At 40.8% G+C, this 144,179-nt stretch overlaps 6 protein-coding genes across 6 annotated transcripts in view; 5 read left to right on the top strand and 1 right to left on the bottom strand.

Annotated features, from left to right (window-relative positions):
• ldb2a (LIM domain binding 2a) overlaps positions 1-59 on the top strand; it is a gene marked incomplete at its 5' end in the record, with an annotated part of 89,463 nt that extends 89,404 nt beyond the window's left edge. Inside the window, one exon of the mRNA XM_079229198.1 lies at positions 1-59. This exon is cut by the window's left edge and continues 304 nt beyond it.
• Positions 60-3,892: 3,833 nt separating this feature from the next.
• Positions 3,893-26,335, top strand: tapt1a (transmembrane anterior posterior transformation 1a; the record flags this gene model as incomplete). Its single annotated transcript, XM_079228292.1, has 15 exons — positions 3,893-4,082; positions 6,166-6,296; positions 7,650-7,768; positions 9,492-9,524; positions 12,979-13,141; positions 13,725-13,860; positions 14,740-14,837; positions 15,181-15,250; positions 16,321-16,401; positions 17,815-17,924; positions 18,078-18,137; positions 18,230-18,298; positions 18,428-18,504; positions 19,845-20,014; positions 25,528-26,335. 15 exons carry the CDS (start codon positions 3,893-3,895, stop codon positions 25,854-25,856), a joined length of 1,836 nt encoding a protein of 611 aa, XP_079084418.1. The 3' UTR covers positions 25,857-26,335.
• A 4,555-nt stretch (positions 26,336-30,890) lies between these two features.
• On the top strand, positions 30,891-95,846 carry prom1a (prominin 1a; the record flags this gene model as incomplete). Its single annotated transcript, XM_079229136.1, has 28 exons — positions 30,891-31,119; positions 58,656-58,714; positions 59,325-59,351; positions 64,133-64,338; positions 77,601-77,721; positions 78,290-78,353; positions 78,647-78,736; positions 79,097-79,120; positions 81,075-81,304; positions 81,531-81,605; positions 81,811-81,874; positions 82,185-82,344; positions 82,476-82,628; positions 83,164-83,287; positions 83,519-83,622; positions 84,337-84,421; positions 86,901-87,047; positions 88,849-88,920; positions 89,324-89,416; positions 90,499-90,516; positions 90,985-91,038; positions 91,123-91,203; positions 91,350-91,418; positions 92,098-92,187; positions 92,699-92,814; positions 93,544-93,567; positions 93,984-94,052; positions 95,777-95,846. The coding sequence occupies 28 exons, from the start codon at positions 30,891-30,893 to the stop codon at positions 95,844-95,846; spliced, it is 2,718 nt and encodes a 905-aa protein (XP_079085262.1).
• A 7,214-nt stretch (positions 95,847-103,060) lies between these two features.
• fgfbp2a (fibroblast growth factor binding protein 2a) lies at positions 103,061-104,423 on the top strand (the record flags this gene model as incomplete). The annotated part of the gene is made up of 2 exons (XM_079228251.1): positions 103,061-103,725; positions 103,933-104,423. The coding sequence occupies one exon, from the start codon at positions 103,061-103,063 to the stop codon at positions 103,715-103,717; it is 657 nt and encodes a 218-aa protein (XP_079084377.1). The 3' UTR covers positions 103,718-103,725; positions 103,933-104,423.
• Positions 104,424-106,198: 1,775 nt separating this feature from the next.
• fgfbp1a (fibroblast growth factor binding protein 1a) lies at positions 106,199-106,831 on the top strand (the record flags this gene model as incomplete). Its single annotated transcript, XM_079229070.1, has 1 exon — positions 106,199-106,831. One exon carries the CDS (start codon positions 106,199-106,201, stop codon positions 106,829-106,831), a length of 633 nt encoding a protein of 210 aa, XP_079085196.1.
• Positions 106,832-112,646: 5,815 nt separating this feature from the next.
• anxa5a (annexin A5a) lies at positions 112,647-126,047 on the bottom strand (the record flags this gene model as incomplete). Its single annotated transcript, XM_079228982.1, has 11 exons — positions 125,969-126,047; positions 124,446-124,540; positions 122,202-122,315; positions 120,122-120,212; positions 119,249-119,328; positions 118,860-118,910; positions 117,604-117,697; positions 115,956-116,051; positions 115,559-115,617; positions 114,645-114,767; positions 112,647-112,706 (listed from the first exon to the last, which is right to left on the bottom strand). The coding sequence occupies exons 1-11, from the start codon at positions 125,979-125,981 to the stop codon at positions 112,647-112,649; spliced, it is 876 nt and encodes a 291-aa protein (XP_079085108.1). The 5' UTR covers positions 125,982-126,047.
• Between the last annotated feature and the right edge of the window lie 18,132 nt (positions 126,048-144,179).

Genomic DNA, 144,179 nt, shown 5'->3' with positions numbered 1-144,179 from the left:
CTCTCTCTCTTTCCGCCCCCTGAGGGCGGCGCTTCTACGCCTCACAACGTTGGACTGAAATCAGAATCTGCAAACTCACCCCTGGCGTGTCTAGCCGAAGATATTCTGGGTATTTTCTTCTTCTCTGAATCGCTGTAACATCTCGGAGAACACTGGCAGCATTGCACAGCAATATCCACACGTCAAAGACAACAACTGCATATACGTTGTATGCAACTGTAATTTAAAAATACCACGGCGGAGGCTTTTTTTTTGGGGGGGGTTCTTTCTTTTTTTCAAGAACGCAGTGGAAAATTGCGGATCAAATTCTCCCTCAGATACAAACCTCTCGTCTAGTGGAATACTACAGCTGACAGTAGACAGAGGGGAGAAAAGAAGAAGAATGAAAACAACAGAATAAAATGGCGAGCTCAACGGTGAGGAGGTGTTTTTTTTGTTTTTTTTAACAGAGCCAATGGAAGAATCGAGCCACATTGGAGACAAATGAAACATTGTTTGAGACAATTGCATTTTTATTGGAAGATTCAGTCGGCTGTTGGTTTGTTTCTGCTGTTGCTGTTCATTTCCATTTCCAATTAAGAGGAAAATAAAAGTTCTGTACCGATATGGACTCCTATTCAAACGAGGGGAAATCGCGTCCCAGGATAGTTTTTTCCACTTTACTGCGGTCGTCACAGATTGTGATTTCATGCAAAACCAGTTTGATTGTGTTCGTAGTCTATTGGTATTTTTGCTTCTCTCAGAATCTTTTGCAGTCACGTTGTAATTTTTGCGCCGATCAGTATGTGAACTTTGCCGACACGCATTGATGCATTAATGTTGATTTTTATTTCTTATTTTTTCCCTCCTCAGAAATTGGACTTCTCTCCCTTTAACGACCTACTCCCAAACTGATACTAAAGCCTTTTCCTGCATGATTTTATAGGATTTTTATTTTTGTTTGATATGTGTACTTTTTAAGAAAAAATGAATAAAAATCAGTCTGATTTTCCTTTTGGGTTCATCAGTTTGGGAACACTGTTACAAGGTTTGTAGCTCTGTAAATAGAGGTGGAATCTATTTTGTCCACTGTAAATCAGCCACTGAAACCAGTTTGAATATGGCAGCTGTTTTGTTTTGTGCAGGAGGTTCACATTTCTGTTGGGTGGTTTGGATGGACGCTGGTTCGCTTCGGTCGAGAACCAAAGTGTTTCCTGACCTCTTTAGCTAGTGCAGAACCAAAGCCACCAAGTCAACTCTCACAAAATCATATTTCTTGAACATTGTGTGACGCAAGAAGAAGAAAAACGTTACATTTTCAAAACAACACGCGGATTAAATCCCATCCACCCCACAGAAATAGTTGGGCATCCCTGTATTTGTGCTATTCTTTAATCTTTAATTGAATTGATAATATATCCCTGATCTCTTTTGTTGGACTTTTGTTTGAAAATGGGCAAGAAGAGAGGAACATATGTCTTTCTACAATTGGATCTTATGGGTATTTATTTGTGCATTTGTAAGGAAGCTAACACATTTCTAAATATGTTTGAGCCTAGTATTATTAGACACCATTTGTACATTATATAGCAGAGGTGTTCAGTGTCATATCTGATGTCTGGTATGTATGCTTTACCATTATGTGTGCCAATAAACCGTGCTTACAAAGGAGTTGCATTTGATTTGGTTACATGCATCCTGTGTGCAGGTAGCATCTGTTTTATTTATTTACTCTCTGATAAACTATTGGAAAGTTCACTCTTGACCGTGAAAAACAGCAACTGACCCCAAAGTCCTTTCAGTCACATGACCTTCCTTGTCTGTCTCATCTATTGAGGAAGAAAGTGTAGAGCAATCGAAAGCTTCTGCACACCTGCTGAGTGGATGTTGCGATCGATGAGTCAGACATTTTGATATGCTGTTTGGTGAAAAATGGTGGATTCGACTGATCTCTTTGGGACAGGGGACTATTTCATTCCCATGTACATCTGAAAAGACAAACGTCACTTTAGGAAACTACGTTTCTATCCGGAAATTGTTGTTTTGTGCTAAATTTGGCTTGTTCCTGGTCATAAAAGGATTCAGTGATCCAACCTAAACATCACGTTGTTGGCGTTAGTCTCTCACAGATAAAGGAGCAAAAGCTTCTTTCCACAGCTGCCATTTTCTGCTGATATTTATTCATCACATTGAGGGTGAAATCAATTGCAAAAGAAACAAAAAAAGAAGAGACGAAGACGAAATATTTACAGCCAAAGATTGCTCAGAAGAATAGAATGCAGTCCATCATGCTCCAGTTCTCAAACTTCACTAACTGCTTTCATTTCATTTCCACATGCTCAAAAATTCGCTTTTGATTAAAAAGCTTCCCGACAGGTTCATGCACCTTCTCCCTTGCTCGTTGGAGGTTATTAAAAAGCATTCTGGGAATTGTAGGCAATCACTAAATATTAAAATAAGTCCTGGAATGTGATGAAGATGTCAAAATAATATCTAGTGGTGAATTTGGGCATACATTCTTTTATTTTCTTTGATGCGAGCAGCCCTCAGTATATAATATATAAATATGTTGCAGTTATTGCCCATACGTTTCCACACTGGAACTGTTTAAATAACAGCATTGGATAACAAAATGGTATTAGCCCAAAATCAATAGGTTGTTTATTTTTGTCTACAAGGATATTACACAATAAAACATTTAAGATGATGGTATATTCTGTAAAATATCATCTGGATTTGTTCTACCATAGCTGTATTCATCCATCATCTGCTATCCTGAGTTAGCTGAATAATTCAGCGAAGAAAACCCTGAAACACGAACAAATGTATGAACTACTCTGCAAAGTTCTGCAGATAACTCAGTATCTGTATAGGAACAAGCCCCTGGACTGTTGTTGGGTAGACTTTAAATCCAGAACAATTTGATGGAGCTTTGGCGACACCCAGTGGATTATAGGAAGTACTGCAACAACATTGAATCATTCTATATTTTCTCTGTGACATCATGCTGCAAAAAAAAAAAACATTAAAAAAAACCTATTACTTTTGTGTATAATTCAGTTTCATTGCAAAGACCGTTTCATTATTTATTTATTTTAAATACTGGCATGTGTTGCATGACTTGGAGTTCGGCCATTTATTTATACATGTGGACCATTTCAATAATGTTCCTATTATTATTATTATTATTATTATTATTATTATTATTATTATTATTACTATCATGAGCAATGGTATTTGTGTCAATATTTAAACAAAAAAACAATCTGTGTAATACCAATGTGTCCAATTTTAAACTAATTAATCTTTTTTTCTGTTCTTTTTTAAATAAACTAATAAATAAAGAACGTGTCTTGTCCTGCCCCCTAGGTTGTACAGAAGATATTCCTAATACGTTTAGGTTGAAGGAGAATTGCCTGTCATAAAATTATTTACTTAATTTAAATTGAGTACCTACAAAATATATGTCTTTGTCATTTTCACAGCCTTTGTATTGATAGTGAAATCAATCTCATCAATGTAGGTTTCCTTTTATGAATACCATGACTGTTTGCCTGTAAATGTTGCTTTATGAAAATGTGTTTTAACCCCCAAAAAGTGAAGTCATCTTTTTGTTATCTGCTCGGGATGTAGTTAATGGTTTATACATGTTATCTTATTCTGGAAATGTGTGCTACTTGGAATTCCAAGTAGCACATATTTTCAAAATAAGATACCATGTTCAGCAATACGTATTATCAGGGCGTTGCAGTTCATGTTGATATATTTGATAATTTATAAAATAATAATAATGATAACTGATTAAAATCTACACATTATAATAATAAACTGTTGAATCTATCTCGTGACGCCGTTTGTTTTTTACCCACAATGCCGTGACGTTGCACAGCGCGACGCCGCCGCCAAAGTAAAGATGGCGGACTTATCGGGGACCGAGCTGTCAGAGGAGAAAGAGGCTGAAATTGAGCTAAAGAAAAGACAGAAACGACCGTGGGACGATTTGCACAAGTCTGGTAAAATCGGTCTGACCCCGGAACTGCCGGAAACGTTGGGCTTTTACGATATTAGCGCTGTCAGGAGGGAGCAACGGGCGCAGCCAGCAGGTAACCCTCGTTTCTGACGCTGCTGACGTTACAGCTCGTGTACCTTAGTTGTTTTATCTTGCCGACTGCTTTACTACTATAGTGGCTGCATGAATGTCTTATTATACCGACGATAGTCTTCTTTTAACACGTTATGAAACCGTGAGGATGAACGTTGTGTTGTTAAAACTGTCGAGAGCTGTCAACGAGTTTTAGTTTTTGTCTCCTGCTTTTTTGCTGTCTCCTGCTCACAACAACAACCGTGCAACAGACACGATAACGTCATTCTTTAAAACTACTTCTGGAGCTCTAACACTGTTTAGCTACTGTGGTAATAACTAAAGTCAGTTTGCATGTATGCGTTAAGTTCAGTGGGCAGTGACTAGTATGTTAGTTTGGTAAAACACTCGTATTTAACCCACAGCTTTCACTATAAGGTTTCCACGAATTATCCTTCTCGGGTGTTGCGCAACATTCTGTCACCACTCAGATTATGTGACCTGAGGAAAGTCGCTGCAAACATGTTGCTCCAGAAATGCACTGAGGGTTGACATATTTTATAGTTGCATTTAGTGCTGAAACAGTTATCTGATTATTGGATCAGTTTATAGACATAACTTAAACGACACTTTATTTATTTTTTATAATAAATGTATAATTGTTGCAGTTATTTTTTTTAAAGCAAACGCTGGTTTCTCCAATGTGACTATTATAAGTGCTGCATGATGGTGAACTAAATATCTTCTGCTTTAGATTGCATGTCTGATTAAACGAGACATTTAAGCCACCTATATTATAACAAGAATGTTTCACTATGTTCTATCATTTCATGGACATGTTGGTTAATCAATTAATCCAGAAAGTGATTGGCAGATAGTGAAAATAATCATTCATGGCAGACCTACTGCAGTGACACCGTAGCTGTCAATTAATCCTCCAGCATCACAGATTCAAGTTTACCAAAATCTATCCCATGATATGTGCTTCTTGCTGACTATTCTTATAATGTAAATAAAACATGTTCATAGAGAAATAAATAATAATAAAGTTTGATAATAGAGTTTGCAGTGGTGATCTTTAAGTCCTCAATGACAGCTTTTGGTTTAGCACACAGATCCTCATTTGACCCGGCACATTGTGAATTTATCTAATCAAGTAAAGGGCTCATCTGAGGTTCGGTAAACACGACTGAATAAATATTGGACGGTATAAAGTACACATACTAGACACTGTAGCTGAGATAAGATGCAAATTTGTAGGATCATTTCTAATTTAATCGAAATACACTGTAATGTTTTTGGGCCCTAGTTTATGTAACCGTTGAACTGTATTTGCTAAATTTATCTTTTTAAAATATGGGATATTTTTAGCTTGACCTCCATTAAAGTCTGACATGTTTCAGCTGCGCGTGCCACTTGGACTTTAACAGCTGAACTATTGTTTGTTGAGACAACAAAACAGTGCGAGGTCATGCAGAGTTCAGGGGACAATTAATTCATCTTTGTCTTCAGTGTAGGAAGCTTGACATGTTTGACAGAATTTCACAGGTTCAAGTCAAGTGGAAATAAAACACAGTGAATCCAGACTGAATACAACAGCCTGTTTGCTATGAATACAAGTTCATTTTTTACTCTATTTTATTTTTTTGCATTTATAAACTTAGTTTATAACCAGATTTATCACATTTTAAGAGTTTCAAGTGCATTAATTGAGTCACTTTTTCAGTTTGAATTGCTCTGAATATATAAAATGCCACTCTTTCTGTAAATATGCAATCTTTTACAAGGTACGTTAGTTTTAAAGTCACCGTCACTGCACTCAGGTTCTCTCACTCATGCAGAACCTACTGTCTATCACAAAGAAGTCTACTTTGCATGTTCAGCCATTGTAAAGCTGTATTCATGGTGCATTGAATCAAAACAAGTGAGCTGAGAATATTGTTCAACCTCCAGTTTTTCCCACCGTCCAGAGAAGTTTCCTTCTCTTTCATTTTGTGAAAGTGTGACACTGTAAACATTGCCGCTCTGGTTGTGCTGATGGCTCTGGTTGTGATTGTTGCAGACAATGACCTTGTGGTAACACTGGCGCTCTGATGTTGTTCCAGAGCCGTCGTTGACTCGCTTCATTAGCGCAGAGCTCACCAGAGGCTACTTCCTGGAACACAATGAGGCAAAGTACACCGAGCGCAGAGAGAGAGTTTACACATGCATGCGCATTCCCAAGGAGCTGGAGAAGGTACTTCTTAATACGAGTATATTTACAATGCTGCCCTCTGTCTCTTCGTTTATCTCCATCTGTCTGCCCCATTTCATTCAGTTTACAGCTCACAGCTGTGTCACAAACCTAAACCTTACGACTCTCCTACACTTTCTGCTCTAATGCTGAACTCAATCAAGTGTATTTGTCAGTTATCGAATATAAAACACAAAACATTTGGTGGTTAAAACTTCACAAATTAAGATAGAATCATCTTGCTTTCTGTTAATCATCAATCTTTAAAATGTCCTGTTTTTATGAGCAGTGGGTTAGATTAAGTTTGCAATTTTAGATCGTCAGTTTAGACTCTGCTAAACGATATGATGGTCATTATTATTGACATAAAGACAAAAGTGAATTATTATTATTATTTGGGACAAATGTTATCAGTGGTGAACATGTACATTAGTTTCAATCTCAAGAACACTTTTTTCTTTTTACAATTTTGTCCAAATGACTGATTTATGTCAAACATGATATAAAAAACATTTCATTTTGCCAAGTGGCTCACTGACACTAATTTTTTATGTGTTGCTCTTCTTATGAGCCACCAGGTAGCAGTATTGAAACATAAAATGTGTGACATACATTATGATGATGCAGGCTTATGACCAATTAAAATAAATAAATAAAACACAGGTTAACATGTAATCAAGACTGACCCAGGTTATTAACTACAATTATCCTTTAAAACCACAGAAGTGACAGTCTATGTCTTTGTTTATTGTTTTCTGGAGGCGAGTAGAACCTCTCTGCAGAAATGCATCCGAACAAGTGAGCCCAGACCAGCCGAGCTCTTAGCGGCTCGGTTTCCCCTTCGGGGGCGAGTGAGGAATGTGTGTAAACATTATGGACTTCTGTGACGCTGCTGTGTCGAGCGCACGAACCTGACAAGTCACAGAAGCCACCAATGAGAGTCAAACTCTCGCACACGCTTTTGCCAAAACTTACCCGAGTGCCTTCATGTTTCTCTCCAGTTAGAGGAAGGAGTGAGACGACTTCAGCGGCTTTAAAGTCACTTCTTCTTTTTAAAATGACACGGCAATGACTGTTAGTATGTGGGGAGCTGTGAAGGTACAGTATGTGTCTGCTGCACCTTTGCTTTAGGCCGAATATTTTCAATTTCAGTGTCACATGTGGTGCTTATACGTTTTTTCCTTTTGATGGAAAGTGACATCCTCAAAAAAATAAGAGAAGTGATAACCACGTAATGCGCTTGCATGTTTTTCCCACTTAAAGGTGATGAGTAAAAGTGTCTGCAGGCTGTACGGTGTCTTTCCCGCTGACTGCCGTTGTTTTGACTTGGAAGTTGTTTCTGTGTGACTTCTCCAGCTGATGACCTTCGGCTTCTTCCTGTGCGTGGACGCCTTCCTGTACGTCTTCACCCTGCTGCCCCTCAGGGTGCTGCTGGCAGTGCTCCGCCTCATCACCCTGCCATGCTGTGGCTTCAGGTCAGAGCCTGAACACACAACACACACTCTTCTCCCTGTAATCATGACCAAAGAAAGACAAGCAATTATACATGCATAGCAAAAGACACAACGTTATAAATGTGGTTTCAATTTGGTTGCTTTTAACTTTCCGAAAAAACCTGAAACAGAATTTTTAAACAAATACAACTTTAATTAACTGAGTCCCAGTTGCAGCTGCATCTCTGTTTGGGAAGTAGGGAAAGGCTTTTATTATTATTTTCACCTAATTTAGAAGTTGTTCAACCAGCTCTGTGTCTTCACGGTTTTGGGCATCCGTCCACGTTGCCAGTGCCTGGAGCTCCGCTCTGTCACTAAGTTGAAATTCAACAAAGTTTTCCTTTTTTTAACTGATGAATCTCACCTTGTTTGCCTCGAACAGAGTTCAGAGTGGCTCAACGTTGAGTGTAATTGGCGAGAATTACGAAATGCCGTTTCAGTTTGAGAGAGGAAGTCAAAGTATTTATTGTTGCCATTTAATTAAAGTGTTTAATAAAATGTCATTCATGATGATTAATTGTGAGGTACTTCTATACATATAACCGGAGCTGAATTATAGACCCATATATACGTTTAAAGGTAGATGGACATATTTAAGGAGGGACACATACATTGGTATATTTGCATGATTTGGATTAAAGTAACAGAACATTTTCAGTCTTCCTTTTTGATTTCTTTATTTTAAATGGACATATTAGCCAAATCGTGCAACAAAAAAAAAAAAGGCTTTGTGAGAAATGTTTGCATTGTTCCTCTCTTCCCACACGGTCATGTTTAACCATCGGTTGCTACTTTTAACCGCAAACGCATAATACTGCTGATCCGCCGCAGTAATATGCCACCAGTTCATGACTTTTCTTTGTGTATTTCCCTCTAAACAGGAACAACATATACTATAGCTTTGACCAAAGCAGCTGTTTACTCTTCAACATGAAGCAAAAATAGCCTTATAGACATTCTGGCAAAGGTTTTTCTGTCACTCATGTATTTCACATCAGCGCTCTAGATTAGTCTAATTACTGGTCTGGTCTGCCTCTCACCGGGATCATGTGACTGATTGGGGTTTGTACAAAAGATCTGGGAAATGAGTCGTCCTCCGCTGAATAGATATGTTAATGTCACGTATATTGAACTAAGTACATTTACCAAAATACTGTATTTAAGTACAATTTTGAGGTTTCGTCGTTCTTATTCACTACATTTTGGAAGCAAATGTTGTCCTTTTTCCTCGATCACATTAGTTTGACAGCTTTTTCGTTACTTTGGAGATCTAGATTATTCATAAAAAATATACATCAACTTTTAAATGACGATGTGTCATTAGAGGTAAAGACACCCAGCAGTATGTGACGTCATTACAATTAGCTCCACCTTGACCAGCTGCATCTTTGAAGTGATGCTCACGTTAATGCATCACTTCTTATAATCCAGTCATGTGATGTATATGGTTCTGAAGTAAGCCTTTCAAGGACTACCTTTTCTTTTGGTACTTTAAGTCTATTTTTTTTAGGTTTATTTTGATGCTGAAACCGTTGCACCTTCACTAGAATGCAGGATATTTTGAAGCTGTAGTATACGATCTGAATACTTCTTCTATCACTGAAAAGCAGTGCAGTAAACGTCCTCAGACGCCCCCCACTGATGGACACTCCCTGTCCTCCCGCTCGCCTCACCCTCTGTCTGATTCTCCCCCTCCCCCCTGCAGGGCACGCACATGCCCGTACTGCAGAAGAAGCAGGTACGCTCCCTCAAGCCGGGCCGGGCTTCATAAATGTTATCGCTGTCCTGAACTGGCCTCCGCATCCATTCACCCGTCTCTCTCTTCATCTCCATCGTGTCTGTCGATACACAGCTTGGCACCTCGCATCACGTTTCCATTCCCTCCGAGCCAGAGCAGCCATGTTGGTTCCACATACGGTTGTTGTTGTTGTTGTTGTTGTTGTTGTTGTGGTTGTTTTCGAGCTCATCCAGGAACGGTTTGCTGAGAGTGCATGTTCCATTCTCATCACCACGTTGCTTGTCAGTAATACAGCAGCTGCACATGCTTAAAACTGGAGGGCTGCTTACGGTACAGCTCCACTGGAGCAGTTCGGGGCTCATTTGTCTTCTAGTCAGTTGTTGTTAAGGAAGAGGAAAACATGTCCACCTTCCCCGCATAGACCCCCCCCCCCCCCCCCAGCTGCTCTGCAGGTCGCAGGCTTGCTTCTCTAACAAGGTTTTGTTTCAAAAATCTTTCTAGGGCAGAGTCTTCATGCCTATTAGTCTAATGCACTATGAACGGCACACACAGCTGACTGCACTGAAACACACACATACTATTCATGTGTTGTATGGAGATGCTGCTTGTGGAATAGAGATGGTGAAGGCTGCTTTGCAGGCTGCACTACCAGCCTCTTTTCCCCCCGGGGAGCCGCGTGTGTCGCGCATGTTTCGGATAAGATGCATCAGCACCTTTTTGACCAGCTGAATACAAAGCTGCTGTTTACCGGCACACGTGTTCTTGAGAGAGGTGTCATGTTGGTAATTTGTTATTCCATTAGAAGATCGACAGGAAATTAACCAGCAACACTCCCGATGATTGATTCGCCGTTTAAATGGTTAACTGGTTCCAACGTTTAAATGTGAGGGTTTGCTGCTTTTCTGTTTTACGGGATTTGTAAATTAAATACCTTTTTTGTTTTTAAACTGAAGGCTTAGACTCATGAATTTGGGCATGATTTAGTCATTTATTTTATATATTTTTATAGATTAAACAATTATTTACTAAATATAGAAACAATAGATTAACTTATATAAATACTTGTATGTTGCAGCCCTACTAATTGTTCCAAATAGCTTTTATATCTGATTAATTTTTTTATTTTGCTTCGCAGCGATCCTGTTTTATCATATATTTTATCTATGTCGCAACACTTCTCACTCTTCTGCTACAGCACACTCAGTATACTTAGTACTAAACGTATATTAATTAATTGTAAACTATTTTGCATTGAGCACTGGACAAAAACAACTTGATACCATGTGGAGAAAAACTAAATAAAAAAAAATTGATGATTTATGTCTTCTTTTTTTACATGAACAACGACAGATGTGGCCACTGGGTGGAGCTGTAGCTTCAAGAAAACAAACCATGAGAAATCTTAAAATATCACAGAGACGCCTTACTGTTATCAGTTTGTGCAATTTAATGTGAATCTTATCCTTTTGTCATATGTGAAGACACGAGAGAAAACAATACGTACTTTTATGTTAGTTCACCTCATCAGTGTAGCTGGGAATGAATTCAATGTATTCAAACTAAACCCTGACTGTTCATTGGTTACGAAGGCAATAATTGTCTTTTATTTTATGCTTTTGTGCAAAAAGGCCCAGATGTTCACCTCATCCCGTTCTCTCCACAGCTGCACACGATTCAGAAGACACTCGGTTTTAGCTCATCTCCACATCTTTCCCAAACTCGGGTCATTCTCTCGGCTCGGAGTCGGCTCCTAAAATAGCTCCACGCCCTCTAGGCCCCTTCTGCTTCTATCCGAAACATGATTTTCTTTTCCTCTCATCTTTTAAAAAAGAAGTGTAACAAGGTGAGGAGGAGTAGCCCCGTTGTTGTGATGCAAGACCAATCAACAGCCGCTAAAGTTAATTAAGGTAATGATGGCTGTTAGAGTAGCTCATCGTTGTCCTGCCATGTCTTGTGCTTCAGTGATTTAGTCTGTATTAGTTTAAGTAATAAGTATTAGTCTGTGTGGTTTATAGTGATTTAATGGAGAATTGGTTCAACTTGTGCGATATCAAGAGCGATGGTTGTCATTGAGAGAAACGTTAACGTGGTAAAACACACAACCAACAGCAAAAACACTGTATTTCTGCTGTATTGTGTTTTAACCCTCACATCAGCAAACCACAATGTGTGTAAATATTGAAGTTTTGCTTTATGAAGCCTGCGTGGATGAAACGGCTTCTTCTTGCTGTAGTCAGTGGTGGTCGTGTGTCCAAGTCCCACAGCTGACATGTTAAGTATGCAGGATGTCTTAGAGTTAAGCTCTCTCTCTCTCTCTCTCTCTCTCTCTCTCTCTCTCTCTCTCTCTCTCTCTCTCTCTCTCTCTCTCTCTCTCCCCCTGTCATAGTAAATACTAAATAGCCGGTCCTATGGATTTGTCAGCCCTCCTCTTAACATGCTCTCAAGCTGCCGCTGCCAACCACTGCTACTAATTATGAAAGCTGCACATTTTCTGAACACGTTATTTCCCATTATAAGACATGTTTTGCTGTTCTTGCAGTGTGACAGCTTAGCCTGTGTGTGTTTTCTTCCATTTATTTTGTCCACCCGACACCTCTTTAAACATTTCTGTCCAAGATGCTGCACCCCAGGGTGACCTCTAGCTCGCCCAGTACAGAGCGTGCACCTTGTAGCCGAGTCCTTGGCAGCAGCTCCGGTTTGATTCAGACCGGCGGCCCTTTGCTGCTCGTCATCCCCTCTATCTGCCCCTTTACTGACATTCTCCAGCTGATCTTATAAAGGCAATAAAAGCCATGAAAAGAAAAAAATAGCAACATCAATTTTGGTAAAATATGTAAGATAGAGATAAACACAAATCATGTTTTGTCTGTTTGGGAGATAAGAACAACAAAGAATGAATCTTTATAAGACCAGAAGCACAGAACAAAAACATATGGAGGAGATAAATGTTATTAATGAGATAAGGTTTCATATAAAGCAGATACTAACTTTAATATTTTATATTGTGGGTTTTTTCAGTTATCAGTAGTTGTAGCCTTTCCCTTTTTATGTGGGATATCTCATTTTGAACAGAAATGAATTATTTACCCCTCTATGTTGTTTATTTTTTATTTATCACCTGTGTTCCCGCATGTTATGAATAGCAGAGATCGTTCAGAGCCTCCATAGATAGTAGTCAGTAGTGTTGCAGTCATGGAAAAAATGTGTGTTTGTGTTTGTCCACACAAATACGTTACATCTGCATACAAACACATTATATTGTAATATAATGACCCGATAGTTATTGTGTGCACATGTTGTGCAAATGCACTACTTGCGTATATTAATAAACTGCACTATGAGCATGCAAGTGTGTTGAAGTACGTGAGGATGCTCTGAAACGTTGGTGAAATGTGTTTCCATATTCAATACAGATGCCATAAGTTGATCCCTGTGTTTGTGTGTGTGTGGTCAGCGGGTCTCGGCTGCTGCAGCCAGCGCAGGTGTGCGACGTGCTGAAGGGTCTGATCATGGTGCTGTGCTTCTCCATGATGCATTATGTCGATTACTCCATGATGTACCACCTGATCAGAGGACAGTCCGTCATCAAACTCTACATCATCTACAACATGTTGGAGGTACCTCACTTTTTCTTTACCTTTACCACCAAATGTCTGAAAAAAGAAAACTGAATTCAAACCAAGGTTTTATTTTTCCCATATTTTTTCGTGCGTGCAGTGTGCATAGTTCTGGCCACTGGGACACACACATTACTTGCATAGAGTGAGCCAGATGGTTTTAGTGCATTGCTCCAGAAAGCTGCATTGGTTAAAATGTTGTCCTTAAGTTACAGCATGATCACTCGTAGTACAGTTACAATGTTGGGAAATATATTTTAAAACCTGGGAATCGCACAGAATGAGTAGAATGTTCTCGATGCAATACATGTCAGGCTGCACATTAAATGTCATTGGAACTCTCTTTTATTAGACATAATGTAATATGTGTTGTGATGAAGCTGAGGTTGATATGACAGTCAACAGATTATCGCATTCAATGTAAAGGAGAGAGTTGGATATCATCTCAAAGAGAACAAAACAAATACCCAAAAGGAATAATAACAAGATGCACTCATGTGGATGAGAGGAAATGAACCAATCTTCTGTTGACATACATGCGGTTCTTATTAAGTTTTGATCGTATCCGTCGTTCCTCTTTCAGGTGGCTGACCGCCTCTTCTCCTCCTTCGGTCAAGACATCCTGGACGCTCTCTACTGGACGGCCACGGAGCCCAAAGAACGGAAAAGAGACAGCATAGGAGTCATCCCTCACTTCTTCATGGCCGTCTTCTACGTCTGTATCCTTCTTGTTCAGATCTACATGAATTGTGTGATTTGATATTGGCCGTCTCTTTCCTCTGCTACAGACGACTGTCATGAAACACCCGTAACTAATTATTTATTTGTATTTGAAAAAGATAAATGACGCGTTAAGTGCTGCCTCACTTGGCCGACAGACACCAGAATTTTTTTTCAATGAGACAGACAAGAACTAAAAGACAGACATTAATTCATATTTTGGGTCAAAGGGACCTGAACCAGCTTGGTTCAGTGCATTATAGTGTATTTGTATATTTATTTTTCTTGAGCATTTGATGTTTGATTAATCTTTCGATATTGATTAATATGGATAAATGACTTGTTCTGTACATTCTGAGTATTTAACTAATACTAGTAGGGATGGGACCATATGGGATTTTATTGCGGCTCGAGATTTAAAAACAAATGCTCACAATAGGTGAAATTCCCATTATTCGGATGATTGTGAATATCATGCAATTGACCTGGAAAAGTTGTCTGGCACGTTATTATTATGAGGGAGGAGTAAAAAATAAAGCCTGAATAAAAATATATAGGAATTATAATGGAAGAAAGAACAAACTCACACAATTTTGCTTTTTTTATTTAATTATGTATCCTTTATTTATGCAGCGGGGGTCTTATGATTTATTCATTTTATTATTTAGATCATATGTCCTGTCTGTGACGCAATAGAAATATTTTTTTCCTCCCAAAATGTAGCAAAAGGTAAAGAGATCGCGTTATGTTTTAGCTCCATTGGAAGGTGTTCTGTCTGACTATTACGATGCGTAACCTTTTATACATTTTTAAAGAAGTGGTATTCGCTGCTGAGATGCTTTTTAAATCAGTTGTTTTCCTGAGTGGCTTTTCCTCAGTCCTCCATGCCATCCTCATCATGGTCCAAGCCTCCACCCTCAACGTCGCCTTCAACTCACACAATAAGTCTCTGCTCACCATCATGATGTCCAACAACGTAAGTGCTTACACACACACACACACATATATATATATATATATATATATATATATATATATATATATATATAATCATACACTAGCAGATAAGATAATATAGCCCACGACAATCTGCCTGATGAGATTGTTTAAGCAGCTGCACTCTTGCACAAACAATATATAAGCACACATTTAACTTAAATAATTTGCATGCAGATGTTTTTCCCAGAAAGAATCAACTTGGCTTGTGGTGACAAAACATTAATGTTACAGCTGCAACATGATGGCTCGTTTGGTTTTTCTGGATCACGAATGCTGCTGACTGCGTTTCTTCCTTTTTGTTCTTCTGTTGTCTCCATCAGTTTGTGGAGATTAAAGGAAGTGTGTTCAAGAAATTTGAGAAGAACAATTTATTTCAAATGTCGAACAGCGGTAAGATATTCAATGTCAGAAATTACACATTTTAACTGTTGAACCCAAAACAAATATTCTGCTTTATTGAAAAACATCTGTATTTTTTTTTTCAGTCCACGTAGAATTTACTCTTGCAAAACTAAATATGCATAGAGACTAAAAGAAAGTATTCTGTATAATCTATGATCTCCCTGTTCAAAATATCTCATTGTAATTCATCAGAAGTGAAAGAACATTCTGAAAAGGTTAACAGTTAATGATCAGTAATAGTGTATCCAGCATAGGGCCTGCTACTCTTATGAGGTCAATACGACCCCCAGTGGACAGATAGAAAAAGCAGTTAATTTTATTGAAAAATATAAAAAATAATGACTTATCTTCAAATTTCACACAGCGGGCCTTTTGGTTCTGGCTCTCGGGACGCGTGTTTGACCCCCAGATGCAGATGAAGCATTTGCTTCTCAGTTTCTTTTGGCTGATGAAAGACTGACATGTATTCAACATGAACGATGCATTTTAGTAAGCATCAAAGTGGAACAGAAAAACATTTAAAATAAGGAACAACTTCAAGTAAAACAGTTAATTTCTCCTTTTTTAACATGCAAGCTTTTTATGAATCCATCCATCTTGGTTTAATGGTCAGAGATCTTAAATGGGTTCTGCATTTCCCTGTTTATTCCCAGAGGCAGTGGGTCTTTTTTTTTATCTCAGTCACTTTTGTATTGTAATGACAGCAGAAGACAATAGGCGTTAATCAGCTGCCATTTCCCTCTCGCTGTTTACCCGCATCACACACTCATTTCCTGTTCATGCAGTTGAGCGTGGTCCCAACTAGCAGAGATGATGGCGTGCAAAACGTTTACATCTCCGTCTCTAAATTATAGTAGATGGATGTTTAAAGCACGCAATGCTGTGATGAGACTAAAGGCCTTGTGACTGTGATGTGCTGCTGTAACCTATCTAACAGTGACTTAATTATTAGCAGTCAGGTCTCATTTATAAAAATACAAAAAAGTCACACCTCTTCTCACGAGGATGCCAAAAGTTCGGCAATTTGTAATCACAAATGTGTTAATTTCATCCTGCAGATATCAAGGAACGGTTCACCAGCTACGTTCTCCTGCTCATCGTTTGTCTCAGGAACATGGAGCAGTTCGCATGGAACCCAGGTAATCATCCTTGTTTTCCTCAAACTGCACTTTAATAGATTTATTTTTATATTGTAGTGCATTTTAATGTTAAATGCACTTGTCACTTTCACATTACACTTACATTTAATTTGTTTAAAGAACTGTTATATGTTTATCTGTGCACCAACCGCCATGACAAATTCCTTGTTTGTGAAAACATACGTGGTAATAAATGGTTCTGATTCTGATTTAAAAGTGGCAGGTTTGTTCCCCATAGTTTGTCTATTTCAACCTGTGAAATCTTTAAAAGTTATGGTTACTGTGGTCAGTGCATGTCACGGTAAAAATTCAGAAAAATAAGCCGAGCAGCTGTTTTTAGTTTCGTCTGACCCGCTGCAGCACCGTGGGGATTTTTTTTTTTCTCTCTCGCTCTCCCAACGAGCCGTGGTTAAGAGACACAGAGAGAGGGGGAGTGACGGATGAGAGCCGGGTGTTTCTGCGTGACAGCCGTCTGAAAACACTCGGCTCCTTCTGTCAGTCTCAAAGCCAGAACACACAGAAGATGACAGACGTGGCCTGTCGGCTGGCATCATAACACGGACGTGCTAATCCTGGCAGAGCTACAGCCCTCTGTTGCTAAAGAGGCATACGAATCACAAGTCGCCAGTAATTTACTTATCTTCCGCGGCGCATTAGTGACGCCAGCACTTCTTTGTTCTCATTATGCAGAAGCAGAGCACCTGCTAATTACTTGTAAACACTTTTGAGAAAAATAAGAGCCAAATCCGTTTTGCTCATTATGTATTTAAGAAATAGTTTGGCAATTTAAAGTTAAATATTAGTTCTAATCTAAATGGTTTGTGCTGCCATCAGCCGTACATTGTGCAGACTGCATAGGGATTGTGAGTTAAAGAAATGTATGTTTGTAGCATTTGCAAACTCATGCATTGAATTGTGTGAGTAATTATATCACTTACCTGCAATAGTGACGTAACAGAATTAGTTTTTGAAATAAAAAATCTTTGAGATTGTTGCTTTAAAGCTGCACAAATCAATGTATTCGACTCTAAATTAATGCTAGTGTTGCTTTGTGTGCTGGATGCCTTAACTGTTTGCTAACATGTTGCAACTTTATAAACTAATCATTTGTCAGTGTTGTTGTTTTCTTCTGCTTGTTCCACTGTCTCTAGGTGTTATATTATATTAATACAGATTTAAAATGTTTCTAAATACTGGCAAAACCTGAATATTGCAATTTAAGTGTCTCAATATTGAATCTTAGATTAGAATATGTCAACTAACATAAGTGGACAACAAAGTAAACTGGTTTACTTCTGTAGTGAGAATGTAGACAACATCCAGTGACGGTTTGCTGTTTCCTCTTTCTTAAATTAGATCAAATAATGATTTCCATATAACCGACAGTTTCATGTGACACTCTTCCTTCCTCAGACCACCTGTGGGTGCTGTTCCCTGACGTCTTCATGGTCGTCACCTCCGAAGTTGCCGTTGACGTCATCAAACACGCGTTCATCACCAAGTTCAACGACATCACCGCGGATGTAAGGACCACACCTGAAGTTCATTAGTTCTAAAATAGACACATTCACCAGCAAAACAGCTTGTTACACTTGATACTTCTACAATACAGTACTGTGTGTGGTCTGTTCCCTCAATTAAGACGTACACGCTCCATTTTTTGGCCTTGTCTCCAGGTGTACAGTGAATACAGAGCCAGTTTGGCGTTTGAGCTCGTCAGCAGTCGACAGAAGAACGTAAGCAAACTGTCTCTTTTATACTTGCATGAACAGCACTGAGCCGACGCAGCTAATCAATGCCGTGACGTGTGCTCGTCCGTCACGTGTAGGCTTGTACCGACTACAGTGACTCAGTGGCCCGGAGGATGGGCTTCATCCCGCTGCCGTTGGCTGTCCTGGTAAGAGAGGCTGCTCTCGGTTGCTATTCGGACACTGAATACCAGAAGAGAGCTCGTCATCGGCACAGAAACTTGGACCAGCTGCCATTTTTATTTTGTTGAACGTCCATTTATTTATTGTCTTGACAGCTTATCCGAGTGGTAATGAGTTCGGTGAAGGTGCAGGGAGCCCTATCCTACACGTGTGTGTTCCTCTGTTATCTTGGGTAAGTCTATATGAGTTATTCCTTCAAATTCAACTTTAGTTATGACACCTTTTTTTTGCGGTTCGTCCCACCTAATATCCAAAATTGAAGGGAGCTTTTAAGCCTTGTATTCCCATTGTTGTTACACTGAACTTTGCATTTTTTATTTGCCGTCTGACTGTAAAAATGTAGCTCAAGAGGAGATTTAAAGGCTGAAAATTATTTTAGTTTATTCATGCACATTGCTCTGGTGATAGGATATTCTGTTATCCCCGTCTTCTTCTTTTTTTAAGTTCAGGCTTAAACCATTGAGATTGAGGTCAAACTTCCATTTTTTTTTTTTATCCCAACACTTGAATCCTTTAGTCATATATCATAAATATTTAGATGTTTTGTTTGACTAACGTGTGTTAAATGTGCACACAGACTGCCAAGTGCTGTATACAGACATGCTTGCAGAGTCACACTAACACATGCAGGCACTGCAATACACACACACTGAGAGTCAGAGACACACACACACACAGACACACACACACACACACACACACAGTTACATAAGTATCAACACTGTGGCCTCACGTTCCCTGTGCCGAGCTGCCGATTGCCCCGCTCACTCTCATTTGCCGGATCCCATCGGGCTCGCACCATCGAAGAGTTTCCCTCGGGGTGAAGAATACAACGTTGTCATCTCGAGTGCCATCTCTGGCCTTCCCCACCCCCTGGTTTAAAAATAACTCTGGCTCTAACAGACCGCCGTGCCTTGGCAAAGACTCAGCCGCGCTGACACGCTCTCAGTCCGAAACGCCCTGTCACAGCGAGCGGTGGTCCACAGACCCAAATGTGTCCGTCTCTCTTATGTCACGGTGTCAAGAGGTCGGGCCTCATGGCGAAGCACAGAAACCAAGAAGGATCGGTCCACATCAACATCCTGGCGTCAGTGAGAGAAGAGATTCATTATAGCTGTCATAGCTCAGCTATATCTCGGCTTTAATAACAGCAAGGAAGATGGAATGGGCTGTTAAGTTATGACGAAAGGGATTATCCTCATTATTTGTATATTTATTTGCATGAAATATACCAACATTTACATCTTGGTGTTGAATCCATCAACCAAACTGGCAAAAAAAAAGCTCAAATTGCTTCAATATTAGTTTAATATATTAGATGTCAGAAGCAATAGAAGATGATGAAAACGGGAAATCTTATCTGTGATTATTGTTATTTCCCAAATAGAAATGAAGGTGCAGAGCTGGAAATGCTTTTTCATGTTTAAGGAGTTTTTTTTTTTTAAGAAAATAAAAGAGTTTTTTAAGTCATTGAATGTGTGTTTGATCTACTAAATACTTCTCCATCTGTAGGCTGGTGACACTTAAAGTGTTGAACAGCATCGTGCTGCTGGGGAAGTCGTGCGTTTACGTGAAGAGAGCCAACATGGAGGACAAACTGTTTGAGACGCCCACCGCCGCTCCGTCCTCGTCTGGGAAAACCCCCAGCAGAGCTGACCAGGCCAGGTGCTCCACGCCTTCAGGTAAACCACAGGCCACTTTAATGATGATCTTGAAGACGTCAAATTAAATAACACTTAAAGGGGAACGTCGCCTAAATACAGAAGTCATGTATCTTATTTCCATGGCCGAGGAAAGTTAAATCAATATTTGTGAACATGAGGTATTTTCTCTCTAAACGCAAGAAACCCGAGCAGTAAATCTCAAACTCGTGACGTCATCAACTATAAAGTGTGGAGCTGCTCCGGACCCACAGAATGTTTGTTTTTGTCTTTCTTTTTACCCAAAAGACTTTCGTTCTAAGAAGTAACTGTATACTCAGAACTTTCCCCTAAGAGCACCAAGTGTCATCAATAATATATTTTACCCAATTCTTTTTCTATGGAGCTGATCCAGACTTGATGACATCACAAATTTGAAGAAAAAAGAGCTCACTTTACACTGTCGCCGCACAGCTGACAGACACAGTTAGCGACCAGCAGGAGAAGATAGCGCAGCATTAAGCAGCTAAAGTGACATATTATCCCGGTGGAGACCAAAAACAGAGCTAAAAGAGAGCGAATATTAGACTTACATTCTGAGGTGGACACAAACATGAGTATAAATAAATGATAATGGTGCAACTTTATTGGTCATATGTCAATGTTGTGTTCGCAACTTGTTTGCTTTGCTGCAAATGGCCCAAAACATTGTCAACATGCTCATAATTGGAGGTTTATTGGAAAAGAGGAACACAGGTTGACCCAGTTAAAGGGGGTTTACATACTTATTCAAACATCTCGGCTTGAGTCCCTCTCACTAATTATTTCCTGCAACCGAAGAAAACCAGAATAACTCCTAAATGATGTACGTTTATGTACATAAATATATAATACTTCTTTGTTCTAATCAGTAGTCTAATGAAAAGCCTTTTTACAAGACGATAAACTAAATAATTACCTAATTAAATAAATTCCTTTCCTTGTCTAGCTGTGAACACAAGACCTCAAGCTGTCTATTTTGAATACACAAATGTTTTATCCAATATCCCCAAAATAAATGCTGGCACATTGAGATTTTATTGTGCACTCATATTTTCAGCATGAAGAATTCAGAAAGCCTTTAGGAGCCCTCAGTGGAGGTCATTATGCAGCGTGAACACGACGCTTTGATTTTGGATCCAAGTGCAGAAAATGCAGCGTATACATGCTAAAAAAGTATTTCAGTTTTTGCAGCCGCTGTACAGGCAATGACAGGACATATATCAAGTGGAATTATTTTGAATTACACAAAAGCTTTTTGATCAAAGAACATCGACTTGAAATGTTGTACAGATTTGGGAAGTTACATCCTATTTTGGAGATGTGAAAATACCTGAGAGCATCCTGGTGCTTCTCAGGAATAGATATCTTGTAAATGAGGCGTCCAGGGATTTAATTTCTCATGAATAACGTGGATGCTGCTCTCTTTCCTGTCTCTCTACACTTTGACGTGCAACGTCTGGTAAAACATTGTCTTCCAATGATCTTTAAAAACAAATAAAATTGAATTATGTTCATATGGACATGTTTAGGCATTTAGCTGACAGACGGATGTGTCAGCAGGTAGGAAGGAGCTCAGTGTCCAGCTTCCGGCAGCCAATGTCGCGAAAATGAAATTAAACTTGTGACCTTTTAGTCGTGGATAAGTCCACCCGACTATCAGGATATAACTTGTTAGATGTGGACTTTGATTCAAAAGACTAATTCAAGTTATTCTCTTTATGAGTCTTACTAATGGTTAACCGTCCGTATACTTTTGTTCTTTTTGTTTGAAGTACAGTGTAATGTCATGGAGTTGTGTGTGTGTGTGTGTGTGTGTGTGTGTGTGTGTGTGTGTGTGTGTGTGTGTATGGCTGCAACTAAAGAACATGTGCAATATTGATCTGCCACATATTGTGTCTATAATGTCAGAAAATAGCTGATATGCATGATATTCTTATTAACTTATTAATTGTCAAAAAACAGAAGATATTCAATTCATAAACATATTAGACTTCTTTTGACTGATCGATTAGTCTAGTTTCTGATCTTCTTGTTTGTTGTTCTGTTTTTTATCAGTTTTGGGACATTAGATTATGGTGATGTAGCAAGTCTGGCCTTTGACATTTAGAAGTTTGACTTCCATCAGGCCAATGAGTTTTATTTGTCTGGTTCTTGAGATTGTTATTTTGTATACAGTTCGACTTTATTCATAAGATAAGTGACTTCTTTGTAAGGAAAGTAGTCGGTGTATAGTGGCACCTTGTGGAAGATCGAGCCCCTCTGATAGAAGATCCAGATCAATCAATGATTCAATTGACAGCGAGAGTTAATCAGCAACTACGTTGACAATTTTTCCAGCACAAATGCAAAAAGTGACCTCGTTCCAGGTTCTCACTTGTGAGGATTTGCAGCTCTTCTCTGTCTTTCTATTTGCGGCAGTGAAGTGAATATCAATGGCTGTTGGACTATTGGTCAAGACAACATGTCACATTTTAAGCTTTAAGAGATTGCTCATTTTTAACAATTTTCGGACTATTCAAAGACCAAAAGATTATCAAGAAAAAAACACGCATTTTCATCAATAATGAAAGTAATAGTTAGTCGTCGTAGTTGTACTTTAGACGTAGTGTGCAGGAAGTCGTTCTATGTGTCAGACATCAACAAATAAACTAAAACCAAATTCCAACATTCAGATATTTACATATGAATCTCCTCATTAACATTCACACAAATATCTTGACGAACTGTTAAACCGCAGACACACACACACACACACACACACACACAGACACAGATTTTGGAAGTGGCAGTATCTCCCTGTCATCCGCCGTCGAATCCCCGCAGATCTTTTCTCTCGTGTGCCACAGACCCGCCTGCGGCTCTGAGCCAGGAGCTTTAAAATGACAAAGATCCTGATGGTGCATCATGTCATGTGAAACATCAAAGCTCCCAGCAGCACTTGTGTCTCAAATGAATGTGGCTTCTCACAAAAGCAGCCGCAGCTACAGGACTTAAGGCAGCAAGCTCCGACATATATATATATAAGAGAGAGCAGAAATTAATGCGAGTCTCCTTCTGCTTCCCACACATTTGGCTCCTGGGATTTGAACCAGCTACCTCACAGCACTGATACTCGCTGCACTAACATGAAGCTACTTGGGTCTGTGCCCCCAGCTTCACCTGCTGCTCCAGTGGATTCACTGCGCAATTCTGTTCGTCTCCATGTCGTTGCCTTTACAATGATCTGGATTCACGTAACATTAGATGTGCCATCTGTCTATACTGCATGTTTTTGTCCAGAGGGCAGAGATGGGTAATGAGCGATTTCACATCAGCCATTTCAAGCCCCATATGGTGGTTAGCTTTTATTAAAGCTCGCATTTGTATCTTTCAGAGCGGCCGTGGAGAGCTGCTCTTTCCTGCAGTTTGTGACTTGAATAACGTTTCCCTTTTTTAAATCTTTTTTTGTAATGTGCACCCTTCGGGACTCCAAACAGTTTATTTACACGTGTAAATGATACAAGCCAGACAGAAAAGGCTGTAATTAAGAAAAAAAAACTTGTGTTTTATCTTTATGTAGCAGCCTTTATGTCCAAGTCCAATTCCCCTAGGTACAAATAAAGGAATCTGGAACTAAATAACAAACATAATAAAAAATAAAATCTAATCAAAAAAGAGCTTTCCTTAATTGATTTATTTGTGTCACTTGGTCACGAGCTATTGATATGGTGAACGGTTACCAATTTGCACTTCCAGCAATATGTCTTCTGGCTCATTTGCTGCTAGATGCTTTCTACGTTCACCAGCTAGTCGCTCTCTCGTCTCGTCTCTCTGTCTCTTCGCGCTCGACGGGTTTCCTTCAGTGGGTTTATCGGGGCTTTGAGCTGCGACTGAACACAACCGTTAAAAGTTGCAGATGTGAAAACGACGAGCTGAGAGGTACTGAAACTCTCCGTAGAGCAGAAGGGACCAAAAACACTTGTGATGTCGTTAAAACGGTGGAGCAACAGAGGAACAATGTTGTCGTTAGAGGGAACCGGGACGTTGCTTCTTACTCAGTACCTGTAATAGTTTTGAAAGACGCTATATAATAATTGTCCGAGGTCCAACATGATTCATGTGAAGGAGAAGTCCTTCCTTCCTGCTGCTGTCAGGCTGCACAACCAACTGAGCTTGCAGTAGACCACAAATGACACTTCAACCTGTGCAATATTAATATTAATACACTGTTCATAATAATAGGTATATTTTAGTGTGTGTGTGTGGATTCAGTATTATAGATTTTTACTGTTTTCTACCGTTTATTATTTATATTACTTCTTTTGATTTTTTTTTTTTACTATGTCTCTTGTTTGCTGTAATCCTGAAACTTCCCCACTGTGGGACTAATGAAGGAAAATCTAATCTAATGTAGTCTGTAGTATCTCTTGACCGAGTCGCGTCGAAAGACAAATTAATCGTATTTAATTATTCAGGGAGAAACAAAGGGTTGCGCAACACTAAAACCACATTAATTTGGCCTATGTCTGTTTTCATAGCCTCCATCATGTATGAAACTCAAGCCCTCTGTATGTTCAGTGGCTGCAGTATTCCCGCTCTGTAAAGCGTCTGTTCCCCTCTGTCTGCAGTCAGAATTGGAGGTTTGCTGAAGCCGAGTAGCCCACAGCGAGGCTGGTCGTCTCTTGAGGACGGCCTTGTTGATATCCAGAGCTTTGCTCAAGTCTCTGTAACATGATGAATTATTCTGTTTAATTCGCTCTTTGTGCTCAAAGTTGAAAAGGCGTTGCAGTGTTTTCTCTTAATGCAATCAAGTGGAATTCTGAAGAGAAGCAACTGGGCTTCTTCATGTTCCACGTTCCGCTTTCTTCTCTGGCTGTGTTTCTTTATTCTCGCTCTCTGTGCTGCTTTGAAACTGAGCAGTCAGGTGGTTGTGTGTTCATCTGTTCCGTTTCACCCTTTCACTTCTTATGTTGGTTTACAAAAGCCTCCATTTCTTGTTTTCGGCATCTGCGTGGCTCACAGACACGTCCTTTTTATGGACTATGTCCTCCTCTTTGCTCGGCTAGAGTCTCATGTTTCATATATTGCTTTTAAGTAAAAGCATCAGTTAAATATGTTGAAGGAAGAGTTTGACATTTTGAAATGTGCTTTTTGAATGCATGTCAGAAAAAGCCGTATTAGAGTATGACATTAAATGGATAGTCATAGTATGCTAAGTCTAAAAGTTGTATTATAGTATGTCATATTTATTTTTTTAAAGTCCTACTATATAGTATGTCAAAATCACATTTATAATGTCATGAAATGCATTTAAAGCCATACTACAGTGTCATATTTATTTGAATAAAAGCCATACTATAGTATGTAAAAAATAAAATAAAAATAGTCATAGTATGTTGAAATAAATCACATTATAGTATGTCATGAAATGTATTTAAAGTCATATTATAGTATGTCGAAAAAAATCATAGTATAATGTTTTTTTTCTTTTAATTTCATCATTCAATTAAATATTTGCCCAATATTCTTTACAGATGAATCCAAGACGGAGCCGAACCCTGTCACAGCCTCCAGCCCACCACCCTCCTCCTCCTCCTCTTCCTCCTCCTCCTCCTCCTCTTCCTCGGTGACCACCCAGCCGACTCCTAGGACCGACTCGTTTCCTCCCCCGCCCTCCGATCCCTCTCCCGCTGCTCCAGCCAGCCGTCCCTCAACTCCGTCACCTGAGCAACCCGCTGCTCCGTCGCTCGCCCAAGAGGAGGAGGGCGAGCCGCAAGCAGCCTCCGAACTGAAGCACAGGACTCCCAACAAAGACCTGCTGGAGATCGACCGCTTCACCATCTGCGGAAACCGCATCGACTGACCAGCGGCGGCCGTTGACGGCAGCGATCGACCACTCAGGAAAGACGGAGAGCGGAGGGGCTCTTCAAGCCGGCTTCCCTGGCCAACGGCAGCAGAACGTATTTATTTAAGTCCGTGGCAATACAGTAAGTTATTGTGAACATACTGTAGACGATGCCGCTGTTGTGGAGGCCGGAAGTCGGGAAGCTTGGCAGAAAAGAAGAAGAAGAAAAAAAAACTTCAGCAGACAAAGACTGTGGCAGCTCTGTCGCCAGGTTAAACTGTCGCGTGTGTGTGTGTGTGTGTGTGTGTGTGAGAGAGTGTGAGGATGGTAAAGTATTTGGTGTGAGTGTGCAGGTGTGAGTGTGTGTGAAACAGTGTGTGTGTGAGGGCACACAAGCACTTCCTGTCTGAGCGTCACTGGCACCAGGAAGAGAGAAACTTCTCAGTTCGCTCGACAGCCAGAAATCAAACTTCCTTTAACACCTGAGTCATATTTTCATTGCCTCATATGTTTCCTGTTTCATCAAATAATCAATCTGGAATTGGAAAGGCGTCTTAGAGGTTTCTTCAAAACCTGAAGGTCATGACCTGCAGGGTGTGAGATACATCTGGTCGGTCACAAGGTGATCAACAAGTCACGCAAGCTGAACAAAAACATCCCAAAATGATGTTTAGTCAGACTTGTCTTGTGACTTTTCTGGTACTCAAACTAAAAAGGAAAAGAACTACCTGTAAATGTTTGTTTGTGTTCTTTTCCGTTTTAATTTGAGTAAGTCTTTTTATGACACTGATCACAAACAGAAAAATGATTTGTTTTAAAGGGCGACCGTCACACGACGACACAGCGGAGTCCGTCAGTGAAGCATTGTTGTGCTTTCCAACATCACCGTTTGAGTTCCGGACATGACTTTTAATTAGTCTTTCGTTTACACAGCCACCAGATAAAGTAATTTGCAACACACACACACACACACACACACACGGCGCCTTCAGCGGCTAAAGGACTGTTCATTAAAGGAACCAGTCAGTGCACAACATTAACAGAAGCTGCCGGTAAAACGCTGCTGAGTGCCGACACTAAATCTGCCGCTTCTGCCAGACGTGTTTCAGAGATTTGTTTAAAAACCAGGAACAAAGAAAAGAAATACTGGAAAATACATTCTCTTATTGCTTAGGGAAAAAAATGTCAAATCACTTTACACACACACATGGTAACAAAATCCTTGTCTGAAATCCTGATTTAGAGAAAAGGATGCTCCCTTTGACCCCGAGGGTTAACGTCACGTCACGTCAGTAGCCGGAGTCGTCGTAGTAGAAAAGTGGTTTTTAATTTTTTCATTTCTTTCGGTCAGAAAAACGTTTGCACTGATGGACCGTGTTGTCTTAAATACGACGGGTCACGTTTCTCATTCGACTCAAGTAATGTTCAAATGTTTACATCCTAGAAATTAGAAGCAATACTTTCAAAAACAAAATGCCTTTTTATTCTTTTTTGCATGTGTGTTTTACATTATGTGGACTGACTAAAAAAAAAATATATATATATATATATATATATACACACACACAAATAAAATCTGTACGTAATACAGTGCAAAATCGAATATTATTCTTAACGTATCGGATTTACAGTTCAACGTCAGGACATAAAGTTCCAGCATCAAAATATTGAATTTGTTTTAGAACTGATTATTTTTTTATCTGATCCAAAGTAGTTGAAATCAATAAATATCGTTCGTTGTGTAGCACTTTACACTTAGCATATAGTTATTTTACAGCAACAGTTTAGTGCAGTGAGCCGAGTAGTTTTTGCAGAATCATATAGACAATCCTGACAAAGAAATTAATAAATAATCTGCGTTAAATTCCCTTCACTCTTGATTTGTTGATTCTCTGTTGTGTTAATCACACAATCGCACATATGACTGAACGTTGCAGGATGTAAACACGTTTTCAGTTGTTTGGTTTCTCCGTTTCGGAGAACAACGGTTGTTTATAATGTTCGTTACCGTTGTAATAAGGAAGATTGTTCTATTATTATTATTATTCTCTTTTTTTTTTGGAGCTGCCAGTTGTGGCAGAAGTGTTCTTATGCGAGCTGGTCTGCGACGGTCCAGCACACTGCCGGCTTTGCTTCTTCAGTTTGGTTCCTTATTTAATTCCTACCTCGATACTGTCTGAAAATGCCCCCTTTTGGAATAATAAAAGTTGTTTTTTGTAAACATGTTGTTTTTATTGTAGCAATAAGCAGCACAAACATTAGAAGAGATTTGTCTCTCCTCTTTGTCGCTCTCTCGTCTTGTTTCTTTTAGATCCGTTTGGGTTTATTTTGAGCCTCGAGTTTGAGCCGGCTTCCTGATTTGGAGTCACGACAAGATGAACTTCCTGCAGATGTGAAACTACGACTTTACGTGTCAGTTAGTTTGATTCACTTCCCCAGCTGCTGATTCTGGGATTAGTCAGGAGTCATTTGTCTCAAAATACGACATAACAAATGTCCTCAACATACAAGTCTCCGATTTTCAAGTCTGTAAAGCTTGAAGAAAAATTCAAGCTGAATTTTAACATCTATAAAACTACATTTGGAAGAAAACTACAAAAAAGTAATTTAGTCCATCCTTTAAGGCACAAAAAAAGGGATTTTTGCATCTGAAATTATCCTTTTTTTCAAATGTGATATGGCGAAAAGCCTGGTTAAGGACATAGAGTTGGGATTGTTTTGTCAAACTAAATCTATATTTCCTCCTAATAGAAACATACCAAATACACTGATAACATGAAAGTTAAGAGGAGCTTGTTTTTTATTTTATTTTGAATATTACTGCCCGTTAATAGAGGTTTGCACCATCGATGACCTCACTTCTGTTGAGGCTCATGCGCTGCAGGTTTAAGGTCAGGCAGAGACCTAATCCTAAGGGCTAATCTCCTTAGGAGTGCTGAGGACGGCTAACGGGAAGTTGTCTCAAGGCAGGACGGCAGCGGCAGCAGCAGTAGTAGTAGTAGTAGTAGTAGTAGTAGTTGTAGTAGTTGTAGTAGTATTAGTTGTTGGAGAGAGTCCAGAACGTCAGGCAGACTTTGAGGATAATTCCGACACAGGGCTTAGACAGTGCTCACTTCAAAAAGATATTTTTTTTAAATTGACGTGAAAAGAAAAAACATACACACGACTAATTAGAAAGCGGGGAAATAAAAGGAATCCCTGCGAGTACAGACGCCTATTAGCTGCTAATAAGATACTTAAATGTAGGTAGAGAGGAAGAAAACAAGACGATGGGAAACAAATGGTGTCATTTGTTTCTCCTTTCCTCTAACATGCCGATGTATTTCTTTTTTGTTGTAAATGCTGGGTTCCTTCGGGGTTCAGTATTGGGTAAACAAAAGCATGTCATAACTGCACATAATTATTTGCTCAATATCAGTTTTGTTAACGCAATTTCACCCAAACTACATTTCTTGTTTCCCAGTACTTTAACCCCAAATCTCAAAGAAATATTATAATTTATTTGCTTTTTTTGTTCCCCTCACCTTGTTTTAAATGCATTGTTTCCTAATTCAGGATGAATTAAGTGTCTGTCCAGTTTAAAGCCCTCCCCTCTGCAGGCCTAATGAGTGTGTGTGTGATCAGTGAAGGTGAGGAGCACCTTCACTGATCAAAGGGTCGACAAACAGGAGCCCCCTTGTCTCCAGGAGCCCGGGGCCCCGTGTGCGCTCGCTGACAGGACAAGGATGTTATTGTGCAAAGAGACAAAAGCAGAGCCCAGCTGATTGCTGCTCCACCAATCAGCCCCCTCCAGGCCGCACCTCAGGTATCCTCTGTCCGGCCTCTGGCTGGAGGTCAAAGGTCGGGAAGACAGAGCACCTGTTGACAGGAGAGATGGAAGTTATAGCTGAGGGACGTGTTTCAGAAGGTGAAACACAGTGAAGCAGGACAGGAACTGTGTAGTTTTACAAAGTAACTAGAGTATAAAGTACATTATTTAAGTATTATATGGAGATACTCGCATCAAGTACAAATATGGGTGGAAAGTAACTAAGTATTAAATCAAGAACTGCACTCAAGTACGATTTCAAAGGTAGTTTTTGTACATGTGCTACTTTATACTTCTACTCGACTACATTACACTACATATACCGTACTTTTGACTTCACTGCATGCATCTGACAGATTTAGATTGCACATGTAAAACAAGATCAGTTTATAAAATACTATACATTTTTATAGATTATAATAAAATAACAGTAAGCTCTCCACTTCGACGATGCTGCTCATATGATGATGCATCTGTGATACCAATACATATGATGTAATACAAATACATAATATTATGTAATACAACATCTGAAAAGGGGCGTCCATAGTGAGTATTTACATTTGATACTTTTCTAATTTAACACTTTCATGCTTCTTATTCAGGGGAAATGATGAATGGAGGCATTGCATTTGTACACGGTGCCATTGCGACCGAAGTACTGGATCAGAATACTTATTTCATCATGAATGTACATTGAAGTAGCAGCTTTAATAAGTACAGGAAGTGTTGCAGCCTCGTAGTCACATTCCTCCACTGCCCGTTTCCCTTCAAGATGTCTGTCCGATACCGAGACACAACATGTTGTTGGCTGAACTCCACCCTACTCTCCCCGGCAGGAGGAGCGCTTCTCTCTGGACCAGTTCTCCCCGTATGGATGCTACGGAGGCGCGCACCCGCTCCCTCCCTCCCTCCTGCGCGCTCCCGTGACGCAGCGCAGATACTGGAGTCGAAGCGACAGGCGCGCTCATCTCGGACCGAAACGCATCGAAGGAGCGGAGACGATCACCCGGTTTCCGTCCGTCTGAAAGCCTCAGACCGCGGGCAACGATGCTCAGACTGAGTCTCTCCGCGGGCAGCAGGACTTAAAAAAGCTGCGGTCCATCCATCTGGACACTTTTTACTCTCGACCCCCCTCCCCCTTTCCTTTTCGATAAGGAATCCAGGCAGTCCTCCTCCATCTCTTTTGGCTTTCTAACTCCCGGTTCTGACGGCGAGTCCGGGAGGTTATTCCTCGCAGCGCGATGTGGAAGACCGGGGTCCTCCTGCTGCTCTGGGTGTTCCTGGCGTCCGGAGAACTCCAGCAAGAGTCGGGGCCAAGGAGACTCGCACCCCCGGGAAAGTTGGATTTCGGTTACGTGCCTGCGGGAGTTTACGAGACTCTGGCCCACTACGAACCGGGACCGATAGGGATCCTGTTCCACATGGTGCACGCGTTCCTCTACGTGGTGCAACCCAACGCCTTCCCGCAAGGTGAGCGCACTCACAAAAACATGTCATTGGACCGACTGCATTAACTTGTGATTAACTGTTACTACAGCGCATTATGTCTCGCGCACGTCGGGTTTAGCACTGGGAGCTTTATCCCAGGTGGGACTGATTGATATCTGCACAGGTGGGACTGATTGGTGTCTCTCTGAACACGAGTCGCCTTTTCACTGCGCCAAAAACAACAACAACTGTGCGCACTGAATTAGTTCTCATGAACGGTTGTGACTCAACAGCGCCCGTTCTGACCGCACGATAATCCGGTATAAAAAGAAAAGAAAGAAAAAGGTGTCCACCTCGCGCAATTCGGTGCCCGTTTTGCGCGTCACGCCCATCCATGGCACGCGCGCGCGGTTCTGATTTGCGCGCAGAGAGTTGACAGCGGACCGGAAGAGGTGCCGGTTTCTGCCTGCGGCGCTCTTTCCGTCAAGATAATTACTATTAATGACCCAGCATCGTGCTGACAGCAGCACGTGATCATTGGCCGGTTTGCACACCACATTTTTGCTTGAGTGAGTGTTTGTCCCCAACACACCCGGAATGGGCACACACACACACACACACACACACACACACACACACACACACACACACACACACACACACACACAGAGAGAGGAGGGGTCTTTAATTGGGTCCTGGGATGCTCTAAAGATGCCGGCTCCTCTCCACCGTCACCGCCTGTGTCCATACTATACTGTCGGAACATTTCTCAGATTAGCAGCTCTCTGAGTCACCTTGTTAATTGGGTAATCCCATAAGCCCCTGCTCCATATGTTGTTGGCCTTTTTAGTTTGCCTTTTCCAGTTTGTCACCAGCACTCGGGGTCTAATCCCAGGGCCGACCCCTCACTGCCAGCCACTCGTGTGGAAACTGTTGGTTTTAAGACAATAGTTCAGCAGACAAACGCTCCAGTCGTGTCATTGCTTTGATTATTAAAAAGCACCGGGAGGGATTCGTTTTTATTTTTTAATTTTTTCGGGTTCATCAGAGTCAAATGACGTAAGCAAAGGCCAGCTGCTTATTAATAGCAGCAGTGAACTGCCTTGGTTTTTTTTGCACAGTGCATGCGGATATCTGTCAGATCCGTATTGATGAATACAGTTTGGCCTGCAGTAACCTCGTCATTTCTATAGCTTCATTTACAGGGAGCCCCTCTGCAACGCTGTTTGTTGGGAAACACAATTTGGGGTTTGTGTGTGTGTGTGTGTGTGGTTGTCTCTTCCCCTCTGCCTGCAGGTTAACCACAGCGTTTGAGCGTTAGCCGTCTCACAGCACACGTTTACAGAATGAATCATTTAATTCATTGTCAAATATTGTCGTTCTGACAGCTCATCAAAAGAGATGGCATTTGGACTCAAGAGCAACTTCTCTTTCCAAGTACAGAGATATACAAACTCACAAATCTCTCTGTGAACAGATCCTCTTTGATAGCCGCCTGACATTATTGTGATGCGGCGGCGACAACGTATTATCGTCTTTTATCAAATGTCAGAAAATAGGGAAAAATGCAAAACAGCTCAGAGTGACATCTCCACAGCTGGATTCTTCAACCAGCAGTCCATAATCCACAGAATAAATGGTATAATGAATGATAATGAAAAGAAAAGCTAGGAACGCTCTTCAGTTAAAACAAGCTAGAATCCGCAATGTAAGCAATAAAGCTCGATCAATTATCTACATTGTTGTCGATCTCTTAAAGCTGCAAACTTTACATTTTAAATAGAGTTGGGATTACTTCGTCAAACTATAGTTTGTTTTTAAGGTCAATAATCGACTTAATTTGGGTACCAACAGACCAAACATGAACCACAACGTCACCGTGACCTTTGCTGCACCTCACAGCTGTTTACGATAAAGACTTTAAGTGCCAATCATGCAACAGATCTCTGACCCAAAGCTGGCTCTAAACTAGCTGGACGGATGAGACTATACTGTTATTTAGTCAGTAACCAACGAGCAGTCGATCTCGGCCTGATATACTGTCGTAACCGTAGAAACGACTCTGTCGGTGTGTAATTAGCATTTCATCACATCCTCCACCATCGCCGCGTGGCGCTTCACACTGGAGACGGTCTTCATGTGTTTGACGCAGCCGACTGACGCGTTGCTTCTCTGCGTGGAAGCGGCTCCGAGCTCGCGGGAGGCGTTACACGCCCACGGCGAGCAAATGAGCGGTGACATTCTCTTTTTACAGATTTCAACTGCTTTTAGCTGCAGTGTGGAAACCTCACCTCCCTGCCACCTTAACACCTACCCACAATCCCTCCCTCCTTCCTTCCTTCCTTCCTTCCCTCCTACACACACTCTCACCAACACACATCTGCTAATTGTCAATACTGATGTACAGCATCATAAACGAAAAAGAAAACTTTGCAGGCTTCAACAAGCTGTAAAAGTGATGTTTTATTCATTTTCTGTCACCTAGACGTTGGCGTCTGTTACCTGAGTCTTCATTCCAGCTTCATTCAAACGTGACCGGACATTTACGGATCGAGCCGCGCCGCTCCAGAGACAGTCGGCACATTTAATGCGAGCGGAAGCAGTGTGACGGCCGGGAGAGAGTTGAGGAGTTTAATGATGTGAAGGAACAGGAGTGTCTCTCTCTCTCTCTCTCTCTCTCTCTCTCTCTCTCTCCGGCTCAATCACTGACGGATTAAAAAAAGAAGATACAAAATTCCACTTTGCTGTTAAAGCCTGAATAAATACCCATCGTTATTCTCTCATCATGAATCTCTTGGGACCAGAATCCTGCCAAGAACAGAGAGGAGAAGATGTTTGGGTGGGACCCTCTTTAAATCCCGATTTGTCCAATATTTCTAAATCCACCTGGCGTGGACGAAACACAAGGAGGGAGGCGTCCGATGACTAAAAAGACTATAACTTTGGTTGTTTGTCTCAGTCACGAGGGAGAAAATCATTTACACAGACCGATCAAAGACCAACAAATAAATAAAAATGTTATTTTTCAGTCTCTGTCGGCTTCAACGATTGTGAACACACACACACACACATACACACACACACACACACACACACACACACACACACACACACACACACACACACACACACAGCAATCTTTCTGAGGGAGTTTAGATTTGGATCGACACTTCAGCAGAAAACATGACTTCAGCTGGACACACATTAGTCAGCTTTAGCCACAAGGAGTGTAAAGCCTTCATCCACCACTCCGCTATATTTCCAGGTCTATTAATTAATGTCGGGGGAAGCCAGCCATCGCTCACAGAAGTGCATTAAGCTCCTTCTGCACTTTGGATGCTATCGTTTCCCGCCTGTGGGTGAGCCGACGCCAGCAGATCCCTGTTGGAAATGTTTTCTCATTAGCGACTGTATTCCCTCTCCTCCAACCACTCACACCCACACCTACAGACGACAGAGGCCCGGTGAAAGTCTTGGCATTAAATCAAGACAAGTAACAGTTGCCAGGGAAACCTGTCGGCAGCCATCATGGTTCGCCTCGCGGTCTGAAACGTGTCTCGCTGCAGACTGAGGTGCAGGAGCTCAGGTTACACAATCGCAGGCCGTAAGATATTTATTCAACGCTCGTCAAAAGGGAGTCCAGAGCACAGATGCATTATGGGGCTTTGGTGGTGTTCAGGGGAGGACACATACACATGAAAGGAAAACTGAAGAGGAACCCTTCAATAGATGTGTAACCAAGGACAAAGCAGAGATCGAAGCTATTCGTGATGCGCATCAAAGATTTACTGGAATTACAAAGTAGAAGACGTTTTGGTTTGATGTCGTTCATGTTCAAAGGAAGAAATATCCTCAAAGAAAGAGCCCTTTTATGTTTAAATGCAGATAAATCTCAAATACAGAGGTGAATAAGGGTCAAACTTCTCTCTATTTAGGTTCAATTCAGTTGTTGCTGCTGAATTAAAGTTGTCTCTAACTTCCGAGATAGTACATATTTAACATGTAACAAGTCTGATGTCGCTAAATCACACGGCGAAAAAAATATGTACCGTTGTAATTATGAAATGGGAATTCCACATAATTAATAGTGGACCATCACATAGTTATGAGGTTTACAGAGACACATGATGCCTCTAACATTTAGGGTTATATATTAATCAGACCAATTTCAAAGCGTTGACATTGTTTTAGAGTCTGATAGTTTCATAATGTACTAAATGTATCTAATAACTTATAATAACTTCTCCATTAACAAACACAGCTGCAGCAGTGTTTCTATTGGCCGACTAAGCACCTCCCACTCCGTCTTAAGTTGAACATGACCTCTGACCTGCCACACCTGGAGATTGCAGCAAAACAGGAAGCCCATGCTTGAATGTGTTTATAGTTTTGGCTTTGATAGAAGTTAACTTAATACTTAAGAGCTTGAAGTGGCAACAGACAATGTTTTTTTCACATGGGAAGTGCGTTATTATTACATTGTGTGGCCAGAACAGGAAGAGGATAGAGCTTTTTGTTTCCCCCGGTCACCAAAGAGTAGCAATGCGTGTCTCCTGCGTGGAGCTTTGTGGTCGTGCCAGTTGACGCGAGGAGGAGACGCCGTGCTGTTAGCTGGGGTTACAATAAAATACATTCAAATATATTTCTTGCTTTTGCTTGAAAAGTGGTCTACTGCCACTTAACGTGGCCTCCAAGTAAACCCTAGAATGGCTCAATTGACCGAAAACTCTGGTTTATTAAAGAATCCAAAACAATAAAAGTAATTGTTGTGTAGACTCGTACACTGTAGTTCTCCAAATTACAACTCAACATCATTATTTTTACTCATAATCTTTTGCAAAAGCCTATTAACATCATTATAGGCCATTACACTAAACAAGAACCAAATTATGAGCATGGCCAATCACTGTTAGAGGATTAGTCTTTTGGCTCTTCACAGCCGAAGCAGAAATGTCAAGAACTGAACAAACTGAAACCAAGAGGATTTTCTTCACCAGCGTCGCATACGACAACATGTTCACTCGGTAGACTAATAAGAGTTATTTCACGACGACGGGGAAGAATGGCAGGATTTCACTTCAGTTATGTGCCGTTTTAACCTTGAACGCAGTGAAGGCCATCAGCTCTGCGGGGTTTACTTTGACTGCACCAGGAAGCCAGAATAAATAAAAAGCTGCCGATAGATAATGACAGCGGGTAGCGCGCGAGGACGGCTGGTAAATGCTGCAGGCGGCGTCCCTCTCCTCTACGGCGGTAAAGTGATTAAAGAGAGCGTCCTTCAACTGGAAGGTCGGCGCTCGACAGCGAGCGTCTGCTCTGCTGAAGTGTCCTCGAGCAACGCTGACCACGCACATCTCGGTGGAGGACGGGGATGTCTCTTAAGTTGGGAGTGTCGATGGCTAATTATTTTCCCAGCAAAAGCCAGTTACGGACATTTTCTTAATTAGAGATTTCTTCGGCTGCGAGCACATCTGTGGAGATTACCATTAGATGCTGTGATGATCCTCCCAAATGGGCTTACATTTGCAATCATAATTTTCGGGCAGATCAGATTCATTCCTCCTTTTTATGATATCAAAAACAAGTGGATAGCAATGACTTGCAGAATGAGCGAGTGTCTGGTTTTTCTATTTCCGTCATCACCAAAGACCTCGTTTTTTTTTTGTATCGCAATCAAATAAGTTGATGAAGACGCGTACGTCTCCGCCCAGATCACCTATTTGCAGAAGGTGATCAGCTGTTTGGTCCAAATCAAAGCACCAGGTTACGCTGAAGCGCACCAACCCTTTACGTTGTGTGTGCGTTTCCTGCTGAGTCGGATGTTCTTGTTGGTGCAGCGGGGGCTCAGCCGCTTCAGGGGCACGGGGGTCAAAAGGTCGGGTCAATCTGAACCGCACATACAGACCTTTGCAGTTTGCGGACAGCTCGTCACAGATGGCACTGGCAGTTTGAGTCGACTGAAACGACGCATTCTGACACACAAGAAGAGCACAAAGATGGCGGCGTACGATGAAAGTTGTCATGGCGGTAACAGAAAGTCAAAATCCTGACCCGACCTTCCCACTAGTCTCTATTCCACCAGCTAAGCTATGTACAATTGACCAATGCTCTTTTAATACCTTTTAATTTAAAAAAAAGTATCTGTAATATCTGCTGTCCAAACACTTCTCGACTTTATTAGACCGTCCTTATCCAAACGCGAAGTCAACAGCATACTGGTGAATTGGGTTGTGTGGCTCCAGCCCAATTTCAGTGCAAATGTGAATTTCTTACTTTTAAAACAAAACCCAAAAGTTTCCCATCGGTCCGTCCTCTTGACTGCAGGATTACTGCTGCAGACTGAAGTGCTGTATTGTATGGAGGCGTGTGCGTATTAGAATGACCAACACTGTGTTTCACTTCCACTGCCCATTACTCACTGGTGTGGGCGGCTGCTTTATATGCATGACAAATAAAGCAGCAGCTGTGCATTATAAAACAAATCCTCCAAGACTGCATCACTTTTCAGCGCCTTCCCAAACCATCCATTATCCATTATCAGCCGCTTATCCGGGGTCGGGTCGCGGTGGCAGCAGGTTCAGCAGGCCGACCCAGGCTTCCCTCTCACCCGCAACACTTTCCAGCTCATTCTGGGGGATCCCGAGGCGTTCCAAGGCCAGCCGGGAGATATAATCCCTCCAGCGTGTCCTCGGTCTTCCCCGGGGTCTCCTACCATATGGGCGTGCCTGGAAAACCTCTAATGGGAGGCGTCCAGGAGGCATCCTGACTAGATGCCCGAACCACCTCAGCTGACTCCTTTCGACACGAAGGAGCAGCGACTCGACTCCAAGCTCCCCCCTGATGTCCGAGCTCCTTACCCTATCTCTAAGGGTGAGCCCGGCCACCCTGCGGAGGAAGCTCATTTCGGCCGCTTGTATCCGAGATCTCGTTCTTTCGGTCACGACCCAGAGTTCGTGACCATAGGTGAGGGTTGGAACATAGACCGACCAGTAAATGGAGAGCTTCGCCTTCCGGCTCAGCTCCCTCTTCACCAGACGGACCGGTACAGCGCCTGTTTTACAGCTGCAGCCGCACCGATCCGTCTGTCGATCTCCCGCTCCACCTTACCCTCACTCGTGAACAAGACCTCGAGATACTTGAACTCCTTCGCTTGGGGTAGGCAGTTTGTCCCCACCTGGAGGGAGCAATCCACCGGTTTCCGGCAGAGCACCATGGCCTCAGATTTGGAGGCGCTAACTCTCATCCCTGCCGCTTCACACTCGGCTGCAAAACGCCCCAGTGAATGCTGGAGGTCACAGTCCGAGGAGGCAAACAGGACAACATCATCCGCGAACAGCAGAGAGGCGATCCCGAGACTCCCGAACCGGATCCTCTCCGCCCCCTGGCTGCGCCTAGATATCCTGTCCATGAAGGTCACGAACAGGACCGGTAATAAAGGGCAGCCCTGGCGGAGGCCAATACCCACCGGGAACGTGTCTGACTTACTACCGAGGATACGGACACAGCTCCTACTGCAGGCGTACAGAGACCGGATAGCCCGTGCCAACGGGTCCGGCACCCCATACTCCCGCAGCACCCCCCACAAAAACCCCCGAGGGACCCGGTCGAAAGCCTTCTCCAAGTCCACAAAGCACATGTAGACTGGTTGGGCAAACTCCCAGGACCCCTCCAGTAGTCTTGCAAGGGTAAAGAGCTGGTCCACTGTTCCACGACCGGGACGGAATCCGCACTGCTCGTCTTGAATCCGAGGTTCGACAAGCGGTCTGAGCCTCCTTTCCAGCACCCTGGCATAAGCTTTTCCCGGGAGGCTGAGCAGTGTGATGCCACGATAGTTTGAGCACACTCTCCGGTCCCCCTTCTTGAAGATGGGAACCACCACCCCGGTCTGCCAGTCCATGGGCACTGTTCCCGACCCCCACGCGACACTGAAGAGGCGTGTCAACCAAGACAGCCCAACAATGTCCAGCGCTTTCAGCATCTCAGGGCGGATCTCATCCACCCCTGGCGCCTTGCCACCAAGGAGCTTTTTGACTACCTTAGTGACCTCTGCCAGGGATATGGGAGAAACCACCCCAAAGTCTTCCGGCGCTGCCCCCTCTACGGGGGACATGTTGGCCGGGTTTAGGAGTTCCTCAAAGTGCTCTTTCCACCGCCCGACGATGTCCCCAGTCCGGGTCAGCAGTTCCCCCCCCCTGCTGAGAACAGCCTGGGCAAGCCCCTGCTTTCCCTTCCTGAGCCGTCGGATGGTTTGCCAGAACTTCCTTGAGGCCAACCGAAAGTCCTTCTCCATGGCCTCCCCGAACTCCTCCCATGCCCGAGTTTTAGCATCCGCGACCATCGCAGCTGCAGCCCTTCTGGCCTGCCGGTACCCGTCAGCTGCTTCAGGAGACCCCTGGACCAGCCAGGCCCGAAAGGCCTCCTTCAGTTTGACGGCTTCCCTCACCCCCCGTGTCCACCACCGGGTTCTCGGGTTGCCGCCACGACAGGCACCGATGACCTTCCGGCCACAGCTCCGAGCAGACGCGTCCACAATAGAGGCTTTGAACATGGTCCACTCGTATTCCATGTCCCCAGCCTCCCTCGGAATTTGTGAGAAGTTCTTCCGGAGGTGGGAGTTGAAGACCTCCCGGACAGGATCCTCCGCCAGACGTTCCCAGTTCACCCTCACTACACGTTTGGGCTTGCCAGGTCTTTCTAGCCGACTCCCCCGCCATCTGATCCAACTCACCACCAGGTGGTGATCAGTTGACAGCTCTGCTCCTCTCTTCAACCGAGTGTCCAAGACATACGGCCGCAGATCAGATGATACGACTACAAAGTCGATCATTGATCTCCGGCCTAAGGTGTTCTGGTACCAGGTACACTTATGAGCCACCTTATGCTCGAACATGGTGTTCGTTTTGGAGAAACTGTGGCTAGCACAGAAGTCCAACAACAAAACACCATTCGGGTTCAGATCGGGCAAGCCGTTCCTCCCAATCACGCCCCGCCAGGTTTCTCTGTCATTGCCCACATGAGCGTTGAAGTCTCCCAGGAGAACTATGGAGTCGGCAGGCGGCGCCCTTTCCAGGACCCCTCCCACCGACTCCAAGAAGGCCGGATACTCTGAACTGCTGTTCGGTGCATAAGCACAAACAACAGTCAGAGCTTTACTCCCTGCAACCTGTAGGCGCAGGGAGGCGACCCTCTCGTTCTCCGGGGAAAACTCCAACATAGCGGCGCTCAGCCGGGGGCTTGTGAGTATCCCCACTCCCGCCCGGCGCCTCTCACCCTGGGCAACTCCAGAAAAGGACAAAGTCCAACCCTTCTCCAGGAGCTTGGTTCCAGAGCCCATGCTGTGCGTGGAGGTGAGCCCAACTAAATCTAGCTGGTACCGCTCCACCTCCTCCACCAGCTCCGGCTCTTTCCCCGCTAGCGAGGTGACGTTCCACGTCCGTTGAGCTAGTCTATGCTGCCGGCGATCGGCTCGCCCAGGTCTCCTGCCTGGCCCGCCGCCCGGTCTGCATAGCACCCGACCCCGATAATTCTCCCCGCGGGTGGTGGGTCCACGGGGTGACTGCTGCTCCATGTTGTTTCTTCGGGCTGAGCCCGACCGGGCCCCATGGGCGAAAGCCCGGCCACCAGACGCTCGCCGACGAGCTCCCCTCCTGGGTCTGGCTCCGGGAGGGTGCCCCGGTTTCCCTTGTCCGGGCGAGGTAGCTATAGACCGTGGGCTGCTATTCATCAGGGTTTTTTGAACCGCTCTTAGTCTGGGCTCTCCCCCGAGACCTGTTTGCCTTGGGAGACCCTACCAGGGGCTGACGCCCCGGACAACATAGCTCCCAGGATCACTGAGCCACTCAAACTCCTCCACCACGTTAAGGTGGCGATTCATTGGAGGAGCCTTCCCAAACCGTTAAAAATCATTGTTAAAAAATGGTGTGTCTCGGGAGGACAGTCTCGCTTTTTTAATATTAAAACATGGTCAATGCATATTTCATTTTCATGTTTTTTGTCTTCAGGCAGGCTGAAATATGGCCAACATTAGCTGACACACATGGACAATCTTTACACCCTGATAGATTTTTCTTTTTTTCTTACATTTTAGTCCGTATCACATCTCAAATGTTTGCTGGTGCAAACTTGATTAATGTTTGTTTAAAGCGTGCTGGTCGTCCACAAATCTGGACAATTGGACCACGTTGCTGCTTTTCCATTGCTCTGTGGGATTGGACCGCCGCCCTGAAGCCCACAGCACAAACATGTCTGCATGTCCTCAATATTTAAAACTTTTAACTCAGCTTCCATCTGTTACCAAACAAGATCAAATTAAATTATGAGAAGCACAACAAGCCCGTTAATACGTCTAATTCCTTATCTAACCAACCAGACATTATTGTGATTATCCAAATCCTGAAGTGTACTATATTTAAACAAATGCATCTACGACGTGTCGCTTTTAATCCAAGCAAACCATCCCACAATAAATAAACTGATTATGAATGTGGCATCTTTACAAGCGCGGCCCAGTCGTGCTGCAGGAGCATCTTACGCGACAGAGAGAGGGATGTGTGTGTTCCTCTGCAGTGTTTCTGAGCCGTCACATGCGGTCACGTCACTGCTGTGACAGTGACGGCCCTCGGCACCACTAACGGGCACAGCGGCCTCGCTGGCCTGCAACGTAATGCCAGCTGATTACCCGAGGCAATGTGTCACTGCAGCGCTGAGGTAAGTAAGGAGGCCGGCGCAGGTGGAAACTAACGCACATCTTCTTAATATTTTACTGCCCATATTTACAGATTACAGACAAATAAATACTTAAGAGATGTCGGCAGAAGTCTACACGCTTCAATGCTCTGCTTATCGTTCAAACAACACACATTCGCGACTGTGAAATAATTCGCTGCTGGCTTCTGACTGACAAGGTCTAGTTGGAAGATTTAAAAAGAGAACTCTCTGTTTGGCATCAGGTTAATCTCGTGAAATTTCATGAAACTCGGCTGCAGATGAAGTGCGGCGTGCACTATAAATGGATTCCTGCACCTCAGTAGGATTACACGGTGCGGGCAATTCTGATACTGTGTGTGTGTGTGTGTGTGTGTGTGTGTGTGTGTGTGTGTGTGTGTGTGTGTGAGTGAGTGAGAAACCTCGGACTGATCTCAAAACTTTGGAAGTTCATTTCTCACAGAATGAGAAATATATCACAGGTTAAACATGGTAAAAAAAAATACTTACAATACTTATGGTGAGTAAAAGTTGAGATGAGATGGTGATTCAAAACTTTAACTTTCTGTATTGTATTACTAACTCGTTACATTATGTAATTTTATCTATATCATGTTGAACTTCTCTCCAGGAACCCCAGATTTTGATTTATTATCCTACAGTCTCCGTTTTCCTTCCCTCGTGTGTGTAGATTTGTAAAGATCCATTGAGCCCAACTAAATCAATGAATCCATCAGCAGAATTGATTCATTGTTTAATTAATTAATTAAGCAAAATCTGAAATGTGAGGATTTGTTACTGTGCTTTGTATCATTGTGAATTAATATATATGAAGTCCTTGGGCTCTGGGTAAATTGCAATGGACTATTTATTGGCATTATATAGTCTACATGTTTGATGAATTGATCACCCAATTTCTGATTTAATATATAAAACTATTATTTGCAGCATGCACAAGTTAATGTGTGTTATTGTCATAGAAACCTTTTGTGGCGGAGGACGATAATCTCCCAATTATCTGCGTTATTGTGTTTCAGAATAAATGTGACGCCGTGTTGCATCTGGTTGTTTAGTTGTTAAAGCAGAAAAATGCTTTTCAGAGATTTCCTAGCAGGTTGGGAGATAAAAACCGGTAACGCTCTCGTCGCATGTCGGCTTCTTTCACATATAAGCCGCGAAGATCACGCCGCATAATCAGAACACAAAAAGAAACATTGTACAGCTCTTTAATTCCTCGCCTGCAGCTACAGTCCTGTGAAAAGATATTAAAATGGCCCTCAGCTACATGTTGTTCCTCCTGAAATGGATCCACAAATCTGGGATTAGTCTTTCTCAAGGCTCAGCCAGCCAGACGAGCTGGCCAGCTGGAAATGAAGCGCTTCAGTCATTTACATTAGGCAAAACACTCACAATCCCAAGACCACCTGACGACAAGTTATCATTCACGGCTTTACCGAGTTAAAAACCACACATGAATGTGCTTAAAGATACTGATGGAATGAAGGAGACCGCTACAGACGGGCAGCAGCTGAGCATCAGAACATTTAACCCTGGAACACGAAAATTACAAAGAGTAACATCATCACCAACGTCGGGTATATTTCACTCAATATAATGTACCTGATAAAAAATATATTAAAATACAAGGCAAATTGAAGTACTCTTCTTTTATTTTACCGTATAGAACTTCTCATAAAACATGTATCATGGAGGGACCCTAAAAAAAAGGCTCAAATTGGGTGAAAAATTCTAAATATAAATAATGGAGCTACGAACTTGTTCGTTGGTCCACCTGTTCCTGGGACATGTGAGTCTTGTCCGGTGAAGAAACATTCTCCCTGCAATGGTAATATGCACCCAAATGTTTACCCTCCATCACTAACATGCCTGTTGAAAAAAACAGGGATTGAAGCAGGGAGACACGCCTACTTTCGATAACCAGTGAGCAGCCTGTAAAATTACGTAACCACAATCGCACGGGTAAAAATCACCCGACGTTAGTGTTTAGCGTGTTTCCATCAGCCAGCAGCTCAACCCAACTTCAGCCCACGAAGAGAAAACGTTTCCCCTCACCTTCAGCTAATGAAACGCCATGTTTCCCTGGTCGGACGGGAGAGCGAGGAGAAGGAGAGAACCGTTTATGTGACATTTAAAACATCCTGAATTATGGTTCCGTTAACCTGTTTTTATTACGCAATTACAGTCCATTAAGCTATTAGTGCTCCATTTACACAAGTCGCTACTCGTGAGGCTCTTATTGTTTATAGGATCGTCAAACATTTCTTTACGAGTGCCATGGTGCTCATGCTAGCTTGTTTTAGTAACGAGACAAACAAAGAGCGAGAGTTCAGATTTGTGTAACGACAGTGCACGAGCTGTACGGATGCTCTGTAACCGTACAGCAGAGCATCTCACAAGCCTTCAGAATCCTGGATCTCTGCTCCCAAATGCAACCGGACGTCCTGGATTGTTTTCTTTATCGTATATCACCTGGCTGTAGTCTTTGCGGTGTGTTCAAGTGCAACCTTTTGGCGATGTACAATGTTCATCACTGCTCGTCCTTACATGTTGGTTTGGTGGTAATACTGTTTCTTTCTTTTTTTTTTACTGTCAATGCACATTTTTCCTTCAAACAAGAACCCAAGACGGGCTTTGTTACTGACTCAAAGACCCCCCATTGTGACTTCAATTGCTTTCAAATGACTAAAAACAGTGGTTGTGAAGGGATAGTGAAACTAAAGCTCTTATAATTGGACGGGCTTCTTCCCTTGACAAAGCTTTGGTAAAGATTTACAAAGACAAACTGTTGAATTCATAACTCCAAACAGTGAAAGGTCGTTCACTGTGCCAGTGAGTTTCAGGGTTTTCTTCCAGTAAAAAGGGGAAGAGGCAGATCAATAGATAAAAGTGATGCAGCTTGCTTCACCAGCGGCTGGCATATCGGCACACTAAGTGAGAGGAGATAAGAGCCATGGCATTAAGATTGTCGAAGGTTTGAGACACTTTGAGGTAATACTATAATGCCACCATTAGCTTAAGCTCCCAGCTATCTGACGGAGCCGGTGAGAAATGTGGCAAAGCCAAGCGGAGTGAAAGCACAGGTAGAGGCGAAAATCTAAAGATGGCTGCAGCGAGAAAGGCTGCGGAGATCAGCTTATTTAAAGAGCCAAGAAAAAGGTAGAAAGGGAAAAGAAATAAAAAGAGGCAGTGCGTTGGCGTAAGAGCTGCCACTTCTTTGGGTGCTGCTAAAGCCGTGTCTCATTCAGGGACGTCAGATTTGGGTCAGGCCTGGTAAGCCAAGCAGGAGAGGCGAGGGCAAGGCGAGAATGGATCGGCAAGTCATGCGTCCCGCGTCCCCTCTTTCCGCTCCATTGGCGGGCGCAGTGGTGCCCGCTTACGAGTCGGCTCCGGGGACAGGCCGAGTTGAGACTGCAGATGTGTGGCAGTAAAGATGGTGGGAGGGGGGGGAAGGGTCGGCTCTGCTAACGCCGCAGATGACGGCTCTGAAAAAAGGGCCTTCTTCCGTCCTCCAACGTGCCGTTTATCCTCCTCACGAGGCGTTTGTAGCCGTCGCTCAGCGGTGAGCAGGCGGTTCCCCTGAACAGGAGGAACATGGCGGTGTCGCTCTCTGAGCCTGGGATGTGGCTCTCGATGACAAGCTGCGAGAGAGAAGCAGCATTGAGCTTAATGCCCCGGTTGACTTTCATCACATGAGAAAGGATGAGTGTGGTTTGAGTTTATCAATGACGGCTCTGCTTTTCTTTATTTGAATGGGAACAAAACTTAAAACTATGCACCAGAACTCAGTGTGCCCTTTTATTAATGCATCTTTTCGCAAAGTGATGAGCTAGTGTTGAGGCACCAGGGGATTAGACCAGCGACTGGCTGTCTCGTTTACACTATTTGGGACAAGAAAAACAAAAATGCCTCTACATCCGTGGATAATAATAACACCATCATTTTTTTATACGGCCCTGTTGAGGACGTTCTGCCCCAAGACAATTTAATAGCGTGTCTCCTTTTCTCATGTTAACTGTCGGCGGCTAGATGTTGGATTGTCTCCTCGGATTGATCTGCAGGACACACTTCCTGTCCGTTGTTGTCACCTTCGCAGCCTGGCTTCAGCCTCGATTATCTGGCTGTAATCCGGGTCGTTGTTTACCTGGGCCACACCGAGAGAAGCAATCCTCTTGGCTGTCTGACCGTCAGACGACGCGCTGACCAGACTGCTTGGCCTTCTGTCCTTGGACTCACAAATAACTTCTTAGACAGCTTTAGGAAAGCTCAGCATTCGATAGTTGGGATAAAATGACGGTTTGGTGAGTGTTTGGCTGCAGCGACATGGCCTCTAAAAATGTGGATTTAATGGATTTCTCACTCCTTTTTTTGCACTAGATATTCAGCAAATTAAAAAGAATGTGAACTCCGTAGCTCCACAGCAAGTCAAAGCTTGGCGTGATGTCACGGGGAAGAAGGTGCTGGTTGCTAAGTTCCAGGAACAAGAATGTAAACTAAAAATAGATGTGTCTTTGATGCACCAAATTAGTGTGCTTTATTGGCATTCATTTAACTAGGACGGCGTTGCCAAAGTGTGATGTAATAATGAGATTATCAAGAAAAAGAAGGCACAATTCATAAAACCAAGAAAATAGCAGAAAGCACTGAACCCTTGCTCTGTGTCATTGTGTTTGTGAGACACTGCTTTCACAGCATTCCTCTTTCGCTTCGCCATGTTTACAGTTGTAGGTTGAGACGTGATATCGTACGTCTTTAGCGTAAGATTTAAACAATAGATTGATGATGGTCGACGCCTATTGTCTTTTTCGATTCGAAGCCCTAAGGCGGACATGCCGGGCGATAATGTGTCGTCTGCACCAGGCGTGAGATGCCTTATGGGTGAATGCAGACCATGAGGAACACCTGCAGCATAGAGCTGAGCTCTGAGACATGAAGGTATATAAATGTATACTACGGTGTGTCAGGCTAGACGAGTGTGTAGAAACGCCTCATTTAAACCTGAATGATGTTCATCAATGTGTTCTCGAGATGTAGCAAGTGGTCCAGTCCATTTAAAGTTAGAAAACAAAATTTAAATAAATGTGTAGCGAGAGCAGAGCATCACTTTCTCATTTGACTTCTGAACAGATTCAGTTCTTTACACTCCTGTTATGGACAGCGTGCTGCAGAATACTAATCATCCTAATTAAAAACACCGTATGACACACGGTCGACTTCACTTGATGCGTCTCTGCAGGCACATCGGTCCACTCCGTGTTTATCATTCAGAGCCCCGGTGCACAGGATTCATATTGGCATCTCTCCAAGTCAGTAGACAAGACTGCAGATTGAAGTCTCTGTGCAATATATCATGCAATATATCATTCTTTATTACTGTCTGTTGCCATGTCGCCCAGATTTATTTTTATCTGCTTGTGAGTGTGTGTGTGTGTGTGTGTGCATGTCCCTCTGTCATGCATTTCTACCCATCAATGTGATTTCCACTTGAGGGGAGGCTGTCAAGTTTATTTACATACTAAATCTGCAGACCGGATTGTATTTACAGCACAACAACAGCGCAGATAAGAGACGTGGATGTTGGTTTTTCTTTTTTTTTTCTCTGCGTGTGTTACTCATGTGCTCATGTGGCTCCTGTGAAAACACAGTAAAGTGGAGTGTTGGGACTCCAGCGGTACACTTAGCCAAGAGACTCAGCTGTTCACAAAGTGCTCTTCACACACACCCACTCGCACACATGCACTGTATGAACGCAGATGGAAAACGTCTGTCTTGTATGATGCATTAACAAATCCAACAAAAAGCTGAGAACAAAACCGACTTACATGTGAGGGATCATTTTCTCATGCGGGCTAAGAACCACTAATATCTTTCTCATTAGTTACACCATCTTATATTTAAAAGGAGACTCTCTCTCTCAACCTTTCAATCCAGTTTAATCTGCAAATGGACAAAGCAACATTGTTCCCAAGTCATCAAGGTAAAAGATTAACCGTTTTAAATGAAATACTTTTCCACTTTGTGTGTGTGTGTGTGTGTGTGTGTGTGTGTGTGTGTGTGTGTGTGTGTGTGTGTGTGTGTGCGCCCGCCGCCCGTCCGCCCGTTGAGCCAGATTCTCTCTCCATAGCTACAGATTCTATGGTAACAAGCGTGTTTACCTTGTGCGGAGGTGTTTTTGCTCCAAGCTCATGGGACGTTAGCTCTGATAGGAACAGTCAGGAGACACACACACACACACGCACACGCACACATGCACACACCCGCCTGCTGTCCTTTATCAGAAACATTTCAGTTAAATGTCAAGTCACTAACATTCACTGGAAGACATTTAACACAACAGGATCTGATGAAACCATGAATCTAGTGAAGGAAAACCCCTTTACTCTCCCCTTTTGTCAATGTGTATGACATTATTAGAGCGTACGACCCCAAAGTACTAGCAGGTGCATGTGACGGCCGACACATACGATTTTATGCACCGCGCAAAAATCCCACCATAATCATTTGAATATGTTTTTCAACAAAAATGAGAATAGTAATGTAGAAAGCAGTATTCCCTCAAATATTGCAAATCACAGCGCAGCTGCAATATCAGTCAAAAATATTTGGATATTTTTTTCAGTCCAGTCGAAAACCCAACATTTCCTGTTTTTGCTGCTTCAAATTAAAAGTTTTTAAATAACAAAATGACAAGAATTTGTGCGACACTAAATGTGTTAATCCTCTGTTTCACCCCCATTTTTTAGACCATGAATTATAGCTGCTCAATATCCGATCACACAGGTCGCATTGACGTATGTCAAGGTTTCAATAGAAGACAGAAGAAGATATTTTTATTGTCATATACACAGATAACAAAGTTACTCCGTACAATGAAAAACGTATTTTGCTCGGTCCTCCTTCAACACAGAATTACAATAAACTTAAGGTAAAAATTTGAATTTAAATTAAGAATGCCATAGTATAAGAAATGTGGCTCATCCGATCACAAAAGTCACATTGAAAATCTTCACTCCATCTTTCTTGTTTGTCTCTATTTGTTTCACTCTCTAGTAAAGATTTTTCTAGTAAACACCAAAAAAAAGCCAAGGCCATTATCTAAAAATACTGAACAACTTTTTTTGTTGCATAGCAACAAGGGTGAAGAAATGTACCTGTCTTGCTTGCAGCTCCTTCTGCTGCTCGACATTGAGAAAAGCCTCGCGTCTGATCGCAGCCTGAGGCCGCCATGACGCCTCCAGGAGTGTCACAAGGCAAAACATACTGCCGGCACATATGCAGGTGTTAAAGTGGAAACCTTCTGTTTAATTACGCCTTCATTTAGGGTCGCCGAGCTCTAATTGCTGGAGGGATTTTTGTCTAATATTACCTGCCAGAAAGTGTAGGTGGTGCTCTGCTTGATTTCTCTATTCATTCAAGTTTGCAGGTGCACTTTTCTTTTACTCTTTCTTCCGCTTGGTTACGATTCTGTGTGTTCCAAACAAACCAGTGTTGCTCCTTTTGTTTAAGAAGAAGACCTGTGTGACTTTTGTTAACTGTAAAAACTATACTTTGCTGTAGGCACACTCACTAAAGGCAACAATTTTATTTGAAATGTGCATTTAATGATGTTTTGGTGACTTGGGGGCTGTGGAGAGAAGCTGTAAACACAATAGATAAGTTCATAAGTCAAACTTGTTCATATTCACTCTCCTTTAACTCTGTTTTTGCTCTCTTAAACTCCTGAGGGAAATATCTGGCTCCTTAGCGGCTAAACGTTCCTCTTTGTTCACCAGCTGATGCTACGGTGCTGAGACTGAACCAGAAACAGTGAAGTCGCTGTAAAGCCAAAACACTCCGTCGTGGAAAACAATAGAGATCACATACGTGTAGTCATTTGATCCACTGTTAATAATAATAACTTTATTTATGTAGCACCTTTTTAAAAACAAAGTGTTTTACAGAAAAGCAAAGCATAGTCATACACAACGTCAATACTGGGAAACAAAAAAGGACCATAGCATAAAGGCAATGAATACAACAAAACCAAACAAATAACCAAATAGAGCAAATGGAATAGAAAACAAACAAACCAATAAATAAAATAAAAACAGGGGAATAAAAAACATAAAAGGGCAACATCTATAAAAATTGATTTTAAGAAGTGATTTAAAAATAAGTTATTGATGAATATGAATCCACTGATTAAATCAGCTTTAAATATCATGTATTTGTATGAAAATGTCAAGCATTATAACACAGGAGTGTAAGAAAAACTAGGGCACCAGCAAAAATCCTTGTTAACGTCACGAGCGACGAAGAGGCCAAACAGAGTTCCCTCTCTGCATAAGTGTTACAACTCCGGCTGGATTTAAATCTTAACATAAAGCTCTCAGGCGTTTCCAGCGTGCGTTCCCAGATAGTTTTGGGAGGGAGAGTCAACGTAGTCGGCAACATCGTCCCTTCTGTTCGGGAGGAGAAATAAAAATCCCTGACTGGCTGTCTGCTTTGTATCGCCTTACAAGCAGAGCGGCGCTGAATGAAGTGTTTGGGGTGTGGAAGTGTATCCCATGGCCAGCTTATTCCTTCCTTATTTATATATTTATATTTATAATAAGCCTGTTAGCAACGGTGTCACAGACAACTACCGGGGCTTAGGACGGGGAATATTAGAGTTTTGTTGATTCGGCTGGTGGCTTTCGGGGCAAGTTGATTGGAATTTTGTTTCCCACCCCTTTAAGTTGCAGCTGTGTCAGTAAATACTGCACAGCCCGTCAGGACAGCGTGGAAATCATTGTCCAACTTTATGTCTTCATCGTGTAGCCCTTTAAGCCCTCACCCCTAACACTATTTATTGTTTGAGTTGTGTTTAGAGGTTGTACATGGGGATTATATTATTGTAGCCCTGATTTCTATCTTTAATTTGATATCTAACATGTTTTTTGGGGGGGATTTATACCATGTTTTTTTTCTTGATTGTACCTTGTGACCATATTAGGGGACCCTAAGGCTCTTTTCCACTATCATTTATGCATCTATTTGCATATCCTTCTTCTTCTAAGAGAGTGACTTCTTCTTATTTGTCCATCTGCAATGGGATCTAATGGGAAGGCGTTTAAATAGCGCCCCACTTCTAAGGACCTTTTGCGTGTCACGGCTACACACCTGAAGCCTTTTTGTGAGTCATTTAATGCCCCGTTCTCATTCCCAACTCGCCACAGTATCTAACGCTGTGAACTCAAGCTAAACTACCTGGTTAGGTTTGGGTTTGAATGAGTATGTTTGTCATGCAAATTTTGTTACGTACGTAAGTGAAGTAGTCAACATAAATTAGTATTGCTCTGAGCGTCTAATATTGTCCCGGCTTGAAATGACCCATGAATCGCAACACACTGCTATCTGAGTCTTTACCTCTGTTTCTTTCTCTTATGCACTTTCTTTTTTACCATTTTAGCAGTTAAATAACATAAAGAGCAACATATAATTGGTGAGGACGTAGCATATTTAACGACAGCTTGTCTCTGACAAGACTTGCTCCACTTCCATTCCAGTTTCTGCAGTACAACCGTTTTAATGAAAAGCATAAAGTATTGCATGAAGTATTAAACACTATAAACTAGACCTCGGCCAATAAACAGGCCAGGTTTGGACAAGGAAGAAGGATGCATGCAATTACGTTTCTCTGGTTCTGCTGCATTGAATCTGAGAGTTTTATAGAAGTGCAACGCTAAATTCATGGCGTATTTATTCAGGGGATCCTCATCAATGTTTGTTAATTTTCTGTGTTGAACAGCTGTATCACACTGTATTTCCAAACTGCTTGATATTGACTTAAGTTAGTCAATCATAAACAAAGAGAGGCTCCACACAGCTTGCAAAGATTTAATTTGTTCAATCACCAAATGTAAAGTTTTTGACTGAAAAATAACAGCAATATATCTTCACGGTGCAGGTGTTGTGTTGCGCTGTCTTCATATCGCAGCATTGGCGGTGTATCAAGATGAAGATGCCATCTGATTGAGTGTCACGCACCGCCTAACAAAGACATATTTTAGCAATTTCGCTATATCTATTTCAAAATTGCTTTAGAGCGAGTACAGCCGCAGCAGATGCGGTTCAGATTGCAGGGTTTACAGCATTACGGGCTAGAAAAGGGAACGCCTGAGTGTCAAAGTCACAGTGAGCGTTGACAGGGTAAAGTAGAAGAGACGGAGAGTGCGTTTGTCTGGCAGAGAAGGGAAAGGTTAAAACCGAGCTCCAGTGGAAAATGTGTTTTTCTTTTCAGCACCATAGTGGGAAGAGAGCTTTGTGCGCCCTTCAACGCTCGTCACTTGTCTCACCCCCCTCCAGCCGGCTTCATTGTCAATTGGACCTGTTTTGTGTGACATTCATTTGGGGGAGAAAAAAAACAAGGGGCTCTCATCTCCCACAGGGACGAGGTTATTGGCTCTTCACAGACGGCATGTTACAGGATATTCTTGAATAGTTGATGCGGTTTGAGCCTTCACAAAGGTCAGTTATCTCAACGGCTGTGCTTCAATCACAACCACAGGAAGTCCTTTCGGTCACACAGACCGGTTCATAACAGACGCATCCTTGTTCCCGTCCCGCTCTGTGAAAACTACTGTCATGAGAAAGAAAAACTTCCATCAAATAATGGAAACATCACTGGACAACAGAAACACTATCATATGTATACTACATTATTGCAGATGTACAAGAAATATTTTCTTTCTATAGTGCAAATCTATCTTTCCACATGGTAATATATGGTTTACAGTTTGTGTTGGATGGAAACTCCTTTGTGTACTCCTCATAGACGATCAACGCTCAGATGGACATGTGTGTTTCAGTCACTGAAGGCTTGAACACTTCTTTCAAATCATTTAATCCACGGCATTAATCGCCTTTTTCTTCCACGGACGCCCAGAGGGGCTTCTGGGAGGATCACCCGGCGCACATCGCATGCGATGATTTTACTCTGGTATCTCCTTGATTATATAAATGAAATACATGGTCTTACGGTGCACAGTACAGTAAATATGGAGGTTGAATTGTACGCAAATATAAAACATGGCACCTGAATTGTGAAAAGGAAAAGTCAATTGAGTTTCTATCATTCGACTCGTTGTTTCATAGTTTCAGAGATTTAAAAAAAGATTCTTTTCATAAATATGACAAATTACGGTTTTACTTTCAACATACAGTGATGGTTACATGAAAAGTGGATGTATAAGGAGGTGTAAAATGAGATGAAAGCCGTGTATTTAGCCACTTTAGTGAAAAAAAACAGCTGTATACTAAGACGTTTCTATGGACGTTTAGATTATTTTAACCAAAGTGAAAACTTAAATCATTCACAACCAAAATTAATGAATAATTATTTTCTACTATTTCTAGAATGTTCTTTCTTTTCTTCCGTCGTCTACAGAAAAGAGAGCTCATCCATTCATCCAGGACCAGCAGAATAAACAGTAGTTATGATGTGGCATTTAAAACCATAATCCACGCCTTGCTGTTGTCTAAATGCAGGTGTCCGTCCTCTCCTCGGAGAGCTCTGTGTTTGCATATTTTGAACCAACTACAGGGGGGAGGAAAACATATTTTATGAGTACAAAGAAAAGAATGTTGTTATCTGGCAGATAGGCGGAAAGCCAAGCATAAAAAAAATGAAATCAATTTGGGGTGAAGTGCAGTCTGGGCTGATCATATTAAACTACTTTGTTGTGTGTTCTCAGTCAGGGTGAACGCCACAGATGATGAATTTGAGGGTATGGGTGCAGACAAATGCTAAGATGCGGTTACATGGGCTGGAATCTGATTTGTTTTGGCTCCCTGTTGTCAAAACCATGAAGGATCAACCACGACTGTTCAATAAACAGTCCCCTTGAAGCCACCTTGAGAGTAAAGTTCTGGTCCAGGTGTTCATCAGCCTGGGAAGCCCCCACTGTTCCTGGCCATAAAAGGTATCTCCTCCTTCCTCTGCTATTTTGAAACTCGGCAGCCAAAACTAAAATAAAGAACGGCTGGATTCCTCTGAGCGGGCGACTCCCTTTCTAGTGAAACTGATGAAAAATTCATCTTGCCAGGTTCAGCTTTATCTTGAGCTCCCTGCAAAGCGTCATTAAATCTGCTATGAAAACCTCCACTTAGATTTTGTTCAGAGCTGAGCAGCATCCGGAGCTGGCCTCCGCCATGCATTCACATTTACATTAATTCACTCAGACATCCGCATGGACGTTTTCATCACCGCACGTGCATTATTTTGCTGAGAGAGCAGTTTCCAATCCAGGGAGAATCGGCCGGAGACCTCTGACACTATGACAGTGTCATCGCGACAGACACGAAAGATTTGGCTTAAGCGGGGTCAAAGGTCAACGGCACCCTGACAAATACATTTAATGTGCCTTTTTAAAGCGGCGAGTGCCAGCAGAGCGGGCGGGGAGGAGAGAGTTAACGTGGGCGGAAACTAGCAGCGAGTGAGCTTTTCCTTCATGGAGAGGGATTAGACGCCTCTCACTGGAAGCAGAGGATGGATTCAATCCAGCCTTGGTGCTTTTCTCTCTTTCACCTCTCTTCGTTTTCTCCTCTCTTATCCTCCCACCCCTTCTTTCTCTTTCCCGTCTCTTATATATCCCGCACCGCTCCTTTTTATTCATTGTGATCACAGCAGGGACAAGCTCATTTGTTCGTTTTTTTTTTTTTCTCAATATCTCTCGTGCTTCAGTTGAGTTGAACCTGTTGATTTGTTGCTTTGGTAATGAATCTGCTATTCCCTCGTTTATACACATGCGCTGCCTGCAGCAGCCTCATCCTTCCTCTCCCACTCTGAGTAGGTTGACTAGACGCTACAGAGTCTCTCATCGATTTGCTTAATGCAAAACTAATTTGCATTGATGAACGCGTTTCCAGTATGAGCCGGGATTACGCTTTTCTTTTCTTTTGCTTCTGGCAAGACGCCCTGATTTAAATGTCGGGGTGAGTTAAGGTCTTGATTAAATATTGAAGATTCAAAAGCCGACTCGAAGAATGAGAAGACCAAAAGCCAAACATACACTCCAACCTGCTCTTATACTCAGCTCCTGCATTTAGAACAAAACTTTGCAGTGAAGAAATAACACATTAATACAATCCAGATGGCAATCATCTCCATCATCAGAAAACGAATGTACAGCAATTTTGAAAATCAAAAAAGGTGAAATATTCACACGTTCCAGCTTCGCCAATGTGCTGCTTTTACTTTGTCTTCCAAGATATGGAAACTGGGATTTTTTTCTTCTGACATTCAGACAATAAAATAATAAATCATAGGAATCAGAGGAGACAGGGTTATGGGTTTATTGAAATTGTACCAGAATACTTGTGGATATATTCTCCAAAAGTTGATTGATTGATTGTTCATTGATCTGTGTCGCCGTGTTTCAATCCTCTTCTTCCAAAACCGCCTCCTCAAACCTGAAGCCGCCTCTCTCTCATACGTTGACATATTACTGCAATGTTTGGGCCTCAAGGCTTACTGTGCAGACGTGGAGATCTTGTTTACGACCGTTACAGTTCGTATCCTGTGGGGACGAAAGGAATTTCAAAACACCTTCACTACAAGGTCAGGGCCGCCACAACGAGAACTTAATGACAGCTGGGCTCTGGCTCGCTGTGCTTTATTTTCCTCTAAAAGCTCGGATCGTTTTACACGCACAATAATGACCGACGACAGCCCTCCTGGGTCACAACCTCCAACCTGCAACAAGTATAAGCAAAGGCACCTGAGCTGCACCTGCTGCAGTCCTGTAACTACCAGCACACGTCTGTGCTTTTACCAGACGGGGCAAGGAATTATACGTGTAACGTAAGTGTGAGGAAGACTAATAATCCTGCATTAATAAGTGTTTAGATAAAGGCAATTATACACGACTGCTTACCAAGACAAGTACTATCTTTAACCAGGATGCAAGTCCACATATATACGTTTAGATCCAGGTTTAAGAAACATAGATCCCTTTGAATATATTTTTTGATTTGTTTGTTGGACTGAATTTATGCTTGACACGATTGACTGACACGTTGTTGAAGTGTTGCAAGGATGTTTTCATTTTTTTTTTTAAACGTATTTCTCAGATTTTTTCTTTATGGCCCTTCTTGGCCAGAAGCATGGTTAATTACTTTTATTCTTTCTTACTTTTGAAAGATTTATTTCTTGTGAAACTGTAAAAATACCTAAATAAAATATTAAGTGTATATATATATATATATATATATATATATATATATAAAAAAAAAAAAACCTTCTTCCTAAACAGCCGGGATAACTAGGTGGAGTATTAAGCCTGGAGCGCCCTCCCATTAATACAAATCTCATGCTTTGAATAATAGGCAGGGATCATCATCGTCTCTTTGTGATGAATTAAAACAATTATTGTCAACCGTTAATCTGCAGGATATGTTCTTCCTTCAGAAAAAGAAGAACAAAAAAGAAACACTGCACTGCAGGAGGGGAAAAGGAACAAAAGCCCTCGTGTGTTTTGCATCTTATTTTAGGAAACTGATTGCCTCTGAGAAGACTTGCTGTCTCTGTCATCATTATGTGATGAGTCACAGCCGGCGCTGCTCCAGGTGTAGATATGAGCGAGAGCAGAGACGCGCAATATTGGATAGGAAATTGATTTGTTTGGGTTGGTTTAAATCTCTATGATTTCTATTTTGAGTGGGTTGAATATAAGTGAGATGTGAAATTACTTGCAACAATAAAAGGGGTGTAATTTCAGACACTTTGCTTAATGAACAACTATTATTCAGTGTTTCCACTGCCATTATATTGGCAAAGCAGCCCAGCAAGGAATTACTAATTTAGTTGATTTGTTTTTTTTATAATAATCTCAGCCTAAAAAAAATCTTATTTAACTAGATGGCAGACCGCCATAGTATAATCGTTCCCACCACAGTTTCATAATGAATTAAAAATATATTTTAAACTTTTCAACAAGTGGGCAGGCGGGGCGTGTTTCCTCTGTCGCAGTACTTTCCACATCCACGTAGCTACAAAAGTCCCAGTGAGGCTGTTTTGTCATCCACTAATCCACAAGCGGTAACTGCGTATGAACATACAGGGTTAGGGGTTCTCATGGGAACAGACCCACGTCCATTGCTAGTTTGTTAATGCGTAATAATTATTGGATGCCTGGTGTAGCGTCCGGAAGAACTTAGTCAAACAACTTCTCTCGTTCTCTGAATTTATTTTCCTTGATCACAAGTAGAGTAACAAATGCTGCAATCGTGATAGCAGGGGGTCGTCCAGTCAACACGCAGGAAGACCGTCCAAAACCACCCGAACAGCCGGAAGTTCGGCTCTTTAATACACGGTTTTCCGTCATGAACATCTAACATTTCTATTGGCTCTAACAATTCTAAGAGGAGGAGAATCGTGTCCCCATCTTTTCTCACAAGACTGGAACGTGCAACGACCAGTCTGCTTCTCTAATGTCAACACACTGATAAACAGGTGTTGTAGTGCAAAGCGTGGAACCTTGAGGAACGTTTCTCACAGAAACTTCTCACAGACAGTATCTGTTAAACTGACCTCGCACAACCTGAACTCTAATAGACATAAGAATAATGAAATGCAGAATATCTACAGAATATAACGATTTATATTATCAAGTTCCTAAAGTGTTTTTCACATCTGGAAATTTGGATTAAGGTTATTAATCTGCAGTATCCATTATATGTGTTTACCCTTTACAATGACAAGTCTGGTTTTTTTATGAGTTGATCTGACACTCAGTCTCTTTTCTGTCGTTGTTACAGAGAGAATGTCATTCACAGCCACAACATTTCATGATATTTGGAAAATGTTATCATTATAACCAGGGAAACAATATTGCATTGTATCATTGAGCTAAAAATACAAACACATGTATATATATTATTTAAAACTGCTACATTTATTTTGCTAATTGTACAAAGCTAAACATATGACGTTACTATTATTACTTGCATTGCTCTTTGGACCTCCCAAAGTTGTACGTAAGCAATTTCTTCATGCATTTTACTTTTACATCCAGAATACCAGATTCTCAAAATAAAGTTTCACAGTAAGTTCCGCTGAGATCCAGAAAAAACAGAACGTCAACGACCCCAACAGGAGCCTAAGTGATGTCAGGCCATAAATAAATAAAATAGGAGCGCTGTCAGACATGCCCTGGTCTGAACCCAGAGGGAAGCGATGGGGATGAAGGGGCACTGCAGTGTCAGAGTTTGGCTCTGACTTTCCTGACACCATCTTGTCAAAGATGACAACTTGCAGCCTCAGCTTGACAGCAGTAATTTCTCACATTAACTATATTCCGCACTTTCCCGCAGTTGACTGCAGTTGACCCATCGCAAGCCCATCTAACTAAACTGGAAGGAGCCTCTGTCCGTCCTTAAGATTTTCTTGACAAACGTTCGTTCATTCAATCGACTTCAAATGGGGGAAAATGTCGATGTCAGTGTTTCCCAAAGCCCAATATGACGTCCTCAAATGTCTGTTTATGTCCACAACTCGAATATTTTCATAGAGGAGTAGAGAAACAATTAAAAAAATCTGCACATAAAAAAAAGAAAATGGAATCAGAGAACTCCAACGTCCAACTTTTCTTTAGAAAGTTAACGACCAATTAATCAATTATCAAAATAGGTGCCGATTAATTTAATGTCGATGGAGCTGTCATTTACCAAAGTCCTTTTTCCTTTTCAAGCTAATAATCCACAAGACTTATTTTAGTAACACCCTACTGGTTCGACTTCTTACACACTGTGTGAGTAGATGTGTAATGCAGTTATGGTTGCATATTGAGAACGACAGTTCTTTTCATGTTGTGTTTGTTTTCTCTGTGTCGTTGCAGATCTGATTGTCAAACTGGCAAAGGACAAGTTTGGAGCCATTCAGACGGAATACCAAAAGGTGTGTGTGTGTGTGTGTGTGTGTGTGTGTGTGTGTGTGTGTGTGTGTGTGCGTGTGCGCGTGTGAAAAAGATTGTTTTGCTTTAAGTTTTTTATTTGATCTTATTGCAATATGTTTTTCTGATTGGAAGCAGCAATTGATGATATATATTACAGAATAAATGCACCTTTGAGATAGTCCGTATAGTCCACCACTTCTCAGGTGTTAATAGCTTTTACAAGCCAAGGCAAGGTCGTCTTTTACCCTGGAACCCCAAGAGAAATAGTTATTGCTTCTGGCACGACCTGTGAATTTAAAGAGAGGTACATCACTTTAGTTTTCAACAACTTTAAAAAACAAAGATGTTTTTTTATTCTCAGTCCCTGCGATCAAAAGTACCTTTTCTGTACCTTCCTCTCACTTATGGGAGACATTGCCGTCTGTGTGCAGTGTAACAATATGCAACTGTGTGGATATGCATGCCAGAATCCTTTGATTTCTCTTTTTTTGTTCTATTTCATCCACGTTTTTTTGGTTTTGTGGCTTTGCTCTTTCTTTGACGCTGCGTTGCCTTTGTCTTCTGCATGCCCTCTTCATCTGATCTGCTCTGATCTGATCTGGCCTCCCTCAGCCAGAGAACATAGTGCTGACCCTTCAGGTAAAGTCTGCACACTGGACTTAACAGTGCAACCCATCCCCTGTTGTATCATGCTCCACTGTCCCGAGTCACCAGGTTGCACAATGTCCGCTAAAATGACTAACGTTGTTACACTTTAGTTGCCATATTGCTACTTTTTGTGTGTCAATTTTTAACATCTTTATCATTTGAATATTTGTAATTAGTTGTACAGCCCTAAAACTCCTACTCAGACATCCCATCCACCCTGCAAACACCAGCTTTGCCAAAACTGTAGCTTCTTCTGGCTGGATCACACAACGGGAGTTTAAGTGCTCTAAAATAACAATCTATACGTTTAACACTCCGTTTGTAATATTATTTCACACCAATGTTGCGGCCCCGACTCTCCTACACCATGCTTATTGTTTGACGATTTGTGGCCCTTAGAAATCCAGCATGTGACACAAACGCTTGATCTTTCTGTGTGCCGAGCGACCTGGACCCCTGACACACGGAGCGGCGCTGCCACGGCTTCATGGAGCGTCGTAAAAACATACGTTCTGCAAAGAGCTTCAAACGCATCACTGGAAAAAAATAACCAAAGCAAAATCATGAACATACCATCGCACCTTATAAGTAGTAAGGAGGAGATAATCAGTTTTCTGGTCGCTCCTGAAATGTGTGATTTACAATGACGATACCTAAAAATACACTCAAAACAGCCAATTTTCTTTGCTTCAATCAGGACGGATCAATCACTCCTATAGACTCATAACATAAGATAATAGCTACAGTGTTGACTCTGTAGTCAGTGATTTTTAAAAGACAGTAATTCCAAGTCAATACTGGCACCAAACCTTTTCTTTTAGAGGGCAAAAAAGGATGAACTCCCATTATATTCGTAGCCAAAAAGTGAAACATTATCCAATGTCATACATACAAGAGCCGCTACCTTGATAGTTTTGTAAAATAAGCCACCAAACATCATTTCAAATCAAAGCAAAAGTGTCTTTGTGGACTTCATATTGACCTTGATTATCTCCCATGTGTCAGCAGCAAGCAAAGGAAAAGCAGAGCAATCCTGCTTTAAAAGACAATTTCAAACAAGAGTACAGTGGATGATTTCCCTGTTTGTAGAAAGATAATCAGTGAAATGTTCTGCTGTAATCTTGGTTTGAATGAAAGCCTCAATGCAGTGGATTTAAATAGTCCAGCTGTGATCAAAAGCTTGCTGATGTTTCTCCACTTTTCCTCCCTAACTAATAAAAGATATCCTGGAGAATATAGCTGTATAACTGCTTTCACTCAAACAGAAATCAACCAGGTCTGAAATCTTAAGGACTGTCACTTTAAGATCTAATAAAAGGCAAGAAGTGCCCGTCTTCAGCGCTCAGACATGACGCCACCTCATCATCCAGTTCGGTCTTATTGGAAGGTCACCGTCTTCTTTTGGGTATTTGCCAGCACAAAGCTTGAGTACAAAAATAGTCAGAGCTGCGGGCCCTTGAAGAGTGGTGGTGGGAAAAAAATAGAACATTTTTTACCTTTTTTTTTTTGTGAAGATTCACCCAATAACAAGCAGAGCCCAGAAGCAGAATGACAATACAATCGTTGTTTGCAAAATGTCCCCAACAACTGTGTTGACATGGGTGCCGTTAGATGTCACACACACACTCACACACACTCACACATGCCCCGTGTCTCTCTTCTCTTTCCTTCTTTTGATTCTTCTTTTTCTCTCCATCTCCACTGACCCTCAAATCATCCCTGTTTGTATTCATTAAAGTTACTGTGAGGAACTTTTAACTGGTTATGAAACCGCCTCAAATGAATACTGAGGCCTCGATTTGACCCACATAATAAACATAGGGAGCGGCTCTTTCCATGTACTTATCGTTCAGAACACTTCCACTTTGGTCCACAGGGACCTCCAAAATCTACACAAACTGAAAGTTCCATGTAGTAACTTTAAGGTCAGAACAGGTCTGATTTGGGGTATTTTTCTACCCTCCATCTCAAACTATGTTCATAACACACACATTGAGGAACCTCGCTCAGCCAAACACGCTTTGCAAGTTGGATTATGCCCCATCGCCTTAGACTTTGCGCAGAGATTTACGGACGAACCAGGGAAGAATGCTCCTCTCTGACGAGTTCAGAAGCCATTTCTTTTCACCCTTCATGTTAAAAAAGCACAAGAAAAAGCTGCAGGTCTCTAGCGAAGGCGGGGTCATTGACTTATGAAGGCGATTAAGATTAGTGTGAATCAGCTGGGAGAGCAGTTTGTCTATTCAGGAGAGGTGATAGCAGCCCTGCTTTGATCCTTTCATAACGAGAAGCTATTGAACATCATTGTGACAAGGTACATGCGGTGTGGGAATTGCCAATCCCCTATTCAATTTTGCCAATTTCCAAAGCCTGTGCTGAGTGTGGTTTGGATAGGGGCAGATTAAGAGGGTGGTACATGACAAGAGTAGATGGAAGCTCAACTGAGAACCTGCCAACAGCAGCAATTTCCACCCTCTCAATATATCAGGGGAAATTTGAGAGACGTTGCGCCCGATTCACCTTGAATATTTCTAGTATTCAATCAAATTCGAGGATTATTGAGGCTTTGTGTTGAGGGATGCGCAGATTTCAAAGCTGACTATTGAGAAGCGAAGCACAATCCTAATTCATACAGAACAAAACTGTGTAAATATGGAGTATTCATAGAACTATATGGCAGTCAGCATTCCCTATGCTCTCTCCTGTGTTAACTTACTAACTGTCTCACAACTGCCCCCATAGTCAGTCAAGTTTTGCTTTTAGATGTCCGCCCTTAGCTAAAACTCATTTGCACCATAGATTCTCTGCCGACTTCCAAAACGCATACATTGTCTTACTTTTAGTTCGTACCGCAGCTGCCGTTACGGAGCATTAGCATTGAATTGGGACATACTACTTCGTCATAACATTTCACCTTGAACTTTAACCCTCTTGCTCCTAGCGCCGGGGATTGTCCAACATCCTTGTATTCTTGGCATACGGAATTTGACACGCTATGAATTGGGACATAATCTTTTTTTTTTGAGTGCATGGTCTAAAGCGCGAGGCACAAGTGAATTTGGGGCATCTCTTAATCCACTTTTGCTAGTTAAATGGCACATAATCTGAGGGCAGAGTAAGGGGCAAGGGCTTGTATTTGCTCTCTTAACTAATCATGGGTGTGTTTTAGGGCGTAGCATGAACTAAACAAAGCAGAGTGTCATCAGCCATTAACTTTAAGAGGCAGGTGTGCCTGCACCTGTCACATCAGTATTCAAACGCCGGAATAGCTTTAATGTAACAAGCAGAGTGCAGCAGAGTTGTGAACTTGCACATGTAGGCACATCTTGCTATATGAATAATGAGCTCTTTAAATAGCAGAAGATTTACTTTAGACCAGTTTTATTTTTTTGGGCAGTGGCGTAATTGCTTTTTCCCCCCAACAATGTGCCAGACAGACTACACCGTATTTTTAGACCAATGTGCCCATGGGCTGCACAGAGCACCGCTTTGCGCTGGGTGACATAGAGCCCACTATGTGTCATGTGTTGACTCAACTTTATAGTCATTTTGGAGGCTGTAGGTTATAATGAATATGTTTGTGTTACAATCGCTAGTCTAGTCTTATTGATATAAATGGGATTGATAAATTGTTCTCACCTCCATGAAGGAATAACATCTATAACTGCTATGTCAGACTGCATTAGTTTTATCAGGGTGTACCAAATGAGCTCTCACTTCATAATAGGCCAATGGAACTCTTCAATTTAAGGCGTAAAGCTGGAGTTGTAAGGTTTTATCACTAAAAATGACAAATCTGCCAAGAGATAATTTCTCAAGATAACTGATAATAAAACTGGAACTGGTTGAGCCATACACCTTATGTTCTGCACAATGCAATACAATGATTAACTGCACTTAAAGGTGTAATTATCTCAGCCATCGAGCAGATTTGTTACTTTGTCTCAAGAAAAATCTGGATTTTACGACTTCATTCAAGTGTAAAGTTCTTCAGTGCAGCAGTGCACTAACTGTCTTGTAGTTTATTCCTATTGAAGCAGGTTTTTCATCAGAAATGCTGTCTTTCCCCATCATTAGAGAGGGGAAACTGCACCACAAGGCTACATGGATGGCTTTGAGTCCTTTGAGTATTTTCCCATCGTCCTTCACGTGTTGCTATCCTCTCAGTGCATATTGCGGTTTATTGTAAAAAGCAACTTTAAGCTTAAGCGACTGTAAGTCTCAACCCGATTGCAGTGGCACTGCATTTGAAGAAAGTATTGTCGCCCCCAACGATTTTAAGAAAAGAGAGTCTTGGCACTTACGTTGTGTAATAATGTCGTTGAGGAGTCGTGCATTGAACCAACGTGTAGTATTCAAGGATGACAAAGAAAGGATTCTCCAGCAGCGTAGTGTTACGCAATGTGTGCTTATTGTTTAACCACAAATCCCTTTTGGACAAAGAGTAGAGAGAGAATTTCCAGCGGTGGGATCCGACTAGATATTTTTAGATGTGTAGCTCATTTTATCCTCTGCCTCCTTGTGTGTGTCTTCCCTTTTTTTCCTTCTTTATGCCGTTATTAATCTATCCTTTCTTCTCTCCCTCACTCCCCAACTCATCCGCTCACCTCTCCTGATCCAATTCTGTTTTCGCTCTACAAAACCCATCCCATTTGCCCTTCTTGTTGTTTCATCTCCCTTTTTTGTTCTTCCTCTTCCCACCTCTGATGTTGTTTCCTAAATAAATTGTCCCTCATTCTTCATCTCACCCCCTCCACTCCCGCGGACCACAGGCCATCTACTACGAGATAGGCTTCCTAGTATGTGCGGCAGTCGGCCTGCTGTTCGCCGTTCTGGTGCCGATGATCGGCCTCTTCTTCTGCATGTGCCGCTGCTGTGACAACTGCGGCGGCGAGATGCACCAGCGCCAGAGGAAGAACGCAGATTGCCGCCGCGGCCTGCTGGGAACACTGCTCTTCTCCACCTCGCTGGTCATCACGTGAGTATGACACACACACACACACAGGAGAACTACGTAGGGGTATCAGCTTGCACACAGATGTGTATTTTGTGTGTGTGCACACTGGAATTGGAGCTACACCTCTGTCTTTTACAGTGTTGTGCTCATGGACACACATTCGGGCAAAAACTCACTGAACACGCACACACCTCTGGTCATCTTGTGAGTCTGTTTCGCATCCAAACGCACACACGGTCATCCGCTTTCCTCATCCCCTCCTCCCATGCCGTTTGCTATATATAGTCATTTCCTACCGTAGATACTATGTGGCAGCACCCTTCATACTTGTATTCGGTCCAAGCACTGGTCATTATAATCTGCAGGGGATTCACACAGAGCTTTCATTAACTGTGATGGGAAGTCTTCATTCATGTCAACGCGCGGCTTAAGTGCTAATAAATCATGGAAAAACAAATGACTCAAAAGCCACAGTTATTCTATATGGCTACGTAGCTTTAAATGATTTAAATGGTCTCCACCTCTACACCTGACTATTCTCCGGAGCTCTCTCATATAATACCGACTGCGTCTGCCTTCAGGGTTTATTATATTACTGCTCCAGCTGTCATTTCCACATTTAAATGCACTGAATCTGGAACGGGAAAGTAATTCCTACATTGCCGATGTTTCAAACCGTAATAACTGTGATTAATTGTTGTAATCTAGGAATTTAATACACAGTACCTCCTGCTATTCAGCCCAGTGTGGTTCTCCTTTACAGAAACTGAGATAATATACTATATTTAAAGTTATAAATGAAAACAGGCTAGCAGCAAGCTGAATTCAGATTTTTTTAAATTTTTTTTTTACTACCATTTATCCTACACTTGCTACGGGTACGTTCCCTTAATATTGCAGAGCCAACATCTTGGGAAATGAGAGAGGGTAGTGAAGAGAAAATGCAGGAAGTACAATTATTGATGTTGGAAAATTAAGTTAAAACAGGTTGATTTCTTGGACTGGAAATGTTTCTACCAGGACAAATTATGAAGGAGCAGGTCGAACATGTTTGAAAGTAAAGGTTTACTTTGTGTACTTCTTCTGCCTATTACATCATATCGCTGTCCCTGCATGTCTACTTTCAGAAAATGCACCACAGGAAACTGGAGCCTCTCTCCACTCTGTTTAGGCTCAGCGGCAGAAGAAGCAGTAGCCGCTGGGGGATGCAGCCACAGCACAAAGGGCTTGGGAGAGCTGCGTTTGCCTCTTGTATTCGGACTGAAGGTATCCAGGAGTGTACTTAGTTTGATGTTCTTTGACTTTTTGTCTTCGTTGGAACGAAGCCCGGCTATTAGACATTCCAGGGCAATATCCTAGAAGCCCAGACGCAAGAGTCTGAGAGCATCCTCAGAGCTCTTATTAAATCTCCCCCAGCTACCAGGCCGAGACGCTGCAGAGGCTCTAATGAAGCAATTACAGGCGGGAGAGTGATGAGCACCGAGCCCAGACCCGAGCTGCTTTCTTTTTAACGCCACTAGAATGCCAACAGAGAGGAGTGGTGTTTGGTAAGAAGTGTTGAAATCGGATTGAGAGTGGGTCAAAGACACCCAGCTCAGGGTGAGGACAATAATATGCTTGAGGATGAAGGAGGAGAGTGAAGACGGCAGAAAAAAAATAATATTTATCAGACCAAGACATTCTTTGTTTGTAGTTTAGGCCATACAGTAGAGTGGGCAATAAACCACTTGTGTCACTCTGCTTGGTAACCCATGAGTCACTTATTTTATATTATGGGGAAAAAAGAATGGTGATATTTGATTGTCTTCCAGCCTTACCACCACTGATAAAAGTCATTTTAAACCCCAACAGCGGAACTTAAGAGATGAATCACATATTTACAGTGATGTTTAACTGGCTAGTGGAGAAGCAGACCAATACAGCGTTACTGAGAAAATCTAAAAGGTTAGAAAAGTGGGTTTGTGGTTTCGCATTGAGGCAGATTTCTACTTTTGTGTGTTGTTTCATATGTCATAGCTGTTCAGTGCAAGGTTGTGAAAAAATAAAATATAGGGCTACTATCAGTATTACACTCTACGGTTGCACCACTGCAGAGGCATTAAAACATGTCTTTATATTTCTCCCTCAGCGTGTTTGGGTAGAATGAGTTGCTTAGCTTTATTATCATAATATTTTTACATGGGATTTATGTGACAGAATCAGAGCAGGAGACGAGATGAAAAACCAACTCTTGCGTCACCCTGTGCTCTGAAAGTGGCAGGGTCAAATCCCAGAGGAGCAGCCAAAGAGCTGCGGTTGTAAACATGAATGAGTAATGTTCACTGGGTTAGAGTAGCGCTGTAAGGATTTGATTCACACGGATGCCAGTCATGCTGAAAACGCACACACTCCTGCTCGGATGCTCTGGCTTATTGTCGGGATGTGTGAGGAAGTCTACCAAAAACAGACGATGGGAGGTTCGGGACAGAGTTAATTCTGCATGTCACGTGCTCAAGGCTTGAATAATTAGCTTTGTCAGAATAAACCTGACTGTAGATTCAATCAGCGCATTTACAAAAACACTAATAATTGAATCATAGCCAGATAAAGGGCGTCGCTCTTGATTCAGCAGGTGAACGAATCTTGAAATCTAAATAAACAAACTGATTAACAGGCCAGCATTAAATTGCAAATCCTCAAATTGCTGCGCCATCTAATTACATTAGACGGATTCCTTTCAGAGCTAATAATCTTGGCACGTGCCGGAGAGGCTGATGAAGAAACACAAGTGTTGCTTTACACGGCCATGAAACATGTCAGCGTCACAGATTACATCCCACTCAAACTGCAAACAGCCTTTTAGACGTGCGACGAACTGGAATTGTTAGTTGTTAGTATTAGTGATGATGCAGCAATAATGAATGAACGTCGACAGCCTTGTCACGGTTATGTTTGGTCTGATGAAGCCAGAATAGCAGAACCTTAATTACCCACTTTACATAAAACATTGCATGTATTTATTCTTTGTATTGTCTTTGGGGGATATTAATGAAGATCCGCATCCATATGAATACATTTTGACTCGTATAAAGTAGCTTGAAGGTTGAGAAGACCCTTCTTCCAACCTTCTGTGTTGTTTTCTATTAGTTTTTCATGCCAAGACGTATGATGTTCACACTATATGGAGAGAAATATTTAAAGTCAGGACCTGGTGTGTTTTATGGCTGCTCTGCGCTTCATCAAATGGCAATATTCTTCATGTCTTGCGCTTCATTTACTCCCGTTCATACATTAGTGCAGTGCCCGTTTAAAGCGCGCCTGTTCGGAACGGGCCGATTGCTTGCTCTCTGATCGCTTGGTCTGCGCTCATCCAAACTAAACACTCGACAATGCGCCTCACTGGGTCCTCGGCCATACATTTACAAACTTATGAATATGTCCCATAGATCTCCGCTCTCTCTTTCTTCATCCGTTTCATGCAATGTAGCGAGCGAGCTGTACCCAGCATGCCGTTCCAAATAACCACAGAAGTTTATAATGTCTGGTCCAAGTATGGAACTTCTGGACAGGCTGCATCACAGCATTGGCAGATGATTCATTTACTTTGTGTAAGATAAACTCTCAATATTTGTTCTCCTCCGGTCCTCATGTGAACATGATCACGGATGCTGTGGTAGCTTAGATGAACCACATATGTCCCGCTAGCCCATGTGTGTGTGTTTGTTACCCATGTATAATGTCTTATCTCATGCATAAATACATGCACTGTGCAGTAAAACGCCATGTTGCATCCGGCCTGCCAGCTATCAAAAGACCACGCAGTACATTATTAAATCAACAGCAGTGGCTACTGCAGTCTTCGCTAATCAGCTCTGAATCCACATGCATGGATTCATTCAAAACGACAAATTGAAGATCCTTCCCTCTGTTCCGGCCAAGTGGAAGACCCCTGCCTCATGTGGTTACCCAGCATGCATTTCAGCAGCCTATTTCAGTCGCTGGGTGTCCAAAACTATTAAACACAAAAGGTCCTCACATTATGGGCGTCGTAATTCATGCTAATCAAATGGGTTTTAATTAATGGTAATGTATGTGGCAGCGAACTGAGCATTCAGCACCATGCACTTTAAATTGTAATCAGCCAGTCGAGGCTCTAAGGCTGCCTTCACACCAAATCAGGCGAAAACGGCATTCGTTTGAATGTGTATAGTACGTTTAGGCTGCGGCAGTGGGCACCACAACGGATGCCGACAAAAGGAGACATGGGAAACACATAACCGGCTCTCGTACCCACAGGAAGAAGAACCGCGTTTACCATGTAGCATCATAGCGTTGTAGCATTGTAGCATCTGGGGAAACGGAGGAGAGACCGATCACCGCCGTGGTGACCCTTCCAGAGCCGACCAACCCTGCCATGTGCCGCCCTTCAAACACAGGCTGTTTAAGTGACACTCCCACCATAGCAGCGAGCCTTCACAAGTTGTTATTCTCCGAAAATAACTAAATGTACGATGAGGAAGCAAGAAAACAACCATCGTTATCTGAAAAACGCTAATAAACCACCCAAAACTATGACAAGGAGGAATTGTAATTATCTGTAAACTCATATCTCATATTCATGGACTAGTGTATTGCCTTTAGACAAGCCCTGTAAAGAAAGAAGTCAAGTATTAAATACATTTTCAATAATACAAAGGTTAAATATCGACAAGTTGTGGACGTCATGACGTCTTCGCTATATTCCCATGCTGGATGTTATGAACACGATGTTATTGAACGTAAAAGTGACCATCAAGTGATCACTGCCCTGCTGAGTGACCAACACACAGCGTTCGCCTCTGTGGAAAAATGAAAAAAGGAACACAAAGAGCTGTTTCACTATTGACCCCATGAACAAACTCGGTATGCAACACTTTTAGCATAATACAGAAGGGAAAAGAGAAACAATATAAAGCAAAACTCTCTAAAGGGGCTGTGTAGAATATTCTGAATATTTTTAAACACTACCTTTGCAGTCCCGAGTGATTTTCATCAGGGGGTGTAAAAAAAAAAGAAGAAGCTCACAGTAGTTACCCTCTTATTGATGTGACAAGAGATATTAGCATAGAATTCTGCTGAATTATTAATAAAGTGACCCAATTAATGAGTGGAAACTTCTTTTCATCACCGGTCCACTTGTTATTACACTGAAGCAGCCACAGCCTGCAGACAAACACTGATGTACAGTAAATCCACTGTCACCTATCTGTGCACTGCACACACACCTTCACGGGAAGTGTGTAACATGTAAAGTGAGTCAGCAATGTTCAAGTTCAAAAGTAACAACTTTAAATAACTGACATGTTTTGTATTGCTGCCACGAAGCTAACTCGTAATTGTAGTGAAATACATACAAATACACAATCTGTCCCGCTTTCAGACACAAAAAACAAGTGCACAATCGGTTACACACAAACACACCCACACACACACACACACAAACACACACTTCCTCCTGCAACCCACACACCGCTCAGTTAACTGCCTTCCGCCGGGAGTCATCACATGCCGGCCTATTTTTAGAGGATTCATTAATAGTGAGATGAACTTCACTCTGTCATGACAGAAGCCACGATGACTACGAAGATGTCACTTGCTGACTAAATGTCAAGCGACTCGGGCATCGTCACGCGATTTGGGCGGCCATTCTCCCGGGAAGCCGGAGCCGAGTTTCGGAGCAGTTAAAGCCAACAAAATGAAGAGAAGATGGCGCGTAAACGATTTAGGATAACTTCGACGCGAGACTTCTCTGTGCTGAGCTTTTAGTCCTGGGTTTCAAACTCTTTTCAAAAACTCAGTTAAGTAATATTTTGGGGATGTTGCTGAATTTATTAGTTGATTTTTTTTTTTTTTTTTTTTTTATTCTTTTAATTAACCTTTTCTTTTCTGTGCCTGTCCACAAATCATGCGGTCCAGGGACACGCATGATCGCTGCCCAGCACGTAGGCGCCACACAACGACGGCTTCACACAAACCGCCGTCGAGCTAATTAACGAGAGCGGTCGTTGTCGGTATTTCTTTCTCCTGGAGAGACCTCCATCACACTAATCACTCTGATTCTTCTCTTCTTCTTTTTTTGCTCCTGGTTTATAGCTGAAATCCATTTTATTTTTTCACTAATTACATTTTTTTCCCCTCATCCTGGGGTCTTTTATGGTCCGTGGGTTCTTGCGGCGTTCGCGCCACAAATCAATACAGTCTGACAGGAATTCTGCATAGTGAAACTAATGGATGCTCACAGCTTGGTCAGGCTTTTCTTTCGAATTTATTGGAGACATTTGTGTTACAATAGTGATGATGTGGCACATTGTTACACAGGAGAGAGAGGAGATATGAGGAGGAAAAGCTGCAAGGCTCAGTGACGTCGTTTACAGCTAACAGGTGTAACCGTCTCAGTGACGGTCAGCTGGTTGGGAGGTATAATCCAGAAAAAAGCTGCATATTTATTTATATAGGAACAACGGAATAAACACCGCCTGATTTATTCATTTTTGAACATGACTCACTGGCCAAGTGGTCAGCGTTCTTACGAACTTCTTCATCCGAAACACTTGAGTGCAAAGTCGAGACTCATTTTGATTTAATACACCTGAAGTACATATGTAAGCAAACCAGAGACCATATGGTCGTCGCCATGTTTTTTTGTTCCCAACCAATGAACTGAAGTTGCCATATTCGGAATGTGAAGGAGTGACGTAGAGACGCCGCACACGTCTCAGTTAGCGGCAGCGACCTCTCAGTCACAGTAGGCATAATCTACGTTATGGTCTATTTGACTCTAAACTAGACCATCATTTACTAAATGAACATCATGCTGTATTGAAGAAGACTTTAAACTAGAGTTTGAGACATAAACTCATGTCTACAATGTTTACTGAGGTAATAAATCAAGTGAGTCATTTTCTCATAGACTTCTATACAATCTGACTTCTTGCAACCAGAATCTGACTTCTTGCAACCAGAATCTGACTTCTTGCAACCAGAAGACCCCTGCTGTCAGTAGAGAGAATGCAAGTTGTAAGACAAGACATTGAATAACAATTTTCTCATCTGCCAAAATGCACTGATCTGTATCACCAAATGCTTGTGTATTTACATGTCAGTCAGTGTATTTACATGTCAGTCAGTGTATTTACATGTCTGTGATTTCCCTCAAGGGACTGTGCAGACTCCACATTGATCATGTGACTTTTATCCAAACCTCCTGAGATCACAAAGGTTCCATAGATGCAGTGTAGACCCTCTGAGAAACCACTCAGACCAGACAGCAGACAATGTTTCATGCATACAAATGACAACATACAACAGTTCCCACACATAAACAGGTAGATTGTTAAACTTTAAATGATTCACGAGTGACGAATTGTTCCATCCTTTTATTTACACCGGAGCCATTGTTTCGTTGTTGAGTCTAATGGTTCTGGCCCCTGGGCAGAGTCGGCTCCATGCTGAGCCAACATAATGGGAAAGAGACCACGCTATAACAAAACAATCACGGTGATTCAGCAAGTCGCTAACTTTGCAGAACTCTCGGTTTCCTGGAAAACAGACTTTGAGTACAGACACCAAAGAGAGTTTTGAACTTCAAGTCGTTCTCCAGAGTCTTTGCGGTTACAGACTGAGGGCTAAGCAACGTATCTGATTCAGTAAAAAGCATCATTTTGATCGGTCAAGGCTTAACAGAGAGCAGGAAGTTGTAATGAAGTTACTGTTTACAGAGTAAATGACCTGCTCTTTGAATTTCAGACATTTGTCGATAGACGCGTTGGTTTGTTTTTGAGCGCTGACATTTATTTTTGGAAATCACACCATTACGATTTGCTTGGAAGGTTAATTATTTTTCAGAACCGTTATTCATTTCAGGGATGACTTCCTGAGCGGAACTAATGTCTCACCTTCTGTTTTTAATATGGAAAAGAATGCATCGTGGTAGAAGTCAGTGATTTGCTCATGAACACAGATTACTGTTACGCACGTTTGACGGAGATCGTTTTAGAACGACCGCCTCCGAATTCCTGAACCTGTCCTCTTCTATTATTTAGACGTTTCTTTACCGCCTCGCTCAGGTGCTCAGACTTATTCAACCGATACCGTTTCTTTCTTTTTGGCCCCGGTAGAGTTTCTAAAATACTGCTGTATTTCTGTGACCTTCCGTGGCTGTTTGCACAACCCTGAGCCCCAGAGGCTGTTTGGCTCACAGTTTAGTATTCATATCATTCCTGGACTGTTTGCAGTGGAATTAATGGTCTGTTGTCTCCCATCAAACCACTGCAGCTAGTTTTCAGACGGAACAGACAACAACTTACACAGCGTCTTTATGACGGGGGGGAGACCAAAAAACAGAGCAAAAAAAGCACCGTATTTACTGGGTTGTTACGCCTGGAGCAAAAGGCCCCGGAGTCAGAACTTCTCAGTGTCTGGTTAAATAAATTCTTTATAAGACTCAATGCTGCACTGGGAAGCCGGGTTTAGACTGTGGAGCTCTGAGAAGACAAATATAACAGTGCATAAAAGGGATATAACAATGGCTAGTTAAATGGAATACAAACAAGCTAACCAGAGGCTTCGATTAAATAAATGGCTGCTAAGTGAAATATAACAGGGGCTTAACTGAATATAGACGGTAATGGGAGTGTATACTGTTGAATAAAAAGAGGAAATATGGAACAAAAAGTGGCAGAGTGGAATGAAAGACTGCACAAATTTAATAAAACATTTGTAAAAAAACACTGCTGCTATGACCTCTTTACATTATAATATGCAGGGTGCATGCATAATCTTCTGTACTCAGCTGATCTTTCGTTCCAAATGCATAAGAAAAACAAGCTGCCATGTTGTCATCTATCTCTCGTGAGCTCTTGAATACAGGTCACCGATGTCAGGCTGAAAATACCTCACAATTCCCATGTGCAAAGATATGAATCGGATGTTTTGAATAAGGCCTTGGACGATACTTTGGTGTTGGCAATAAAAACTACTTCCTGCACAGCACTATTCAGTTCGCAATTTTGTCTAATTGTTAGCGGTACTATTTGTTTTAGAATCGTTACAATGACTTCATTATCATTTTTGTAATTGAGTGACAGGATAATAGAGGTACAGTTCCAGCAGTGTGAAAGCAGGGAGGAGCTGAAGGGCGACTGTCCGAGCCTCGCAAACTACAAATCGCGCTGAATGCGGCCCATTGTTGCGAGTTTGTAAAATCTATGGAGCCACCAGACCATGTAACACTCAGCACTCAGCCCCCAGTAGGGGCCTAGATACCGGGGCACTGCATGCACTACTTTGATGCTCTTCTTCATCTGCTGTTGTGGGGTTTCCGCCCTGCAGGGAGAGTTTCGTGTGTCATTTGGCTTTCGCTCAAGCAGGAATTACAGCCCTTTTACAAAGTTGCTAGAGGTATCTTCCTCACGCTGTGTTTGAATTGTCCCCCGCGGTCCATAAGAGGCCCAGAAACAACGGGCAGCAGTCGGACACAGTTTTGAGCTGGCGGGTTGGCTTAGGAGTTGCTGATAACAGAGAAATGTGATGACGCTGCATCATGACTTTAAAAAAAAAAAAGGGCAACTGAAAATTACTCAAGTATTTTAGTCAGCGTTCTACTTTTGTGTCAGTAATCAGTTGAGAGAGAAATTGCTTATCGGCAGCTACTCAGTTGAATGGACTGAAATATCTCCCTGTGACATAAAACACATCATTAAATGAGGGTGAAAACAAAGGTGCCACTGCAGGCAGGGAGTCTGTCTTTATCTGCAGAGGCTGACATGTTTCCTGTTGCTTTTAATCAGACGCGATCGTCAGTCAAAAAGTGTTTTCTCACATAAATTCCCTCTGTGCAGCTGCACTCATCTATTTATTCAACTCTGGCGCCTTTTGCTTGTCTCCCTGGGTTTGTTGTTTGCTTGATAATGTTGTGTTCCTACACAAATATGTATTTTTATTCCTCTTCTTTCGTCTTTATCTCCGGATTTAATTTCACCACCTCTCGAACAACACATTGTGAATAAACTACAAACACGCACCTGCACCGGAACTCAAAGGTAACTAAACATGATTCTGCTGAAAAGGTGAACAGTCGCGTACTACACTAGCTCGTTGGAGAGAGAGAGCGCTTGGCGTTTTTCTCAAAAGAGCCTTTGTTTGTCTGCAGATTCCAGTGACCTTGCTGGACACTGGTGGGGAGAGGGATGGAGGGAGCGAGAGACAAAGACAAAGAGAGGGAGGTGGATGCAAGGAGAGAGAGAGGTGGAGGGGGGGCTGAGGGCAAAAGAGGAGACGGGAGAAAAAAATAAATAAAGCCTGGACAGATAAAATAGTGAGAGAGGGAAATAAAGTCTGAGACTGAGAAATAAAGGTGTAGTGAAAGAGATGAAGATGAAAACAGACGAGCCAAAGCGGAAAGACAAATGAGAAAAGGCCGGGGAGGAACGAGTGGACGTTTTGGCAGTAAAGACACAGAGAGAGAGTGAGAGAGAAAGAGAGAGAGAGTGAGTGAGTGAGAGTGAGCGAGAGAGAGAGAGAGAAGTGTGTTCTTGTGTGAGAGACAGAGCGAGAGGGCAGAGACAAGTGTTGGACAAAAGGCTTTTGTTTGTGGAAGTGGCCATTTTGAATCGTCCCCCTGGTTCCGGATGGCTCCGCTTCACCGCGTCCCGGCCTAGTTGTTTGGCCTAGTTTTCTCATTAAGTCTCCGTTTACACGATGACAGCGTCACTATTTATGGCAAACATCGTTACAATTCCTCCAGACGCCGAGCAGCTCGATGCCACGCAGATGAAAAGAGTCCTTTCCCCTCTCGAGGGGCCGCACACGCTGCTACGACATATTTATAAATGTGTGCTCGTTTTAAATGATCTGTTAACCACAGAAATCGCAAAGCACTTTTGATACGTGCCAACCATTTATCAACAGAGACGTTTTTTTAATTAGGTTTTCCTTTTTAGACAGCTGTGTTGAATACTTGATTCTGATTGGTCAATGATGGGATTCTACAACTAGCATAGAGTGTCTCAGAGATGACGTATTTCTGTCGGCTAGCAGGGAGTTAGCATTACAGTACAAAGCTAACGTTAGGCTGTAAACAAACTACACTACGGGTGTATGTTTAGTAGTATCATTTAGCCACTAGTTTGCAACCTCCTTTTATAAGACAAAAAATAAAGGTAATTACCAACATATTTTAAATTGTTGGACAAAACATTAAAATCTTTTGAGTTTGCCTTAAACTCAGAACTTATTTCAGGCACAAAGAAAAAACATGAAAAATACATTGACTTTGAAACAGTTCTGATATTTTGGGTTAAATCATTAATTTATTTAATTAATAAGAAGTGTATTAAGTGGAATAATGTACAGCGAGCACATCACAAGTGCAAAATGAAGCCTTCCGGGACTTTTGAGGTCCTTGTTATCCTGTTAGGGTTCATTTCACTTTAATGACACGCTCTCTGTACTTTATCCCTGACATGGCTCTCTTTTGGACTACATAACATACCAATCCACTGCTCCTCTGCAAATATTTGGAGAGTGTTTGAACACCAACCATACCGTACGAGAAGAATGTCCTCAATGGCAAATCGCTTCAGCAAGCGAGGATAAGCAACAACTTCTGACATTGATTCGCTGTGATTGATAAACTATCTCTAAAAAAAATCTCTGAAACGTGTTGGGAGACATTTCAGTTTAGTATGGAAATACAATAGCTAGTTTTTTATCAAGCATAGATGCCAGATATGTAATGGGTCCATATGTTTTATGTTATTGTGAATTAAATATCTTGGATAAAAGAAACACGTTGACTTGGATGTTGGGATTTCACTAATTCTCTATTGAAGCAATAATCAGACAGATTTCTTAGCCCTACTCCACTCAAATCTAGTCCATCTACGAGCGATTTAGTCAAACCTTCGAGGAAAAAGAAGTAAGAGAAAGTTATGAAAAGAATAACAGAGTGTCCCTGCATGAGGTCCACTGGCTCTTATGGTTCCACCTCATCAGGTGTCTAATATTGTGCGCATTCAGTGAATGGAGACACAGTACAATCCCTAATGTGACAAAAGGTGTGCAGCATAATGCAGGTTGGATTCACAGGAACATATTCACAGAGAGAGACTTCTACAGCAGCGACTGCTGATCACAGGACCGTAAAGATGAACTAACCTCACACACACACACACACACACACCATCTTCTTCATACTTTCAGACTATGAATGGCATCACCTCACGTTGCATGCACTGTCGGCATGCACATGAGCACAAACCCACACAGAATCACAAATGAACAGGCCCGCATGCAGAGACCTCTGCCTTTTATTATACAGTGAGTCACAACACCCGGATTCATCTCCATTGATTCTAAACCTTCCCAGTAGCCTCTGAGTCAGTCCTTTTGTCAGTCCTTTATGGGAGCCATCTTACATCCTTCATAAAGCTGCTTATTCCACTTAACTTAAGCGTTCCCTATTAATGAGATTCGGCGTGTTATACAACTGTGCTGCCGGAGTTTTGACGCCCCACAAATCCATCGAACAGAACTTTCTTTGACCATCTGTTCTGGAGTTAATCACCCGGTGAACCCCAGCCATGCTCACGAGCGCACATCCACGCAGCAGTGAAAGCAAACTCAGACACACAGTGCGAGCTGCGAGCTGCGAGATGCTCGGAAGAAAATTCAGCCGGGATGAGTGTGAGTCACGGAAACGGCTTAATACCATGGGCCGCCCTTCCCTTGATGTTGTTGCTCAAGCTAATTAAGCCTCGTACCGAGGTGTTTGAAGTGTGCGAGCGGCTCGCTGTTATGCTCTGCTTTATGCAATTCTGGGTGTTTTGCATTTAATTTGAACGTGTTTACAACCCAGGCACCTCCGATTATACAGATCAGAGCTTAATGTAGATACACATAAGATAAGAGTTGATTTGCAATATGATTTTATGATATTATTTTTTTCCTGCGTTTATTGTGCTGTATTCCACTCTAATAGAAATATGTTTGCCCAACAGCAAATGTACACACAATACTGTGATTACAAGTCAAGGACATTAAGGTCATTCCACAGGTGCATTCACTCATAGGAAGTTGGGAGAGAAAATGTAAAAAAAAGTAAATGTGGTGGTGCACACTGACCCCTACTGTTGATGGCATGTTATCACCTCCCCATTGGGCTACTGGGATGACTGATGTGGGAGCAGCAGGGTCACTGGGTGCCACATATGGAGACGCAAAGGTCACGATGGTTGTTTGTTGTTTTGTGCTTGTGTTGCGTTTAGGATCGGAGTGCTGTGTGCATACTCTGCCAACCAGAACCTGAGCTCTCAGGTGAAGAACATACGGAGGTTGGTCAACAGCAACATGAGGGACCTGCACACCTTCGCTAATGACACGCCGATGGTGAGAGAGAGAGCTGTTCAATCGTTCCCCACTCGGCTCTGTAGCTCCCCCAGATGTGATATTAAAGCATAAAGCAGAAATGAAGAAACATCATTAACCTACAAATTATGTAACGCAAACCTCAAATAGACAGCAATTACTTTGCTGAATGGGAAAGGATGGCCACGAGTTATGGAGATGTTAGCTACTGTAAAAACGTGGGTAAAACATGAAAAAAGAGTTCAGTTATGGTTGAATGGGAAGCTAAAATTCACTCAAGAAATACTAGTAGAAATAGTAGTTTCAGCCTGCTACTGGTACCAGCCATGCCTCATTCATGTAACCTTTTCAATGTGGGAAAAGAGAACGTTCTTCAAAAACTCTCATTCCGTTCAATTTCAGGGGCCCAGGTTGTAACTCTCACTTTACTGCTTTGAGAACAGACTGTTTGTGAAACATCGTCTGTTGTTTGCGAAGACCGATTTCATATTTTGTCTTTTATTTATTTTTTACGATGACAAGACTAATACACCGATTTTCATCTGCTTCTGTTTGCTTCTCTCTGCTCTGTTGTGTTTCCTGTTTGCAGCAAATTGATTACCTAATATCCCAATACGCCACAGCCAAGAACAAAGTCATCTATGACCTAGATAGTAAGTAGACCTCCTCTTGTGCCTCTGATAGTGAAGTAAGTGGACAGAAACCATCCACTGGCTTCTCGCTCCTGGTCATATTTCATGCTTATTATCTGAATTCACTGTGTCTGCTTGCCTTTGACTTGTTTTCACAACAGATTTGTGACATAACTAGGTCTAGAGAGCTGCAGCCTACTTCTGAGATAGCACTGCAGGCAGCTCTTTCCTGAAAGTTAAACACCTGCAAAAGCAGAAAGCGTGACGAAGAACGGGACTGTGAGACTGTCGATCTGATGCTGCGTTCTCTGCAGATATAGGTCCTTTATTGGGTGGAAGGATACACGATCAGTTGGATAAGGAGGTCCATCCGGCCTTGGACAGAGTGCTCAATATGGCTGGAGGTATGTCTGCGCTTTCTTTTTTTTCTTTTAATTTCCTCTTCGGTTACGATATGATCAGGTTTTTGTCACAGCTGCAGACCACAATATAATGCAAGTCATTAAGCGACTTATGTAATCCTGTATTACTTGCAAATATGAACATTATTTAAAGAATAAGATAAGTGAAGCCCATGATCAGATCCCCGCCCTGTAATAACACTCTATTAAAGATAAAAATCGCTTTGACATATACTACCCTGAATATAACAGACATTAATGTTTTTTGGAATCTAATTTTAATATTGGTGAGTTAATAAAAGCTGTGAGTTGTAATTATCATTCAGATTTTTTAACCTTTATATTCTATGCTTTTTTGTGAAGTGAAAATCGAGAGGGCCATCAAAGGTAACAGTAACTCAGTGACTGGACAATGTCCCTCAATCCTTTGACCCCTGACCTTGTGAAGTTTGACACCGGTGATGCTCCCGTAATCTGTTCCCTTGTGATCTTCCCCTGAGTACTTGGACCGATCTGAGCGCCTTAAATGAACAACAACCAATGAATGTATTAAAACTGCACTACGCAACGTTTGCCTCTGAACTTTGTGTGACAAATTTGATTATGTGAAGTGACATCAGCTCAGTGACACTTCTTGAAGTTGAAGATCCGCCCCATTGAGACTCGTGGAGGAAGGACGTGGTGAAATAAATAAATCACAACAGGTTCAGGCTGCGTGTTCACTTGCTAACTTTAAGGAGAAATGCTTTCCCAAGTTTCTTAATGCTGAACGCACAGATGGGTTTCTGCCAGTGCCGTCACCAAATGAATTGTTTTTAATTGCTAAATTGGTTTTCCATATACAGACATAAACATATACGATTCCCCGTGCATAAACAAAACTCTTGCCTAGTGCAATTTTAAGTTAACCAGATGTTGCCAAACCCCAACGTAACATCAACCTGCACCTGGACATCTCCCTTTTTCTCCACTTGTGTTCTCCCACTGTGAAGTGAGCATAAACATGTGAGTTTGTGTGTCTGTGTGTAGGTGTTTTTTTTGTGACCACTCATACTACTTTAACCAATTTCACCACAAATGACAGCAGTTAATCAACAATTTGAACATTTCACTATGTCGGAATCCACTTTTTTAGTTACTTCATGTATTTCTACAAGCAGCTGTATATGGATGTAACACTACATGGGATATACAGTTCAGGTGGTAAAATACTTGACCACAGATGAGTGTAAATATACAGTTTTTGTTTTTGATGTCCTATTTTGTTCCTACTGGGGTTGAGACGAGCAGCCAGAGGGTCTTAGTATCCGGAACGAATACTGTTTTATCAGATGAAAAAAGGTATCTGAATGTTGAAAGATACAGGAGATTCATAATATGAAAAAACAGTCGCACCCATGGCTGCTTTTCACTCCCTCCAGTACGACGAAGAGTTTATCGGTGTGATTTCCTCTCCTTCTCTCTTGCATCTTTTATATGTTCAAGGATGCCAGTATCTTTATCCTGTTTTGATTTTAAAAGGCCGCTGCAGGCGACGCTCTGTGATCGTTAACTAACAATGGCTGTTCACTCGTGATGCATGCAAATGCTCGGGAAAGAGTTGGCTACTGACAGCGAAGCCAAGGGTCCAATTTCAGACGCTGGAGAACAGCGGGGCTTGCATCTGAAACTCTGTGTGATGAACTCGGGTCTTTACAATGAGTGCACATTTTGTTTCCTGTGCTTTTGTACAACATGAGCCCCTGTCATCCGGACTGTCCTTTTGCTGTAAATGTTGATTTTAAAACCCAATTTTATAATCGCCACCAAATCTGCTTGACCGATAAAACGGAAAATGCATTTGAAATTTGGATTTGCCCCAGAAACATTTGTCAAAAAAGTTATTGTACTGCTCCGAATAGGAGAGTGCACTTATATACTTCCTGTTTTAACAATTCCACACGATTTACCAGAACAAAACTCAAAGATTTAAATAAAATATTAATTTTGCAGCAAAGCTACGCAGTCTGGGACTCATGGGACAAAAAAGCCTTTCCTGACAACTTAAATGTTTTACCTCAAATTATAGGTTAGCTAATGAGAAAGGTTTATTTGATGTTCAATGTAGTGGAGGAGGTAAGATATTCCTGCTGTATCAAAAACTACTTGACCTAATTTAGATTTGGGAAGAACAAGTTTACAATGGAAATTGTCTCACTTCATTGTCCTACTTTTTCTTTCAAGGAAAATTGTGTTATTAGAGAGTTTTGATGGTTTTCAAGTGTTTTTTCCCCCTCGTGATGCACACAATACACGTGCAATCTCATCTTTGCTCTCTCTCTCTCTCTCTCTCTCGATTCAGCCATGCGAGAAACCAAGGAGGCCCTCGAGAACGTCAACGTGGGTCTGGAGGTCCTCCAGGAAGGAACAGGGAAGCTCAACTTCAACCTGAGCCTGGTCCGCAGCAGCATCAACCGCACCCTCAACGACCCGGGCTGTCGCGACGAGGATTCAGACGCCACCACCGCCCAGCTGTGCCGCAACATCCGCCAGTCACTGTCCCAGCTGCAGATCGGCGCCAACTTCACACGGGTACAGAACTGAATGCAGATGGGACTTCCTTCTTACTTACTGACTGCTAAACTATTGCATTGTAGCTCCACTATGAAGACGATTCAGGGCCTGTGTTGGTGTCCCAATACACTGATATGACATTGCTGAATGCTTACCCCCTCGTGTGTGTGTGTATATGTATATATATATATATATATATATATATATATATGCATCAATGTTTCATTGTCTGTTTACATTTTAGCTACCCAAGGTGAACGCTCAGCTGGAAAAGATGAACGACGTATTGAGAACGGACCTCAGTGCCATCGTCCAGATGGTGAGCCCGGACCATAAATCTATGTATCATATCTGATAGGAGTTGTTTAATGTGCTTGTTTCCCCCATTTTACTTTTGGTGCCCTTGTGTTGAGGTTTTTTAGTTGGATTGACATTTTCTTTTAAAGATAACAAATAAAAGTATCCCTAATAAAAATTATCAAAGAAACTCCAAGTCCCAACACCTTTTCCTTTTCCTCTCGCAGGGCTACGCCTCTTTAAACGACACGCCACATATGGTGGTGGAACAGACCAGAAGTGTTGTGGATAGTAAGTGACATTTTACACCTACAGCAAACAAAATGTAATCATTCCTGCTTTGTGTGTAAATACACTATTTGATGACAAGAACCACTGTTTTTTTTTTACTCTTTTAATCTCTCCATCTGTCGCTTTTATCATTCTGCCTTGTGAGTTTGAACAAGATATAGTTGATTTTAAGTTTGAATCTGCACTTAGATTTCAGTGTAAAATGATATCCAACTTAAAAAGTAGAACATTTGCCATCTTGAAATCATGTAGGGCAACTTTTACACCATTTATTCAAACCGATGGATTGATGGATTGATCCGTCTCTCAGGTGTGCAGAGTCTGGTGGACGGCATTGGCAATAACATCAGCAGCTTTTCCAAGGTGTTCCCTGTGCAGAGCGCCCTGTCCAACTTCACCATCTTCATTAGCCACGCCCATGCCAAGATTGAGGACCACTACCCTGAAATTGACAAGATGGACTTCTACAGGTAAACAAACCTCCTAAACCTGCAAACTGGAAGGGGAGAGAAACAAGAGATATTGATGCTTTGCATTTAGCTGTGGTGGAGGATGATGCCACCTTCAGCTCTAACTCCGTAACTTTGCCGGCTGCCTCCAGGTGGATCGGCTGCATTGCTCTTTGCTGCATGGTGGTCCTCGTCCTGGCCTTCAACTACCTGGGCCTGCTGTGCGGCACGCTGGGATACGACAAGCACGCCTCACCTACGACGCGAGGCTGCATCTCCAACACCGGAGGAACGATGCTCATGGCGTAAGTCAACTGTCCACGAGTTTACAGATTCACAACGGAAGACGGTGTTGCAATAAAAGGTTTAGAAGAAAAGGTTTTGAGGTCAATTTGATGACACGACTCACACATTACCACAAGTATTTTAGTACTACTTGATCAAGTACAAGCAGTCTATAACTGGACCAGAGCATATAATGTAAAAGCCCTGAGGAGCATTAGAGAGCGAAAGAGATTTTGTTGACACAAAATGCAGAACTTGTCTCTAAAAGAAGAACTTCTTTGCATAGGTCACTTATTTATTCACCCAGTATAGTTTTTCCTCCGATGAAAAAGTGTCATATTTGGGATTTAAGGGAGATCACACAAAAGGCAACAACAAAAAACTTTCCGCCAATGTATTTTTGTTATATCTAATTTGAGATACAGATCCAGAGTAAACTGGTCCTGCTCCTTGTAGTTCATCTCCACCTGCTGCCATTCCACTAGTGCTACACCTTCATCTCTTATTGTTCTGTACGTTTTCGGTACCTGAGGGTCTGTCTGTCGTTCTCCACAGCGGCGTCGGATTTACCGTCATCTTCTCGTGGGTGCTGATGGGAGTGGTGACCACCATCTTCCTGGCTGGAGGCAACATGGAGAAACTCTTTTGTGAACCATTCCACACCAAAGAAGTCTTCAAGGCAAGTTCATGAGTCTTCAAAAACTTGTTTTTAAAGTATGGATATGGGTTGTTGTTTTTTTTGCCCACTTTTAGATTTAAAAAAAAGAGAACACACAGGAAAACGTGAAGCCACAATGCTGCTTTGTTTGGGTCTGTGTGTTGGTCCTAAATTGAATTGAATTAGGTTGCTTCCCATGAGAACAACGCATCACACATCCTCTGTCCCTCTTGTCTCTCTCTGATCCTCCAGGTTGTGGACACCCCATATCTGGTCAACCCAGACTGGAAGAACTTCATCCCTGGCTACATGTACAACGACTCCGACCTGGAGCTGACGGCGGAGAGCTTGTACAGGCAAAGAAAACTCCTTTTTATGTATTTAGGCGACGGCGTTACGCCTGCCACCTTTCAGAAGCACTGCATTATCCATCTTCTCTACATGTTGTCACGACACTGAATGGATATTGCAGCAGGACAAGACATTTATCCAATAACAAGCTGTAGAATTTGAATAATTGTTGTTTTTGGCGCAGGCGTTGGGTCAGGCATCAAGCGACTGAATATTCTATTTCCATTGATGGGGATGCAAATGAGAGAGAGGGTTTCTATTGACCTTGAGATGCTCATTAGCATGGTTTTCCTTCACTATCTGTGCCGCTTTTCCTTCAGCCTCTTTCTCGGCGGTTGCATCAGCTTTCATCATCTCCTTCCAGTGAGAACCTGCATATCCTCAGTAACAGGGGTGGCAGACATGCATTCATTATATTTCCAAATAGAGCAGCGCCGCTTCAACAGGTCGCTCTGCCCATTAAAAAGCAAGCAGTGCTAATACTGTGTACACTGTGAGAGTCTACATGTTATGTAGCTGGCTACAAGTTATCGTGGAACATTTGTCTTGGACAAATTAGCAAACATTCCAGGCTTTTGGGGAAAATTACACTGTTCTAGATGAGGGAACGTCATGTACTTCCAGTCAATTTCACTTGATGGCAGCAAATATTTTCACTCTGCAACTTTGAAGTTGACTTTTTCCTCTGTTATACCTCTTTGTATGTGTGTCTTCCTCAGTACTTGCAAAGAGAACAAAGGCATCTACTCAGCCATGCGTCTGGACAGAGTCTTCAACATCTCCTTGTTCCTGAACACAACAGTGGTCAGTAAACCCAAAACATTCTGTCACACGTTGGAGGGTCAAGCGTCTTTCTATTGATTTATTCCTTCATACTACACTGCAAAAACAGCCCTTCTAGAAAGAAGCAAAACATTCTTATATTCAATCAAATCATCCTATATCAAAGCAAAAAAAACTTACCCCATTGGCAGATTTTTTTGCTTGACAAGATTTCTTAAAATAAGCCAAAAATCAAGAAAAAGTAAGGCATACTTTCCTAAAATTAGATAATTTTTCTAATCAAAACATGCTTGACAAGATTAATATTCTTTTTGGGCAAAAAATATGACTTATTTTCTTGATACAAGGCTTTTTTTACTTTCTTGAAATTCCTTTTTTGCAGTGTGGATGGATGGATGGATGGATGGATACTTTAATCATCCCCAAGGAGAAATGTGTTTGTTACAGTAGCAAGTATGGTTACATAGAACAAATATCGGAAGGAAAATACTCAATATATACAACCAAACTCAATATATACAACTAATTAGCAGCGCAACTAATTTAGGAAATTAAACAATAAATGTGCAAAAATGCAAAGTATTAGACGAGGTCATTGTGTTCTCATGTAAATGAAACGGTTAAGGTTAAGCCAATTGTCTGCAAAAATTGTTAAGCCAATTGTACAGGCAATATAATTCTCAGTGCAATGATGTGTTTAAAGTAAGCTATCAGTTACTGGGTGGTAGTTAAGCTGTTTTCTAGAGATGTATGCACAGTAAACTACTCTGTAAAAAATACTCTTTTGGGCAGTTCATATACAACAAATCAATGCACTGTACTAAATGCTGGAAGAAGCGTTAGAATAAGTGTAGAATTCAATTTGGACATGCAGCTCTATAAGCTACAGGCGGCAGAGTGTCTGGAGATTCCCATCCTTGGCTGCGGCGTCTAATGAGCATTACCTAACGATTCATTTTCAGCCAAAACAAAGTCTGTGCTGACGGCTGATAGCTTTAACATGCCTCAGCCCTCACTCGGTGTGTGCCTGAGACGTTACACTGATGCAAGCTTCTCTTCCTCCTTGGCCCTGAGCCAGACACTCTCGCCTGCCTGAGACGGTCAGTACTTTGCTGCCAGTTGGCAAAGGTTGCCTTGGCTCCTTTAAGCCAGCAGCTGATGTTCCCGACGCTGCATCTGTTTCTGCACTCTGGTCATTTGTCTTCATTTAGCGTCTGCGCATGTTTTAAGTTTCCAAAAGTGTGACACCCGGCCTGCCAGAATGTCAGCAATATTGTTTTATTTGCATATATATGAAATCTATAACAAAACGGTGACATCATCTGTGAGGTGTGGGGAGGAGCTACATTGGAAATCTAAACGGTGACATCATCTGGGATGTCACATGATTGCTCATTCGTTTTATATTTATAGATTTTACTTATCATAATTTACTTCCGACAACCATTGAGCACGCTTAATAAATAACGTCCCTACGCAACGGCAACCGAGATTGGTAAATAATGTCAGTGTGGAATTTATCAGTTTCCCTATTAGAGAGATGGATGGATGGATGGATTATGCTTCACAAGACTGTCATTGGATTCAGCATAGATTTTGGAGCTAATCTGTGAATTCCATTTTATTAATTTGTATTATTTTATTAATTTATTATTTTGGACATTTTCTATCCTTTGGCGAAATCCAACCCATGGACATACAGTGACAGTATATCAATTTAGGAACAAACAACTTCATTCTTTATGACTCCACAAAAAAAGCATACGTTTTCTTTTTTTGGTGGTGAAATTGCATATTACTATTCAAGACATCCCTTGTGGAAAATATACATATAGTACATATAGTTGCTCTATGGTTATCGCTTTCAGAACAAGCACTATTATAAAAATGAAGAAACAATAATACAAAGTTCTTTATAGTTATTGACACATAAACGTGGAGTCATTGTAGAAATGTTGCCCAGTGGGAATAGTTTGCTCTCTCTTGGTTTAATAGTTTGCAGAGAAATGTGAGTTTTGTATTCCAATGTATTTATTTGGACGGCAGTTTTCCATAACAACTCATTACAACGTGTTCACATGAGACATAAAAGGCGGCATTAAGATACGGTATATATGAAATAAATGATTAAAGGAGAGGATTGTGTGCAGAAATGCAATTAAACGAACCGCAAACAATTTACAGTAGAGAAACGAGGAGAAACTTTCCACGCAAACAACATTAACAAACCCTATTCTAGTGGGATATGTGAACTTTCATCCAAGCCACAGCTGTGGCAAAAAAGTAAAAATTTTTGTTGGCCTTTCATTACGTTAACAATGTTTGTATCCTGTTTAAACTGTGACTCATGCCCAAGCTTTTCTAAAAGGCATACGTTGAGGTAGAAAACCTTTAGACTCAACATTTAGCTTCCTTTCAACGCTTTAATATTCAGATCAACAATCAAGATGTAATGTTTTACCTTCATCAAACCTTCTGCTGCACCTTTCTGTGTTTACAGTTTACTAAGGATGTGGTGAGTCAGCTGGACAGCGTCAAGATCGACCTGAGGGGAATAATCCTGTTAGAGGCCGAAGGGAAGCAGAACCTGCTGGACTTCTCTGAAGCGGGGCTGTCAGAAATCAACTACGCAGACTACCTGGAAGAGGTGAACCATGACATGACATGACCGCCACCTGCTTGTTTATATTTGGGATTTGCATGTTACTGTTCACCGTTTTATATTCGTAACCTTTCTGGCTTTGCGTACTGTAGATTTATCTTTGTTGTTCATATACAACAGAGGCAAGTTTATTTGTATAGCACATTTCAACAAGAAGGCGGTTCAAAGTGCTTCACATAAAAACATTAAAAGAATCAAAACATAACGCTGAAGAAAACAAGATTTAAAAACAATTAAGAACATTCATTAAAACAGTCAAAAACAGTCAAAACGCAAAAGAAAAAGAATAAAAGTTGCAGTGCCGTTTAAGAAATACAATGCAGTAGTGAAATGCAGTAATTGATTCATATCCTAATAACTTACAGAATCAAAACACCCTCAATATATGCATGAATGAAATGAAATGTAAAAGGGACAAGCGGGCACACACATGGATGACAGTCAAATTAATTTCAATGTTAGTTTCAATATTTTATTTGAAATGAACCAGTTAGATTGTTGCATGTGTGCGATACACAGTGGTGGAAGAAGTATTCAGATATTCACTTATGTAAGTAAAGGGAGCACTATACCACACTGTGAAGATACGCCATTAGTAACAAAAGTCCTGCAAGTATTATCAGCAAAATGTACGTAAAAGTAGATATCTGGAAGTAAAAGTAACCCTTATTCCAGAAAATGACCCCTGTGAGTGTTTTACTATTTCATATTGCTGGATTAATATTATTTTTACTGATGCAATTAGCAAAGTAAAATATATAAAATACACTATTTCCCTTTTGAATTGCAGTGGAGTAAAAGTATAAAGTAGCATTAAATGGTATATCCAAGTGCAAGTACCTTGCATTTGACTGAATGTACATTCCACCACTGGCCATATGACATCAGTGTATTAGTGTAAGCTCTCTATAGATATCAGTCCACTTATTAAAGATTAGTGTAAACATTGATAAGAGAGTGTTTCATGCATATACTAATATTATTGTATTGCACATGTACGCTCGGCTGTCAGTTAACATACAGCAGGCGGCCGTGCTTTACCTAACAGGAGCTCTGTTGAGGATTACTGAGGCCCGAGTACACAGGCGTACTCCTGCCAGAGCAGAGAGAGCGGGAACAAGTTGGGACATGGCGTTCCTTGTCTCCTCCAACTCTACCTGTCAGGTTCACTGAGATTTATTTCCTCAGAAAGAAAGACTCCATTCAAGTGTACCACCTGTCTGGATAAACAACTCACTCGCCGAGAGGTTTTAGGTCCATCAAATGTTAGATAATAGTCTGAATGTTGGAGCCGTTCACAGAAAGCAACCAAACAGTGATGCAGGTTTTTAACCATGTTATTCACTTTCAATTAAGATTAAGTGACTAATATTGACTCGTAAGCTTTACAGAGTTGTTGAAATGTATTATTTTTCTTTGTTATTTAGATTATACATATACTCATCATTAAAATGAAGTCGTTGAAGTCCCTGAGTGTTTCCTTCTGGAGGACTTTGCACCGAGGTGGTTTTAAATTGTAATACTGCCCTCTTGATCTGTTTTTAACACAGAAGCTTATTTATTGTTCTTTAACTGAATAGTATTTCCAAGGTGCAGTGGGATCTTTACATAAAAGCAACACAATGAACAAAAAAATAAAAGAAACCGCGTTCTAATTATGTAGCTAGTAATTATGGATGATAGTCATTGAAAAAAAAATGACACTTAACCTGAGTGCTTTGACCTCAAATATATACCTCTGAGAGAAGAATGTTTACCTGATTTATTTTTTCTTTCTTATCTTCAGGTCAACAAAGGCGTCACCGTGATGGACCTGCTCTCATTCGCCAGAGAGCTGGAGGCCCAGACGGACCTCATGGTGAGAAAACCTCGCTGGCGTTCCGGCTGATCTACAAACATCCGCCCCCGTGTCCTGTTCCACAGACACATAATTAGATTTATGTATTTACACAATGCCACGGGGGCACATTTGGTTGTCTTTAGTCTCCCGGTGTCGGCGTTGCGGTCCCAAACACAACAGCTCTGCCGACACAGAGACCGCCTTCATGCCTTCACGGGGTTTCAGGACGGAACCACAACACACTTATTCACCTATAAACGGCGACACACAGGAGAAAAATACAAACATCGATTATTAATTTGCAGCACGGGAAACGATACATCACTTTTCTGACTTGTGTTGTAGTTTATGGGATGAACATTTCCTTCAGCGCTTTCATAAATGATATTTCAACAAAATTCTCTGCCTGTGTGCGTTTCAGCCCAGAGGCGCCCTGCAGACCGCGCTGAAAGGCCACGCTGGGACTCTGCGGCAGATCCACAGGCAGCAGATCATCTCCATGGAGCAGGCCATGGTAATAATGCCTACATTCATTCAATATTCATGCCCGGCTGGGTGGCTGTCTTGGCTTCTGCCTAGCTGAAAGGAAACCTAAATTGCTCCATCCTAAATCGCTTGATGTAAAAACGGCAAAGTATGTGCTTTGAATTAATTTGGTTATCTGTTGGATTTTTGACTGGAACTGGTTCTGGAAACATTTACAGTCCTTGTCCTAATTTAGCTGCAAGTGCAAGTTGATGCAGTCCATCGTCACCTATTCTTGGCTGGAGTTGGTCACTCAAAGGCACTCTGGGAAATGTAGGAAAATAAATAAACAAAAGACGGTTGAAGGAAAAGACGCGACAGAAACAACCACAAAAAAAAGAATATATATATATATATATATATATATATATATAGTACAATAGATAACGGTTTTTGTATTGCCAGAATGTGTTGTGTTTCCTGCACAACATATTTGAACTCAAAAAAGATTGTAAGGCAATATATATGTTTATATTAACAATGGATCAAATTACTTTTTGTAATCACTCATAGTAGTGAACACAGCAGAGCATTTAGCAGCTAAAGAACCAAATACTTGTCTCAGGAGTTGGTGGAGACCAAAAACAGAGACAAAAGGGAATGAATATTAGACGTATGTTCCATAAACACAACTCTAAATGAATTATAATGTTTTGTTTTGTCCTTTTATCTATAAATAAGCGACTGTTTGCAAACAACTGTATAAGATAATGTTGTTGTTGTATTATCAGCTTCTCCTTAATGGCTCAGAAACAAATCAAGGTTTAAAGTAAAATGTACTTTGCGATGATCTATGCTTAGAGGAAAGGTTGTAATTTGGTATTTGATGTGTTATCCTTGTCCTAATGCTTGTTTAAAAGAATCCTTGACGGGGAAAATATATGTCGGTGTTTCATTAAATATCATCAAAAGCAGAGTGTTTTTGACCCTCAGGCACATGTGATCCAACACGTCAAGAACAACTTAATATTCAATTTTATTCTCTCTGTCAAAGCCAATGTCACAGCTGCTGGCGATTCAGACTTTTACAACAGCTTTTTATGTTTTTCTTTTTCCACTTTCAACTTCAAGAAATATGTTAGAGCGAGGGTAAGCTGAAATGTGTCCATCCTGTGCATTTAGTGTCCCCATACATATTCTGGAACATTTAGACATCTCACTGATGACATATATTAATCTGAGAAAAATATATCTCATTTTGGGTGGCATTGTGTGTGTATGTGTGTGTGTTCTTGTATTTAAATGTACATAAAAGCCACATACATGAAGGGTTTTGTACCAAAATATCACAAAATATCCACTTGGAGAAAAGAAATGTCAGTTCTCCATCATTGGTGGCAAAATCAAGGAAAAGGTAAATAATTGCAATGTGGATATTTAATTTTGGAACAAAATTCCTCAGCATGCCTGTCAAGCAGAATATTCTGAATCAAGAGTCGGTTTTGTTCTTGCCTGGTCTCCTTTTGTGTTTCTCTGGTGTATAATGACCCCTGGGTGTCTCCCCTGAGCTTTTGGGATTTCTGTCGTTAATGTGTCCTCTTAATTTCCCTTTTAAAGAGCGCGTTGAACCAGAGTATGAGGTTCCTGGAAAGAACAACCACAGACCTGCCAGTAAGTAAACCAGCCCTTCAGTCTCAATCCGACATGCAGCATTACATGTGAGCTCAAACTAAATCTCTCCTTTCTTCTCCGCAGAACAAAATCTTAGCCGTTCTTGATGCTATTGAAGCTGCACAGTACCTCATCTCCCAGAATGCAACACAATTAATCAATCGGGTAACTCAAGGACCACTTGCTTTGTTTATTTTCTAATTTGTGTGCACTTCCTGTCAGCTGATATGATTTTAAACTGGAACACATTTAGAATGTTAGACTGAAACATGGTCTATAACATGATCTGTAACTCACATTATACTTCACAGGAAACGGGAAAGTACAAAGCGACCATTGTTGGCTACTTCCATCAATACATAGAATGGGTGAAAACATCAGTAAGTGTTTGTGTGTTCACTTGTTAGCTTGTTAGCTTGTTAGCTTGTTAGCTCGTTAGCTCTTAGCGCTGTGATGTGTAGCACCTGGCCACATGCTCCCAACAGATAGGGAGCAACCTGTCACCTCTTTACTGGGTCCGCACACTCTTCATTTGGAGATTAAGACCAGTCTCCTGGTGGTGGAGAGGACACGACACACATGTATAAGCAGTTTTCTCGTTTCAGACACTTTGGATTTAATCCAATAAACAAATTATCAAAACGTACACAGACCTTGTGCCTTCAACGGGATTGAGTGTTGACTTGTGTTCAGCACACAAAGAGTTAAGTACTGGCAAAAAAAATGCCTTTGCATGTTGCATACGAGTTTTGGAGAAAATATAAAGAAGACAAATATAACAATTACAACCACTATAACTTTAAGGAATTTGCTCTGTGGCTCATTGGTTTCTGCTGTAGTTAACTTAAGGAGTTCAAAACAAAGGAGCAAAAACAAAAACCCAGAGCTGTCAATATATATATTTTTATTTCAATCACAATGTTTTTGTTGTTTTCCGAGAAGTGCAGCATGGTGACACAACGGGCTTCAATGTTATTGAGCGGCACACATAATGTAGCATTAAGAATTAGAGTCTGATGGATTCCTTTATTCACTCTCTCTCTCTCTCTCTCTCTGCAGTTGGCTCTGGAGGTCGCACCATGCAAGCCCTTCAGCAACATGCTGGACACGGCGGAGATCATTACTTGCAGTTTCTTGGTCGACTCCATGGTAATAATAACAGGCCGTCACACAGTTCTGTACATGCTGCGTCTGTTGGTCACGGCCAGAAAGAAACACAAAGAAACGGTTGTTGTCAGGAGATTTTTTGTTTAGTTTGAACTTTCTTTGTTTCAAATATAATGTCTATAAACAATGTACAACATGTGTGACTATATTTTTCAACTGTTTTGTAAATGTTATAACAGTTTATAGGGCTGCAGCTTACATTAATTTCCACATGAATCAATTAGGGTTTTGGTCGATGAAATGTAAGACAATAGAGCCAAATAGTGTCATCTTTCAGATTGCTGGTTTTCTTTTAGTTAATCACAAAAGACAAATAAAAGCACTGAATCCTCACAATTAATCATATATTATGATCAATATCTGGCATATTTGCTGCAGAAATGACTTCCGTGATTAATGGATTATCAAAATACTCATATTAATATTCAGTTGAATGACAAATCAATGAATGGACTCTTAATTTCAGCTCCAATGTGTTGTTTTTCCTCCACAGAACACATTCTGGATGGGCCTGGGCTGCAGCACTCTCTTCCTGCTCCCCAGCATCATTCTCGCAGTGAAACTCGCCAAGTTCTACCGCAGGATGGACACAGAGGATGTTTACGACGAGTGAGTACTTGTACTTGTTATTCTACGACGTTTTATACATTTATTTTATAGTGTATGCTTTGTAAAACGAGATATAATTACAGTCGGTAGTCGTTACAATAGATGTTTTATACGCTGTTGATGGTTGCAGGACCTCTTCTTTTCTCTACAGCTTCTTATTTTCTACCCTCACATCTAGTTAGGCTGCAAATCTTAAAGTGGATTTTTTCTTTTCAGTTTGTAGATTGCTAGTTTACCTTCTAATACATTCTTAATTTGAATATTATTTTATAATATTGATATTACTTTCAGATTAAATGCAAATTAAATAACCATTTTAAGGTGTTTTTTTGTCACACTATCTCGTCTTAATATTGTTGATTTGTTGTTTTTATCCTTCCTCTTCTCTTCCTTGTAGTTCCTCTGTTTCTGGGACTTGGCATTTTACTTTGTGATAACCATTTCTACTATTTCCATCTTCCATATCTTTATTTTTTGTTACATTCCTCTCTGTCAAGCACTTTGGCACTTTACAAAGAAACATTGACGCATTTGTCAATTTATATTTCTCCTTAATGGACCTTTCGTCTATTCACGAAATCACGGCTTTACACAAATACACCGTAATGTCTCCATCAGTGGCGTCTCCCGTCATGTGATCTGTGCCGGGGCACAACTTTATGGTGCATTTCCATCGCTGAACAGTTTCAATAACATATTATGTTGGTTTTTTGTTTTGTATCTTTATAGCATTGAGACAATTCCCATGAAAACGTAAGACATTCGATCCACCTCCTCTCTCCTTTTCCACTTCACTTTCACTCTGTGCTTTTCTCTGGATCTTGTACATAGACTTGTTTACTAAATTATTGGTGCTGGTTTACGTTTTTAAGCTTGGAATTGCTCCTATGGGTGGACGGTGTGGCTTCTTGTGGTGTGCTACCTTTGAAAAGTGCCCCTTACCTTTCATGAAGGGCTCTTGCAATCATTACCTTACAAGTCCGCCTGTTTTTTGTAAGTTATAGTGTGAATAAAACACTATGGTTTATACTAGAAAAAAAATATTTCTCTATTTACATTCTTGAAAAGTTTGACTACTCAAAAAGAAAGCATTTTTACTCAAACTGATCGGCATGTCTCCCACGTGACATTTTTCATCCCCTTGTTTGTATACGATATTTTGTTTTCAGTATGGAAATTGGTAATAATGGTTATCATAGTGAGAGCCCACAAGGTATCCCAAATCCTATGATGACAAGGTAAATTATATATAATAATCCTGTTACTGCATGTTATGGGAGGTGGAGGCATGTCTGGGGACGTGGGCTTTTTCACTTGCAAAATGACGTTGCTGAACAGTGCATGCCTTTGAAGGAGTTGATTCATTACACACACGCACATACACACACTATATGGAGGCCAGCCAGCTGAACAATAACAAGAAAGCTGACAAGTAATGGTAGCTTTTATTTTAAGATATCACTTATGGCAGATTGTGTTTTTCAAAAAGTACTTTTAACAGATTTAAACGGGTTTGGTCCAAAAATGTCAGAGAATAGTTTTGGATTTCGAGGATATATTGTCAGAAAGGGAAATATAATATTCATAACTATGTTTTTATTAGTGTATATGAAAGTAAGAACTATATTTATGTTAGTTTAGAATGAGCCCTTTACATCTTCAACAGTCCGCCATAGTTCTGCAGTTGCCCGTCACAAACCAACCAAACTTTGGCTTTAGAGAGAGCCTTTCACATGTTTATGTTACCTCAGGGCCACCGTAGTTCTGCAACAACACTTGGAAAAGAGGAGCGGAGAGGTATTCAGTTGGTTGCAATCTACAACATCACCACTAGATGCCACTGTATCCTACATACTGATACTTTAACACAGAAGTGAGATTGGTGTGATTTACTATTGTAAACTCTTCTCTCACTCCGTCTCAGTCCGCCTATTTTTGCGACCATTACTTCTCTCTGTCTTCTTGCCAGATGTTTTGTTGTGTGTGTGTTTTTTTGGGGGGAGGAGGGGTCTGCTGTTTCACTAACCTGCTGCATGTCCTGTGTGTGCACTGTGTCCACGTGAATGAAAAATCATCCTCTTTCTTCTCATTTAGAGTCAGCCAAAGTCCGCCGAATGTACACCTGATCATTTTGTTCAGAGAGAGGCAAGCATGCAAAGCTTTGGTGTGATGCTGCGAATGATGCTCCTTTTGATTTTCTTCCTAATCTAACGCGATGTCTAACTGCATGTTATGTATTTTTAAGTTGCATTTGGACGAGGATGCTTTTAGGCAGACGATCTACCGCAACAGAAGCGATGAGAAGAGAGCAAAACAGCTTAGATCAGACATCTTTGCTTCCACAGCTATCCTCCTTTAAGCCAATTGAACCAATTTTTAAGTAAATGCTGAAAAGCAAAAAAAAGCAAATTGCCATTTTGTGGTCTTTACTTGTCAAAGAGAATATTTTCAAAGAATTAAAATGTAAATGTTGACCTTTGACTTTTGAAATTGATACAAGTTAACAAGAAAATCCCTGTCCAAAAACCCAGCTTGCTTTTAAAGGGGCAATGAGTCATTTATTAACTCAAATTACTTTTATCAACAAACAAGAGCGACTGAAACACTGACACTTCAACATCCAGTTTATTTTTAAACCACGTTAACCTCTAAGTGACACGAGCAAAGTCACAATTACAAAACGGGAGTGTTTGAATTACATTTTGAGAGAAATCTCTGAAATAACCTCCAACTAATATGATTATCTTGTGCTTATTGCCCCTTTAAGTGACCGTACAGTGTATCCACCTCGGCAGGATGTTGATGAAGCTGTTCTGCTCTCTTCCTTGTGAGCCGCTCGTCCTCTTTTTCTTTGCAAGGTGAAAGAGAAGCAGGCGACGGTTTTCACAAAATGTTGATGGTTGAATTGTGATGTTAAAGTGTTTCCCCTTGTGTGTGTTTGTGTGTGTTCCTGTGCCGGTAGCGTCCCTACATATGACACTATGAACAGGTTCCCGCGGGCCTCGGCTCCTCCGAGGCACATCGACTGGTGACAGAGAGCCGGCTCTTGTTCTGGCTCCTGAAAGGTACCCGAAAACCGACCTCTGCCTCTGTAACGGCGCTCCATTTAACGCCTTCCTTCCAATCCTGAATCTCTCTTCTGCACAGCTGTCATCTCGTCCTGCTGTTTGTCCGCCGTGAACACGCCCTCATCTCTTTCCACTGTTTTTAGTCTTTTCTAAACCTGCACCTCTAACCGAACTCTTTAACACTTCTTTACAGCTGGTTTTAGTGCTTTTCTGCTCACAGTGACTTTGCAGGAAAACCATCATGGTGAGAAATGCTAATTCTGGAATCCCTAACGAACCATAAATGTCTTCATGGTATTTATGTCTGACTACTTGCTGCTTAGTCAGTGTGTTGTAGAGGAGAGAAGCTGAATGTGCTAATCTGCGTTGTGTGATGCTTATTGAGAACAACATCATTTGCTTCTAAAAACTGCCTCTGTTACAAAACAGGTTGGTTGGAGTTCATATTCTGAATATAACATAAGATATACTGCATTTTGTAATATAGCTGTTAATATCTGGAGGGAAATGCATTATTCAGAGAAGAAAGCAGGTTGTATAGGACTACTAGAACTACTATGATTACTATATAATATATACTTTTCAAGTAGCAAAAAGCCCCATGCAGTCTTTGAAAAGACTCCATAGAGTTTCATGAGAGACTCTTGTGTCTTTTACTTCACAACACAGCCAGAGCTGCATTATTCTCCTGGGCCATTCAAGAGAACAGGAAAAAAGAAATACATGAATTATACCCTTAATATTTGATGAATCTAATTCATTTTTCTCCAATGTTTGCCTTCCCAGTGCCCTCGGAAACTGGAACTGAAACACACCATAGTAAGTAAGTTTGCCTTCTTAAATTTTAGATTAAAGTAAAATTAAATCTGTTGCAATCGATGAAACAGCAGAATAAGTTTCCTGCATCAATAGTGAGGAATAAAATGGATCAGAATAGTTGGTAAAGGAAGAATGAGTATGATTTTCCTAAAAGACATTAGCTAGATATTTTATTATCTACAAATTAGTAAATCAATAATATGTTGCTGTGTTTGGGATCTCTATAAAACGTAGCGACCAGATACCCGATCGTAACTAGCAGGAGGGAGCTACACAAATGTCGGATGCAGCGTAGACAAACCCAAATATGACGAGTGAATCTGGGGAAGAGGAAACCTTTGAATATTGCCTTTTAAAAAACGCAACCGACAAATCCCACTCATTCTGTCTTGAAGATGTCCATTTATCAAATAACATATTTCTTAAAATAATAAGAAGCAATTTGACCTAAATGGAGAATTTTCAGTCTAAAGAAAAAAAGCTGATCAATATTGTGACGATGATGACAATTCCTGGGTGGAGATGTTAGAATAACTAAAGTTTATTCACATTTTATTGTCATTTATTTAACTAATTAGTGCAGGTTGAGGCTATGTCCTGAGTCGTGTGTAGTTTCATTGCATTGCATTGACACAAAGTAAATAAAAGAAAGTATGCGGTAGAAGTTGTGCTTTACTTTTCTAAAACTGTTACAAACACAATGTCCAGATACATTCAATATAGTTTATGTTTACTAATCATAATCTTTTCATCTATTTCCAAAGCTGTTTGTGTCACGAGCCCCTTGGACCAGAAGAAGCTCAATAAAAGCTGGTTTCTCTACGACAGGAGAGGAACACACAAATCCCTTTGGGTGTTTTTTTTGTTTTATCTGTATCTCAACTCAACCTCCTCAAACAGGTATACCTGCTCACCATCCAAGGAACTCTGCCTGCAGGACATGAAACTCTTCTCCCTCAGCATCAATCTGAGACACGGCTAGTTCTGCATCTTTTTTTTTTTTTTTTTGAAAGGACTGCTGTGTCTGCGTTTACATTTGTTCAGACACAAAACCAAGCTGAAAAACACATTCAGCGAGAGGACGTGACAAAAACTGTGATGCCTGTTCATATTAATGTTCTTGTTAGTGCTTTATAGAAGACGGTGGCTGAAAGGTCACCCAAAGGTCATGGCGAGCTGCCAGAGGAAACTTTTTCACCTGCACTTAGAATGGATGCGTCGCATTAATGCGAAAAAGTGGAACCAGTGCGTCAATGCATCTGCAAGGAAAGGTGCAAGTTAACGTGACATCCAAGGGGTTAAGAAGAAGTGCTGTTTGGTTCCCGGGTTGCACGTCCGTTGTAACTGCACCACGTGTGAGTCGGTGGGTCTGAACATGTTTTTAAATGGCTGGATGATTTGAGCAAAATGGTAAAAATACAGAAACTGGTGTGTCCCAGGTAGATTTCTACGATTAGAATAAAGAAGTTTAGCATGACTTTAAACAAAATATATACGTTTACATTATTACAGAACATTCAGATGTCTTTGCTGGTTTTGAACGGATTGCAAATGACTGGTTGCCTTTCAGAACTTTGTTTCATGCAGTTTTTTTTTTGACAGATATGCTCTTTTTTAAAAGGGAAAATCCACTCACGGATGCAATGTCACAAATCACCAAGTATTTTGTGGTACAGTGTTTGTACTCTTTACCCTCCACAAAATATGTGTTTATTCAAGTTTTTATCATTTTCCCTTAACTTGTGTCATCTGATTTTAAGTCAGGTCTTTATTTCTTATGTTTCTTAGAATGCATTTAAAACAATTCTCAAAATTATTTTCTTTAAAAAGTGTGGGACCATTTACCATCAAAGCGACTTGTTGCTGCCTTCTGGTCTATTCTGGTCAATATATTTCTTTTTAGGTATTGATAACTTGACATGACTGCATTTAAAAACAAAAAAAATCTTTCTTTCAAATTAAGCAATGTATAGTTTAAGCCCCTCCTCACAAGTTGCATATGTCAATGGCTGGTAAGAAGTTTAACCAAAGAATGATTTTTCCATCTTCGATTGAGTCATTTGATTGGTTAATGTCAACTGACAGTGTAAAAGTTAGACAAACACAATATAATATTTATATAGAACTATGGAAATATGTTTTTACTTGTTAATCTCTCTCTGTATCTTTGGAGCCTTCAGATTTATCTCGGGACCATTAAGGGAGTCCCAGGTTGGAAACAACTGTTATTGGAGGGAGAAACATCAATTCACAACAAAATCAATCAAAAGAAATGCATCACCAAATACTATTTTACCAATAATGTAAGTATTTGAGGTGGATTTTCCCTTTTAATTTACATAAAGTCAGAGCATAACGTAATATTTCACACACTGACAAGTGTCAGGCTGATAGATTGTTCCCGAGCTAAAAACAACAAACTGTCATGTTGAGTTCACTAATGTGACATTTTTACTGAGATAGTGAGGATGCGTTTAAAGTGGAGAAATACTTTCTCAAGCCAAATTGTTTTGTTTTTTTACTGTAGGTCTCAGGTCTACAGTGAAGTGCTTATTTTGTTTCTGCTTTTTAAAAACCCCGCAGTAGCTATGGATACATTTAAAAAATATATATATATATGGAACAAGTGAATGTATTCAAGAGCTCTATCTTTTATTTTGTATAACTTGATGATGTTCGCTGAGAAATATGCTGAACTCTTTATCACTAATGGGCAAGCCAATCTAGTCGTCCCACCCCCCTCGCCTCCATGTTTACAGGTTAGATTTAGACAATCCATTCATGGGACAATTCAGAAAGTAGAAAACCAGTAGAATGCTTCATGGTTTACACGGTGGATGGTGTTGATGCATTGTGGAAAATGTCCATCTTGACATTGAAAGTTGTATTTAATGAATTGTCTTTGAATAAGCTATCATATCTTGCAGTACCATATGTAACTTTACAGTACTAAAATTGTCAAAAAAATTAAATAAATGTAAAGTACATTTCAATGTACTTTTTCACTGTATTTTCACAGATTCTTTTAGAAAAAGCTGACACGTATTCAAAGTACCTTTATGATCCCATACCGTTAGCATCAAGGTTGTGCCACTTGATCCATCAAAACCAATGAATTAGCACAGAAAATGTGTAATCTACTGAACCTCATGTACTTTTTATTAATTTGTGTTTAACTAACATCCCAATGGCAAACTAATTTCGTTAAATAAAAAAGGTCATTTTAATCATTTAAGATGAAGGTTTTGGCCACACAAAGATTTAGGCTTGTTAGCTAGCAGCTACAGCTAGATAGCTATCTGTCTTACATACAGTAGGTCATATATACTTGTGCATAAAATAGTACTGCATAGAACTACAACAGTATATGTAGTACTACAGTATACAACAGTATATGTAGTAGTATAGTATACAGAGTATAGTAGGTACATTCGGTCTACCGGCGATATGGATAAAGTTTAACATGGCGCTAATTTAAAAAGGCTTTAGTTAGCATAAGATTAGCTGACACTTTTTATTAACCTTTTCTTGTTAAGATGGACATTTTTTAAGTATCAGTGTGCTCACTCCACAGGACTATCATCCTTGTCTGCTAGCGTCTGGATGTGACCCATCTTGCGAGAAAAGCGTTCTGATTTTACTTTTGAGTGCTTAAAATAGATATTGTGTATCCGGACCTTCAGGACAGACACATCAGCAACTGGTTTGACCTGCAATGTTCTGAAGTTGGGCACCGATGGAGCCATAGGAACGCCCTATGTGGTGGCAAAAAGAGTGTATAAATTGTGAATAAACTTTGAAATTCAATTTATTTTGGTTTGGTTTTTATTTTTGTCCACTTTTGGTTGAAATGCTTTTAAATTTTGTTTGGGAAAATATGTCACCTAAATGCAAATGCAAGATTAATTTGAGGGTTTTATTATTTGTGGTAAAGCAACATAAAATAAATAAACAGCATAGCACACTTGCGTTAGGACTGCATATATTTAAAGCTTTATATATGAAGATCGAGAAAAGCTACTGACAATGATTGCATTATTAATGTGTTTTAGCAAAAACAAAAGACACGTTTCTTACATTGGTGGAAGAAGTACTCAGATATTTTACTTAAGCAATGAAATACAGAAAATTCATGTATTTTAAAATGTTATTTAAGTAAAAGTACACAGGTATTAGCTTCAAAACATACCTAAAGTACTTGTTTTACAGGACGGTCCCATTCAGATGAATGCCCGTAATGGAATTATGATTATTGATACTTTGATGATTACATCACTTTAATTTTGCTGCTAGTATATGTGGGGCTAATTTCAATATAACTTTGGTGGGTAGCTTGTAAACTTCCCCTAGGAAATATATATAAATAAAGTTATTGATATAATGATCAAATAATGATTTGATTATATTTTTGCATTATTTATTTGAGTCAGTAAAGTACATGATCATATAAATGTATGTAGAAAGGTACTATATTTACCTCTGAAGTGTAGGCGTAGAAATATAAAGTAGCAGGAAATGGAAAAGAAAAGTACAAGTAACTTAAAATTGTACAGTAATTGAGTAAATGTACTTTGTTACATTCCACCACTGGTAACATGTTACGTCTTGCTCATTGTGTATTTTAAATCTTTAACTCCAGACTGCACATTCCTATGTGGTGCTGCCGCTGCTGGCCAGAGCCCACAGGTTGCGTTATTGGTCAGCTATTTTCAATAGGAGATGATTATCTTCTTCCATAAGCTTTGTTCTGAGGTTTTCTTGGGCATCAAACAGTATGTGAATAAACACCACCAGCTAAACCGCATGCCGGCTCCTTCCTGCTTCTAAATAGGTTTGTATAAAAGACAAATGAGAACAAAAAGAAAAAACATCAAAAACAGAAGCAGTGGTTTAGAAAAAAACATCCAATTTATTGTGTTTACTTGCACATCAAACTGAATGGCTATTTCTGAGTATCTGCACAATATGTACATTACTGTATGTATGAACCTTGAGGGTTGAGCTCTACATTAACACTGCCAGCAGGAGCTATGGTGCGATATGATAATATCCACTCTGAGGTGCTCTGCATGGAGAGAAGTATCCTCTAATTAAAATGCATATACCGTTTACTGTCAGGAGGAAAATTCTACAGCAAAGAAAACCTTACATACGTTCTGCCCAGTGTTAGGAGCTTCCACATGAAACTTCCCTGCATGCTATGGGGATGAATAAATCTGTATTGAGCTGATAGCACTTTGCATTTACACAGAGATACGTACATCAGACAAAGTGTGCCGGTGAACATGAATATGCTGCAGTCTCAGGGGAACGTCACAGCGGGTGGTGGGGTACAGACTTTAATAAGAAACACTGCTGGTTTTGCAGTAACATCAAAAAGATCAGCCCAAAAGTGTGATAAAATTACTGCTAGAATGTGCATAAAGCCATCACTAGACAGGGGTGGAAAGTAACTGAGTACATTTACTCAAATGCTTTACTTGTATACAAATATTTGTACCTTCTTCTACAACCGCTGTTGTAAGACTTGAGTATATTCTACTGATTATCTTTAGAAAACGGGGCTTTCTAGAGACATTCAACATTTGTATTTAAATGCATTGTGTATATACCTACAATTCTTTCCACTGGAACTAATGAAGCTACATCTCTTCCAGACGTTTTGACTACTTGTCCCACGTTAATCACAATGGGACCTTTTTTTCTCCTGAAAATCGCACCACTTCAGACGTATCCTACGAAGATGCTAACTCCCTTCGACTACTATACATTTCTTGTTCCTTCCTGATTGGCACGAAAACTTAAGCTCGGTCTGCCACGTGTGAGTGACTTCTCCTCACGTTTCTTTGTGGTTGTGCAGTCTGATTGTGTTTATATTTGGGAGGGAAATGACAGGCTGCACTGCGTGGTTGTGAGCTACAACTGCCTTTTAAAAACAAGCGAGAACTTGAGGGCTTCAGAAGGCTCTTTTACACGAGCGTATTCCCAGACATGCCATGTTCCTCTTTAATTGAGATTCAACAGACACGGGATAATTATAACAAAAAATGATGTTTGCATGATTGCAAAAAATGCCTCTGGCGACAGAAAGTGCTCGGAAATGTTCAAGAAGATGCAATTGACATAATGTTGTTCTTGTTTGTGTGACAGCTTGCTACATAACAACTGGATGAACATGAGCATCAGTGTAAACATCTCGTGTGGCCCTCGCCTTCTCCAGACAGCTATAAATGATGTAGTCGCTGCTCTCCTCCCTCCCCAAAGGAAGTTTTGTTTAAATTCCTTCTTTGTCCGCTCAGACCATAAATAGCAGGAGTTACCCTCAGCTTGAGCAGTCCCACTCTCCTCCATCCGACACCATGTGGACCCAGTGCAGCGCTCTGGTGCTTCTGCTCGCCTGCTGCCTTTGGTCAGCCGAGGCTCAGAGCGAGAGGGGACAAAACATCTGGGACGATCCCATCACATTCAAAACCCAGGCCAAGGACTCGTGCACCATGTCCATCACCGGTCAAGGGGAGTTCACCAGGCTGAGGCTGTCGTGCCGGAGCAGCAAGCGCTCCTACTGGTGCGAGTACGTGGGCAGGCCTTACACCTGCAGCCCCTACAACAAAAACCCTCGCCACTACTTCGTCCAGATGATGTGGGGCCTCAGAAAGCTCCACAACGCCTGCCTGGCGCCGAGGCAGATCAAACCTCACATGTGCAGGAAGGCGACCGAAGAGTCCCAGATGGTCTTCTCGTCCGCCTCCTTCTCCCGGTCGAGGCCAGAGGCTTCAGCGAGGACGAGACCTGCCGCACAGCCCGGCCGACCTCAGCCTCCTCGTCCCACACCCACGAGGCCTGGTTCTGCCATGCACAGCATTCGAGTCCCGCCACGTGCGACGCCCACACCGAGTGCCAGTCCGCCACCAGCGACAAGCCCCGTGGAAAGCGACGCCAAGAGGACGGCTCAGCGGTACTGCTGGAGGTCACTTCAGGGCATCTGCTCCTACGTCATCGGTTTGGTTCGGCATTAACGCGGGAGGTGAGCTACAGAACCGGGCCTCTTCATATCACGCATCTTTTATTACGTTGTTTTAGGATTATTATAAGAGTGCTGTGGTTTAAATGATAAATCCTGTATATTTAAATCTAGCTCGCCTCCAGCATTCAGTCTTTTACTTGCTCAAAATATAACTAATGCACATTAATTACAACTGTATATGCATTTCTGCCTTTGCTCCATTCACAGATTTACCATACTGATGATGATCATTTCTGATATCTGATTAAAGCGGCCCTTGGAGGGAAATTCCTGACCAGCAGTTTGTTCATCTGTGGTAGAAGAGATGGAAGAACTGTAGCGCTCTCTTCAGGGGAAGGGATGGTACTGCTGAGAAAAGTTGGATTTCTCTGTTAACCTGCGTGCATCATCCTCCAAATGTCACAGCTTAGGAAAACTCTACCCATCTTAATTGTGTACGAGCAAACTAAATGGCTCATGAAACATGTAGGAAATGGTACAAACACTACTTTCACTAGTGAGAATGTTTCTGCATCTGCACAAACCTGTTCGGCAATATATGGGCGTGGGGAAAGTATACAGATAACTCACTGGTCATTTATTTTTGAATATATTTGTTTACTTGTATATAATCTACATGCATCACTTGATATTACTGTCTGATATTAATTATATAATGAATGTGAAAATGATTTTATTAAATAAATGAACATTATTCTCAATTATTTTGTGTCGATAAGTATGATTTTATTTCTCCGTCTCGATGAAAAACAACTATATAAATCATGCAAAATTGTTAAATGTGTTTTGGTAAGTGTTTCTTGACAGCAGAAGAGCAGCAATATTGAAAACAACTGTCAATATGTATTTTATTCATGCTCATCAATGGTCATCAACAAATAGTGGAGTCACCTGCTATTCTGCATTTGGCCTCTAGGTGTCACTGTTGCTTAAAATAAACAGACCACCGAGTTCAATCGGTGACTTTCTCCTGCAGGGACATCTGGCCTGTTTCAAGATAGTTTCAGTCATTTTATCTTTGGCACACTGTGCAACAGATGGTGCAGTGAAGGTTTAAAACACTAAGAGTTGTAAGAATGTGTTTTAAATGAATAAAACATAAATTATCATAAAGCAGGTGGAGCTTCTTGAAGCCGGCCGCACTATCTACCAAAGCAGATTATTTTTAGTCCCGATATCACAACGTAAATCTGGTGTTCAAAAGTTTAAACAAAAATTAAAGTTTTAAGTATTTGCCCTTTGCACGATAAAAAATCAGTTCTGGCTATGAACTAAAACAGAGAGGAAGTGCACAAAACAGTGAGGAGGAGTTTATGTTTGCCCTTTTTAAAAAAGTGGCACTATCTCAATCGGCTCACTGTTGAGTCAATATGAATAATTTCCTTAATTTGATTGCAATTTACAAAAGATGTTTTGAGGTTAGACTTTAATCTTCATTAGAATAACAATACATGTCACTCAAAATTATCTCTCGCAGGCTAATATAATTCACTGGCTGACTAATATGAACCCAACTTTGTGAGCCATCCAACCATGCAGTGTGTGTGTGTGTGTGTGTGTGTGTGTGTGTGTGTGTGTGTGTGTGTGTGTGTGTGTGTGTGTGTGTGTGTGTGTGTGAAGGGGAGGGCTGATTCTGCAGCAGCATACTGTACTGCAGGTGCAGGGAAGGAGACTCAGCTCTCACGTGTCGGCACTGAAAACTGAAGTTTACTCTGAAAACTTAATTAAGGTAAGTCATCTCCGTTTCATCAGTCTAGTGATCCCTAATTACTTATTACTTTGGTATCGATATAGAATTATAACGTATAGTGTGTGTGTGTGTGTGTGTGTGTGTGTGTGTGTGTGTGGCTGCTATTACTCCAGCGCCTTATTTATATATTACCTTAACATTCCTACAGTGAATGACATGCTTGACTAATTAAATGCATCATGGTTGTCCAGTTATTCACTATTACGTGACTATAAAGGTTTGAGTCTAAGTGGTCATATTGTAATCTTGTTATTTTTCTTAACTTTCTATTCCATCGTTATATTCATGTCACTCTTTACTCTGAGTGTTTCATGCAAGGCTGTCTTTCAAACTAAAACTTGATTTGCTTATAGATGATTAATGTATTTATTCATATATATATATCTCAATGCGCTGTAACGTTTTAGTTCTCTTCTTATTCTGATGTTCCTTTGTAGCTTATGTGTATCTTCTAGTTCATTTAACTCTTTTCAAATTCAATTTATGTGGCTTTTAATATTGTCTTTTGTTTCTTTTATATATTGTATTAAATCATGTGTATGTCCTAAAGTGAAGCCTTTTAACTTGCCTTGAAAGCTGCTATTGTAAAAATAGTCATTTTTGTTCAAATATAGGTCTAATAGGGAATTATAATGATCCTTTTTAAGAAGGGAAATGAACTGGATTCAAGGTCACTTATCTAAATCCTGATCCTTATCCCCCTGCAGGGTGTTTGCTGGTTTCATGGCTCTCCTCACCAATGTCGCCATCCTGCTGGTCTTGGCTTGTATTTCCCATCAGCTGATGTTGAGCAGCTGCCAGAAGAGCCATGGACGCCGGGGGAGAGGGGTGGACAGAGGACAACACAAGGTCAAGCCAAGGCTGAAGGTGAGCCGCCAACCCAAAGCTGCCCCCGCACAGCCCCTCAAGGGCAGAATGGTCACCAGAGACAAGTCCGAGTGCTCCTGGGCAGCAACAGGCGAGGACATCTTCATCCTCGGCGTCACCTGCAAGAAGGGCGACAGGAGCTTCGGCTGCGAATACGTCGCCAGACCGGCTGCCTGTTCCCAGTATGCTTCCAACGTCAAACTGTACTGGAAGCAAATCGCCAGGGCGCTGAAGAAGCAAAAGAGCTTGTGTCAGGACAGCCGCGCGTTGGTGAAGGCGGGCGTGTGCCGGAGAGCGGCCGGAGAGGCTCATTTCAGACTCCATGATGCTCAGAGGAAGACTTTCCCACCTTCTACTCCACAACCGGCTCCCAGAGGTGTCAAATCCTGTCAACCTGTTAACAGGAAGCTGGCTGAGGAGCACTGCAGCGACTCCTGGTCGAGTTTTTGCACGTTCTTTTTTACTATGGTGCAGGATTATGACTGCTGAGGCAGGAGAAGTGAATTACTAAAAATGAATTCAGCTCTATGCAGTAACATCAATACTTATCTTGTTATAGATTATGTAAAATATGAATTTCTTCACATTCTTAAGAATGATTCTAACCCATAGTTCACACTTTTTATATCTATTCTTTAATGTTCGATTTGTCAAATTTGGGAGACATTTACTGGGGTGATAAATTTGTTTGCATTTGTTGTCCATCACACTCATACTTCAGTCAAAAAAACTACTCAAACAAGAGAACCCTGTCTTGTCGTTCATGTCAAAGCTCTCCTGTCTTTCCCAAATGTGTGCAGAAGGTATTCGCTGGGAGATTAGCAGTTTGAGCATGTTGGGTATTGACGCAGTAATTTAACCAGAGGGAGTGTGGTTCTTAGAAAGCCTCGGCCTGCATACTTTGGCACTGAGTTCACAGAAGCTCAACTTGCAAAACCAGAGTGGAAAAGGCAGCAGGGTCTTGGTCAACAAAGGGTGTTTGCCAGAATAAACAGAAGATACATTGTATCAAGTTGGCTGAAATCAACGCTACAAAAACACTCCATCACAAGCAAGTCCTGCATTTGAAATGTTACTTCGATAAAAGTACATAACTATTAGCAACAAAATGTACTTACAGTATCAAAAGTAAAAGTACTCGTGATGAGACTACAGTCAGTGTCATACTATTTTATTACTGGATCCTTATTATTGATGTATTAATTTGTATGCAATACTTTTATCTTGCGCCGATTGAGGTGGAGCTAATTTTAACGACTTCATATGCTTTTGGTAGTTTAATCTGGAGTGGACCTTTGGATTATATTTTATAAAAGGATCCTATGTTTATCACCGTTGCTGCAGGGAAAAGTATAATATATTCAAGTACAAGTACTTCAGAACTGTACTTATATACAGTACTTAATGCGCTTTACTTTCCACCACTGCTAATGTTTAAGTGGGTTCATTTCAGGGTTATTTCTATACGCTCATGGAGAAAGAGTCCCTAGAATCAGTTATTTGTGTGCGTGATGAAATATAATTTTTACCTTTGACTTGTTTGTGACTTGGATGGATGGATACATACTTTATTCATCCCCAAGGGGAAATTAGTTTAGACTTGATGGCTCCTATATTTGCTGGTCTATATTTGGCCAATTTCAAAAATCCTTGGTTGGAACTTGAAGCAAGAAATTGAAAAAGAGAAAAGTTCCTCACTGCTAAAACAGATGTGTGTATTGTTCCCTTTCTGTGGTCCACAATGTACATGTAATGCTTATTATATTCGCCATCTTCCTAAAGTGAACAGGACAAATATTTGAAAATGTGATGTGATATCGCATCAGCATTTATAAAAATCATCAGCATCAAACATGAGCAAATCCAGATTTTCACAAAAGAGGCAGACACAACTTTCCCCACCCACAGCCGCTCCAGCAGACCAGAACAGATCAACCTCGGGACATGCTGTGATTCGGGGAAAGGCAAATGGCTCTCATTTTTCTTGATGCTTTCAGCTCCATCTCCTGCTGTAACACAACACATTACCCACAGCTGAAATCCATCAAATTCACCGACTCTCAGCAGGTGGCATTCTGGGCTCACGTAGGAAACGGCAACCAAAAAAGAAAATTAGAGGGCATTCACAAAATAACTGCATGGATGCAGTGAACATAGAAGTACGTTTAGGGGGGAGTTTTTTTTTTTTAAACGGCAGCTGCTCGAGACAAGCAGCTTGTGAAATGTGATGCAAAGCAGATGCTCAGTAAAAACAACAGAAAATCACCAATTAATTACACAACGTTGTCATAATTTGATTAAATAACCTGGTGACAGAGTTCAAAGCCGTTGAAAATAGTTTCACATTAGCCACCAAATGTCCTTTCAAATGCAACAACCCACGTAAAAAAATGTATATTCCGTAGGTCGTGTGAATAAAGACTTTATTGTACAACTGCACTAAAGAACCTAAAGTAATGGTATGTTGAATGAAAAGAGACTGAATGAACTGGCCAACAGTATACTGCATGTCCCAGTGAGTGGATAGTCAGGGTCACCCGTGCACACTTCCTCTCTGACAAGCTACAGCGGCTACCGCTATCAAAGACCCGCTACACGTTAAATGTGATTACTTTTACAACAATTTGGTTTATAGCTATATCCCACAACTGGTGTTTAATCTCATATAATTCTTAAAAACACAGACTTTTAAATGTGTAAAGATAATCTGTATTGTTTACTGTAGTACCCGTAGTTTATGTTAATTTCTTATAGAAAATATTTGAGTGTAGTTTTTATTGTTGTATCTTACCTATTGAGCCACACAAATTCCTTTACATGGTGACACAAGAAAGGCTCTGAAATGTATTGATCTCTGATGAAACACAGATAAACCCCATGCCAGACAATCACTGTCTATTCTTTGGCTTCACCGTGATCCGACTATAAGACACACACTTGATTTGCAGGTCTGTGACGAGACTCAGACTCTGTTCTCTGGGATACGACCAAGGAGAAGCCCAGGAGGACAAAAACATGTGCAACAGACACCCGGTGACAACACATGACTGAAGAGGTCAATTTCAAATGTTTTCAGCCTCCTGGGCTTTCCACACCACCTGCTTCCTTCTTATCATATAGAGGACACACTACTTCTTCCTTGGCATCGGACATGAATCCCGATGTGTGAAATTGTCCAATTTGGATATAATTCTGAGAGACAATGGACTGGAAAAGACATATTGATATTGTTGTGGGCAGTAGATATACAGGAAGGGACTCTATTCTTTCAGGTTTGGCACTCCATGCTGCTTTAAACCCCGTCGTATCCTCTTATTGGCCGAGATAAAGCATCCTTCCTGAGTGGGCTGTGGATGTTGTGGATTTACGGGTGGCCTGACTGCCTGTGGCTCCTGATTGGCTGAGAGACGTGGGCCTTGCCTTGGTCAAACTAAAAGTTTACCATCGACTCGAAGGAGATTTGTGTGTGTGTGTGTGAGAGTGTGTTTGTGTGTGCACAACCAGGCTTACACACTCTTTTGAATGCCTGGGCATTTAAAGAGCTTTCAGCTCGGTGGAGCCAAGATTACAAAGAACTGAAGGGAATTAATGAAACGTCACAAATATGACATTGTTAGCGTGAAATGAGACTGATTAGCGTGCGCTGGTGGCGGGTCAGGACGGAGAAACCAGCATCCACCAGCACTCAACACAAACTGGACTATAACTGGCAAAGTCGCTCTTTCAACACAGCGAAGAGTGATCAACTGACCCAGAGCAGGGATTTATCATTAAAATCTTTGGCGAGGAAGTTATACAACCGTCCAAAACTGTGGGGAAAAAAGATGCAACTTCATCTCTCTTTATTTGAGAAGGACACGTGCCACTGGAGGCTGGTTTACAGCATTTTCCTGCAGTGCAAATGAGCATCCAGCACATCAAAGTGATTTATGATGTATGATTTATTAAGTCAGAGCTCGCAGCTACATTAAAGCTGAGTCACTCTTACTGATTAACAACCGTACCAACCACCCAGACTGGAGACATATTATAGTTGTTTTGTATCGTAGCAGAGCTGAGAGCTTAGTAAAAAATATATATAAATAATACATTGTTTGTTGTTTGCGGTTAGATTGAAGGGTATTGCGATTGCGTTTACCTCATTTAAGTAGCAGACAATACTGCACTTCAATTTCTGTTTAAATTTGCATACATTTAAACATTCTATTACTTAGCCAATATTCATGAGGAGGTTTTTGTTGTATCATTGTATCAATTCAATTAAAGAAAGACATGTTTGAAGCGTGCATTAACATTTAAAATGTTTTCTTTTACGTTTTTATTGTGTTGTAATTTTGAAAAACATTAAAGTACACTTTTTCTTTGTCTAGTTTGCAGTTAAATACTACTTATCTTTGCTTGGATTGGTTGAACTTAGTCCTCATATGCTATAACCACTAAATATATTTATGTGCAAAACATTCTTATCTGAAGACATCTTAAAAACAGAATATTATAGGAGATTAACTGCAATAAAAAGCTCAGACAGCTACACCTCTTTCTCCCTGAACGACTTTAACTACACAGTAAAGGTAAGGTCAATTACAGTGGAATTGGGCATGTCTGCAGAGAGAGAATGAACCTCTGAGGGAATGCATGCCAATACATGAAAAATTTTCCAAACTTGAACCTTCAGGTGTTTTTCTGAAAAGGTCACGTCTTGCAGACAGAGATATGATGAGCATAAGGAGAGGCTTGTCAACCGGGACACTGACTCAGGTGTACATAGAGTTTTAGGATGAATCCATGGAGCCAAGCTCAGACCTCTATATGCATAAATACACTGTTCTCACAGACCACTTGAATTTAGCTTTAAAATTCATAAGAAACTGGTGCAGTTTATGCATCCCACTGGAATCACCTAGATGAAAATCAGGTAATATTCGAATGTCTTCAATCCCGGTGACACTTTGATGGGTTCATATACCTGAAAAGCCTCGTTTTTAGGGACAAACACTTCTCAAACTCAGAACTTTGTATTAAATTCTAGATCAGATGGAACGTTTTAAAGATATAAAATCTATCTGAATGGGCTGAATCACATAGACGTGCACACAACACAGAACAAAGATAACAAAGACAAATGAAAGAAGAGACAGTACATGAAGTCAAACAGTCCAAGGATTCAAGTGGGTGAAAAACAAATGGATAATCTAAACTCATATACTGAATAGATGGTAAGTAAACAAAACATAACAATATTTAAAAAAATTGAACTGTGAACTAATGTGAAAATAATTGTCAATACTTGGTACATTTTGAATCCTTCAAAAATGTAATAAATACATATATACAGTCACTACAAGGATATTATGATCATATCCTCAGTCCCTGTGACTGTAGAGAAACAGTGAGCTCATGCTAAACTGTGGCGCCCCCCTGTGGTGCAACTCCAGCAACGTGAGTTCATCTCCCATCTATTGATCCAAAGACCCAATTAGTTTGACATCAAGTCTCTTCGTGCAGAAAGACGCAGAGGCAGCCGATGTCTTTATACGAGTCAACAGAGTCTAATAGTGTCCCATTTCTTATTGATCACTGACAGGCGCATTGTAATTCAAGTCGGAACTCATTTGTAATTAATGAGAGCAGGAGAGCTGTCGACATGTAGGGTTAATTAATTCAACAGTGGTTTTGTTTTTTGTAAGTTGCATTTCAACACATGCTGTGAGAACAACAGACAACTGCTAACACGAAAACAGAGACACGGCAAAAAATATTCAAGTGTTTGAAAAATAACCGAAAATGATAATTCATTGAAACACCATTGTTATCTACGATACAATCTACACTTCACCTCTAATTATGATTGAGCTGTTTGAATTACTAACATGAAAGAAAAACGTAACATCTTTGAAGTTGATGCACTCTAGCTGCTGTTCATGCAAAGGTAAGTCAAAAAAAGTACGTTTTTCACACAAATTCAATCAAAAACAAGCTGGAGTCAGAAAGAATCGACAACTCCAGATCAATAACCTTATCTCATATGCGCATAGCAGCTAGGTCAGTGTTGCCAGATTGGGCCGTTGGCAAGCTGGGCTTGAACAGTAGCATTATGGGCTGGTGGATTATTTGTATGCTTATCATGTGTTTTCCATTGCACATGTATGCAATTCTGGCGAGGTTATGATTCGAGCTGCATGATTTGCATTGAACTGGGTAGGTTTTAAGCTGCGACTGGGCTGGAAAATGTCAATCCGATCTGGCAACACTGAGCATGAGGATGACTCATCATTCAGGCTGCTGAACACTTCATAAAACAACATTAATCATTCCCACCACAGAGGTAGAGTAAAGCCTTCTGGTAGTCTCCAGTTGTGTCCTCCTGCAAAAAACAACAGAGGCAGAATTATTTTATCCATCTTATAAAATTCTGAAGTTTTCTCTTTACTCGCTAAATCTCAATATATCAGAATTTAGTTTGAACTTTAAGAGGAAGGCACTTAGTTTTTTTTTTCCATTGTAGATATATTCTAAATTTCAAAATGCTCAATAGGTATTTTTTCCAATGACACTTGTACGTCACGCTGTCTCGTCTTGTGCATGTGGGTGGGTGTAGCTCGGCCGGTTGGATCGCCTGCTCCTCCTCCACACATGTCCAAGTGTCCTTGAGTGAGACACCAAACCCCAAATTGCTCTGCATTGTCATTGTCGCTTTTGACAAATGTGTCTGCCAAACGATTGTAATGTGATGTTGTTGTCACAGATCACCACACCCTCGGGCTTCAGTCCTCAGCCTCTATTAGCACGCTTAGCAAACGCTACCAAACTTTAGCTAACTAGCTCAAGTTAGCTAGATCCATATAGCTCTGTGGTAAACAAATGTTTATGATACTTACATGTTTTGTTCAGCAAGATAGTCTTCACAAATTAACACAACCTTTTATGATTTCTAAATGTAAACTCAATCAGCAGAAGTAAAAAACTAACTTTATGAACAAACTCCACCACGGTCACATGACTTCCCGTCACAACTAAGCTAAAGGAGGGCTAGTATTCTAGTGATGAGCTTTAGTCGTCTCATTTAGCCACTTGTTAGCAACTGCCTTTTTTGAGACAAGTAAAAGCTTCAAAATTCACAAGAATGGTATTCACTTATGTATTACTTGTATGTATATGTATTACTTGTATGTATGTATATATACACACACTTAAATTACACAATTTCAGGTTTTAGGACTCATTCATGCATTACTATTAGTGTCAATATTTAATTTTATTTAGACGTAGCTGCTATGACGCTCACTTTGCAGTCATTCTGCGACTGGTGTGAAGTTATGTTTGCTATAAGTGGAAGATGTCAAACAGTAGCTGTCAGAAAGCCTCAGTGAGTGAAAAGTTGTTCCCACTCAACAGCTGGTAATTATGAAGCGATTAATATGAAATTAAGCATATGAATAAAAACACAAATAGTTTCTTTCTCGTAGCTTGCCGTAACAGCAAGTAGCTGGCAGTTGTTAGTGTGCTAATTAGCCTGAAGGGTTGAAGTGTGAGGAGGCAGGAAGCAGTGAAAATAATAGACTGTTTTTTAAGCAGACATCTTTTCAGTCGCAGCATTGACAATCCAGCCCATAAATCCATAATAAATATGGATTCAGTTTCCTTGAATGACAGACTTTGGCAGGTGAAACTAATGACATTAATTATGGCTCTGGCTCACTTCAAAGACATGTAAACCACCGTGGACATGGAAATGAAATACCTGTAAATGGAGTGCAGCCATGATTAATGGTATTAGTTACCCCTTTGAATGACATGTCAAACATATCAGCTATGAGAATAGTATAAGAACATGAAAAGTCATACAAAAAAAAGTGGTGTGAAATGGCATCACAGGGTAAATTATCACTTTGAAAGCAATTGTTGCATTAATAATTGCTAAAAAAAATTTAAAAAAATAAACTATTCATCTATTCGGTATCTGCCTTTTCTGCAGGAGGATGTCAATATTTACTGCAGGAACATCCGGCCCCCAGACTAATTCACTTTTGCTTATGTGAAAAGCAGAGAAGCATCCTCTCGTGTCAGTCTCATCAGGCTGAACAACGCATTTAAATTAAATCGCGAATCTCCACTCCCCTCGCTGCGCGGACACAAGTGGTGTTTTAGCAGCATAACCGTAGCACACCCAGCTGGTGTCCTAAAGCACGCAGAGGGTTGGATGAGTTTAGAGCACCGGGGGGGACAGCAACACATTTATTTTTTGCTAAAAGAATTAAACTCTTTCGTGCATGTGAAGAGTTTGAGTCTGAACGAGCGGTACCTGGATGGTGGTGTACAGAGACGCTCCGTAAGTCTTTTTGAAGCTGGCTCTGATGTCCAACATGTCCACCTCACTCCTCGACACCATTATCCTCATCAGGGCGCCGTCATCCGTTCCAGCGCGCTGAACACAACAACAAACAACAACATTAACAACGAGCTCTTCGGCCAGCTCTATTGTGGAAGTATTATTTTTAAAACTCACTCTTTTTTCAGTTCTTTCAGGTGAATCAGTTTAAACAACGGTATTACTGTAAATGTATTTCTGAAAATCATTTTCAAATGCACGCTGTTACAGTTTAGGTTTGAAAATCAATTAGTAGACTCTTTAAACTTGCTTGACACATGTACAGCAATTCATCACAATTTGTGCTCATTGTGAGCAGCATCAATCTTCTCCACTCTGTTGAACTATTCATTTAAACTGCATTACCACACAAATTAAAGCAGATTCGACAAGCAGTGCAGCTGATTATGTATCTACTTTCCTAATGTATGCAAATTAATTAAATCCAGGAGGAAAAGCACATAAAAAACACATGATTGCACATAGATAGCTTTGACATAAAGTGTTTGATTTCTAAAACGTGCAAAACCACATTTGGTTCTTGGAAGCCATAGTCCGGACACAGGGGGAAACAGCCCGTCTGAATTCTATAGCTCACTAATTAACACTTTATATATAATGTGTTCAACTCAAGGGTAAAAACGACATGTTGTGGTTTTATATCTTGGAGAGGTGAAGTGACTTTCTCGAGGCTCGTTGAACTGCAAGGCACCAATTAAATTAAACACGTCCCATACTTTTCTATTGGAAATATTGTTTTTGTTATGCATTGATTACCCCGGTAATGAAAGTCTCATTTTGAGATAACAAAAACACTAATTAGAGGTATGAAGAACTCCAACACCTACCCTCATAGATTTATACAGGCCTTCAGCAAGAAACTGTGGGACACTCCTGGCACATTTCACTGAGGAGACAAAAAGCCAATTTCAAGGTTCTGTGTGTCATGTTAATCTGACATGGTGTTGGCACTGATTACTGCTGAAATGTGTATTATCTCCTGCTGTACTTCATTGCACGGCTCCCTAAATTATGGAAAATAAAAAAGAATATAAAAGGAAACAAATTAATGAAATTAAAAGGAACTGAAATGCAACATGCTGTTCATCCTGATAGTTAAACTCTAGGTAGAAAGAAAGGCTTGCAGCAGCAGCAGCAGCAAGCAGAAGAAAAGCGCTGTTGGTGTGGACGCCTCTTTTTGTTCGGGATCAGTCGAGTGTCATCCGGATAAATCACAGGTCTTACCAACAGCCAATAGTAAGTTCTCCAGATTCCCAGTGGTCTCTCCTTCAATACTGTCCTCAATATCAGAGCCAGAGAGCTTCTTGTAGGCGTCGAACACTGCAGAGAACAAAACAATAACAGCGACACTTGTTGATGTAGAATAAATCCTGTTCAGCATGTAAGGCCGGACCATTTGGACTTCAGGGCAAATTGTATTGCAATTCATTTTGCATGTATTGATCTATAGTATTTTCCTGAAGCTGCTTTACGCACAACAACCATCACATTACCGGTATAAATAACCCTTAAATGGTCAACACATATCAAACAGCTCTAGTGCAAATGTTACCAGAATAAATTGAGGGGGAGGAGGGTATATTGTTTGGATAATACCGCCACAATGTGATGGAGACGACCTGGATATGTGTTCGCCAAGCGCCACACATATAATGAATAGATGAATTATACATGAGGCTCATTTCAGTGGAATATTGGTGCCTAAAACATTCCATTCCACTATATTTTAAACCAGCTCTATTCAGTAAATATTCAGGGGCACAACGTTAGAGTCAACCACCTTGAGATGATAAGTACTTCATGTTTATGCCGAATGCAAAAGAGACGGCTCCCATACCTACAGCATACGCCAATGTACTCCTGGTTGGTGTGATGCTGGATGAGAGCAGGCTGACCTGACGAGCAACATCTCCTGGTCTGGAGAGTCATTAGTGTCCTCTCTCGGCAGAAATATCATCACATGGTTATTTTGGGGTAAAATATTTTAAGGTCAGGTTGGAGGATTGGACTGCAATCTCTTTATGTTAGCCCAATGTTTTATGTATTGTATCTTATTATATATATTTACTGTTTAATTATTATGAACATAAACAACGAACATGGCTATTGTTAGTACTCACAGATGTTCAGCTAGCAGCTTGTGGACGACTTCAATGACATGCAATGACATCACATTTATTCCTCTTTTTAGTCGAAGCATTAGATTCTTTGATTTCTTTCGGGGTGTAAAGAGATTTTCAACTAATACAACAACAAAAAATGCTAATTTTGGAAGACGCTGGCAACAGACCAATTTTCTCGTGTAAGGACTCGTTGATGCACCTGAGCATGAAGGCGTCCCAGGGGCCGCTCATTGCTGCTGTTTCTTGCTGCTCGAGTACACCGACTTTTCAGTGAGCCACTGACTCACTAACCAGCTTGAACAAGTCTCACTCTGTGTCAGCGTGACATTTCCGGACTGTGGTTGTTGTTTGTCGCACCAATAAACCCTGCAAACCTTGTCAAGCTCTCACCTCGTGTGTCGAAGTTTTGTGCTGTTAACTTTGGACAAATTAGCCTCTTCTTTTTTTACTTTTTGTGTGAAAATAACAATAGAAATGCCAGGATGTACTCTCCCATCTTGAGATGTTTTTTGCCATGATGGATTTGTCAGAATCATGTTGTTTAAATTACTCACACTGCTCATTCTATAATGTATTTGAACAGTAACCCTGTAAATGCTGTCTGAATTATTCATGTGAAATAATACAGAACAACTAGAGGGCAGGCTGATGGTATGTTGTTGTTTGCATCTTTTTTGATCTCGAGTTGACTTAGAAATCACAGATCTGCACACAACAACGTTCAAATATCCTGGCACAAACCGGCTCACCTTTTATGAGATGCTCTGCGCTTCTGTTGCCAAGAATTGTGATGAATTTGTCCTCATCTGTGCCAAACTTGGCCTCACCAGCAGCGTACAGTTCCTGTAATGACAGACACACACTTGTACATTGACACTCACAGCAAACCTTGTGTAGACGTGACTCATTTGAAGACAGGAAGGCACTGACGTGGGACCTTGTACTGCGCCAAAAACAACACAGAGACCTTTTGTTTTTCTCAATTTGTCTTTGTTCTGGGAGAGAAATACTGGTCTTCACCTGCAGATCTGAGGAATTGGATTGTGTTGTTCAGATAATTATGTTTTAATTGGTGCACATTGAGAAATCGCAATGCATTTATACAATTAATATGTCATTCGATTCAGATCAATTGTGTATTTCTACTTAGGTGATTACCAGTGGAATGCAAGTACATTTATCTCCATTTTATGCTACTTCATACTTTTACTCCTTTGAATTTCAGAGAGAAATATTGAACTTTTTACTCCACTATTTATTTGACAGTTGCTTGGGTGCAAGATTTGTTTTAATAACTTGCTTATATGATATGATGCAGTACTAATCGAGTGTACAAAGTATCTAAAATTGTCTCTATTAAATAATATAATACCACTAATATCCATAATATTGTGAAAGGAGACATTCTGCATGATGAATATTTTGCTGATAATACTTCTGTACTTTTACTAAAGTAACATTTTGAATTTAGGACTTTTACTTGGAATGGGGGTATTTTCAGACCACGTTCAGACTACTACTACTACTTTAACTGAAGTAAATAAACTGATTACTTCTTCTTGATGACAATTTATCAGAGAAGTGCTGTCATGTTTGAATGGTTTTAAATTCAGATACAAGTAACGTAATGTTTACTATTAGATCCCTGTTCACAGTTCAAGATAAATTAATTGCAATGGTCTATTAGGAAACCTTCGGGGATGTTCCATTCCCGAAGGTTGACATGCATTAATTAATTTATCCTATTGACTATTCGTCTGAGCGTGCATGGCCTTTAGCTGCACTTTGGAGAGCAGCTTCACAAATATGATCACGTCCTCCACATGGAGACATTTCAAAGAAGACAGCTAAAGTACAGCAAGTAGCTCTGTAGCTCAGAGGTTGTGCACTGTACAAAGTTGTACAAGGACTTGTTGCGTTTTCACTTTTCTAAAGCTATTGCATGTTATAGTTGGTAGTTGTAGTAGGTTGCCAGGTATGTTTTTCTCTTGTTCTTGCTTCTTACCTCAGCGTCTTTCTCTGTCTTCTCCTCGTCTACTCCCTCCTCTCTGCTGCCCTTCACAGCCGGAGAAATGACAAACCAAACGGAGAGACAGACAGGTAGAAAGACAGACACGGCGATGGACAAACGGAGGGAAACATCGGGTCAATGTGGACGGAAAGACAATGAGCTCAGTCAGAGCTTTGCTCGACTGAGGTAATCCCTGAAGATGACATTATATGCTGTATTTCCCAGAACCGAGAAGATTACAATTCTGTCTGTAAACCAAAACACATTTGAGAAATCAACCGCTGCTGAACCTAAACCTTTCATGGCCGTGAATCGGCATCACCGGAGGCTCTCGTTATCAGGACAAAGGAAACACAAGTCTCTCCAGCAGCCGCTCTCTGTACCTGCAGGAGGATCACCAGCAGTTTCTGATAGTGACCGGATGTGTCACCGCAGATATCTTTCTCCAGCTTTTTGTTGAACTCTGGAGAAAAGAGGAGAAGAGGGGCAGAAGATTGCTTACAGTCACTAATGGTTGCAATCGACCCTCGTGGGCGGCGGACCCATTCTGCAGGAGGTTCTGCGGCGGCACAGATCTGATTAGTCGGCCTCCGGACAGAGTGCACCTTCTCTTTTATCCAGATCAAATAAACTGTCCGCTTGGCCTCTGGCCCTTGTTGCCACATTCAATTTCTCATTGTGGTTTGGTTGCAATTTGAAGCTGATAAGATGTTAAGAGTCATTCAGGTGTATAAGTACAGTATATTCATTGGCTTTGTTTTTTTTTCCACTGGAGAAACTACTATAGATACTAGAAATCTATATTAAGTAAGAAAAAAAAGAATGTTTCAAGATTTTCTACAGGCAACAGTTCAGCTAGTTTTTTTTTTTAATAATCCCATAAAACAAAGTAAATATTTTTTTTTTGGAATTAAAGTGCAAATTGATCTAAAATGTGTCCAAAATAATATCGGATACGGGAACAAGTCGCCTCTAATAACTTCTTCTGGTGTAATACTGTCCACCAAATAGATAGATAGACACATACTGTATATACAGTATATACACCAGATAGATATACACATACTGTATATACAGTATATAAAATATACATTGCCATCAATAATAATAATAGAGAATCATTAAAACATAGAGACATTCTTCATTTTGGAATCTACTTGGTTTCCTAGTGGATTATTTTGACGGTGGAGTTAAACAGTTTCAAGTGCGTTGCATCTTTCATCAAACCAGTCGTGTGTTTGCACTCACTCACTCACCTTTCTTGTAGACTTTGACGATATCTTTAATCTGTTCCCCGGTCCTGGAGGCCAGGATCTCAATCAGCACGTCGTCCTCAGTCCCGGCTCCCTGGGAACCAAAGACAAGAAGAGACAACATGGATGTGTGTGGCAGCAGCAATCTTTTCTTACATTACCCCATCTTTAATAGAGCAATATTTGTGATTATAACAGACTAAATACATGTTGAAGATAAACTATTAAAGAAAAAATGTATAATTTGTCAGCACAACACACTGAAGAGTTATGTGATTAGAGAATGAAGACGCTCAGTTGAACGGCGAAAAGCAAAGTCTTCCTCTTTGCTTTAATTAACCTTCTACAAAAAAAAAAACGTCTGACACGCCAAACAAAGGGAGCAGGTGTGATGGGAGCGTTGAGGCCAAGTCCTAAATGCTTTGCCTTCACTTTGATTGAACATTTCCTTTGTGCCGGTAATACAAAAAGTCAATGTGATGAGAGAATAATATGAACAGAAAAAAATTATCCCTTTGTAACTTATAAGAGGATGCAGGAGTTTGCCGAGTGTCCTTTCCCTTCAAACCTCATAAGCCTTGAAGGCTGTGATGCCTCAAAGAAATAAGATCTATAACATTATTCATTTATATAACTATAAAATAAATTGGGTAATAGATCTAGCCTACAGCGCTGACAAATATGTGTGCTCAGATGAAATACGTCTGCTTGAGCGTGACATGTTATCCATTTGAACCACATTAAAAGGCGATGTGAAGAGACATCTAATACGCAACACGGCCCTGTCACAACCGGCACTGTGGAGACAAAACGCCGCAGTCGCAAAGATAATGAGGCCGTATTGTATATCTCGAGACTAAATTAAAGATGATTTTCATTATTGAGCACAAAGTGCTGTATTGAGTCCTCGGCTCACTTGGTGATATGGTTCCAGCAGGTTGTTTCTTATGGAAGCGTATTGCTGTTCTGTAAGACCTTGCATTATGATAAAAAAAAACAAATGTTAAGTCAAGGAAGTTACATTGTGTGGTAAAACTGTTGAAGTATCAGAAAATACATAATTAGAAAGATTACAAAATTATCATAAGTGAATTATGTAAGCATGGATGTACTCAAACCAACAGGTCGTGCTCATTCTTTTGCTTCAGAACTGATAAAAATAACCAGCAAGCTAGCAAGCCCGCAAGCTAGCAAGCTCGCAAGCTAGCAAGCCCGCAAGCTAGCAAGCCCGCAAGCTAGCAAGCCAAGTTGAATACCGTGTTGATCATGTACATTGAGTGAGACGAGAGATGTAAAGCTTGTTCTCTTCTCGATTTTACTAAAAACTAAACGGTACTACAACAAACTGATTTTTTTGACTTACAAAATTGTCTTTTACAGTGACAAACATAATATGTGTAATTCATGGCACAATTCAAACAGGATAAAAACAATTATCCGTCTCTCGCCATTAATTGCTCCCTTTATTTTAACATAACCTACAATAATCTTAATTGTGTTCCTTACTCGGAATCTGTAAAGTAACTAGTACTTAGGTTACCAGTTAATGTAGTGGAGTAAAAAGTACAATATTTGCCACTGAAATGTAGTGAATTGAAGTAGCAGAAAATGGAAATACTTTTTAAGTATACAGCATTTAAGTAAATGTGTTTGGTTACATTGCATCTCTGGGTAATTCTAAATATCAATTTGGTAGCCATTTTAAATGCTATATAACCTAGTGTATAGTTTTCCCGAAGCTGGCTATAAACCATTTAGACATGTTTTGAATGGCAACTCGACATGAAACAGGCTTTTCTGCCTCACTGCAACATCAATACTAGAGTTCCATTTGAGTGGGCCAATGCCAAGGCACGGGCATTATGCATGCTGGTTTATTGGCAAAGCATTAATGGAAGGGAGGCTTCATCCCTGTTTTCCTGACAAGCTGAAGTGAGAGCCATTAAAAAGGGCTATCGCTCAGACGGCTGTTGGAACATCTGTGCACAAATACCTGAATAAGCCGCAATCGTCTGAGGGTTTCAACTCATTTGTAAGACCTGCAATTAAGTGGAGCATCTGAAGAAAAATGTCCATGAGTTACCTTGATAGCTCTGTGCAGTTGGAAAGCGTCATATGAGGTAGGCGGGCTCATCAACGCCACAATCAGATTCTCAAACAGTCCACCGAGCTCCGATTTCAGCGCGCTGACCAGATCCTGATGTGGGGGAGAGAGGATTAACGACTAGAGCAACAAAACAATTTTAATTGTGTTTGTATTGAACTTCATGTTGCGTAGCTTGGATGCTGTTAAACAACAAATGAGCTGTGTGGTGCTTTTTGCTCCACTCATCAAAATAGTCTTTAAAATGCGTGAAAAATATCGATTACCAGCAAAATAGCAATATCATAATGGCATAGTGACAGGAAAGAATGTATACTCTAGGACTCCCAGAAATGTAGATTATTTTGAAAGTATTACACATAAGCGTGAAAATATAAAGAGAACATTCCCTCAAAGAGATGAAGTGACATGTCACTGCATTGCCCACATTTTCAGAGAAATGAGGATAATCACAAGAAATCTACCCGCTATATATATATATATATTTCCTTGAACTCCCAGCTAATCAAGCAGCACATAGATGGCTTTATTGATTTTGGCATGAATCACATGTGAGTGCTGCAGGGAGTACGACCCGAGTAGAGTCGCTGTAAAGAGTGAGTAATAGCGTCTGTGTGTGCGTCTCTATACACAAAACACCCAAGGGATCCTAGGATCTACTGTACTTGGCCGGTTCAATTTACGGTCAAAACCTCATCTCTTCAACGGCTCAACATGGGAGACCTCTAACAGATGATCTTTTCGTCTGGATTGCATAATTCATCTCACCTTTCGCATAAAAACCTGTCTTCATTTTCAATAAAATTCACATAAAAAGTTTGTCATCACAGCACAAATGATGCACTCTAATCACATAAGGTTGCAGTAAAATGTAGCAGAGAGATAAGAGCATGCACTCTGCAAGAGATATATGTGATGGCAATATCCTTCTTTTTTTCACTGCTTTTTGCAACCAGTTCTCATTTCAAGTGTTATTGCAAATGAGTATAGTTTAAGGCAGCGTCTCTTGCAATCACCACTTGTCATAGCATGTAATAGAAGAAATGATTAAAAAACAATTGGGCTCATTTTGATAAAAGACTGCAATATTCAGAGGAGCTGAATATTTTTTCAGATTTTCTCAAGCTGGCTCATCTTTATACTTAATGGTGCACTTACATTTGCTTTTTAATAACCTCCACAGAAAGAGAAGGAGAGCGTAAATAATCTCTTATATAACTGCACTGCATTCTGGTCCACAGAGACTGTGGGAAATTGGTCCTCCCGCTTCCTCTTCTAGGATTTTTTTCTCTGTGTGACTGTTGAATTTTAAAAGACATTGTCAACTGTTGCTCTTTCATTGTTAATGACAGAAAAACTTGATGGCTGAATTATTTTGAAGAAGCTGAGCTCGCCAGTGGTCAGATTCTATACTTGAAAGATACTACTAGAGATTGAGGGCGTTTCTATTGCCTCTCAATGGCTCTCAACATGGCAACGGCTGAGCAGGCAGTTCACAGCTAACAGCGCTAACAGTGCAAACAACGGCAACAGTGCTGACAGAGCTAACAGTGTTTACATGCAGGGGAACCAGAAGATGGGGTCTAGGCTTCCTGGATGACGCCATCGGCTTCATCAGCTGTAACCGCCGTATGAGTGGGGCACGCTCACATGCACGAACATGCACTAAAAGCATGTGCAGCCGCCCGTCAATGTCAACAAAGAGCGAACAGGCTCAGAAAATAGCAATAGTTGTTTGCTGCTACATTAATGTTCGGAATCTCTTATATTGCACCTTGAAGTAAAAGTAGCAATACAACAATGCAGAAAATACAACTTAGAGAAAAAGTTCTTTGTAGGTAGAATAGACAGAAGCAATATAAGCAAAATGTTCTTCAAGTCTTGAAAGTAAAAGTACTTGTTCTGCAGAAAATAAATGGCTCTTGTGATTCATGTGAGGAAGTGGAAAAGTATTGAGATGGACGTAAACATTGTTTGGTCTTTTGAAGGTATGTGTGTTGACAATAATATAGATTACTGCCAAGCCTCAGTCTTAAAAGAAAAATGATAATAAAGGGATGGTAGATAGACAGACAGACTTGCACTTTAGGAGACTTCTCTGTGCCTTTGAGCCTCATCCGGGTGACATTGGCGAATGAGGAGGACACAGCGAGACAGCGACATGACCCCAAACCATTCATCGGTCGTCATCAGCTCTGTTTTGTTCCCATCGGCTCAGCTTACCTTTCCATAGGCCTTTTTATATGCTGCCTTAATTTGCTGGCGTTGATCATTGCTGCGTGCCGACAGAAGCATGAGGACCACATCTTCATCCGTACCTGCAGAAGTCAGGTGCAGCATTAAATAACATATCAAATACCCTGTGCAGCCTCATATCTAAATTATATTTGCACACATCATCTAACAGAAGCACGCTCTCGATAGCAAAGCCTGAATTGAGAATAATTGACGGCTTGAAGCCCAGCTGATCTGAAATGAGAGCGCTGACTATAAACAGATGTTGGGTAATCATTGTTCTCCTCACTTTTCCTTTTTTAAATTCTGCATAATTGCTCTTATTGTGAAAGGACTAAACTGACAGGAAGCAAGAATAGGAGATCAAAGATTGTCAGTAAGGTTATATTTAGCAGGTTTTAATGGTCACACATAGTACACCTTTGAATTGATGATACTCCTCGGCCCACTGATTTACACTAATGACTACAGAGCTGTATTTTCATTGCATTTTCTCTCCATTTAAAATAAGATCACCTGATAGAGGAAAATGGTGTCAAAAGTCAAACTGTTAAAACGTAATCTAAATTCTTCTTAACAGCCGTCAAACAAAGACATCAATTATGTGACAAAACCTTTAAATTTTTCATCTCTCACAAATGGCCACTGGGTTAACAGATCTGACCTTTTGTTCTGTTGAGTAAAGCATGAATACTTAAATGTAGAATGCTGACAATTTAATAGCAATAAATAAAAATAAACCTGCTGTTGCGGTTGTTGACTAATCTTCCCAGTGAAACCTCGCGTATAACTTTATTATTGTATTATTTAAGTGTTTTATAGAAAACATGATAGAGTGGTGATCCAAATATTTACATTGTCACTTAAAAAATTAAATTTGTCTTTGTTCAGTATCACTTTCACGTTGCCTGTATTATAAGTGTAGTGCTAAGCCGCTATATAAAGAAGTAAAACTATATTATGGTCCACTGCTGTATAACTGACTTTTTAAAAAAATTATTGTCTGTGTCTCTATTTTTGGCGCTGCAGTAAGTGCTCATTACTGTGGTGTTTTTTCATAACACTGTGGAAAGGACTTAAAGCGCTGACTTGTCTTTGTATTTTTGTTATAAAGTTTAAGTTTCAAACTTGGTGACACTTCTAATTAGACCGAACACACTGGTGAGAGTAGAATCATTTCCCATGAACCGGAGGATAGCACTAATTGTCAAGAACAGCTTCCCTGACAGCTGTGTTATTATTATTGTTAAACTGGTTTTGGAGAGGAGCAGATCAAACATTAAATTGCACTATATGAATAAAGAAACGACTGTATATATAATAATGACATATAGACATGACACAACTGTCATTTATGGGTATGTGTAAATAAACCTTTTGCACTCTAAACTGAAAAAAAGAAGCTTTCCATTGTGTACAGATTGTAGATATATGTGCTCATCTTTCCTGAGATACCAGATCACTGTGGCATAGCATGTTGAGTGTGAGAGGGAAAAGTAAACAGCACTGACCAATTCCTTTCATGGCTTTATTGAGAACTTCAGCATCGTGTTCGGCGTTGAAGTTGACGAAAGGTCTCACGCTGCCTCTGTACGCCTGTGGGAAGAGAGCAAAACAAACAAAAACATTTTGAAACAAAAACTTTTTTTCTTATGTTTCTTTGCTCGGGTTTGCTACGAGAAGTACTTCATTTCATGTCCAATGTAGACGAGAAACCTACGAACGTAGTGTTTTCGCACATCTCAATTTAAAGGGCCAGTGTGTAGAATTTAGCGGCGCGCAGCGGTGACGTTGCAGATTGCAACCAACTGACACTCCTCCGGTGTGCCATTCATGTAGGAGAACTATGGTGGCTCACATGAAAACACAAATGGCTTTCTCTAGAGCCAGTGTTTGGTTTGTCCCTTCTGGGCTACTGTAGAAACAACCGCTGGCCTCTTCATGTAGATATAAACGGCCCATTCTAAGGTAACGATAAACACATCAATTCATTTGTTCAGGTGATTGTACATTAAAGAAAACATTGTTATTAATATTTATAAGTACTTTAAGCACAACCTAAATCGAGTCTGGCTGCTGCTGCTTTGTGTCATGCAGGTCGTTTGTAAAAATGTGTCTCACTTGTAGATTGTTCTCCATGGAAAATGGTAATTTGAAAAAGAAAAGCAATACAATATCTGCCTCAGCTGCAGCCGTGTAACGAAGTCTGAGCAGGTTGGAGAAGTGGAAGATTATTGTCTCCTCCTCCTCTCAGAAAGGGTCTCTCTTTTATTATCTGTTTTATTAGTTTTCAGGAGAACGACCTCTTCTCGCAACATGGCGATGTTTATCTTGAAGTGTCACTTAAATACGTCACTGTCACAGCTTTAATCCTGCCTGCATTCATCATTAAACAAAGCACAATACAACACAATATACCCGTCTCTTTTTTCTTTTTTTTTAATAGCAAAATTACTCATGAGCTATTTAAACTCACATTTCCTAACTGGGATGATTCAACCCTTATTGCTCATTACATGTTATTTTCTTACAGCATTTAGTACTCATCTTCTACAAAGACACCAGTGTTAGCTGTCAAACTGTCATGAGCCACATATCTTCCAAACACTCTGACACAAAATAATTGCATTTTTCAGCAAAATAATATTATAAATACATTATGCAAATGTACCCAATCTGCAGGAAGTGTTTACCATGTTAAACCAATGCAAATGTTAGTATGTCAACACACTAAATTAAGAGTACAGACTCACAACGAAACTAGCGTGGCTCAAAACACGCTAATATTTGCTAAACAATGCTTCTTTTCATGTTTCTTGTAAATTACACATTGTGGAGATAAGCTTTTTTCAATAACATCAAATTAGTCAAAACTCTCTACGCAGCCCGCAGATGCTTTCTCATGATATTTTCGTTCTCTATTGAGCATCAATCAGTTCTGTTTCCTCGACTCTCATAGTCACAGTAGTTTTCAGGGGGTCTATTAAACAGGATGGACACATGTTTTTAGCAACAGTTGAGTAACAGTCAATGCTAGTCTCAAAGAAGAATGACTGAACTTTTCAAATGCCATTTTGGAACATTGTCTCCCAACTGTCCTTTGATGTAATTCAAAGCCGGTGGGAACACAATAGACACGCGTACCTGCAGTTTCCATACACATGATAATACGATATGACACACCGTCATCAGTTCGTAATCCCTTTACTTCTCATTCAACTCATGTACGACAGTCTGACATCTCTCAACCAGCTTGAGAGGATGGAATCAGATCAAGAATATCAAATGAAGCTGCCCTTTTTTCTTTTGTCCCAATGTGAGTACACTGCGTTTTGTGCAGCGCTGATGTTTTATTAATGAGTGTGTTGTCGCAGAAGGTCCCGTCAGTGAATCGGGTATCATGTAGAAGTTTGAAGGATCTGTATGCAAAATGACCCTCTAGTGAAATAAAAATATTCTGAAAATACAAAGCATCTAGAGTTGCATGTAAATCAGAGGCTGGTGCTGACAGGTGTTTGTGTTGTGTATTGTTTAAGACTGGTCATGCAGTTCAGGTCTCAGTGTGGCTTGAAAAGGCTCTGACCTTTCAAGAGTCAAACTCCACTGCACAAACAAATTAATCAGTTCATGTGCAGTAAACAATAGCTGCAAAACAAAGTTGCTTCTTGTTCATTCTCATATATTTTACTTTAGCATACTTTGATAATAATTACTTAAACAGAAAATAAAACAACAAAAGGAAAAACTTACCATCCTTTAATGCTGATTGCAGACAAACCGTCGTAAACTGAAAGAAAGTGGAACAGACTCCTGATTAAGTAGTGAGGAGTGGTGACTGCTGTACTTAAGAACAAAGTCATGGTATTTGTACTTTACTTGAGTATTTCCATTTAATGGAACTTTACACTTCTCCATTACAGGGAAATACTGTCTTTTTAATGCACTACGTTTGTCTGCAGGTTCAGTTACTTTTCAGATTCACATGTTTTTGTAATTTTGAATTTGAAATGTTTTAAATCCTTTATGGGCTGAGCAAATTCTCCCATGCATAAATAGCCAAGAGTAAATAAGGGAGTTTACATTAAACATTCTACAACAGTGAAATACACATGAATGCAGCAGTAATATTACTCCAGAAACATCATATATAATAGTAAAACACTAACAGGGAACATTTTACTGCACAAAGGATACATTTCATACTAGCTGATATTACTTTTGAAAACAGGACTTTTACCTGTGGAGTATATTTACAGTCTCAATAGAGAGGACAAAGTAACTGTACGTGTCCTTACCAACAGGTGTGTGTCCTCTCTCTCTCCTCACAGGTGATTTGTGGCTCAGGTAGATGCTCGTTACTTTCTTATCTCTTCTCCTGTGGGATGCTGCTGCGACAAACGGAAGATCTTGACCCGCATGCACTCCGCTGCTTTGTGTGACCTTCAAAAAGAGTGACAAGGGTTAAACGTTTCTCCAGAAGTCAGAGTCGACACGGCCCAGAGGACTAGACGCTTTTAACGGAACTGCGTTGCGAGGCAACAGATTGGGTCTGTGTTTACTTCCTGTCGGCTGATGTCATTCACATCCACTGCAACCAGAGGAGCCAATACATCATTTATAGGGTCCTTGTTTCAGTGACACGGGAAACAAACCGGGGACGCATTTGGAATGATTACGTTAACAGCTGTGAAATGGTGTATTTCCACATGTCATCATCTTTATTATGTTAAATGATTGAGAATATTGTAGAAGATAAACTATAACTAAGAATATAAAATTCCCATTACACTGTAACCTATAGAACTGAATAACAATTCCTTCTAGGTAAACTATTTCGTTAGCAAACACAGGAGGGCGGAGTGAGGACTTCAGGTACCGGAAAACAAAGGAATGTTAACGAGCCATCTTCATACCTAAGCCAAAGAGAGACTCTGCCCCTGTGGAACTTTTAACATGCCGTAGTATTGAACCAATGAGAGGCGAATTAGCCCAATGTGCTGGGTTAAAAACCCCAGCGTAGCTTACTGTTCGAGGTCTTTTTTGCCGATGCCAGACAGTAACGGCCTGTGGAAGCTGAAGCTTAGACTACCCTCAGCTGAGAAATGTACACTATCATCATTGAACTTTAATTAAAACCGTTTTATTACAACCCATTCTGGACTTCTCTTCACACGATCGGCCAAAGGTTTTTTTTAACTCAACAGATCCTAATTATGTTGAGGTATTATGTAGATAACATGTGAGTCTTTTGTTTTTTTCAGTGAATTCTGGTACAACCACACAGATACCTTCACTTGCTGTCTAATTAGGCCTCTTGTCAGAACAGTGTAGATGTGTGCAGACCAGCTCTGTTAACACTTTCTGACTCTCCTGAGTTGTTACTTCTGTTCCGGTACAGCTCTTTAGTTTACATGTGAATATAAAGTACTTTTGTGCAAAGACTCAAAAAGGAAGTAAAGCAACATGAAAGGGTAAATACTTTATTCCACGGTACCAGTACAAACCATTAACTGCCCTTGCTGTAATCAGACCAAGGAAAAAAGTAAAAAGTAATGTAAAAACAGTGTGGGAATCTACACCTGAAAAAAAGGTTTCAAAATAAAAGACAAGGCAGAACATTTTCTTAGAATGGCTGCAGATAGTGTTGACTAGTTTAGACTCCCTTACTGGAAACCTTCACCCTTTAGTTTCCATTCCATTGAAATAAAGGTCACAGTGACAGGGTGGGGCAGAGACCATCCTCCTTCAATGCTTCCTGTTGCATGCTAAATGTAGTGGTATATAGATGTGTAAAGCCAGCTACGAGTTGCTCTGATGATTCAGATTATAAAATTCTATCATCAAGTGAACTATGATGTAGTTTTACACTACCCAGAAGTATATAAATTAGTAACGTTAGCAAAGTCCTAAAGTAATAGATTAATTTGTATCCAGATAGAAAGATCTAGAGATAGAGACAAAGTAAGAATATTTTTGATGCCTTACCAGTTACCGTAGATTTAATTGACAGTATGTCTGAAGACAAAGAAAGAAAGAAAAACAGGTTTGAGCAGGGATAAGCCACCTGCACCTTTTATGTTTATACAATAATAATAATAATAATAATAATAATAAATATAGAAGTTGCAGAAGACAAAAACTCAATCAGAAAGACTCTGCGCTTACTGAAGGCAACACGTGTGTGACAGCACAGTATGGCAGCCTTGACTGTGGGGATCCTCCTGATATGTGCAGTCCTTGCTGGACAAGGTGAGATTTACCCTGATTTACCAGTTTATTATGTATTTTAGACCAATATATCATGTCTTTTCAAGTTTATGTTTAGTTTGTGTTCACCGAGTTAGAGAGGTTTTGACTTTATGGTCATTTTTATGGATGATGATGTTGTGCTGGATTGAATAGTCCTGAAATGTCTGGTTATTTTACAGACTGTTAAAAACAGCTTCAACCTTTTAAAGACCGAGGTATTTTTTAGGATTCTGCTCGAAATAACAAACCCAAACTAAAAAGGGTGTATCTCTGCAACCACATGGGCTATTTGAATAATGTTGGTGTTATAATAAAGGCAACCTATGTGAGCCTTTGTTCAGATGTGTAAATATTAGTATATATGTTACTGGTTAAGAGTAAATAAAGATTGAAACATAGCAAAAATAGAAGTTTCAGGTTCGCCTCACCCTATATAGGTGCCATGGTGCTTAAAGGTTACATATGACCTGAATATAAACTTCATGAAGACTAGGGCTGGACTAGAATAATCAACTAATGGGTTATTCGTCTGTTGTGTATATAGTCGGTTTCAATGTGGGTATTGTAATAGTAAAATATAGCATTGCTTAGGTTACAACAGGTTTTAGAAGTTACATAGAGAAATTGTTTGTGTCGAATGAAAAAGTACTTCTGGCGTAAGCAGAAAGTGATTTGAAGGCTCACAGGCAATGTGAAAACAATGGTACTCTGTCCTGAGACGGCCTGCAAGCTAGCAGAGGCAACAACGTACCGTAATGTGCCTGGGAAAGCCCATTTTCAGATTATCTTGCAAACCTAACATTGATAAGAGTTGATTGTATTGTGATGTGAGAAAAATGCTTACTGGGCAGAAACCATATCTGGTTTAGACTAGTTCAACTAAAAAGGGGTGTTACTTCTTTGTATGCATAAATATACTGGTGACTTTTCATATGTAGTAGAAACTGCAGACTGACTTGGAAGCTGTTTCATGTTTCCTCCATTTTCTTGCAAGAAATAAACAGACAAAAGACAACTTTGATTCTTGAGACTTTATTCCTCCTTCCCCGAGTGACGAAGAAAATCTTCCATCACAGTATTCATATACGAATGGGTTATTGTTTTTGTGTTGGCAGTCTGTGATATTCTGTACTATCTCAGGTTTAAACTGCACCATCTTTTCAATAAATCAATTTGAGAAGTTGAAAATGTTCCTCAATTTGGGTCGCGGCTTGTCATTCAGGGGTGATGGTGGGTCCCGCCGCCAGACCAGTTGAGGACCACTGATCTAGAGCCAGTGTTTGGTTTGTACCTTCTGGGCTACTGTAGAAATGTGGCTCCATGAAGAGGACCTGCTCCCTATCTAGATATAAACTGTTCACTCTAACGTAAACACAACAATTCTTATTTTCAGATGTTAAGACCCCCCTACATTTCATAATTTAGTTTTTTACAAACGATAATTCTAGATAAAAGCATTAGCCGTAAAAAAAGAAACTTTAAGAGTGCACACAAACGTTGATTCAATTATGTCACTTTCATTGACATTCAACAGGATGTGTAAGCATTTTTTAAATACATATAAATAATAGAATAATACAAAAATAAAAAACATACAGTAGATGACTTGTTTGAGACTCACAAGTGATGGAAGAAATATTCAGATATTTTTTAGCACAATTATTACCGTAATATAAAATACTATTAAAAAAAGCAGAAAAAGACCTATGTGAGTGTTATACTTATATAGTAGTAGTTCAATTTATAAAATTATAGATATATATTGTTTGTAAAATCCTAATTTGTAAAGTACCTTTAATTGTTAAACGAATGTCGGACTAAAAGTACAACTTTCCTCTGAAATGTAATGAAGAAAAAGTATGAAATAGAAACACACAAAAAAGTAAATGTCCTTAGTTACTATCCACCACTTAATTATACGAATCTGTGAGTGAGGTTGTCATTCTTACTTCATTCAACATGTATTGTTTTAATAGGTAGCTTTTACTGTTTGCCCTAAATGTCATTCACTTTTTTTAAACATTTCTGAGGAAACCCCGTTTTAAAGCGTGGTGAAACGTGTCTCCATGGCAGACAAGCAGGAGATGTCAGATAGGAGCGAAGGGATCAGTGGTGGGAAGCTCAGCTCACACATCATCACATATCATATATCATTGTGAGTAGACGAGGGTGTGAACACTATCTCTCGGTTATCCAGTTACGGATGCTCGCTGACGTGGAGACAATTTCCTTTAATTGCAATAAACAAGCAGCTTATAATAAATTAATCAGTTTGAGTGTGGATTTTTTTCTTCCCTTTCCACATAATTGAGCAGTCTTTGAGTCCACAAAATGTCAGGCCTGATCATTCTGAATTTGATATTAAATGTCAGTATCATTTGAATATTCAGTCTCACAAATCTCTCATGAATTAGGCTACAACAAGGATATTTGTATTCCATCTAAAGAATTGGGATGATTCCTTTGAGCCTATCCAAACATTGTACTACTTCCACACAAAAGCAATTTAAAAGCACAAAAAATCCAGTCAGTGTTTGGTTCAAATGTTTCCCACGAGATGAGATCATTTGTTTAAGAGGCAATTGAACACCTGTTTAGCTTAAACAGGTCTCCATCACGGATTATCAAAATGCAATACAAGAAGAAGTAGAGTTTAAAAAATGTGAATACTGTAGTATTTCTGTTACTACTTTCAGTTCCATATGTCATAAAGGGTTTTTTTGGAAGGTTGAGTGGACAGAACTATTACATTTCGCCTGTAAAGAGGAGAAAAATTAACACTAGCCTTTAAAATCAGACTAAGATACATGTAATTTACTCAGTTTAGTGTTTATTTAGTCTTTTAGTTGCCAGAACTGTCAATCAAATCCGATCAAACCAAACCCACACGGTTCTGAAGAAGCAGATTAGATGAGTTTGATAACTACCGAATGATGTTTTGATGTTAAATGTTTTACAACAGCCAGTGTCTTTTACTTCCCGATTAAAACTATTTTAGAAACCACTTTCATAATTTGGACAGGAAAAAGAGGATTTTACTTTTAGACTGATTAAAAATGCGTACACATAAAATATATAAACGAAAGATTGCTTGTCTTGTAAAGTGTTGAATTCATGCCTTGGCAAAATATTTAATCCTAATGATATAAACCTTTTCATTGCTATTCCCTTGCTGGAACAGGGGCCAGCAACCTTTTTGACATAAAGTGCCATTTTGAAATTGTCTTTTTAATCAACATTAAGGTTAATGTTACGTTTCTTGCACCATTTGACCCAACCAACCTTCCATTACATTTCATTTAGCTGATGCCTTTATCCAAAGCGACTTCCAATAAGTGCATTCAACCATGAGTACGAACTCAGAACAACAAGAATCAAGAAAGCAAAACTACAAAGTGCTATAAGTAAGTCAAAGGCAGAGTAGGGCGGGTCTTCATGGAGTGCATTTCGTGGGAAAAAAACTATCAATCTACCATGAATAACAGGTTCTTAGACATAAAAAAAAAGCTGTGTGCCATCGGTTAAGCCATACCATTGCCTAAGGTTGCCGACCCCTCTGCTAGGGCAACAGCCTAGGTCCAAGATTACTTTCTGTCAACTACTGTACTAACAACAAATGCAACAGGAAACACAAAGGGTCCATTTAAAATGTTTATGTTGTTAAGTTTGAAAGTGATATAGACATTTACAAACATTTGAAAGGGTCCCTTTTGTATTTCCTGTCACATTGTGTGTAAATGCCTCGGCAGACAGGAAGTAAACTTCCCGACCAAAGCTGTTGCCGTAGCAACAGAGTAGCAATGAAAAGGTCGACAGTGTTTTGAGTGAATGGCATGTTTGCTGTTCAGCCTTGTAAACAGTGGCTCCGTGACCGATTTGCGTAAGTGAATAAAATGAAATTAGAGCATGTGAAAATACCACCGTATCTCCGTAAGGAGACGTTGTTACATTGTATGAAAAACCATTACAATAAATCCTGAAGAACTCCTATAGGTAGGATTGCTTTTGACAAATACCGTTTTCAAAGACTGAAGTTTGAACCTCAAAATAAAATTAATTTCAACATGATTTAATGTGCAAACAGTCAAATCAGTGAGGTGGCAAACTGCTGACTTTCCCTCCTTCCATCATCCCCGAGTTGTCAGCTTCCAAACTAAATCACTGTGAGTTTTTCATTTATGAGTGGAGCCCCGCGGGACAGCCAGGTGAACAGAGCTGTGGCCGGCTCCATTCGTCTGGTGCTGACTGACAGACAAAAAGCGCTGTCATCAATCAATGGGCCTCTCCAGCCACCAGTGATGGGCTTGTTTTGTTATCTCCCTCTGCGCTGAGGGAGGGCAGGTGTTATCAAATGCAAATAGCCCCAATTTCAACAAACATCACCTGGCCTCATGGCCCCTTTGAGGGCATCCACAGAAAGCACAGGATCTGAGGCAGTTTTGTGAGAGTAACAGATCTGACGTTAAGAACAAGTGTAGCTTCAGAATGAGAGTCAGAGTGGAATTATTCTGTCTTCTATTTTCGCTTGCGGCCATTTTGTACAAGATCAGCATTCCCTGCTGTTAGACAGAATTACTTCAAAACATCAGAGACAACAGAATTAGTCAGCAATACTAGCTGCACCAGCGGTAAATACCTGGAGTTGGTAGGATGGTTAGATAGCCTGCAGCCTGTTTGCTGTTTTAGACTACATTTCAGGTTTGAACAAATACACAGTATGCTATGTGTTTAGAGATGGATTAGCGCATTTTATCAGTTTGGAAAATATGTGTATTCATTTTCTTGCCGAGGGTTACGAGAAGATTGATATCTCATCGAACTCTCTGAAAGAAAGCATATTTTCCAAACTGTAATATTCTGATTCAATTCTGCATTTTCACCCAAACAAAGGAGCAATCAATTAATATACCAGACACCAACATATTTACAATGAATTCAGCATTGCAAACACCTCGATGTGTGTGCTGTATTAACAGACATGTGGCAATGCCTTTGTTAGAGGAAGATTGAGACGCCACAAATGGTCAAGCATTGCTAGAGGAAACCAGCTCACGACAGAGGAGAACAACATGCAGTCATGGGATCCATCCACACAATGTCAGACCTCATTAATCGGCAGGTCTTTTGCTGAAGGCAGCAAACTCTGAGAGAACTGGCTGAGGAGAAAACCCTCAAGATTTTGAAATAGTGAAGAGTTTTTTAGACCGACCATTAAAAGAGTCAGAGGGAAGATGTTTAGAGGAATAGTTCCACATTTTGGAAAATACGCTTATTAGCTTTCTTGCCAAGAATTACATGAGCGGATTGATACCCTATCACGTTAGTTACACTTGGATTTGCATATTAAACAAAGGAGATAACATGTTAATTGGTGAGCTTTAAATGTGCTGGTTTGCTTTTGTTAGCTTTAAACTGAGCCAGGCTAGCTATTTCCCTCTGTTTCCAGCTTTTTCAAAGCTAAGCTAGCTGTTCTCCCTGTTTACAGTCTTGATGCAATAGCTAGCTTTTTCTCCCTGTTTCCAGTCTTGATGCAAAGCTACGCTAACTGTTTTCTCCCTTTTTCCAGTCTTTATGCAAAGCTAAGATAGCTGTTTCTGCCTGTTTCCAGCTTTTCCAAAGCTAAGCTAGCTGTTTCTCCTTGTTTCCCGTCTTTCTGAAAAGCTAAGCTAGCTGTTTCTCCCTGTTTCCAGTCTTGATGCAAAGCTACACTAGCTGTTTCCCCCTGTTTATAGTCTTTATGCTAAGCTAAGCTATGCAGCTGCTATTTCTGAAACTATTATTTTAAACAGAAGCCACAAAAACATCCAAAGAAATAGATGCTTTAAAATGGATTGATAGGGTTCCTTACACAAACAATATTGTTTTAGAAAGTGTCTTGTGCAAATCATTTCATTGCTTTGATTAAGACGAATACTTTCGTCCCTGTAAACTCTGTTTACACCCTTTCCGAAATGGTAACAATGCTGAGGCATCACACCGAGAAGCATGTTTGTGTTATTGTGCTGCTCTTTTAAGAAATCAGCTGTCGATGTGTATTGAACATGCTCACCTCGGTGCTATTGATTCCTCTCAGTCTATTCAATCAAAGACAGCCTGGCCACCTCTGAGTAATGATGAAATACAACCAGCTCAGAGGGAAAAGCACCAAATGCCCCTACCTGTGCATAGTAAACGTGCATACCTGAGAAATGAACCTTGGCCTGTTATTATCCTTTTGCCTCAAGGGTCTAATTTAATTCTACACTAACATGGACACAGGGGAAGTTGAGAAACCAAGTGGCCACACAGCCTCCTTTTATATTTCTCATCGCTGGCATATCCTCAATATCCCTCCTGCCAGTTCACCACTGAGATGAGAGGAGAGCAAATTGCCCTCCTGAATGCATTGCTTTAATCAGTATGAATCAAGATGCAGATTTCATCTTTGCTTGTGCTTTTTACTCTGCAATTTAGACGTTTGAGGCTGAGTAAATTCATCTAATAAATTATCTAATATATATAGTATATTAGAGTATATCTAATTCATTATGATTTAATTGATAATAATTTAGATAGGAATATATAAGCATTATGCTTCTGCCCATACCTCTTCAGTCTTTCTTTTTTTGTATATTAGATTGTGGCTTTACTTATTGTATGTAATGATTGACTGAATAAAACACATACTCAGAATAGAAACAGTGGATTTAAAGCTATAATATTGATAAGACTCACTATTTTGTGCATAATAGAGACATAATATAGTTAGGAAAAAAGATAATGCTATGAAAGGAACAGACAGTGATTTCTCTAAATACGAACATGAACAGGTTTTATTATCTTGAGAGAGAATATTGAGTCCAAAACAAGTCTTTTTTTTCCTTACATGAATCTGCAAAGCACTCCAACAAGCCTCAGTCCTGGCAGTATTCTTAGCACAACTGTCCCCATTTTTCACAACACGTGCCGCAACCTCTGCTCAAAGCAGGGCTGCCTGAAAGAGCGGACGGGCTGCAGCGAGGATTTCGCCACTGAGTTACTCAGCTGCTTGAGGAGCATCCAGAGGAGGAGCATCATCAGCACCAGGAGTCCGAGGAGAATCCCCACGTACAAGCTCAGGTTCCAGCCCCAGTCCAGCGCCAGGGGCAGCGAGGTGGACGCCACCAGAAATTTTCTGGGGGCAGGCATGGGGTAAGGCAGCAACCCGCCCTCTCCCTCCCAAAAACAAACACAAAAGCCCCACACTTTGATCTTCTCAGGGGTTACGCAGATGCTGTGGCGTAGCTGCCATTGTTTATACAGGTATCCAGTTGGTTTGGCTATGTCACAGAATTCCCATTTGTTCCCATGGTTTAATCCTCCAGTTAGGCATAAATGTGAGGCGTCGGAGTCAAAGCAAACCTGTTGTGAGCGTGTGCATGGTCTGAGCGCTCCTTTCTGAGATGAAATGGAAAGCTTTCTGCAGCTGGGCTGTGCTTCCCCTCTCCTGTCAGGCTCCTCGCACAAAGCCAGCCTCCCAATTCATCACGAGAGGGAGAGAGGGAGAGAGGGAGAGAGAGACAGAGAGAGAGAGAGAGAGAGAGAGAGAGAGAGAGAGAGAGAGATAGAGAGAGAGAGAGGGGAAATCTTTGTTTGCCATGCATTCATTTAGTCAATTTTGTAAAGCCAAAAATCCTATCTGTTTTTGGGTTATCCACAATAAAATGAATAGAATTGAGTGTACAGAAAGCTCAGTATTGACAAATGTGCCACTCTATCAAAATTGCCCTTAATGTTTCCTTCTGGTTGGTCAAAGTGTGTCTATGCTGTGAGATCTTTAGGGAAAAAGAAACCCTAAGGCTTTTTGCAGAGAGGGTTTTCTTTTTTAAATTAATTTCAGTTCACTTCATTGATGTTCAATTTATTTCAGATTAATGCAGTTAGATAAACAAGTCATCCTGACTTGGACAATAAAATATGCAAACACAAGATTTTTTGATTTTGCCAATAAGACAGTCTTTCCTTTCAGTTCCACAAAATAAATGCAATAAATGAAAAATAAAACTATTTATTAACATTTTTATATTCACTATTGTTTTGCTCTTTAAAATATATGGATTTCTATTGATGTATGAGCAATATATTAGTCTTGTCTATGCTATAGTTTTTATATGATTTATTCTCATGTATTGCTGCTGATACTAATGTACTGTGTTAATTACTTACAAATTGTTGATTCACAAAATGGTAATCTAAATGTAAACAAATAAAACATATTCATAATCAGGTCATTGTCATACTTGCAACAGCATTGCAACTACTACTGTATTTATGACTATCCCTGCTGCTGCTACTACTTACTGCCACTACTGCAACTTCTGGTACTAATACTGCTTCTATTACTGCTGCAGTTGGTACTACTACTGCTACTACTATTGCTATTGCTGCAATTACCTCATATCCTGCTTCTACTACTACTGCTACAGCTGCTGCTCTGGCTTCTGCCACTACTACCAATACTGTTTCTGCTGCTTGTACTTACTTACAATTCCAGCTGTTGAAACTACTACTTTTTGTTATTACTATATCTACTACCTCTCCAACTTCTACAGTTTCACAGATTATCTTCCAGTTTTCCTGGATTGTAATTCATCTCTTGGATTATTGAGATGATGCAGTTTTGCGACAAGGTTTTTCAGCAGTTCAGTTCAACGCTTTTGGGCTTCAACACTTTTCATCAGGTAGTTTCTCTTTTGTGTATTTTCAGCTGCAGCTGCAGTGTGTACTGAAAGTAAAATAAAAAAGTCTACTTAAACAAAACAGACATACTGCATGGACTCTAAATCTGGCCTCTAAGTAATCTGGCCACCCTGAAGCTTTCAAATTTGCATTTTTCAAAATAAAATAAAAATATTTTAAGAAAAAGAGAAGAGAGAGAAAAATGATTTATCTAAATAAAATTAAAATATATATATATATATGTTTTAAAAGATAGAGAATTAAGTTGCAATTGTTTTGACTATTCTTGAGACAAATTGGGAATTTATAAAGTATATAATTTTTTTTGTTGTTAAAGGAAAAACACACGGTGCTTGGATTAGTACACACTCCACACAAACTCCTCTTTAATAGTTATTTTGCTAATGCCATTAACATTCAGCACAGGCGCCATGCAATGGATACAAAGTCAACTTCTCTTGTTTTAAAAGTATGATTATTATGACATGTAGTGACATGCAGGGAACCAAAATGAACAATGTGTTCATGCATGCATATTTGAAAATAGTGCATTTATAGGTATTTTATTACATCAATGGCCACTGAGAAAACTAACCTGTGTTGTTGTCGAAGTTCATTCTCCCCCTCATTGTATTGAACACAGACTCTGGCTGCTCAAAAATCATCCTTCTGCATGAAGAAGAGGAATTTGCCTGTGGAGGGAGGGGGAACATTTTATCAACAGTGAATTATAATATCAACTTTATCTCATAAACCAAATGTCATTTATTTATTTTTTAAAGGAAAAAACACACGGCACTTGATAGTGCACACGCCACACTAACAGAGAGTTCGTTGATCTCTTCGCGGGGCCAACTCTTCTACTGCGTCATCTCGTCTTCAAGCCATAGTTGCGGTAAATGTATTTTATTGGGGTGAACGCCGACGTTTCTCTTTGTTTACCTTTTTTTTTTTTTTTTTACGTCTTCATGCTTCCATTGGGAACTGCGTGTTTAACGTCACATTGCTCTGAACTGTGGGTAATTCCCTTAGGCAAAGTCAGCATTAGATGCTGATTTACGGAAAGGGATCATAAAGGGCTCAAAATGACTGCCAGAGAGCCCTCAAGCACTCTACGATGTGACAATGGGACACCCCTAAACCCTCAAGGACTTCGCGGGAGCGCGCCTCAAAGTCTGTGAGTCCGTAAGGGTGGAGATTGGGATTGGGCCTACATCTCCCAGACTGCGTCATCACGCACCCAGCTGCAGGTACTTAAGGCCCCTAATTGAGGCAGGGCTGGGAAGCTGGATAAAGGGCAGAGGGGAGAGCACCTGGAGAGGGGAGTTGGACAAGCAGTAGGAGAGAGAGGATGCCTACGTGGAGGAAAAGACACCAAGGACTACTCAGAGGAGGACCTCAGAATATGGATTTTGCAGGGTTGAGTTTCTTTTGTTTGGTGAAGGAACCACTTTCTCCTCCGGGACACTTAGTGTTTATTGTTGGACCTTTTTGATTTAACGGACTTCCTTAAGTTACCTGTGGTATGAAAAATAAAACCTTCACCTTGATTTAAACTCTGTTGTACAGCTCTCTTGCACTGCCTCACCCTAGCTTAGGTTAAATCTTAACGACTGGCTACTAGGGATAGGCGGATGAAGCCTTGTGAAGCAGAGGCTTTCTTCCTATTTGTACCGAAAAGGATTCGAAGCGTCGGGGCTTCACTTTTAAGACTAACAGCGACATCTGGTGGCCGACTGGATTTAAAGCAGCCGGTTTACAGTGTGACCGAAGCACTAGAACAACACCTCAATGTTTCAATCTCACATTTCTGCAGTAAAAGTAAATTAAAGCTGTGTGTTCATTCACATATTTGATGTTCTATACAACCATTATTGATGTTGCTTCTGTCTTTTACATTGCAATAAAACTAAATGCTGGTCAATAATATGAAACGACGTGTTCATGATGGGATACGATCCCCTCCACACAGAACGGAAAAGGTTATATTGCGTGCACATAACCCACTAGGGCTGCTAAACTGTTTTTCGTTGTTTTCGTGACAATGGCAATAAAGTATTCTATTCTATCATCCTATAAGAAATGCAAAGGTACCATTAAAAAGTTGCAATTGACATTTCAAAAGAACATAAATCAATAAAGACCAAGTTCATTGACAACTAGAACTGGGTTATACATAATCCAATCAAACACAATAAATCAAACATTAATAGACATAGAATAAACACCATAAAACTTAAATATTATAGTTGTATGTAGATTCATCATAATACTTCATAAATATAATCATGGACACACCATATAACATTTTATGTATAGACTATAATTTTAAAAGGAATATAACTTCTTTAAAAAAATTAACAAGAAATGTGACATTAAGCCTTTTTGGTGTAAATGTATGACGTGTATGCAAGATTCCTTAATTCATCCTCCACCCTCCACACACACATATATATATATATATTATATATGTATACATATACATATATATATCTATATATACGTATATATACATGTACCTACGCTGTCGACGTGACGGAGAACCATAAATTAGGCTTAAGTCACCAGCTACAGCGACTGTTTCCAGACCTGCTGAGCCAGATGAGCCCTTTGTGGCGAATGCTTCAGTAAAAGGTCATCATCTTAGTGTACTCCTCACGTTCAACAATCCTGAATGTCGTGCTAACTATGCGTCGTGTCTTTGTTTTTCCTTAAATCCCACAGCGAAGGCTGTGCTGCCGGTCCCTCCTCAGCTGCTCGCCATCGGCCCACAGCTCGTGATAGAAGATCAGAAACCCAATGTGTTGAGGCAAAGTATGTAGTCAGTCCAGTCATGACAGGGAGTCCTCCCCTCTGAGTAACAATGTACAGTCTGCATGCAGTCCACTGTGCATGCACACTCAGTCTGTTGCAAAGGAGGACGTGTCCGCTGTACTACAGTCACACATTGAGTGGGATGCTGGTCCGAGGGCCCGTGCTGTTGAGGTGTTGCAGCACTTACCTCAGTTGGTTCCACCTGGACAAGACACCTTACCTGCTTACACTGTGAAGGACCTCTGTGATAAGCAGTTGGAGGATAGAACCCTCTCTCGTGTTCTGTCCTATGTTGAGAGACATCTGAGGCCTTCTAGAAGGGAAAGATTCAACGAGTCTGTCCTGGTCACAAGGTACCTGAAGCACTGGGATAGGCTGACTGTGAAGGATGGTGTACTGTACAGGATTTCAAGAGACCAGAAGACCAAAGCAAAGCGTTTTCAATACATTGTCCCTGACTCCCTGAAGACTGAGGTTCTGTAGGGGATTCACGATAGGGCCGGGCATCAAGCTCAGTCCAGGAGCCTCAGCTTGGCAAGACAAAGGTTTTTCTGGCCAAACCTCGACAGGGATGTAAGAGACTATGTTCGGCATTGTCAGCGATGCATCGTAAGCAAGACAGTCGAGCCTGAAGGACGGGCCCCCTTGGAGAGCATAACGACAACCCGGCCACTGGAGTTGGTCTGCATTGACTTTTGGTCGGCTGAGAACTCCAAAAACAGATCTGTCGACGTTTTGGTGATAACTGACCATTTCACAAGGATGGCTCAAGCGTTTTCCTGAGACCCTGAGAAGCTCACTAATCAGCAGACTCTCAAAGTTAGCACCTTGGTCACTATGGATCCTTTCCGGGAATCCAAAGACACAGAAGTACCGGTCCCATAGAACCCTAGCCACCTGCTTAGCTGGTCTTTACAGCATCCTTTTTCTTTTTACTTCATTTTTTCCTTTTCTCTGACAATGGATCACCCAGTGTCTCTTTAAAACCCTTTAAAAACCCTGCGCGAAAATCCCCCTGTGCCTATTCTCAGACAATAAAAAACAAAAACGTATCCTTATCTCCAGAACCACATCGCTGTTTAATGTCATTTAAATTGTTACAATACCGCAACCCTTGTGAGAAGAGACATGTGTTGTAAACATGATTTAAGTAACCGTTAAGTTTAAGTACTTTTTTAAACCGAACAACACATTTCTTTGACTGAAACTCCTTTGGACACCCCAATGCTGTGTTTTATTGTGATTCATGTTGCCGATTCCGATTCCTTAGGTCCTACTCTTTCCAAAAAGGTGTCTTATTAGTATGTGGGCTGTTGTTAGGGCAACATAATACAGTTTGAAAAACTTGATGACCGCTTGAGGAAGCATTTTTTGGAAATCTTGCTCATATCGTGCTGAATGTTCATAGTGAAGAATGTGTCCAAAAATCCTGGGAGGTGGTGTGGGGAATAATGTCCGGAGTCCAAAAAGTTATAATGAAAGTATTTTTAATAAAAAATGATAGACAAACATATAACCAAGCAATAACAAAGCAATAACCATTGCTTCTTTCAGATCATTGGCGAGACTTGCCACGTACTTCTCATAGCTCACCACAGCAGTGTCATGAAGAACAGCACGAAAGAGGACATCAACAGGTAGGCGGGGGATCCGGCCAAACATGAGGTAGAAGGGGAAGTAACCTGTCATCTCATGTTCCGTGCAGTTGTACATGAACGTCAGAGTCTGTAAGCGTTGTGGACAGTCAGCCTTGTCTTCAGGGGGCAGTACTTGAATCATGCCACCCATGGTGCGATTGAAACGTTCCACACTCCCATTCCCCATTGGGTGGTAAGGGGTTGTGTGTGATTTCTTGACAGCTGAAATATATATATATTTATGTGTGTATTTATGACACACACACACACACACACACACACACACACACACACACACAGTTGTAACACAATGTGGAGCAACATG

Source organism: Taurulus bubalis (genome assembly GCF_910589615.1).
Source record: "Taurulus bubalis genome assembly, chromosome: 13".
Lineage (NCBI taxonomy): Eukaryota > Metazoa > Chordata > Actinopteri > Perciformes > Cottidae > Taurulus > Taurulus bubalis.
The sequence above is the reverse complement of the archived record's forward strand: the minus strand, read 5'-3'. Positions and strand labels throughout refer to the sequence as shown.